A 121,720-nucleotide genomic window follows, 5' to 3' on the forward strand; every position below is an offset into this window, starting at 1 on the left:
CTTTAGTGTACTTTGTCCAACTTAGCAGGAGAAACTAGCTCAGTCCTGCTTTACTGACTAAAGCAGGACTGAGTTAGTTTCCCCTGCTAAGTTGGACACAAATTATGGCCATATTTTGTCCATCTCAACCCTTTTTGTGCAGGGAGGTCCTATGAGTGGTCCATCTTTTACTTTTGTATTTTCTTTTTATTGGATGGGCTAGACATTTTGTTCTTTTCTAAATTCGAAAGAATAGTTGTTCTAGGTCGCTGGCATGCTTTATCATTAACGGGTGCTAGTGTTCGGTTTTTCAAGTGCTTCAACTATGCACTGCACCAGCTTCAGCTGAACGTCTCGAAACCTGTATTGCAAGGCCCAAAAACGTGGAACTGCTGTGTAAGAAATGTTTTTGTTTGTCTCACTGTACATGGCTGCATGTTTCAAAACTCTCAACCACTGTTCAACTGTGCTCAACCACCTGAGCTTTCAACTGTGCTAACATAGCATTACTTAAACATTCCGTCTACACGCAGAGAAACGTAATTTCACCGCTACACAGGTGAAAGTTGATGAAGCTGATACAATTCTATAGATAGCAAGCAACATTTTAGGCACGGCGCCCTGCAGACAGTGTGAGCAGTCGTGCAAAATATCGAAGCAAAAACCGAAATGCAGCGAGGAATTACATAAATATGGTTCACACTCAGTTTTCTTGTGTTACGATGCTGCAAGAGGTTGTACGCGACTAAGCTAGGATACGGAATGATATCTGAAGAACTTTCATACTTTTGCAGTGATGCGCGCGTCCAAGTTTGACTCTCAACCGCTTTTTCAGCAGACGACAGCACGTAGTTTCTCATTGGTTGATTTGAACCAGAAATCAAACAGTTGAAACGAATGCTGTTTCGAGGCATACTTACAATGTAATTGTTTATGTAACCAAAATTATGTGTTCCGTTTACACATTATTTCAGCTTCATTTCTGGTACTAAGTGCGTTCGTAGCGGGCCTGTAGCCGAGAGTGCCGTCACCTCGTGGCGGATCGCGCAACGATAGCGCAACGGTAGTATTCCCGCACTTTCGTTGTCCTCCTGCGTAGTGGCAACGATGGGCGTGGTCAGCGCGAAGTCGCCAGCTCGCGCAGTGTCCGGGAACGCGCCCCAGACACACGGCAGGAGCGAACTTCTTTCGGTGTTTCATTTCAAAAATATACCGAAAGATGTCGCTCTAGATATTACCATTAGAACCAGCCTTCACGTTCGACATAGTAGCAGTAAACATAACAATACGACCCATGAATTCGAAACAAGTACTGCAACTGCAATAACAACAACAACTTTATTAGGAGATGATGAATGAAGAGTTACATTGCCAGGGGCGATAAATGCAATATCTGCACGCAGACTTCGAGTATTTGAGAAATGAAAACACGGTCTAGCCTTCGTTCGAGAGTATTGTCGTCGTATCGCCCTTCGTTCGGAGCTACGCCATACGCCTGTAGCAGCAGCGTCATAATCATCACCAGCACCGCCATCGGTTACGCGCAGCACTGCGCGTGGCCCGAGCTTTCGTTTTCGGTTCATCGCCATTAACCGTCATTAAACCCATCAACCTCAGTAGAGCCTGGTCGCCTCATTTCTCGCTCTACAACTGGTGACCCGAACGTGATGTCTTAGCGTTCCACCATCGTGAACGGTGACCAGCACTCCACCAGCTCTTCGCCTCCCAGCCGGCCACCGCCACTTCCACCGCTCGAGGCTTCTGTGGCACCGCTCCGCCTGCCGCCTTTCTCCATCTCCGATCCTCAGCTGTGGTTCGCGCAGGCGGAGGTTCTCTTCGACGGACGCCGCGTCACTTCTCAAGCCTCAAGGTTTGGCCACGCCATCGCAAACCTTCCTCCCGAAGCTGCGGCGGAAGTCCGCGACCTAATCATCCACCCTCACCCCGAATTACCCTACGACACCTTAAGGGGCGAGTTAATCCGCCGCACGTCTGCTTCGGAGGAGCGGCGATTGCAGCAGCTTCTGAACAGGGAAGAGCTCGGCGATCGACGGCCCACACAGCTACTACGCCGCATGCGCGACCTCGCGGGCAACCCTACCACGGACGACTCACTACTACGCGAGCTCTTCCTACAACGTTTGCCCCACAACGTACGCATGATCCTGGCCGCCGGCGAAAATTCCCGCCTGGATGACTTGGCGAAGATGGCGGACCGTATTCTGGATTTTGCTGGCCTTCCATCACCAGAAGCCGTTGCCGCCCTGGCCCCCCGCACCTCCCCTCCACCGGTGGACGTTGCAATCAATGCCATCAGCACGTCGCTCCAGCAACTCCAGACTACGGTGGCGGCCCTGGTGAACCGGGTGGACGCCATTCCCCCGCAGCGACCACGTTCCCCTCGGCGCCCGTTTTGCCGTCGCTGCTCGCCATCCCGTCAACGGTCTCCTTCGCCCTCTCAGCACCACTTCTGCTGGTATCATCGAAAATTCGGCGATGCCGCAAGGAACTGCCAGGCCCCTTGCTCGTGGCCGGGAAACGCTCCCCCCAACCATTAACGGCTGGCGTGGCTGGGGGCGACAACAGCCGGCTCTTCCGGATCACGGACCGCGTGTCCGGCTGTCGCTTCCTGGTGGACACCGGGGCTGACGTGAGCGTCGTTCCACCAACCCCCGCAGAAAAACGACACCGACAACCAGACTTGGCTTTGCAGGCCGTCAACAAGTCCACCATCTCAACTTACGGGCAACGCTCCGTCACCCTCGACCTCGGCCTGCGCAGAGTATTTCGTTGGGTTTTTACCATCGCCGACCTCCCCTTCGCAATCCTTGGCGCCGACTTCCTCCACCATTTCGACCTTCTTGTGGATATTAGACGCCAGCGCCTCGTCGACAACACTACTTCTTTGCACGTTTATGGAGCTCCAGCGCATATAGCCGCCATTAGTCCCACCATACGGCTACCGTTGCCCACTGCTTTCGCCGACATTGTCACGGAGTTCCCCGCTGTCCTGCGCCAATCGCACGCCTCTTGCCCACCTCGCCACAGCGTCACTCACCACATCGTGACACGGGGCCCCCCTGTCTTCGCTCGCCCCAGACGGCTGGCTCCGGAGCGCCTCGTCATTGCCAAGAGGGAATTTGAGCACATGCTCGAACTGGGAATCATTCGGCCTTCCTCCAGCCCGTGGTCTTCCGCTCTCCACATGGTGCCCAAAGCAACACCTGGTGACTGGCGCCCATGTGGGGACTACCGTGCACTCAACATCGTCACGGTACCGGACAGATACCCGCTTCCCCATATTCAGGACTTCACCGCGAATCTTGACGGAGCGACCATCTTCTCCAAGATAGACCTCATCAAAGCCTATCACCAAATTCCCGTCCATCCCCCTGACATCCCGAAGACTGCTATAACCACCCCTTTTGGCCTCTATGAATACGTGCGGATGCCCTTTGGCCTGCGTAATGCTGCGCAGACATTCCAACGATTCATCAACGAAGTGCTCCGCGGCCTGGACTTCGCATTCGCATACATGGATGACATCCTCGTCGCAAGTCCATCTCCGGAGGCTCATCGCGCCCACCTGCGCGCCCTGTTCTCGCGCCTGGAGGACTACGGAGTCTCCATCAATGCCGCGAAGTGCGAGTTTGGCGTTACCACCCTTACCTTCCTGGGACACACCATCACCCCGCAAGGCATCCGGCCACTCGCATCCAAGGTCCAGGCCATCCGAGACTTTCCTGCCCCCACTTCTCGCAAAGGACTTCGTTCATTCCTCGGCCTCGTGACTTTCTACCGACGTTTTGTGCCTCGCTGTGCTGCCTTGCTCCAGCCTCTCTACGCAGCTCTCGGCGCTGACCATCCGAAAGAGGCCCGTGCTGCCACTCTGGAGTGGACACCGGCAGCAGAACGCGCGTTCGAAGAGGTCAAGCAGGCCCTGGCAGATGCTGTGCTGCTCCACCATCCTCGTCCTGACGCCGAGACAGCGTTGTTCGTCGACGCCTCCACTGCTGCTGTCGGCGCAGTCTTGCAGCAGCGTCAGGATGGCCACTGGAAACCTCTCGGTTTCTTTTCCCAACGCCTCTCGCCAGCCGAAACACGCTACAGCACCTTCGGGCGTGAGCTCCTCGCCGCATACCTGGCATGCAGACACTACCGCCATTTTCTCGAGGGTCGCCCGTTTGTGCTGTACACCGACCACAAGCCTCTCATGTTCGCCCTGCGATCGGCCTCCCTCAACCACTCGCCTCGTGAAACCCGCCACATGTGCTACCTCTTGGAGTTCACGACCGATGTGCGACACGTCGCAGGCGACGACAATGCCGCTGCCGACGCACTCTCGCGGCCGGACGTCAATGCTCTCCATCCGCCCCCCGCGGTCGATTTGAACGGCATCGCCCAGGCGCAACAGGCTGATCAAGAGCTCGCCGCCCTTCGTTCCTCCCCCGCCTCATCCACCACTTTTCGGGAGATCTCGCTCCCCGGTTCGACGGCAAGTCTATGGTGCGACACCTCTACTGGTACCCCGCGCCCTTTCGTTCCCCTGGCCTTCCGCCGGCATGTTTTCAACGCCCTCCACTCGCTGTCCCACCCTGGCGTGCGCGGCACGCAAAAGATCGTCGCAGAGCGCTACATATGGCCTCGCATGAATGCCGACGTCCGTGACTGGGCGCGGGCCTGCCTTGCCTGCCAGCGGTCCAAAATCTACCGCCACACCATCTCGCCTCCATCGCGGTTCCTTCCGCCAGATGCACGTTTCGACCAGGTCCACATCGACTTGGTCGGCCCGCTTCCTCCGGCCAAAGGCTACCGCTACCTGCTCTCGTGCATCGACCGCTTTACCCGCTGGCCGGAGGTAACGCCGATCCCTGACATCACGGCAGAGACGGTGGCCCACGCATTCCTCTTCTCCTGGGTTTCCCGATTCGGCGTCCCGTCCACTGTAACCACGGACAGAGGACGCCAGTTTGAATCGTCCCTCTTCCGTCACCTGTGCAGCGCCCTCGGAACCCATCACATCCGAACCACGGCCTACCATCCGGCTGCCAACGGCCTGGTCGAGCGCCTTCATCGGCAGCTCAAGGCGTCCCTCCGCGCCACTGACCACGGCGACACAACCTGGCCCGAGCGTCTACCCTTCGTCCTGCTTGGCCTTCGCGCCGCGATCCGCCAGGATGACTGCAGCGCGGCCCACATGGTCTACGGCTGCCCGCTCCGCCTTCCCGGAGCATTCTTCAGCCCATCGGCCCCGCTCGTGCACGACCCTTCCTCCTACATCGACCGTCTCCGCCAGCTCTTCCGGGACCTCAAGCCCACGCCTACCCGCTCCGCTCCCGCAACACGCGTGTTCGTGAGCCCCGACCTTAATCAAGCCACCCACGTCTTCGTCCGCCGGGACTCTGTGCGCTCCAGCTTGCAGCCTCCCTATGACGGCCCCTACAGGGTCATCTCGCGAGCCGCGAAGTTTTTCCGCCTCGATCTTCCACGGGGACCTGACACTGTGGCCATCGACAGGCTTAAGCCCGCATTCCTGGAGTCTGCACCTCTGGTATCGCCCGACCCGCCCTCCCTACGTCCGTCCTCACCTCCTGTCTCCAGCATTCCTCCCCCTCCCCGTCGAGTGCATTGGGCGCCGCAGCTCACACACTACGAGCCGCCCGCCGCCTCGGGTCCGGCTCCTGCACTCCTTCGCCTCGGCGCCCGACCTTTCCGCCAACCTCGGCCCTCCTCGCCAGGTCATCCGCCACGGGGGGGAGCCCTGTAGCAGCAGCGTCATAATCATCACCAGCACCGCCATCGGTTACGCGCAGCACTGCGCGTGGCCCGAGCTTTCGTTTTCGGTTCATCGCCATTAACCGTCATTAAACCCATCAACCTCAGTAGAGCCTGGTCGCCTCATTTCTCGCTCTACACGCCTTTGTAGATGAAAAGGAGATCGCCGATCTCAGCCTCAGTCTTCGTCAGCTTCTCATTTGCCGTGTTTCACGTCACGCAACGCCTTTCCGTTAGGTTTGGCTTTGTGTAAAGGAGTTCAAACGTGTCCGTGTGTCAGGGGTATGAGTGCCCATGAGCCCTTGCGTGCCACAGGCGGCGCTTGCTTTTGTAAAGTGAGGTTCCGAAAATGCGCTAAATTTTACAAATGAAGCCCATTGGCGATATTTTAATTGGACAAGGGCAGTCGTTAGAATCTTCAGAACCGAGGATGCAATGCAACACATTACTGGAAGTACGTGAAGAAAAAAAATTCATTTGAATATGTTCAATGGTTATAAAGGTATGTGACGTCAAATTTCACAGGAAGCGCTGTGGTCGAAGCTACCGCATATGAACGATAATTAATTAAAAAATGACTACCAACTGTTTTCAACTAGTTTCACTGTCAATATGCTTCCTAGTGATTAGGCTTCGACATATGTTTGAAAGCAAAAAATCGGAGAGGTCGACCGGACTACCCCGCCTGATTCTGCATGAAATCACCCTGTTTGGTTTACCATGTAAGTGATTTTTTCATGCTAGTAGGGTTCACTGCGTTGTATTTCACGGTATAAATTTTTACATAAGGTGAAGTCGACAGCCCTCAACGTCAGCGGATGGATTTTGATCGCTGTGATTTTCCATTTCGAAATTTTTGAATTTACTATGGGACGAGCTGCGTAAATTTCCTTCGTTTACGTTGGGCTATCACGGGTTTGAATGAATCACGCGGGTGAATGACCGCATGCGGTGTCCCAGTAGGGTGCGATCCTCGCTCGCAAGATATATTTTGCGTGCAACGTGATGCGGTGTGAATGTTTTGAATTCCGTGGATGCAATGATTTTTCGCGATAGCAGGGTTCACTGCAATGGATATCACCGCAGAACATGGAAGGTCGACGACCTGCGAACGTGCAGGTGAGTTTCATACAACAGGTAAAACAGATGGTTCGCCACGCGCCTGGGTTCATAAGAGCGTACGTGGTATGTGATGTTGCTGCTTAGGCGCGTGTTGTCGTGTTGTCACCAAGGTAAAGTACTCGTTAGGCTATCATTTGTTGACACGGACGTAGATTTGTAAACCTGGAAGGTAGGTGTTGTTCTCCGCATATGGCGCGCGTGGTGTTTTGGTGCGCGACATTTTGATCGGTCTATATCGCTGCACATTGAGTCCGTGCGACGCGATCACCCGCAGATTATACACTCGAAATTATATTGTGCGTCCAAGTATGTGATAGCGACGTGTGGATTAACGTCTCAAAATGCGTGAACACTGACAGTACGCGGAGGCTAAAATCGCGTGAGCACGTAGAGTTGTCCACGCCCCCAAGAACACTCGCTATCCTCAGGACGTGCTCAAAGTGTTATCGCGTCCTCGTCCATATTGGGATGTCGGGAGGAGATGTAGAAAGTGTCATCATGAGATGTTCCAGTGATGGTCATTTGCGTACGTCCCGCGGTCGTCAATCGGAGGACATATATAAAGAGAACAAAATTTCTTTAATACTGCGTTGTGGATTTTGATGCCCGTACCCATTAATTAATGTTCCGGTTTGTTTGTCATAACAAAGTTCAACCGAACCAGCAGTGATTATGTACAAATTACAAAAATACTACAAAAAAAAGCGAACAAATACAAGGGTAGAAATACAGAATGAATGATTTCAAAGGATACTCCATGCACTGGGCTCAATATGCGATGAGATATAGCTTGCTCAATCTTTCATTGGGATCTTGTTGCCATAAGCATTCAAGGAAGGTCCCTGACGGGATGCTACGCGGAGCATTTCCGTCGAAGATACAGAAAATAAGTGATGGTATAGTACAGCGCGTGCTTGACTTTCGATGGATGTCTTAAACCAACTCAGTGAGAAACACGGAAGTTGCCTTGGTTGTAAGTTAATACTGGAAACAATTCGTAACTTCAGTGTTGCTTATATATGAAATCGAATGAAACTTAGGCACATCACCCTTCGTTTAACTCAGATGCTAGGAGGTCTCTCGCACATGCTGGAGTTCTCAAGACAAGCAATATATAGTGTATGTTTTGTCTCCGAAAGGAAATGCACCGCCGCATATGTGGGCAAGCTTACGCTTGTCGCATCCTACAGTTGGCAATACCATATTGATTTCAGAGTGGGCTCGCTTAGCATGTCATATGTCATATATAAACATGCCATATTTGTAATTGTGATTCTCTTAAGGTGAACACATTTTTTCCGAGGTAAACTTGCTAATAATGTGACAAGCTTTTTGGTAATTTTGAATCTGCGTGGTGTGATCACTGTAAATCTACCATTCATATTTCTAATGGCGCTTCAAGCTGGTGCTGAAGGTGCTGAAGCAAGGGAGCAACTGCCCCCCTTGCTCCAGCCAGTGACGGCCCCCCTGCTCACATAGCCAGCATAAAGGATATCACTACTTATACAGCCAATGTATATTATCTCACATTGAATCTAGATAGCGCATATGTGCATTCAAAAATTTTCCCGTCAGAACGTTTCGAACGTGTCAAGACTGTCTTTCTGCAATAATCGTATTTTGTTCGAGATATCCGCGAGTCCCAACCTCAACTTTTACCATCTCCTTATCAGTTTTCCCTGTGGTCAACTGGCGCAACTGCCATCATAAGCGACCGCTCATCGAGTAATCAATAGGTCTACCAAGGTAGCTACCAAGTGGTGAAAAGACCAAACGAATGGCATAATGTTTGCTTATGCTTTCGCCAGTTCCAACGCCTCCGAGAGGAATAGATAGCCTTGTGAGTGTGGTTGGCATACTGCACCAAAGCTTACTAGATCTCTTGGGAATTATGAGTTACTGTTGTTGCCTACCCCCTGCTTCCGTTCTTCCGGCAACACGAAGGCTTCTCTCACAGAGCGTTTGACCAAACAAAATAGTACATCTAATACGCTTTTGTCGGGAACATAAGTTCCTCAGGAGAAGTCTACCCGTGTGGGATTGCTTCCTCGGAAATGAAGCACTAACAGAAAAAGATGTAACTTTTCCCTTAGCATATGCCAAATGCTGTAAATTATTGCTTTTAAGTTAATCGCCTGTGTACCGCAACCAAGCCAGTGTGCGAAGAGCACTAATAAGCATTTGGCATACACTGACTCGCGAATAATATTATTATTTCTACATTTTGTGTGGCTCGCATACCTAGAATGGGACGAATTTAATGTCCGAAAATGGCGAGATCGCTTTCGGCAACCTGTGTAATGCTTCGCTTGCGGAACAAACACCTAAGCTGAATCAGCGGTACGTTTGGAGTGCAATGAATATGGCGATATCTCGTTTCGTTTCTGATATATTTTCGTACTCTTGTTTCAAAAGACAGGACGCTTTGTTTACCTGCTCCGAACGATAAAGTTGCATAACACAGTTGTGCAATCAACATATGTACATATACATGTGCTATCAATACGCTCATACTATAGTTTGCCAACTGATTGCATTATGGAAACTAGCTACGTATAGCCATATTATGCAGTAAGTTATACGTAACTGTTTGTGTTTCGCAAATGTGAGCTAAAAGTACACAGAATATCGCAAATTAAATGTTGATATATTCCAATGTGCTTAGCTTATGAGAGTTGGTGAAATTGAGGAAGATCTTCACATCAATCTGCCTGATTAACAAGTAACTAAAATGAATAACAAGAATAAAATTCAACTTTGCTGATATCTATTGCTTTATTTCTCTGTGTTCCACGTCTTCCACTTTATCAAAAGTAGCGGCAGCGGTGACGGAGAAAAGTCCGCCGCTACCCATTTTTGCAGCGGAAATACTTTTTCCGTTACCAACTTAAAATGTAGCGGGATCGCTACTCCGCTACCAAGAAAGGTAGCGAATACTGTAGAGGCGCTACTAGTAGCGCCGCTATGTACAACACTGTTAAAAACTACCTGGGAATGATGCAAGCTGCACGGAAGAGGGATCTTTCCATGGAGATAAGATCTTCCCTCCTAAGGACCCCCATCCCTTCTCTCCGACGATATTCCACATCCGAGGAGGAAAGCGCGATGGTGTGTTTTCGTGCCTGCTTGATATATTTTCAGATCAGTTTTCTCAGAGCCGTTTATAGGGAGAGTTTGGCCATTAGGAGGAGCCTAACTTGAAGCGCGTCAGGCGACGCCACGGCTGAACGACCTCCCTCGCCGTGCTCTATTGTTGTCCCGTCGTCAGTCGGTCGCCGACACCACATTGATGCTGATCGTTGTTTGCGATCATGGAGAAAAGAAATTAAGGAGAGAGAGTTACGTCATTCCACACGACTCCGGAAGTTTGGTTGAGGAGAATCAACTGGGAAAAACCATTCTCTCAGTTCGCCGCAACAAGGTTCAACTAACGCGCGTCAACTTCGAATCGAGGGTTGTTATAACTTGAAGTTAACACTCAATTCTTTTTCACAAAGGTAAGTTGGTGACATAATGAATGTTTCGGTGACAACAACTCCCTTCAGTGAAGCAGAGTTAAGCATTAAATTCAAGTAAAAGGACAGTTGATTTCGATTCAAATGTTAAACCGGGCCGATCGTGTATATCTTAATCGTAGCTTAATTGAACCGTAATTGTTTCTCTTTTAAGTTCACAGCGTGCAGCGACACTGCTACGAAATTCATCGCATCACTTGCCTGTCGCTAGTATCTCGTATATATGCCGATCTACCAACACGGTCTACGCGATCTACGCTTGTGGCAGCTGAACAGCTGCATTGTTTGTCCCAGTTGTGGCGACGTCTCACCGCATATTGGTCGGCTCCGGTCACCTGATCTATATGACGTGCACTATATATCGTCACTTCCACTACACTTTCGTGACTCGGAAACAAACGGCCGCGCTCCCTTCTTAGTTTTCCTTCCTCCTTGCAAAAGCGCAATAAGTGATGCAAACGTCGATGGGGATGTCTTGCGTCGTTCCTTGCTCATTGTTTACGATGCAAGGAGGGAAGACAGTGCGTACATCGTTATTCGAAAGCACTTCGTCCTTGAACTCTTTCAGTTTGGCAACAAAGCCCCCCTGATCACAGGTGGCTGTGGGTCATAAGTCGGTTATTCCTGTAGATTACATTCAGTGCGACCACAAAGCAGTCGACCAGCTGGCTGACAGCATCAAAATGGCGCGCACCACATGGCTGATAAGCGGATTCCGCTTGGATTCAAGGTTTTTCGGGCGGTGCAACGACGACTCTGACGTCAAAACAGGCTCCACCCATGAGGCTGCTATAGATTTGAAGTGTCCATCACCCTTTGCAGAACTCACAACGTTTTGCACAAAGTGCACAACTTGATCCACCTGGCAGGTGATGCCCGTGAGCATGGACCTTTGGACACATGGAGTGCTTTACCTTTTGAAAATTACATGCACAGAGTCTAAAAAGGGGACTCTGCTCATCATGCAGAGTCTCTGAGAAAGCGAGAACGACCATTAGAGCAACTGCATAACCGCATAATGAAAAAATGAAAAATCCCACGGAAGCACGAGTGCTTTCCCGAGTTCTCAAGTGCACAATGGGCCATCATTCAGAACCGCTGCCAGTAGGCTCCACAGGGCCGGAATACAAAAGAGTGACTATTCCTTGGAAATTTACCTTGTGAACAACAAAGCCAGACAACACGTGCATTCTCACTGACGGATCTATCGTGCGTGTGGAAAACATAGCATGCAGCTCCGCTACCAAGGATGGTGGTGATCGGCTTGAAATTTTTGGGAGCTGCTGACCTGTACAATCATCCTTATAAATCTTCCATGCTTGGTATTAGATTGGTGTGCAACCTTTCTGCTCTGAATGCCTGGCCGCTGACACATATAAGTCTGAAATGCTTGCAGCTGCAGTTTCAAAACAAATTTGCTGTTTTCCCGCTACTGCATTCAAAGCCCTAACTCGTATTACCGGCCATGGCGGACATTGCTTTTTGTTGTGATACTGCTTGTTCATCATAGTGTTGCCTATTAGGAACAACCAAGCACATCATCACCAAATTCCCGGACGAGCAAGACAGCATCGCTATGGGCCTGTTTCACGACGTTTGGGGGCACTCCGAACCGTATTCTGCAGCGCCATTTGTGGTCGTGTAGCCGCAGGTTTTTCCGTACACAGGCATGTATCACCTACACTGCGGCTATGAAAAATCGTGGCGCAAGGATTTCCACAAAAGAGATTATGTTCGCGGTACAGTGGTAAGGCAGGGAACACGCCGGACACGGCCGTCTAGTAACGGCGCTCTATACACTATAGAGGAAGACAGTTGGCGCTGCGGTCGCCGGACGAAACTTTAGTGCGACAGGCCCATTGTGCATGCCACTTGGATGACTGGGGCTCAGACATCTCTCTAGCCGAACGAAAAGGATCCAAACAATCTGCGACTCATGCTTCAAGAGATCACTAAACCTCAGCAAGATTGGACAACACACAGTTGCATTGCACTTTCTTCATTTGATATGTTTTGGTTTGGCTGCAATATGGTTCCCAAAGTGTTACCTTCTTGTGTGTGCGCGAGTTCTAAAGTTGGGCCTGCTGGTATTACATTGCAATAAAAGTGTGCAAAAAAAAAAAAAAAAAAAAACAACGAAAACCGGAGCGACACAGACAGCACAATGTCAACGCGAAAGTTATTGACAAAACGACATCATTGCCTTGAAACTTATCAATTATTTACTTTGCTTGCTTCATCGACCCTTGGAAGCCATGTTCACACACTTGAGCCGCAATGCTGTCATAAGGGTCCCTGATGCGTGAAGTTTACTTGTTCTATGTTGTTCTGTACCCAATAACAAGGATTCTAACTCTTCGAATACGCATTACCCGTGTGTTCGATCAAAGGATGTTAACCAGGGAGGCTAAGTTCATTCGAAGTAGAGATAACTTCATGTTTCGAGAAAAATAATCGGAACATGTGTATTGTACAGCGGAGAGCACTGTGTTCCGATCGCTTATCTCGATGCATCAAGTTATCTCTACACGGATCGAACTTATCATCCTAGGATAGAGCGTGCCAGATTGAAGTACCCGTCTGCACTCCTTTCTGCTCCAAATTACCTGTTCAGGCTTGTTGAAGCTGTCCAGAAAAGAGGTGGGTCATTCCAGAGGTGGGATCCAGCGATGCTGCTCGTCCTCCGTCGATTTTCACGAAAAAATCAGAGTTCGTTGTGATGATAGACGTATCCCAAATCCAAAATATTAAGCCTCAAATAGCGACGCGTTCCCTCGCTAGGGGGCTCTGAAGTTCGCGCCTCGAGCAAAAACCATCGCCCCTCTGGAAGCGTGTTGTGAGCGTTCTACGGCACCGAAGAAGCCCAAAATTTAAACGTGTTTTCTAGAAGGACAATATCACCAACTGACCGAATTTGAATAGTTTTCCGCAAAATTTGGGATTTGGGAGATTCTGGGAAACACTTCAAAATTTGCCCAACTTTGACATTTTTTTATAAAAATAGCAACAACATCTACTAAAGCGAAATTTTGCAGGTGTGAACCCCCTCGGGAGTTGTCTATAATAAAAAAAATATTAACCCTTTTCTTAACGATCTAGGTGTTGTAAAAAATTCGTAAATTCGCGGAAATCCTTAAAAAGTCCACATTTCAGGGTTAAAATTTTCAATGGCGATAACAAGCTAGAAATATGCGCTTCACATAGAACTGTAGAAGAACTCCTCATTTATGCATGGAGAAAAAAAAATCAGGAAGGTTCTTTTTTTTGATAATCTGAAGAAATAATTTCTTTTTGGGCGCTATACTTGCGACGTAGGCTTTGCAGCGCGGTCACCGAGTATAAGCGCACGCCTCAAAAACCTTGAGGTGAAACTCACATTTTAGCAGAAGGACTGCCGGAAGCTTTTCTGAAAGTGAATTAAATCAACATTTTGTATATATAAGAGCTCTTTCGACCAGCCCCAAAGGACAGTTCAAGTTCGCTTGACTACTGATTTCCCTTTTCCTCTTTCGGCGCTTGCCGCCATGCTGCTTAGAGTATGTATAAATTTCGACCTTGCACACCTTCTGTTCCTTCTTGCGCCTCTCCTTCCTTCATTTCAGAAATTAGTACCTCTGTTGGGATATCACCCGCCCCATAGTTAAAGCGCGGTTTCATGAGCAAAGTCAAAGCTTCCGTTTCAATTTCGTTTATGGTCACCCAGATCATGCGGCGTCAAAATTTGGTTTTTGAATGGTTTTTGAATATTTTGCTGCGAAGCTCTTCAACGTTCCCCCGACACCGTCACAGGGACCCTTTCCATGTGATGTCGCACAAAAAATGCAAAGAAGCTCATACTAAAGTTATATACATGGTGACAGAGATTGACGAATTTTTTTGTTTTGTTTTTATACTATGAAGCAGCACCATCTGTAAAATACTCAATGTGAAACTTTCTCAATGTCAGGTATGTCCGCGGTGAAGCGTTGTAGGATTTGGCCTTGAAAAACGTGCACTGCTGAGTTATCATGCGTTAGTAAGTCTGATACCATTTATAAGTCTCGTGCTGTGGGTCTTTGTCCTGTCTGTCGACATCACGGAAATAAACAATGATAGGATGAACAGTAGCCTGGCTATCGTGCCAGTACGCATTTTCTGTCGCGCATGGACCGAAGGCATGCGTTGTGCCGAGCGGCAATGCTGAAATCTCAGAACCCGCAGTAGTCCAGCGGATTTCACCATGTGCGCATATTACAGTGCAGTGGCCCAAAGCTACACGGCGGAGGATCATTAGCGTCATGCCTGAAAACATAGAGAAGAAAAAAGGTTTTACAGAAATGGCAGGCATGATTTAAAAAAAAAATAAACACGTCATGGAAGAAAATGGGGTCACTGTGACACAAGGAAGGAGTAAAATCAAATTATATATGAAGAGTGAGTTGTGATACACTACAGGTTAATTTTAGGGGCAAAATTATATATCACCATATGTCCTATAGCTGAAAAATTATATAAATAAAAATTTTAAATTAAATAAGTTAAAAATATACTAGACGCTATAATCCCATAGAGGAACTTTCATATAGAATACCAGTCGCGAGCAAATGGGGCGAAGGAGAGAAAAGCCAGAGAATGGAATATTTTGCTCTAATTGGTTGTTTCCCGCGAAACAACAAGCAGTAAAACAAGCTACGGTAAAAGAAGGAGAGCAATTCAACACTCAGCGCTGTGGAGGTCCTTTGCTGCTGCCAGCAGTCGCCGAAGATTCATCGGAATCTATAGGTTCAAGATATCCGATAGTGCAACGACGACGACCACCAAAAGAAGTGGTTTAACAAACGAGCAACGCAAATTGCACGTGTGCAAGTCTGTCGAAATTGAACTGTCTCTTAAAGCTGCTGCTACTATAGGATACTCCTGTGCAGAATGTGTTGTACGTTTGAGTTTCAAAAAGGAACTAAACAGGAACAAAGACCGAGTCGAACTGCTGCTATAAGAGATTGTATGTGTACCAAGTGCGGACTGCCCTCCGACCAAGCCCGCCAAGAAAGATAAACAAGGCAGTGAACATGAAAAGCGAAGGGAGAGCCTTGAACCGGCTGTGCGGAAGCGTGTGAAGATGAGTCACCCGGCTTGGGTCGAATATTAAATACTCCACACCGAGTCTACTTCTAGAATGCCTGTGAGACATATCCTCAGAAGCGCTGATTCTTTCGTGCATTTGAGCGTATGGGTGGTCGGTAGTTTCAGTGAACTGTGTACAGCCGCGACCTTGAGATTGACGAAAGAGCTCTACCGAAACAGGGAAATTACCATTTCAATGTTGACTCACTCCTCTTGTAGAAGAGCTTCCAGCATTCCTTTTGCTAAAATTTTAGTTTTACCTCAAGGTTTTCTGAAGCCAGCAGGATCAGCATGCGCTTATGACCGCGCTGCAAAGCGTACTTCGCGAGTATAGCGCCGAAAAAAAAAAAATATTTCTTCAGTTTATCAAAAAAAGAAAAACCTTCCTGGTTTTTCTCTCCACGCATAAATGAGAAGTTCTTCTACAGTTCTATGTAAAGCGCACATTTCTAGCTTGTTATCGCCATTGAAAGTTTTAACCATGAAATGTGGATTGAAAGTTTTAACCCTGAAAATTTCCGCGAATTTACGAATTATTTACAACACCTAGATCGTTAAAAAAAGGGTTAATACTTTTTTATTATAGACTACTTCCGAGGGGCTTCACGCGTCCAAAATTTCATTTTGGTAGATGTTGTAGCTATTTTTATAAAAAATGTCAAAGTTGGGCAAATTTTGAAGTATTTCTCAGAATTTCGCAAGTCCCAAATTTTGTGGTGAGCTATTCAAATTCGGTCAGTTGGTGATATTGTCCTTCTAGAAAACACGTTTAAATTTTCGTCTTCTTCGGTGCCGTAGAACGCACACAACGCGCTTCCAGAGGGGCCACGGTTTCTGCTCGAACCGCGAACTTCGGAGCCCCCTAGCGCCGGAACGCGTCGCTATTTGAGGCTAATATTTTGGATTTGGGATATGTCTACTACCACAATGAACTCTGATCTTTTTCGTAAAAATCGGCGGGGGTCGAGCAGCATCGCTGGATCACTTGGCGTGGAATGACCCAGCTGCTAGATTTATCTTTTATTGCGTCTTGTATGTGTGTTGTTGTGAGAATGGACTACGTCAGGAGTGCTTCCACATGTCTGTCATGGAAGAAAATAGATTTAGTGAAATATATTAAGGAAGTAATGATGTCTTTTTGCTTAACTTTGTGATAGTGCACTGTGTGTGTCCTCTCATTTGCTTCTGTTGTTGTAAGTTTTTCATATTTGTTTTGATTCATTTCCTCTTACGCTTAGATACGTATGAAGATTCACACAGAAAACTCAAAGAAGCTGAAGAGACATCAGATATGTCCAGCGATGCAGAACTGGGTAGACGAAGGCGGAAAAAACAACGAATCACAAGAGACAGTACAAGCATCTACAGCCAGGCAGGTTCTTAAGAAGGGTGGACAACGGATTCCGAGGAGTATATCTACATACCCCTGAGGCCACGTACTCCCAAGAAGGACGTGAGTCTAGGATGCGCACTACGGCGCATGTATATTGATAACCTCACCACAATATTCTGTTCCTGTAGGACAGCAGCCAACTGCAGCGCGAGCAGTGTCGCTTTCTATGCCGGGGGCGAATGTGAACATCGTAAAAGTTGGGCTAAATCTCCATGTTACATGCTTACCGTGTCTGCCTTCGATATGCAGTACTCTAACACTGGTTTTACAAGACATGATTTTCAGTTACTCATTGCTGATCCACCTATGGTCCCATTATTAAATATTATAACAAGAAATGTCATTTCTCTTAATCAGTCTCCAGTATAAAATACAATTTGAATGATGTCTTTGTACACAAATTCGTCTGCAATACACAAGCCAGGATGACTCATGTCTATACTACTGACTACAAGGTTGTGTAGCTTTAGCCAAAAATCTGCACTACGCGCGAGTGGTGCACTTTTCCCCCAAAGCGACACCCTACGAGCAGGTGGAAGTCGGCTAGGTCCCTTGTTCTGAGGAATGGAGGAATTCGTGTTATTCAGATTATGGTGATTTAAGTTCAGCCTCTCATGCGGAACTCATCTCTGTTTCGAAAGACACTCCACGCAGAGTAAGAAGAGCCATTCCTGTGCAACCTATGGCGAGCAAATCATGTATGTGCAGTGTTTCTTGTAATACGTGGCAGGTAGTAATATGTGTCCGGAACGTCAGCTGCTGCTGCTTAGCGCAGCGCATGTTTCAAGAGGAACGAGACAGACTCATGATGCGCTACAGATAATATGCTCAGACAAAAAGCATATCAAGTAGATTACGAAGTGTTGCAAGCTAATGCTAGACTTTTAACACTATGTTTCCGGGGACCAGCCAGCGCAGTACGTGCCACAATATCTGACAAACGAAAATGTAGCATTTGGCAATGACTTCATACAAGCTCCTCTTGATGAACAAAACCATGGCGAGCTTCTCCTGTATTGCCTTCGTTCAGTGGCAGGAAGGAAAAGCTGTAGGGGCATTCACTACGATTGATACCAGATTGGTCGCGTTAAGCCGGGCTGGCCGTTAAGCTGGGCACACTGGGCTAGAGCGGCAGCGCTGCCGAGCATCTAATCTAATGATCTAAAGATGGAATGACGACCTTCAACAATCTCCTTCTTGCTACAAATGATTTTTGGAAATCACCTTCGTAGAAAATTTTACACAACTGATTTTGACCAAATAAAATTGCATGCTAAGTGGGCTATACGTGGAAAAACAGCAGTGAGCAACTTCCTGATGCAACCCTTGAAAGCGCTGTACTTGCCTACAGCGTGTTGTGGATGTTTTATATTTCCCAAATTTATGTACTGAAAGGGTTCCCCCAGAGCAGACTATGGGTGGCGAACATAGGCCACTGGAACCTCTTCGTTTCTCTGCAGTGTCCCAGCAGATACAAGATATTAATATTTCTTCCTTGTTTTGTGGACTTAGCTTAACTTCTAATGGTGGGGATTAACCATGGAGGGTACCATATTTTTTTCTTTATTACGGGTAGACCGGTTTCAGGCCGCTTGACGACGTCGCAGGCACCTAGATTCCCCAACCGAGAGAACGCCTAATGCACTCCATCTCAGCAGCACCAAAGTATGTAATAAATATTTCGTATTAAAACGGGAATATAAATTCTGGCACTAACTCAAAGATCGAACGGTTCGCGTATATGGCATTGTTTTTCTACTGGATATCTTTCTCAGACTCAAAACATGTACCCCCAAGTGATGCCCCCAGAGTACTCGGAGTACCCCCCCAGCTCCACATATAGACTGTAACGTACGGCTGTCGAACATCTAGTGCGTGAACGATCAGAACAGCAGAATGGAACACAACGCAATTGTAACAGTGGTGAGTATATCAACTTGTCAGTTTCGTGATTTGTGTTGAACCTGCCTCTCATGTCTTCATTTTTAAGTGAAAGTATTACATAATGCTCATAGGGAACAACAAAGGGCGGCCCTCCCTCTAGGTTTGCTACAGGGCCCCCATTTCTAGCATCTTTATCATGCTTTCTGCTAATAAATAATTTATATTATGAATTATGAAAGAGCAAACGATTGTATTATGAGGGGTGTCGGCAATTACCCATGTATCGCTTGATACAAAATCATTTCTCTTTCATTGTATCTTATTTTTTAGCATCCGAGAATGAAGTCCTCCGAATTCTGCACATTCTCAAAGTCACCCAACAGTCCCAGGGCGAGCAGCTTTCCACTATCGTGGAACGTTTCGAGTCCACGACAGTAACTATACAGGATCGACTGCTGTGATTGATGGGCCCTTCAAAACGCTTGAAGATTTCTTGGCATTTGAAGATGACCTCGAAGGCAGTCCTTCAAAACCAAATGAACTGGTAGGCATAACCTTAATAAGAATTGCAATACCTTTACTCAGTGTTTTCACTATCAGCTCTAAAAAACATAATATAAGTGCCTCTAGGGAACAACTGCTTTTTGAACATAACCAGTTAGAACCCATGTGTTAAAGAAGCACTGACGTGACCCTCCTTTTTTTGCAGCGGTGTGTTTTGCAATGAATATAATGGGGGTTCTGGGAAAAAAAAAGTACAGGTGACCTACAGAGCGCGCGAGAGGCCTCTGTTCTGCACATCTTGAAAAATCCTCCACTTGTGACAAGAGCGCATCGCAGAACGGGGAAACATCGTGACGTAACATTGTCCCAAGGCACGTGACTCTGGACGTACATCGGCATGCACATCTCCAGCACGTGTAAGCGGCGCATAAGATGAGAAGAAAGAAGCAAAAAAAGCATGGGAATTTCCCTACATCACGTGAGGATTGTGTCGGCCACCCGCGGCTGCTTTCTGAGACTGTTTCTTTTCTTCTTTTTTGCGTGTAAATTTGATAGTGCAACTATAATACACCACAGGGCGAAAATATTTTGCATGTTGGCTCCTGATGTACAGCTTGACAGATGAGGCAGGACTTCGAGCCATGTTAAATGTCACCTCATTGCTCCTTTAAGCATTGCATGCACTTAGCTTTGATGCTTTTGCTCATTGGTGACCTCTGCTTTGCAGTTACTCACTAACATATAGTTACCAAATCTTACTGATGCAAAATTTGAAGTGAAAGAAATCAAATGTTGTCTGTACGCTTCCGTGCTTACGTATACCCTTTTTTCGCCAACTCAGAGAAAGTACTGAAAGTAAATCTGTTGGAGGTGCCAGTGTTAAGGAACACACTTTTTGTGCTCTCTTTCACCTTCTTCACCACAATGCTGCACGACAATACAGCTTGTACGGAGCAAATGCAAAAGGAAGTTCTGCGATCTCACAGCATGGATACTGCAGAGTAAGTGAGTAATGTTTATTCATGTGCAGTAATTTATTATTGCTTGTGTGCCATTTTGCAATCTCTTTGATGTTTTGTGAGGAATTTGACTTTCCCTGACCCTAACTAGTAGGCTGGCATGGCTACATCATTGCCGTTTATGCCAGCTTAAAGGGACGGTTGCAACCAGAAACCAAGTCGCGCCCTCATTGGTTGTTAGGAGGTGATGTTTCCAGAGAGAGAATTCAGGAATACTCTCAACATCCGGCGTCTGCTCTTTTCATGTGTTCTGTAGAATAGTAGTTCAAGTACAACCACTTTTGAGTGGGATCTCCGATATCGTGGTCAGAGGTTCAGGAGGGATAAAATTGATAGTATATTTCCAAATTGACTGGAATGGAAGCGACTGTCCTTTAAAGGGAGACTTCGCAAGGATTCGAAAAAAAGAAATACGCGAGCATCACACCAAACACGAACCACACCCTCGACATTGCAAACATCATTCGCACGAGTAATTAATTCGCAAATGCTGACAACACCAAACCAAAACCGAAATGCGAAGAGCAGAAATCAGAGCTCCATACTACGGCGGTTAGTGCGGAGGAGGATACCGTGACGTCACCCAGCGCTGTCGTCTGCTTCGAAACCTGCATTCTTCCTTGCCGTATGATGTCAGAGCCCTCTTTCAGTGGATTGCTTTCAGTGCCCTCTCGCTTCACAGAGGCGAAGCACCCACTTCGCAATAAATTCGTCTGAATAAAATCTGTGCAGTTTTGGAACGAAATATTTCGAACACATGTTCCTGAAATCCCAAAGTTTACGGATATGCCTTTGTGGTAATTTTACTTCGGAGTCCCACTTCAAGGGAGCTGTAGCTATGTTTGTGAAATGTGCATTTGAGTAAACATGCACAGTTAGCCTCACCCAAGAACACACACGGTCCTCAGGATGTCCACACAGTGTCATCGTGTCCTCGTCCTTCGAGGTGTATCCCCAGAACGTCCTGAGGACAACATTCGCGGACTGTCCGTAAAGAGTCATTCAGGCACGTCCTGTGCCCGTCCCCGTGGGCAGCTAGCGGGAGAAGAATTATTATTTTGTTTAGTTTACCTGCTCAGATTTACCAGATACCAGTTTACCTGCTCAGATACCACCCTAAACGCATTTGATTTGTTTTTTGTGCCGATCCTGGGACCTGCTTGTCATTTTTCTGAAATAAAGGGTGGCCCAGCTTAAAATTATCTGCCTCCAAAAAGGATGACTGTCTGTGATACATGGAGCATTTCTCGTGGAAAGGATAAAAACGCGCGATTCTGTCGCACTACTTTTGGCTTTCAAGCGTCCTACCTGAACGTCTCAAACCAAAAGGAGTAAGAAACGTAGGGTTTGTATTAATGCAGAGCTAATAATTAAATAAATTCCTCCTGTCACAGGCGAGCAGGACTCTCGAATTTACGGAGCGTCGCGTTATAACTGATAAGTAGGCTTTCGACTTTTCCGATTTATCCGACAAGCTCTGGTAAGCTTCCTCCAATATTTTTTGCAAAAAAAAATCTGAGTTATGCGATAAACTCCGATTTTTCCAAGGCCTACGTGGCGGCCTTATGGTTTTTCCCGTGTCCTTCTTCCTTTGTCCCCCTTCTTCCACACGTACTTTTCGACTTCAAACTGATCCCCAACCAAAAAGAAGAAAAAAAAAAGGTCAGAAGTGGGAGCCTCCTTCAGCGTTGCTGGACGCATGAATTTCCCAAAGGGAGTACAGTACACACACTTGTCCCATCTGTTCTATGCATCCTCGACCCTCGTGACTCTACTTCACCCCGGGCACTGTGGTAGCTTGCCGTAGAACAATTATGTGTTCTTCACAGCTGCTACTCATTTCTGGGCACCATTCACCAGGCATCTGGGCACCAGCTCTGGGTAGTAAAACGTCCGTGAGCTATATCGTGTGGTCTCAGTCACTCTTGCATTTCTCTCCTTGCATTGTCTCTGCCATGACTACTCCGAAATACTCCGAAACCGGCGCCTTTCGTTTTTCAGACTTTTTATTTCTCCGAATTAGGAAATGTTGAAAACTCCGATAAACAGCCTCCGAATTTTCTAAAATGAAAACTCCGAAAACTCGAAACCCTACTTATAAGCAATAAATAGTATCTGTTTTAGCTTCAGAAGAGAATGCTAGTACCTTTCGGAGTGGGTTTCTCGGACTCTGTGCCCCTGACAAGATTTTTTCGGCGTCTTTTATATCTCTCTCTGCTTTCTTTTGAAACCGCTGCACTAATTGTCCGTTATGAATTGTACTAGAAACAAACAGCCGTACTTTATTGCGGAAGTTAACCAAGGAAAAACAGAAGTTATCAGGACTGCGTGTGGTTTCGTGTCGTTTATCCTGTCTGAGCACAGGGAAGAAAAAATAAGGTGCAATAAAGTGAAACTAGGTTTCGTGTCCTGATGTGTCATCACTCTGTCCTGAAATTGTCCTAAAGGAAGGTGTGAGGACATTCTGAGTATGCCATATACAGGGTGTTTGCTCTAACGTTTCCTGAAATTATATTTAAAGCCAGTGATAAAAGAAAAGTAAGTGGTACTTTTCTGCTACTTGAGTAAGAAACAGGCACTGCTTCACTAGTAGCACCTGTTTCTTAGTCAAGTAGCTGAAAAGTAGCGCTCGTTTCCCTTTTATCGCTCGCTTTAAATAAAATTGCTGGACACGTTAGAGCAAACACCCTGTATATTGACACGATTGACACAGGACATTGACACGATGAGGATGATTTGAGGATCAGACTTGGGGGTGTCATCCCTGTCCATGCATGATGCTCTTAGGATATCCCTGGGATGACTGTGTGTTCTTGGGATCTGCTATATATTTTCAGGTTATTTGTCAGAAGCAGTGATGGGCAGTACTTGAAGTACCGAGTACTCAAGTAGTACTTTAAGTGCATTTCTGCTTTCTGTGTAGTTGTACTTTACTTTAAGTATATTTTAAATCGTGTACTTTTTTGCGAGTACTTTCCCATCAAGTACTCAAGTACCCAAACTTGGACTCGTGACAAAAGATCACAAAAGAGTATTAAAAATGCACCCTACTAAAAGCGCTAAAATGACAACAAGAAAACGAAAACACACTGTGTGTTTTCGTCTTCTTGCCGCCATTTTAGCGCTTTTAGTGGGATGCAGTCCCAGTCTGACATTTTATCAAAAAGGATTTTTGTGCTGTTAAAGAGCATATTTGTTGAAGCAAATCTATTGTTGAGAGGCTTGAAATGTTGAAAAAGTATCAACGCTTCTATGATTATGTAAAACGAATGGAATGCAAACACACGAACACATCATGACAGTGCAACCGGCAGCACAATGGCTTGGTCAATTGTCATTTCAGTTCTTGAGTTTGAGTTTGATTATAGAAAAAAAACCCGAAGATATTAAATTCGTCACCTGACGAATTCTGCTACTCCCACAAAGGAAATGAAATGAATGAAGGAAGAAAGGAGAAACTGACATTTCAGTTCTCCCAATGCGGGGTTCTATGCTTTTTTTATATTATTTCCTTCATTAGCAATTAATAATAATTTTATATCACAATGTGTGATCTCACACTCTGAAAGACACACATGCTTTCATTTTTACATTTTACGTTTTCTTAATTGGTCACATGGATTACATTGCTGCAGATCACAGTCGTATAAAAATGGTGGCTTACATTGTGCCTCATCCTTTTTTACTTTCTTCATCTTCTTTTTTTAAACATGTTGTATTTCAAAAAGCAGCATGGAATACCCAGAAATATATAATCTCCGTTGGCCTGTAATTTTTTTCCCTTGAAATTTCCTAGCCTGTTATAGCAGAAGATAGAAGACACCACAATAGGCGGGTGATCTTGGATCAGTCAGGGTATAATACATAATCACAGCACAGCTGACTGATTACCTCTCTACATGTAACTGCAACTTATGTCATCTGATTAAGTTCATATTCACGAGTTAGCACTTAACATAGAACTTTATGGCTTTAGAGCATTTGTCAAGAATGCTCGCTAAAGTTTTGCCAAAAAAGCAAGACACAGATAGTAGACAGTTAAATTCTGTACTTGATGAATACTTGAAGTACTTTGCCTAGTACTTTGTACTTTACTTGAAGTACATTTGGACTTAGGCACTTTGTACTGTACTTGAAGTACTAATGACGCCAGGTACTTGGTACTTTACTTTAAGTATAATTTTGAGGTATTTGCCCATCACTGGTCAGAAGGACACTGTGCGAAAAATGGTACCCTCAAAGAAGCTGAGCAAGCTGTGATGTCGTGGCTACGGCACGCACCGCAAGCTGATGGCCGTCATCAGAGGAGGTTGACTGGTGTGGGAGATACCACAGAAGAAATGCAAAACAGAACTCTGAACTCTGCAAACAGAGCTGGCCATTTATTTTGTGGTAATTTATTTTGGCCATTTATTTCGTAGTTTGTATTGTGCAGTCAAGTCGCAACAAATAGAGTGGTACTGGACTGCCTCAATGTGCATTTTTTTTCCTTTGATCCACTTGGTAGTGTTTGAAATATTCCGTAGTACCTTTATTTCAATACTTTTGTCTGTGGAGTACCTGTGCTTTACAATGCCCATTGTAAACTTATTTGTGGAAAATGTCCGCTTCGTAACAGCATATTTTATGTAAGGATCCAAGTCCCATGTCGTGTGTATGCTTCTTGTTGTGAGCTGTTGTCACCGAACCTCAGGGGTGCAAGCAATGCATTTTTTTTGTGATACCAATTTTTTACATTCACACGTGTGTTCTGTACTTCAAGTGGGTGACCGAACAACAGAAGTGTACAAAGTTCCATTCGTGCATCTTGTGTTCAGTTAATGTGCTGCTGTGATACCATTTAATATGTGTACTGAATTGTTTCGCCCTTTGCTAATACAAGCTGATCACAGCGGTCTGTGGAAGCTTGGGGTGTAACGAAAGTTCAGTTTCCTTACTAACTAGTCTTAACGTTAACTTCTAGTAGCTGTTCGTTTGTTTTTAGTTTTTCTGAATATTCTGTAGTGTCATTGGAAGCGGGTACTGTATAGTGTAACCAGGAGTGCATTTTGCATAATAGCTAGATTCCTGTCAAGAGAAACGTATGTTCTGTGATATTAGACACAGTATTGTAGCTTATTCTTGTGTTCATTTTTCCTGTGATGTGATGATGTTTACATTCATTATTTCCTATTGTCTTGTGATTCAAAATAATCACTAAAAGCCCCAAACATATAGGGAGCACGGGCAAATCTCAGGCTGGTACTCTTCAGCTTATTTTTCACATTTTATAAATAATTTTACGTACATTATTTCATACGCACCTGCAAGGAGGCATCAGGAGCGCATTTACATTGTACCCTATTTCTATTTATTTCTATTTCTATTCTTATGCAATTTATGGTGATTACTATGAGCAGTGCAATTACGGTGGTGGCAGTCCTGTATTTTGCATACTAAACTTCATCTAGTGAAACCACAGCTCATAGTCAAAACATTTTTTAGCGGTATGCGGGACGTCAGATCGCTGTCATTAGCACAAGTTAGTATTTACACACAAGCAGCACAAGTTAGCATGTTCTCAAAAAAGTGGTTCACTGACAAATATTTGATGTGCTGTATATTCCCTGCCTGCAACATATGCCTTCGTTGGGTGCGAGATGATTTGCGGACACATTTCAAAACGTTATAATTGTACGCAACAATAACAATGCAAGTTGGCACATTGCCGTAGATCTCATAAGTTTTATTTGAGCTTATTCTCGATGTTCTACCGTCAATATGACAGAAGTTCCAACATCCAAAACCACGCGCCTACATTGTCGTCGTTAGGCTTAGTCATCCCAGCGCTCCGTTTCATGCTAAATGCGTGTTGAAGCGTCACGTCCAAAGCCAACGGTTTTGGTATGTTCATTGTGTTTGTTTTGGACGCCGAACTCCAACAACCGATGCAGCATGAAGTGGAGGGGGCCATAACGACGGGGATGTAGACCATTGAAAATGCATGGACTCTGATTTTCTATAGCTTGTAACTCCTATCACCGTGACGGTAGAGCATTGATGTTCAGCTCAAATAAAACTTCCGGCAGAACTACAGCACTGTGCCAATTTGCATTATGAATGTTATTATGTTCTATTTTTAATTTTAATCAATTTTTTTTTGCAATGGGTCTGGAAATCTTCTCACACCCTATACTCTTGCTACGTTGTTCTGACCATGGAAAGCAGCTGTGTGTCATCTTCACAATATTAATCACCAATTTCAAAGCAAAATCAAGTGGTTTTGTAACATATAGAAGTTAATTTTTAGATTTATTAAAGCATATTTTGCATTTTATGAAGTATGCCTGCTGTATGCTTTTAGAATGCTAACGCATGAAAATAGTATTCCTGGAGAGATCATAGGCTCTCCAGGAAGGAAGGGAATCCATAGGAAGCCATCCTCCAGTAGGCTAGATATCTGAAATGATCCCCCACACGTTAGTAGTAGTGGATAAACCAGCTCCCGTGGCGTAGTGGTTAGGATGATCGCTTTCCACGCCGAGACTGAGAGGTGAGACGGGTTCGAATCCTGTCACCGGCTGTGCTGTCTGAGGTTTTCCCCTGGTTTTCAGAAGACTTTCGAGACGAATGTCGGTACAGTTCCCCTGAAGTCTGGCCAGGACGCGTACTAACCTCCCTGTCCCCCACTCCTTCCTGCTGTCCTCTCTTCATCTGTCCACATCTGTACGTCGCTCATAGCCACAGTTGGTTCGCGGCGCTAACATGTAATAAAAAAAGCAGTGGATAATCCCAACTTTTGCACGGGGAAATAACCACATCTTCAATACAGTTACTTTTAAATTACATAATTTAAAGTAGTGCACCATCTGGGGCAAATTTAAATTGAAGCAGTGCATTATCCCCAAGAAGTAACACTCGCGATCCCCAGGACGTCCTCAAAGTGTCATCGCGTCCTCGTCGATGATGGAATGTCCGGAGGAGATCCAGAGAGTGTCATCATGGGATATTCCAGTGACAGTCATTGGCGTACGTTCTGCGGCCTGCACGCATTAATTAGTGTTCCAGTTTGTTTGTCATAACTTCAACCGAACCAGCAGTGATCACGTATAAACTACAGAAATACTACAAAGAGCAAATACAAAAATACAGGGGTACAAATACAAATTGGATGATATCAATGGACACTCCATGCACTGGGTTCAATGTGCGAGAAAATATAGCTTGCTAGATCTTTCATTGTGATCTTGTTGCCATGGACATCCGACCAAGGTCCATGACAGGATGCTACATGGAGCATTCCCGTGGAAGATACAGAAAACTGATGGCATATTACGGCACGTGCCTGACTTTCAATGGCTGTTTTAAATCAACTAAGTAGGAAACATGGACGTTACCTTGGATTAAACTCCAGGGAATTTGTTACTGCAGTATTACTTATACATGAAATTGAATTAAACTTAGGTACCTCTACGGTGCCTAGGTACCGTTTTGACTGAGATGCTAGGAGGACTCTCGCACATGCGGGACTTCACAAGACAAGCAATATATGGTATATGTTTTTTCTGCGAAAGGAAATGCCACTGCTTCATTCGTTTTTATGCCGCGGCACCCATTCCTCGTCATTGAAAACAATCGGAGAGGAGAAACGGAAAATGACAAGCTGGTGGCCAAGGTTGAAAAACTGCAAAATAGAGAGTTTGTTTCTACTGGAAACGGCTGCTCACTTCTAAAAGAGAGAAATGAAAGAAGATTCACTATAGTACATGCAGAAGAACATGACCCAGACAGAACACTGTGTCCCATGATATTCGCAAGTCGATCATCCATGTCCGCATCCTGGGCAGATGTCCTAGGGAAGTCCCATACGGATGTGAATACGGTACGTTGTGCTCAAGCTGTCCGGCGATGATCCGTCCAGGACTGGAAACGGATGCACCTGCGCTGTGTCGCCGGGTCGCAACTGTCCTTGCACGTTGCACTGTGAAGTGCAATCATTGCGCAATCGAAACGATGCCGCAGGGTGCAATCTGTGTGTAGTTTCGGAATCGAAATTTCGGTATCGAAATCGAAATATTGGAATTGAAATCGGTTTCGGATTCAAAATTCTGGTGGTAGATGGTTAGATTCAGTTTTTTGGCATTTCATAATTTATTTTGCAAAACGCTATGCTGGAATACGAATAGATATTATTACTCTGTGTCCGTGCACAAGTTTCGCATTTGCAAATTTCGCGAGTACGAAACTTGTGCTTGCTATGTTTCGCTAAACCCGGACTAACCGCCCGTGCGGTTTGAATGGGTTTGAGCTGCGATGATGCAGCAGTCTCTGCGTCTGCCGTGGAGACGTGGATCGGACGACCTGATTTTGAAACGATGTATTCCGGAATCCGCTTTTCAGTCTTATAATTCAGGTGAGTTGTTTCCGCTCGCACACATGTGCCGTTTGACTGATTTCATGCCAGTCAAGCGACCCTCCCTTGTCAGATTATCTGTCTGTATAGTGCGAAGCGTCAACGACAAAGAAAAGGGCATGGTAAAATCAGGTTGGTGAAATGCTTTGTGGTGGTCAAGTTTATTCTTAAGAGGCCATACCAGTCGGGGTGCAACTCCGATTCACGATTTTCCCGATTCTAGATGGCGCCACGCTCGCCGTCCTTATCACGCCGTTCGCCTCCGACTCACGAAATAATCCACATTGTGCATGGTTCACCTCGCGAGTTTAAGGCGGCCCGCGCCCTCTGCGCTGTTTGTCGAGTGGTAAAGTGTCGGACTTTGCCACGAAAGGTCCGCAGTTCGATTCGAGACATTCACGTCTTTTTGCTTGTCTCCTATTGCTACATGAGTACTTTATTTTTATGTTTTTGTTCTTATATATTCATGCTACAATTATTGTTTTCACAAGTCACTACCGCCTGTACTGACTGATTATGGAATTTTTAGTTGCTCTTCGTATTGTTTTACTAGTGCATACTTACTGTATGCCGACGTACAAGTGTGATCGGATAGTACGGATGCCGGTATCTCGGAGGCTCTCAATTGGATCTACCAGCGGCTGTAAATTAGGCTATAAACATTGCCTACACACAGCGCTTACAAGTCTGGAAAATCTGCTCGAAACGATATTCCTTTTTTTTCCCGTTTTCCTTTATTCCTTTTTCTTTTATTTTAGTTATTTTTTTCCTATTCAAAGAAGTACTCGTGAGGTACCGCGTTAGCATCGTAACAGCTCGTTGTGTATGGTTTTCTGCTGGATGTAACGGCTCGTTGTGTGTACTGACTTATGGATGTATCTGCCAGAAATGGACGTAAAGTCTCATTGGATGTAACGGTCGTTTGTGTGTATGAGCAGGGTGGATGTAACGACTCGTTTTCGGATGTAAGAGCATGATGGACGTAACGGCGCGTTGGATGTAGTGGCACGGAATCGCTCTAACCTAGGTTCCCACCGGGGACGATTTTTCCGTATCCCGGAAATTACAGGAGCGCCGTTGTGAACAGCTGAGGAAACGAATCATAGCCGATCAAGTGCTATCACATTATTTGTTTCAATTGGGAGACGGGATTTTTTTAAAATTAACATGCATGCTAATGCACAGTAAAACCACTGAACAAGGAACATAAATGCGGTTACACCCACTGCGCCGCTTGCGTTGTGCCGATTACATCTGTTCTGTTCTTTCTGTTCCTCTCTCGCAAAGTTTGCTGAGTGCAGACAATGCGGTCAGATTAGGAAGGGATTCTCCAACAACAAATAAATATTGACTATGACACAAGGTGATTCATCACTGGTGATTTTCCAAGGTCCTGCTACCTTCTACTTATTTCTGGCAGATATGTTAGCCGCGTTCTTTTATAAAGGGGAGTACTACAGAATACTGAGCGCAATGACACATTACCTTCTGTATTCGTATCAATGAAATGAAACGCAAATGCCCACTATCCTGAGGCTCTGACTTCACGCTCGTTGAACGTGGATATCGTCGGACGTAGTTCCCAACTCAACCGGAATACTGGTATTTTCATATATAGTTCTGTTTTGTTGTTGGTGGCGGTCAGACAATGATGTTGTAGTTGTTGTCTCATACTTTCTATGTTGATGAACCGGATTTTCAATGCGTTCAAACCGCAATGAAACACCTGAATAAGTGGGTAGTCTATTTGCGAGCACCAAATGCTATGCATTCCAGTTATTTGATTTCTAATACAATAGCCACAAAACTTTTTCATAATCTATACCATCCCATTCAGTGGTCATTCACTGGAGTGCTCACCCGGTGTCTGTTTGGCCTTTCCATTTTCAGCCTTCTGACAGTTCGGCGTCATGATTTTCGGCCTTTTGATAGGCTCAATCAGCCTAAATAAATGCATTGCATTTAGCAACAGCTATTCAAAAAAATGAAAACAAAAGGAGAAGGAGGAAGCTCCTAAAACCCCTTGAACTCCATCTTTATGTATAAATGAACAAGATAAAATCAAAGGAACTTGACGCGCGACGAGGTCTCGGAGCACGATTTCCGTCTCATAATTGCCCTGATTATTACACGGAAACTTCAGTACTATATTTTAGACACTCCTTGGTTTTCACAGGGTACTTCACATTACATTTACACCAGACCTTTCGTTCAGCGTAGACACTAGTTCAGCGGAGAATCCCCAGTGACCCGGAGCTTTTCCTTATCTTCCTCAGAAGGCCTCCCTTTGTGCGCCGTGCAAAGACAGACAGGTACAGGTTTTGGGTCATCCAACGTGCAACTAGCAAGGATTGTCGAAAGATGGAAAATCCAGGGAACCGGTCTCGAAAAATTGGCCGTATCTCAAAATAACGTGATCGAAGTCCCTGTTGCAAAATATACTACTGTAAATAAATGTTATCTGGCTGTTTCTGCGCGGAAACTGCCAAAGCCCACTTAGACTAACCTGAACATGAAAATGCAAACACCGAACTTTTACTAACCTAATAATCAACTAACTAACGTGCTGTTCCGTCGCGTCCGTTTCATTTATCTCCTATTTCTTAATTTTATTTATTTATTTATTTATTTATGTATTTTTGGAATAGCAAGTCCCGTTTGGCTGACCTTTAGCCCGTTTTTTTTTTCCTTTTCGTCTAATAAACATATGCCCCTCCCCCGTCGCTGTCGTTGGTTGTCGTTGGTTTTCCTTGCTACGCGAACGTGAATTTGGGTTCCGGAAAAGACTGTTGCTCATTGCGTGGGCGGAAATAATTGTGCAGCGGCCGCTTGATCGATTTTTCTTATTGGTTCACGTGGAGCGTTCATGAAAAAAAGGAAAAAAAAGAGAAAATAATAAAGATAAGAATAAAAATAAATCGATCAATAAAAGAAAGAAAGAGAAACAACGGCCTTCCACTAACCGTAAATACGAGAGATTCTCGTTAGCTTTATGAGACAGTTGACTGAGTAAGCACAAACCGGAAACGGCAAAATCGAGCAAATTGACATTGAAATGAGTTTATTAGCTTGACATGAAACATGTCAAGCTAATAAACTCATCTCACTTCTCTATAAGCGCACCGAAAAGAGAAGAGGTTTATTGGTCTCGGTGGTCTCTTACAGGGGCAGCGACAACGCTGGCTCGTCTACCCAACGTTCCCCCCCCCCCCCCGACAATGCTGGCTGACGATAATCCCTTTACGAGCAGCTAAGTAAGCTTTTATTCTGGTCTCCAAGGCTATGCTCTAAGTCCGCTGTCCATGAAAGTAAAGAGGAGAGGGAGCACTACAGTGCGCGTGCGCGCCGCATGGTCGGCGGATGGATACCGTCAAAATGTTCCGCGCGGTTTTTCCTGTGCTACGGCTAGAGGGCGACACAGAATGACGCGGTTTACGGGGCTTTGAGACGGTATTTATCCGTACTCACTTTTCATGCCTTTTTATAAAAACGGAAAGTGGTAGACATATAAATTTGATGTCTATCAATTACTGAAATAATTCCAGAGAAAGTAAATGGAAAGTTTTTTTCGAAATGGCTATAGAAGTTTCATAAAACCTGTTCAAAGAGGGAGGAGAAAAATTGTGTATTTTTTTCGCATTCGTGACGTCGCCGTAAAATACATACGACATATATGAGAAATCCTGTAGCGTAAATAATTTCATCTCGTCTTCCTCTTTATGATGAAAGCACCCGCGTCAAAATCTGTGCGGCGGTTACCGAGAGAAAGCATAAAACTGTTCCATAGGAAATACATTGGGACGGAGATCTAGTATGCCCTCTTAACGCCTGCCTAAGTGACCTGCCTTACACCATCAGTTGGTGTTTTTAATGTCAGTTATGCTGAACTTCGTGCTGGTGCACAACTTTACTTGTTTCGACTTTCCTTGAATTTATTCTATAGGAGGATCATACTGCACGGCTCTTGAGGCGCATGATTGAAGGGTACTGCAGAATTATTTTAGTGCCCATGGCAAACAGCGTCTCTTCACTCTTCACATTAACAGGCACAAATGAAAACATGATACCGTGGCATTATTTGAGTGACGCTGTGTAACTATATGCTAACATCCCACCTTGGAGGAATATTAGTACGTTTTAGGTTTCTTAATGTGATTTGTGTGTATCTTCTTTCAAGGATGTATCTTAGGTCTCGTCTGATCCTGCGTACAGTTGTGACGCCGCCGGTTGTCACTGCCACAGTTGTGACGCCGGACGTAACTTTTAAACAATTATTCGCCTGTATATTGCAGCACATCTTCTGATGGATGGTACTGCTGCGGGGTGTAAGCGCCTTTGCAACACAAGTGCCTTGTATATGTATCATGCATCAAAATATATCACTTCTGTCCTTTATGGTGATTTCTATATTTTAATTAATGTAATTATATTAATGATTAAAATAAACAAATCATTTAAATTTCAACATGAAAGAGTCCTTCCGTCAGTCGTCCCTCACGCATCCCGCATTCGCAAACGGGACCGCCGTGGGAAGTCACTTGGATGTTCGAGGAGCTGACAAAACGGTGTCCGTGGGACGTCTTTTGTTCCGCTAGACCCGTTCCGCAGGATGTCGTGAGACCCCATTTAAGAGATCCTTGGGACCTCCGTGTGCTCGATTTGTTCTGTCTGGGGATCGATTAGTGCTCCTGACACTATCCCATTTTTGTCCCCAGATGTTGTCCCTAGGATCATTTCTAGAGTCTCATTCCCAGACAGAACAAGTCTATCCCGTGGGTGCGGGTGTCTATACAGGGTGTTTGCTCTAACGTGTCCAGAAATGATATTTAAAGCGAGCGATAAAAGAAAAGCTAATGGTACTTTTCTACTAGTTGAGTAAGAAACAGGCACTGCTTCACTAGTAGCACCTGTTGCTTAGTCAAGTAGCTGGAAAGTTTCGCTCGTTTCTCTTTTATCGCTTGCTTTAAATAAAATTTCTGGACACGTTAGAGGAAACACCCTGTATAGTGATACATATATTGATTGTATATAGATTACATATTGATTCACACTGAGGACGCGAAGTATTCACGAGCACCGTCCATATAGTTTATATAACTTTCCAACGCACACACTTTCTGCAATATGGAAACACGTCCACGAATTCCCAGCCGTTACGCATGCTGCGCGTGGACAACTCCACGTGCTCACTCGATTTTAGCCTCCGCGTACTGGCCATGTGCACGCATATTGGGCTTTTTCATCTCAGAGACGTTAATGCACATGTCATTATCACATACATACACGCACAATATAATTTTGAGTGCATAATCTGCGGGTGATCGCGTCGCACGGACTCAACGTGCAGCAATATAGAAACATCCAAATGAAAATATTTTGTGCACAAAACACCACCCGCGCTATATGCAGAAAACAACACCTACCTTCGAGGTTTACAAATCTTCATCGCACCCCGTGTCAACAAATGATAGCCTAACGAGTAACTTACCGTGGTGAGTGTATGATAATCATAAATAAAGTAGAAAAATGCAGTCGGAACACACGCGCGTAAACAGCAGGTGGTGGTGGTGCGGTGCGGTGGTGGTGAAAGGGTTCGCCGTTGTCGGCCTCACAGGGGTGGACAACGTCACGATTGATGCCCTGGAAAATGTACGTCCTGGGCCGACTTTTAAGAGAACTGTGCTGACATACGTCTGAAAGCCCCTCCCAGGTCTCAGGAAAACAAAGGACAGCACAACCGGCATCACGTATCACGCACGCTCTTATTAACCCAGGCACGTAGCGAACAGTCTCTTTTAGATGCTATACCCCAGCAAACCACCAATGTCCCACAAATGTCCAGCAGATATATTGCTATGGATATTTGGATATCCACTGGAGTTTACATCCACAAGTTACATCCAGTGCATATCCACAGGAGTAGCTCTTTTACACATTTGTTTGGTCTCGTGGTCTATTCAATGAATTTGACGAATATCTGGATTATGTGGTGGATACGTTTAGCACCCTAGCATTTTAGTGTATATTCACTTATTATGAGATATATCAAGATGCAGTATTTGTCACTCTATATTATTGCTAGGTTTGCGGCAGGACAAGATTCATTGCAAAATCTATTACAGTGCAGCAACACTGTGTAACCGGCATACAGGGTGTCCCAGAAAACATGTCATTGAATTATAATAAAAAAACTACGCCACCTAGAATCATGCGGTCAACGGCATTTGTTCTTATTAGATTTTTGCCACCTTGTAAAGTTAATGTCATGTACCCCAAGCTTAATTGTGCAAATATTTGCGGACTGAACTAAGAAATTTGCCAAGGGAATGTCACTTTTTTACCCCACCAATATGAAGAGCGTGCCGAATTCACTCAAATTCATGATAATTGGCAGTGATATTCACGAGCTATCCCATCGGAAAAAATAGCCGAATATCATGCTTTTCGGAGCACCGGACCATAACGCGCGATGTCTTTCTGAGCGCAATCGCTCGCAGTCCGACGAAAGGAGGTTCCGAAGCCAGCCCACAGAGTGATAGTAGAAAAAGTAACAGTTCCTAAAATTGGGAGAGGGAAAGCATTACCCCAGCGAAAGTCGGACGTGATAAGCCATGCCTGTGTTATCTCTTTCTGCGATGCCGGGGTGGGCTGGGTTTCCAACCTCCTTTCGTCGCACTGACACAGATTGCGCTGAAAAATTCATCGTGCGCTATTCTGTGCGACCTCCGTAGAGCATGATGTTCGGCTATTTTTTCCGATGGGATAGCTTCTGAATATCCCTGTCAATTGTCATTAATTTGAGTAAATTAGAAACGCTCTTCACATTCGTAGGGTAAAAAAGTGACCTTTACTAGGCAAATTTCCGACTTAAGCTCGCAAAAATTTACATAATTAAACTTACGTCACACGACATTCACATGAGGAGGTGGCAAAAAACCAGTAAGAACAAATACCGTTGACCGCATGACTCTAGGTGGTGTAGTTTTTTTAATTATAATTCAATGACACGTTTTCTGGGACACCCTGTATAAATGGCATACCTCGCCTGGTCGCCTCAGTTGGGCACTGGGGAGGAGGAGAACCCTTGGAATCCCACAGCAGCCCCTATTAGGGAACTGTGTGGAGCATATACCGAAACACAAATCTTTGGGGGCACGTTCAGTAAGTATAGTGAGGTGTAAAACGGTGACGAAAGGTGATGCGTTTTTGCAATTCCTGTGCACCTGCATCGAGTCAAAGTGTACCGAACAACATTCCTGAGATCCTTGGATGTCAAATATTTGTTTTAATTCAAGTTATCGTCCCGAATGTGATTGCCTGCTCAGTACAGTTGTAAAACAAATACGTTTACTCTGTTGCTTGAAGAATGCTACGTAAATACCTTGCACAGACAGCAGCACGTGGAGGTTCTTATTTGTTCACCCTATATCTTACGCTAACACTTTGCTTGCTCCCAGTACTATCGAAACATTACTACTAAATTGACAGAACAAGATTTCAGTGAGTGCTCAGATGCTGGTCTCTTGGATATTCCACAAACGACCCCGGGTTCTGCAAACTGCTTTATACATGGGAATCCAAATATCCAGAGTGTGATATTCTGTAGACGTACCTGAAGTGTACTGTTTAGTGGCTAAAATCAGAACGCAAATGTCGCTCTGGGATATCATATGCATTATGAACGTCCGGATATTCAGGACGTTCGCGACCATACAGGGATGTCCCTGGGATATTAATGGTTTGCTGGAACATACCTCCTGTGCACGTTCGCTGGTCGTCGACCTTTCATGTCCTGCGGTGAAGTCAACCGCAGTCAGCCCCTCTATAGCAAAAAAAGCATTGTATCTACGGGAGTCACAATAACCACATCGCATCACCTTGCCGGTAAAATACATGTTGTGAGCAAGAACTGCGCCCTGCTCGGACCCTGCATCCGGTCATTCACCACAGCGTTCTCGCATCGCCTCCCTGTGACCGCAGAGTGCATATCAACGCGTGATAGCTCGATGTAAACGAGGGAAGTGTATGGAATTCTTCCCACAGAAAAATTTAGAAATGGAAAATTCCAGCCAACAAAATCCATATGTTGAATTTGAAGGTTCTCGCCCGCACCTTACGTAAAACGTCATACGGTGAAATCCAACTCAATGAACCCCGCGATCGTGACAAAATCACTCATATGTTAATCCAAAGCAGGGTGGTTTCACGTAGAATCAGGCGCGGTGTTTTGGTCGACCTCTGCGATTATTTCTTTCAAACTTATGTTGAAGCTTAGTCCCTAGAAAGTATATCAACACTGAAAGTAGTTGAAAATAATTGGTAGTTATGTTTTAATTATTTATCGTGCATATGCGAACGTTTCGGCGACTTCGCTTTCTTTGAGGCTTGACATCACGTATCCTCATAACCATTCAACATATTGAATTGAATTTCTTTTTCAGGTACTCTCAGTGTGGGTCGCATTGCATCCTAGGTTCTGGAGTTTCTGAGGTCTGCTTATCGCAAATTGGCCTTGTAAAATTGTAAAATATGGCACTTTTTTTGCACCTCACCGATATTCTTTCAAGTGTAATACCTAAAAGAAATTTACATAATTGTGTTCGCCTCGGAATGACCCTTCTTCTCGTAGAAAACACGTCGTTTTGTGATTAGTAGCAACGATCATTTTGTGAGGGGTGATCTACGGAAAATGGGTAAATTCAAGGTCGCGCTTCCCATATATTCCCATTTGTAACGTCGTTCATATTTCTTTGAAAATAGCGCTAAAAAAGTTGCTTCAGAGATGGGCCAGGTTACGTTTTAGAGGTGCAAAGTACTCGGAAGCACGATGTTTGATGATGTACCCGTTTTCGGTAGATCGCCCCCCACAAAACGATCGTTGGCGCGTCCCTCCGAATCGCAAAATGACGTGCTTGCTACGAGAAGGGGCACTCCGTGCCCAACAGAATGATGTAAATTTCTTTTGTATTGTTGACTGACTAGATGAGTCACAGAATTAGTGAGCCCATCTTCCTATCGTTTTAGCTTACCATTCCCTATATCCTTTATTTACTGATTCGCTTTATTTCCCTAACCTCTCTCTTTGCAGTCTCTTGGAGCGAAGTAGAGTGTGGTCTCTAATGGTGTATCATTTTGTATAGATTCTTCAACTGCTGCTGTTCCCGTCAATCTGGATCGCTTATCTACCGAGAACTTGGCCTACGCAAAACCGCCCCAGTAAAGGTCGAAATTATTTTCCCTAACCTCTCTCTTGGCAGTCTCTTGGAGCGAAGTAGAGTGTGGTCTCTAATGGTGTATCATTTTGTATAGATTCTTCAGCTGCTGCTGTTCCCGTCAATTTGGATCGCTTATCTACCGAGAACTTGGCCTACGCAAAACCGCCCCAGTCAAGGTCGAAAAAACAATGATGTGCCAACGCCGCCTTACGGAAGACCTGTCCTTATAAGCAGCATGCAAGGCGCCCTGACTCTGCAGTCTCTTGGAGCGAAGTAGAGTGTGGTCTCTAATGGTGTATCATTTTGTATAGGTGAGCTAAAGATCCATACTTCCTTTTTTGTACACTGTACATAAGGTAGTGCGCTCCTCGAGACTGCAATGAGTGCTGCGGACGAAGAAATGTGTTTTGTCTGTATGACTACTGTAGCTGAGAATGAGCTACGAGTGTATTGTTCCGAGTGCAAATGCGCATATCACGTTGGCACCTGTAGCTCTTTGACAAAGTCTGCATTTAAGGCCTTCTCGACCAAGCAGAAACAAGGATGGATATGTACTACGTGCACCGTCAGTAATCGTAGGTCTGCTCAGTCAAAACCAGATATTACGCTTCGGGAAGTCCTGGATGCAATTCAGCAGAACGGAGTTAAAGTAGACGCCGTCTTGCAGAGGGTTACTAGTATTGAAGCTAGGCTAGATCAGATGGAGGAGAAATGTAACACAATCGTGAGCCGTACGGACATCTTGGAAAGAAGAATAGTAGACTTGGAAAAGTCAGTGAATAACAACGAGCAATAAAACCGTCGCTACAACTTGGATATCCATGGTGTTCTTTTCAATAAAGAATAAGATTTGCTCAAAATAATCAACGGCATTGCGAGTGCTATTGAGATCCCAATTGCTGATGGCAGGAACCTTGAAGCCTGGCACAGATTGCCTGTTAAAGACGCAAGCAAGATTCCTGCGATACTGGTAAAGTTCAAGAAAAAAGATCTCGTACAGGCTTGGCTACAATCAAAGGATAAGATTAAGAAACTCCGCCCAAATCCTAGCTATCGGGACCTGTTCGTGTGCGACAACTTTACACGTGCAAATAAAAATCTACTGCGGCAGGTTAGATCCCGAGCGAAGGAAAGGGGTTATATCTTTGTATGGGTACGCAACGGCCGTATTTACGCTAGAAAAGACACCATGGCTAAAAAAGTGTGCATTGAACATGAAAGCGGACTGGGAGTACTGTAGAGCATTATGGCGACCTTTTGCTTGCAGTAAACCGCACCTTACTTCTTTTCTTCTATTTTTTCTTATTTTCTTTTTGGGACTAATATGTCAATACTATCGTTGTGTCAATATCAAGAACTTGCGTAGAGTTCTAAGTTCAGTTTAGTACACGTGAATGCGCAGAGTCTAAATAAAAACTTTGACTTACGGAATACAAATGTACTTTCATTTTGCTCATCACCTAGTGTGATAGCATGCTCTGAGACTTGGCTTACATCGGAACGAGAGCCTTTTTTTGAGATTAATGGATACCACAATCTATATGCAAACCGTGATCCTGCAGTCATAAAGGTGTTGCCTTATATTCAGGAGTGTCTACCGTATAAGGTGTGTGAGTCCTTATCATTAGATGTTCCCATGTGTGAGAGCCTGTTTGTTGAGCTACCTGTCACAAACGGCATATCGTCCTTACCCTTTAAAGACGCCACGTTGATTATTGGGGTGATTTATAAATCACCAGCTGCGAACAACACCTTATTCTTGGATGCTTAGCATACTGTCCTGCACGTATTGTCCTCGCGAAAAGTGAACGTGATCTTAGTTGACGACATAAATATCGATGTATTACGGAACAACGTTACCGCAAACCTCTATTTGGAATGCATTTCATGTTATGGCTTTGAACAATTGATTAAAATACCCACGAGGTATAATGAGCGCGGAACAGCAACGTTGCTGGATCACATTGTAACCAACATTGTAGCTGACAATGTACTTTCGGGTGTTGTCGCGGCCAACATTGCAGATGACGAGATGGTTTTCATGTGTACTAAGGCAAACCCAGTAGTACTTCCGAATTCTACGTCGAAGCAAGTGACCGATTACTTAGTTCTGGAGCAATCTCTACATAATCTAAAGTGGGACTTCATATATCAAAACGAGAATGTAAATGGGAAGTTTGAACAATTTATCAACATAATTAACAACGAAATTACGTGTGCCACTACTTCACACGCGGTAAGTAGAAGAGGCCAAATAAGAAAGCCCTGGGTTACCAAAGCACTTCTACGGAGTATCAAACGTAAGAACAATCTTTACAAAAAAGTGCGCATGAATCCACATAATTCTTTATTACGGGAACGATTTGCAGGGTACAGCAATATACTACGATCGTTATTACGTGCAGCGAAAATCTCCGATTATCACGATCGCATATACAAGGCACGGCAAATTAAGACCTAACCTTGATAAGTCCTGCTACATTATTTTCCACCCTAAACAAAGAGTGCTAGACACAAGTAACTTAGAATTACGTTTCAGGGATATCGAACTTAAAAATACTGAAAATATAAAGTTTCTCGGGCTACACATCGATTCTCACTTGTCATGGCGATTTCATATTGAGCATGTCAGAAAGAAAGTCACGAGTGGATTATATGCGTTATCACGGCTAAAATTTATCCTGCCGATACAATGATTTATTATCCCTTATTTCATAGCCACATCTCGTATGCATTAGAAGTTTACGGGTTGACATATGAATCCCGACTCCGTGATCTGGACGTTCTGCAGAAAAAAGCGCTACGTATACAAATACCACTTCATGACACTGTTACATTTGCATTTTCCTTGTTGCACATTTGGCCGTTTTTTGTGCTTATCAAGTATAAGTGCTTGATACTCTTGTATAAAATAATCAATAATCTTGTGAATTCCTGTTTAACAACTCGTCATTTTAGCACAAGTGTTTACGACCGTCGAGCTGATGATTTTATGTTGAGTTTGCCATATCCTCCTACTGACTTTGTGATGTTTTGGTTTTGCTATTTTCCGGTAAGAACTGGAATAGTCTTCCTATTGTTATCCGCAATTCTCCCTCGCTTTATGCCTTTAAAAAGAGGCTCTCGTCTTTTTTTCAGTGATCACTGTGCCTGAGCTCAAGTATCTTGTCGTTACGATACTGTCCCCCTACTTACCTTGTTTTTTATATATACATTGACTGCATGTATATGACATTGCACATTCTTTTTCTGTAGTATTCATGTATACAGAACCACATCACAGGCTTGCCTAGTGGTACTGTTAATTACATAGTTTTTGTATAAATGATGACAGAAAGAAAAAATAAAAAAGTCTGAAGTCTGAAAGTCTGAAGTCAACAAAGTAAACAACTGAGGCCAGTTCTAAAACTCTGCACCATTGCTTGTGCACTTGAGTGTGCTCTACAATTAGCTCACCCAAAATTTCCGACAGATACCCTTCCTGTGTTGCGGCATTAACATATTCTAAATTCGTTTAACTAATCTGGTAATTTAAATTCAGCAATGCCCTACACCCTTTACTTTACCCAAACCCTTTACTGTGCCACTGTTTTGTGAAGTTTTTGCTCCAAACCGTAGCCGCTTCTTCCCAAGCCAAGTTCGTACAGCTCCCGTCAACCTTAATAACACTGAAAAAAAAAAAAGGGGGGGGGGTCTCGTTTCCGAGCGCGATAACAGACACCCTGGGGGCACTGGGGGAATGTTAAACGAACAAAATCCTTGCGTTAAACTAACAGAATAATTTTGTCCAACTTAAGATTTCCTCATGACCCCAAGGGTTGCTGTAATCGCGCTCGGGAAAGAGACCATATTTTTTGCGGTGTGATTATTAAGGTTGACGGGAGCTGTATGTATTAGCTGATTTTATTTCTCATTCGTTCTTTGCCCCACCAGTCACCACCATGAACCACCCTACACCTGTTTACCCAAACCTGATATGCGATTTCGACTGCTACTAACATGTAAAATCTCTGTTGACTTTTTATTAATTCCCCAAATGTATTCCCAAACATATGCTCCTTCAAACATCAAGTTACTTAATCCAAAATATTTCTTAGCACAGGACCACAGGTACGCCGGTACGTTTCACACGAAGACGGTGTGCATCGCCGTTTCTATCTGACCGCAAATCTCACAGTTTCTGCTCTTTTTCCCCCACAGATAAAATATGGTAATAAAATTTGTCCCTCACTGGTATCACCTCATGCACCATTTTCCATAAAAATGATTTTCTTTTGCCTTCTAACTTTGAGGGCGACTGTGCCTTACAGCCTTCCTATTCTGTACAGGATATCAACCACTTCATTAAATACACTTCGGTCCATGTTTGCTCGAAGCCTTCGTCGATGCCTCGGAGTTCCAAGAATGGCTGAAACACGGCAAGTACTGGCTGAAGCTGGTGAGCTCCCGATTGAGGTTCTCCGTCAACGTGAAACGGCTCGGCACTTCCTCCGTTTGCGTGCTCACATTCCCCGCCACCCGCTCCTCAGGAAAATTCGATATCGCCCTGAAAGCGACTTCTATCGAGTAGCGCAGAGGACACGCCAGACTCTCACTGGCTTCACAACTAAGGACACTATACCGCCGGAAGCCCCCCGGTCTCTACCGGTACCGCCCGCTTTTGCACGCCTTCCAAACCTTCTGGAAAGAAGAGATCAGGTCCCCCCTCAAGTCCTCCGAGCCAGTTTTCATGCTATGGTAGACGAGAAGTTTTCTACGTTTACGGCAGCATATACCGATGGCGCATCCCGAAACAAGAAGTCCACCTCAGCATTCGTATTACCATCCGAAGGCGTAGTGCACGGAAGACGCCTTTCATATCCAACCTGCCATTCTTTTCTTTCTACAACACATCGCTGATTTTACACCGCGGGAATGGGCAGTCTTCACAGACTCTAAATCTGCACTTCAAGCAATTGAAAATTCCGGCATACGAGGCCCATCCGCACCCCTAGTCACAGATATGTTAATGGCTTACCATACTATCTACGCAGCAGGCCACAGGCTAGTTCTCCAGTGGGTGGGCTCATTGTGGTGTCGTGGGGAACGAGCAGGCCGACAGCGCCGCAGAAGCAGCACTCTCGTATCGGAAACTGACCAGCATTGTTCTGCTGAGAGGAGACCGCCGTTCAATTCTCCGACGCCTAGTGACACCCCTGGCTTCCCGCCAATGGACAACCGACATTCTTCCCCCTCTATGTTGAGCAGAGTTGATCCAACGCTCGCTTTCCACATGCCACGAAACTCTTCTCGTCAAGATGCTGCATTAATCCACCGAATGCGCCTCGATGTGGCCTGTACAGCTCAGTGGCGTTACCGCTTGAGACAACTTGACTCTCCCACCTGCTGCCACTGTGGTGTTCTTGAGGATCTGGAGCATATTCTTCTTCATTGCTCCCACTACCAACCTTCCCGAACCACACTCTCCGAGCCTCTTCGTCAGCTGGACTCTCGCCCCTTCTCCCTATCGAAATTGCTTGGTCCCTGGCCTAATCTAGTCCGGCAACGCTCTGCGCTCAAAGCTCTTCTGACATTTCTGGACACCATCGTACTTCGATCGTTATTGTGAAGGGGCTCGTTATTTTATTCCCCACTTTCCAACCAGCAATGGGGTAGAGTATCGCCTGTGGCGATGAAGCTCCCCACTCTCCAAAGCCAAAATAAAGTTGTTGTTGCCTTCTAACCAGAAACTATGTATTCTTTTTCCACCTTCCGCTTTTATCTTAGATGGATATTTTTCTATTGACACAGACGGGGCACTGACAGACAATTTCTATATTTCCGTTGCCCCTAGTGGCGGAATGTCGAACGTCGTATGCTTCCCCCCAGTAAACATGGGGACGGTTTTCGGATAGGCATTTCGTGTGTGAAGTAGAAACAGAAGATTGCAAAAAGCGCATTGCAGTGCTTATGGGTACAAAGCGTCGTCAACTGTTGGCCTCAAGCGTTCTCGTAACCTCGAAGCCGATTATCTCCCCCCAATGAACAAGGCGGTCGCCTGCAGGTGGGTGCGCATGCGAATTTCAAGGGCCTCCCTAAGAAGTCTCTTATGCACGTCACGTTCATGAGCTACTACTGTGGTTTGATCCCGAAGCGGTTCACAATTGTTACACAATTTAAGTTCTGCAGACAAATTCGAATCACGTATTGGGTATGCAGGGTTCTCCCGATGCTGTACAGCAGCGTAGACGCCCAGCTACAGACTGCAGTCTGCAGACTCTCAACTAGTTGAGAGTCTGCAGGTGGTTTGTCTCTTCTATGTTCTAACACTTTGTCCGCGTCTATTGCTGCAGTAAGCCGATATGAACTTGTACCAACTACCCCGCTTTATCCCTCTTGTCCTTTCTCGTAGTTTGACATATTTCTTTGTCCACCAAGGCTTTGGCCGCTTGGGGAGGCGACCAGAAGTTTGTGGGATAGACTCGGTGGCAGAGCTAATTATGGTGTTTGTGACAAGGGTAATTGCTTCGTTAACTCCCAGTTCATGAAAGCTGGAAGTGAAGAGACGTGTGTTGAAGATCCGAACCGGGAGAGACAAACTCCAGACACACAGGGCAGTGGTTCCGCCAGCAGAGGTCACTTCTTCCCCCCAACACCGTTACTGCGCGGGGTGTTTATGGGCCACGTCTCCGTGTGCGCGCATCTGTGTTGGAGAATGGTCCGGATCGGGTTCTTTCGGGGAATGTGGTGTTCTGTGTGTGACTGGCGATAGAGACAGAGACGATTCTACCTCTCTACCGAGCAGACGCTCGAATTATAGTTCTTTCGTTTTTTCCCATGCACTTATGTATCTGAGTCTACATGGTAGTATTAAATGTTGAGTGTTAGACAGAGTACTGTTTTATTAAGCAGCTACAACAGCATTCAGCATTCCTTCACATTCCTCTACAAAAACGTGCTTTCTCTTAAAAGAGGTTCCAGCTTGCCTCTGACGATTTCCACTTGGGTGGACGTGTGTTTAAGTTAGTGGTTGGTTGGTTGGTTGAACGTTATGACTACAGGGAAGTGATCGCTGCCATGAGGGCTGCTCTCAACTGCCCAGCTGACACTTTGGAACAAGGATGGGCAACAAAACGAAAGATCAATTGCTGAGAAGGACGGCAAGGCACTATTGATGTAAGCCGCAGCTCCTGTATTAAGAAGGCACATTTGTCTTGAAAGTAGTACCCTTTCTATTATTTTGCCACGCCCATCAGTTTTCTGCTGCCCCACAGGAAGTTATGTTCACTGAAATCTCCCAGCAAAACAAAAAGGTGGCGGGAGTTCATCTATTAAACCTTCTAGCATATTTTGATTTACCACAGCCGACAGTGGGAGGTATAAGGAACAAACAGTTGGGACCCTATGAAGACATGTTTGAACAGCAACTGCCTCCAGTGTTGTTTTCAGTGGGAAGTACTTTGCAGGGAGGGTTTTCGATGTAAGAATAGCAACACCTCCAGATGAACGTGTTGCATTAAACCGATCCTTTCGGAACAGGTTCCATCGCCGGAATGTGTGTGTGTCTGTTGTGGATTCAAGCAAGTTTCGTGTAATGATATACAGAATGCATCATATCTGTCTGAAAGATCGTTGATGTCATCGAGATTTGTGAAAAGCCCTCGACAATTCCACTGCAAGGTAGCCATAATGGAGGAAATAAGAGAGATGTGTATGAGACATGCCTGCATTATGGAGAAGAGTGTACTGCTCAAGGAACGTTTCATTATTTTTTCTTTGGGGTCATTATTGGCTGTCTCGGAGTTTTCTTCCGAGCAGCCGCTAGTTCCTTGGGCGATATATCAGGGAGTGAGCCACTCCCCGAAATATTGCTCTTAGGCTTCCTTTGCGGTTGTGAGCTCACGCTCGTGAACGAGCCTTGTGAGCTCGCGTCATCATCGCATTTCATGAAGCTTGCCTCCACGGGTTGCGATGACGACGGTGGCGTCTGTGAAAATGACGCCACAGAAGAGGATTGCGAAACTGTGGTTAGCGTTACAGGAGGTAGTGTTTGAGAAAGAGGTGTACATGTTTCTTCACTTTGTGTTGTCTCCTCTGTCTGTGTTGCACATGCTATCATCCTTAGTTTCTCTTTAACGACAGATGAAAAGGACTTCTGCAACAGAAAGAGAGATGCCTTCTTCCTGGCTTCTGGATAACTTAGTTTCTGTGTTACTTTGATGTGCATAACCTCTTTCTCAAACTTTCACTTTGGGCAAGACTTAGAGTACAAAGGGTGGTCACCTGCGCAGTTAACGCAGTGGTCAGAACCTCTGCACTCTTTGGAGTTATGGTCCTGCTTGCTGCAGCGAGCACAGCATGCAGCCCCTCTACAAGGTTCAGAAGGATGGCCAAAGCGGTTGCACTTGAAGCATCTGAACGGGTTAGGGATATATGGCCGCACCTCTGCGGTCAGATACCCTACCTTCATCCTTTCTGGTAGAGTCGGGCAGTCAAATGTGAGGACTGTGTTGCGTGTCGTTATATACTCATTGTTTTTCCTGATTTTTATTTTCTTTACATCAAACACCTTTTGGCTTTTTAGATTTTCAAGAATCTCTTCCGAAGGAACATCGATAAGTTCCGCTAACGACACGACGCCGCGGTAGGTATTAAGAGTCCTGTGCAAGGTTGACGATATCTTAATTCCAAGCATCTGGTGTGCGTTTAGTACGGGCTCACAGTCAGATTCAGAAGTGCATTTCAGGAGTAAGTCACCTGATCTAAGGCGCTTAATTTCGGACACGTTATTTGACAGAGACGCCACCGCCTTCTCAATGAAGAACGGTGACATTTTTCCCAGTGGAGTGCTCTTTTCATTCTCAGTGCTTCCATTGCTAACGACAATGTATTTAGCTTGAAACACCTGTTTGAAAACTTCGGTCCGTGGGCGCTTTCCGCCCGCGATCAAGAAAGGAATAGAATTCTATACCAGAAGAGGTTTAGGGGAATGAATGTTCCTACTCGTCGCCCACACTTCACATTCATACGGTCCCGGAGTTTTAAGGAAAACCCATCGGCCGGGGTTTGACCAAGACCCCTTGGGACTGGGGGCCTAGGGCCGTGGTGGCGCCACTCACCAAACACCGGCCTAAGGCAGTGCCCCCTGCGGGGCGAGGGGAGACCAGGTCAAGAAGCTTCTTGTGCATAATCTTGCGTTGGTAGCCTGCTCTAAGGGGTCTGGTTAGCGCTAATTCAAGGCGTCAAAAAAAAAAAAAAAAGAGAGAAGAAAAGATGAGAGCAGGACTAGAGTGTTTTTGATCAGAGAATTAACTAACCCATTTTGAGACTCTCGCGCGTCCTCTGCGCTACTCTCCATACGGAATTGACGCAGCCAGCAGAATTATTTGGTACTTATTTTCTGTATAGCGTTACGTTTTTGGTAACGATAGCGCTAGCCCGTTATATTTAAAAGAAAGTGTAGATATCGCTACTTTTCACTCAAGTAACGACTATCGGGAAATGCGATACCATATTTCCGTAACGGGTACAACACTGGTTCACACCCATCCGTTCATGGCACGATCGACGCTTGCGTTCGAATAATCAGCGCTCGCTGTCCTTGGTCAAAAACAACACTCCATTCTCAGAGACAAACATGGCATCGGTTAACAGGCAACGTGATATTACAAAAACTAACGTACAGCTAGACGGCTTAATGTCTCACAGCTTTGAATCAAACACGAAATGCAGTACACAGGACATATATTTCGTCATATAACTCTAATAAAAAATGGCGATAGTGCACCCCAGTCAACCCCCGCGCACGTAAAGTATTTTTTCTTTTAAATTTTTTACTATTAAGTAGTGGAATGTCTTCTCTATCCAAAGGCACCTTGTAGTTGTGTGGACATGGACCGCCACATCCCCAAAACGGCAGCCGAAAATTGGGAAAATTGCAAATATTACATTTTCGAGCTCCGCTAACGAACGATGTACTATGCACACGCACACGAAACTTTTCGAGGACACACCTGGAACCCCACTCAATAACGAGCAGTGAAGACATCGCTCCTGAGTTGTCACCGGAAGCAGTTAAAAACTCACAAACACAAGGAAAATGCCGCCGTTTAGCCGCGCGATTAGAGGGCGAGGAAGAAACTCGCTTTGCATAACGTATACACACTGTGTGATAGTACACATTTCCATCACATGCGGTATCTTGCCACATCACGCGCGGGTGAATAAATGTGCAAAAGGTAAGTTATACTCTTCTGACTTTACTATACTTACTTAGGCCTCTATAAAATTAAAGGGAATGTATTTCGAGCTGCGTCCTCCAGAGCTACTGTTCCAAGTGTAGACGGGCAGAAATCCAGCGAACCGCTAGAGAAGTACGAAGGGAGTTGCCTCAGGACAGGTGCCGCCGATATCTCGAACAGAGACTGCCCAAAGACTGTTCCACGTGGGTCTTCTAGCTGCACCATTTTTTTTTTAAATATCGGTGATGGACGAGCGTGAACATGAAGAAATACAGATACGCACTCTTTCACACGGACTCAAACTAAGTAATGCAAATTTTTACATGTAATGCGCTGTAAAATATTGACCATAATTAATGACCTACAGTCTTAAGAATTAACTTCACCACACAGCACGCTCCTAGCCGACCATCATCTCGAATCATATCGTTATCTGCCCTGATTTGTTGAAAACGGGAGGCGTACGCCTTTTTTGTGTTCATAACTGTCACAAGAAAGGCGTACGCCTCCCGTTTTTAACAAATCTGGGCATATAACGATAGAGGACGAGGTCGAAGACCGGAAGTGGCCGCTCGACGGCAGCAATTAGGACCGCTTCACGCGCTATCGTTCCAAGAGCCGACGTGGCCGGCATGTGGATGTCCGTATGAGCAACCTGAGAACTGGGAAGTAGAGTACGTTGAAGACCGAGTAGGGCGAACGGCCGGCGTTTCCAATCATGGAGGAAGGAAACACAAGGAGCGGCTGTTCCATCGAGACCATCGTAGCCACCCTCTAGCGTTCCCACGAGTCAAAATCGCCATTGCGGCCTGTCCAACACATGATCAGCTCTAAGCTTTCGGTGTGGCAAGGCGTTGTTTCTCACTCTCCTTTCCGTGTGATTTTGCTTTTCGAGAGTAATTTATTGTTCATTGTTGTACACATGTGATTAATGATATGTTCCGAGAACGGCATTCTTCACCACTTAACCAATAAACGTGCATACGTTGGAAGTCACGGTTGCCACACGTGATGTTTCCGGCCCCGCGTATTCCTTTTAAGTTCTGCGCACTGTGCCTCGTCTTTTAATAGAAGAGTATAAATATCCGATCATACAGAAATTATAGTGCTAGCACGCGGTCAACGTGATACTGTCATCTGAACTGTGACCCAACCGACACAACTAGAGCTCGCGTCGTCTGCTTTGGTGGCGCCGTGCTGTCTGGAGGGTCACATGAGCAGTCACGTGGTAGACAGGAGCATCCCAGAATGAAGTGCGGAACCGGCTACGCTCGTTGCGATTGAAAACTGTCGGAGGAGCAGCTCCTTGTGGTTCCTTCCTCCATGTTTCCAATCATGGAGGAAGGAAACACAGGAGCGGCCCTTCCAAGTTTTTGGTCGTGCCATGCTCGCATTGCATTCTGGAATGCTCCTGTCTACCATGTGACCGCTCACCTGACCCCAAGAGCATGCGCAGGCCAGCTGCCTAAGCAGACGACTGGTGGAGTGATTGCAGCTCAGACACTCAGGTATCTGCCTTGTGATGAGTGCTGCGCCTCCAGTTTTATTTGTGTGTGTTCGGAGGTTTACTCTTGGTTTAACTTTCTATTACAAGACCGGTCACGGTCTGCAGGACAAGCATGCAGGACTAGAAACATCATTCGTGGCAGCGACGTGTATGTGACGACGTGGTCACGTTTTGTGTTTCTTCCTGAAGTGGTAATGTATTCTAGTAATCAAACTTGTACAACAGTGAAGGAAATCAGGTGAATCTGCAGCCGTGGCACAGCGCCAGCTTGGAAACGAACGATTTTAGATGACTCTCTCACAAACAGGGATACGAAACAACCGATCAAGTACGTACTTCCGAATGAAACGTTATTCCCGTGACAGAGCTGCTTTCTGTTGAACGACAGCCGCAACCGCGGTTAGAATATGTTAACAAAATATTGTTTCCGCAATGGTGCTCACATTTTAAGAGTAAATGACTTTGGAAAAGCATAGAAAGCAGCGGGAGCAACAAAGCGTTGCTAAACCGTCTACTTTGGATCATCTGGCGTGGAATGACCCTGCTATGAATGCGCATTGTTTCGTTACCACGAATGATGTTCACGATTTTTTAAATTTGGCGTATGCTACACTGTTGGCAGTATACGCGTTACCGCTTACTTAAATTTGAACTGTACAGGTACGGAACAAGATTGACGCCTGTATCTTGCGTAACATTCTTCGTGTGAGCAACGGAGGATGATCTCGTTCTCCGAGAAGTCCGGTCCTCTTCTGAAGCACTCCGATGAAATCGGAAAGAGAAGTGGGCTTCTGTGCGTGTTTCTTTCTGTTTTCGTTAATAAAATTTGACAGCTCGACTTGTTGCCTGTCGTGCACAGGATTGAAAATTGAGCTGTGCAGTGCCTCCGTATGCAGACGTGCAGAGGCACTGCAGCAGAGCGAGAACAGATTATGCAGTACGAAGACTTCGTGACTAAGAAAAGAGGGAAAATATGGCGGTGGTCCTTACGATTCTTACAATATCTGCTCTTGCATAATACATATATTTGGATATCTGTTCCTGTACTGCCGGGCCGGTTGAACCCTTTTCATGACAGCCAGGGGTCGCGTGTGTCTAACAACTTGGTTGTGTGGGAGTTGAAACGGACACTCACAAGACTCCGTGAGTCTCCGTGTCAACCCGGTGTCGGCTGTCCCTCGTCTTGTCCTCAGACTCAAGGAAATGTTCGCTTATTCATTCCTTACGAGGCTTGGGGAGACCCGGCTGCAGTGTAGGAAACTTTTTGTGGGATATCTCAGTCGAATTGTCTGATCTAAGGAATAATTTCGCAGTATTCCTCACAAAACCTTACAGAACCATTTGTATTCGTTAGAACTGTAGCAATTCACGCTTTACAGACTCATGCTTCAGACTCAGCTTCTTTGAAGAGATTCGTTTCTGTTAACATTGGGTGAAACACGCACTTGTGGTACGCTCTTGAACGATGGAAAGTGTCCCGTAAAGTTTGTTCCTTGGAGACCACCAACAGAGTAGCCGTCCCAAAATTTCTTATATCGTGCTTCCTTAACGACTGACATATCACCCACTCGTTGGACGAAGTCGCCTTCTCGGAGTCGCAATTCCTCGGACGCGATCTGTCGGTGTGGGTAGATGATACGCCTGGGCGGGAATCGAACGTATGCATAGAAGTAGTCAACGTCTAATGATACTATGTGAGATGTGGCGTCGGTACGTCGTTCGTGCATGAGTTCGTAGACGACACGACACAATCCAGATGAAAAAGTACATACGACCAAGTCACACTGGGAAAGAAGGAAAATGTCTTTCACGACAGCCTGGAGGGCAGACGGTGAATAACGTCTTCCCCAATTGCCGGCATCTTTGGCCACCTTCTCGTCGCCCAGAAAGAGGTATCTTGGGAATCTGTTGAAAATGTTTAGCGATTATATTAAACTTGAGCAATATGACATGAGCGATTAATTTCTAGGCTTAGCTAATGCACACTTTTAAGATATATATATCGTTTCAACGAAGCCACCGTACGATGGGTCATTTTTTAGGGGTTTGGCAAACAACTACGTCACAAAGACCAGGGGTGGGCAGTAATAGTGATGTCAAGTATTATAATCACGGTGTCGAACCGAACACGAACCGAAATTTTCATGACACTGTTGAACCCGAACCGGAGCGGAACCGGAAAAATAATAGCGGTAACCATTTCGCAAAGAAACGGTTCGGACATAAAATAAGTCAGTATAAGACCGGAAGTGCCTCTCAATCTCCGAAGGACACACTGGTCTCCATATCATGGATTTCGCAAATTTTCCCCCAGCAGTCAAACAAGGACGTAGGTATGCTTTCAGAGTCTTTTTTAACACGTTGAAGCGCAGTTGTCCTCGTGAGCGCCGCAGCTAGCGGCCCGTGCACGCTCTGGGCAGGGCTACACACGGCTCTGGCGCTGCCGTGTCTGCTCTTCAGAGAGGAGGTGCCACGCGGGCGCTTATCAAACGCTGGGTTTCCGAGCAAACGACGTGGCAGTCCTCTGCTAGCAACTGCTGCATTTTCTGAAAGGTGAGTGGCCTGCCATCGTCCACCGAATGAAGCAGGAATGGCGTGGGCCAGTTGTGTAGCTCTGTATAGAACAAATATGTGATCAAGCAAGCGCACAATATTTCCCTTCACGTGTGAGCATTAAAAACTAAACAAGTCAGGAACATGAGAAGTGGAGGAGGAGCATAGGCAGAACGGTGCCTGTATGATTGGTGGTGGTTTGAAAAATAAATGTAGTCGTGCTTACTGGTATTGCAATTGTGTTTTGACACATTGCCTTTGTGTTGTGGTTGAACTCGTACACTGATGTGACCTCGGACAGAGCAAGGGTGGCAGACTCATTTTCGACATGCTTCAGAGGTTTCACATCGATTCACACTGCGAATGCAATGTGCCCGATCAGTACCGTCGTCTATGTAAAATGCTGTCTATCTCATTTGGATTCCTTTAAGTGTATCTTGCTGGCACTGCGCATGCGAAAAAAAAGAAAAGAAAAGCGATTTCGGGAACAGACAGCAGCAGGACTACACCACTTCATATTAGCGTGGATGCTATTTCCAAGTGTTCATCCAGTTCTCCTTTCTCTCGCTGAAGGGAATACCTGGCAACTAAAAACGTCAATGCAGACAACAGCAGTAGGCTATTGGCCACGGATTTCCTGATCAAACCAGTTGTATGGGAGATATAAAACGGAAGTGTTGAACCTGTTCACGAACCGGTTCGATTTTTTGCGCGGCCGAGCCCGAACTGAGCCCGAACGAAATTCAAGCACCGCGAATGCGAATCGAACCCGTATTTTTGCGGATCGACACCCTGACTATAATACTATTCCTGTAATACTTTGAGTATTTGTATTATGCATTATAACACTCATTCTCCAAAAGTATTTGTATCTGTATTATAATACGCAGAATTACATTTACATTTATATATTACATTACATTTATTACATCTATTATAATACTCTAGAAGGTATAATTCTTTTTGAGAGGTCGTAAATCCGACTTGTGAAGGTCTCACCAGTGCACTGTTTGAAGAATTTTCCTGTGTCCGACATATTTTTTTGGGAGACAAATATTATTCCTATATTCCTATTATTCCTTTACCGCCATATCTCCAAAAGAGAGTGACCTCAGGACCAGAGCTTACTGGACTCTCTCCCGCATTCCTTCTAGTTCGTCCGTAAGAATGAGTAATCACATTTACAAGGCCTTTGTCATCTGAAACAGAACGTTCGGTATAGTCTCTCTTGTAGGCAGTTGCACCACCGACGGTAAACAAGTTTGAATGACACAACGAAATCGAGACTGACACAGTGAGTGTAGGAAATCAACTGTGCTCGAAATTGGTCAGCACTATGTCATCAGATCAGAGAGGTACTTTCATATGCCTGCCTTCTACTAAGACTGAATATTCGTGCAGTACAAGACTGTCACTTTTGACAACATGTTAAACTGTAACTCCCTAAAATAAAATGTGAGTGGGGTATGACTTGTATAGCTGTCCAACACTGCATAAATTCTGTATATTTCTGCATTTTTTCTTCTTGAGAATCCCCCTCGTGTAATGCACATAAGCATCTGATAATATCCCAAAACCAAAGTATTATGTATTAGTGTTATAATACTGATTTCTGGGAGGTATTTGTATTAGAAGACAAAATATGTGTATTACTGTCCACCCCTGACAGAGACAACGTAACTTTTTATGAAAGAATGCCATTTTGCAACAAGATTGCTAGTCCATCATATGAAGCCCAGCGTTGAAGGGAGTCAGACTAACTTTCCTCACAACCTAACAGATGGAACATATGCTTCGTAGCACTACAACTGACGTCGTCTTGACCATGGAGCCCGTACCTTTAGCATTACAACTTTTCACGACGACACTCAAGTGCTTTTAAATGTACCGATTGAATTTTCTGTAGCGGTTTATGCCCGTGGACAACACAACGCTCCATTTCTATTGAGTAACTGCTGAGAGTGGCAATGCCGGTACGGGTAAAGCCTTAAGGCGGTAGCATTATTGCCCTAGCTCCTTAGAAATTCCTGTGGTCTGCACCGAAGACTCAGCTCTTACTTTCTTTATTTTTTGTTTATTTCCGAAAGTACATTTACAGAAGGGACACAGATCTGTAACAGGACTGTGAGGGCAAAGCTTTGTGGTACAGTCCAAAACGAACAATCAGTTAAGTAGAGCAGTTACAACAAGAGTAAATAGAGTGAAACCAGAACACTGAACCAATAAAAGGGACGCTCCAAGCTCGGGCGATAGATGGCGGCATGGGAATAGTGGGCGCATAAATGTTACGGCCGCTATAAGGAAAACAAACAAAAACTGCATTAGTGGCATGACATCCACGGATCCCGCGCAGGAAGCTCGTTTACGGCCCCATAAACGATATGCAGGCTCAGGGTGTTGCCGTGTTGTGCGACCTTCAAACTCATTTATTTATTTATTTAGCATAAGAGTCGTGAATCGTACAGAGGGGGAGTGGTTAGGATTTAATAAATTGCACAAATATAAACAAATAAAAAAAAGAATTTTTGGTTCGATTAGAGCAAACAATGACATCGCAAGTGTACAACATGAAGATTGAAAAATGAAAGGGAATGGTCACATAAACATTTCTTAAATTGCTTGGCATCAGTATCGGGTGTAATGTCACCGGGAATGTGCCATTCTAGCGGTTTACGGGGCAGAAAGAAATTGTGAAATGACCGTGTTGAGCATGAGGGAATGCTCACTTCCTGCAGGTGATCGGTACGAGCTGAGGGATATGTAGGTTGTTGTATTATCGATTCTCTAAGGTAATTATTACAATAATCAATTTTGCGAAACAAACACAGACGAGTTATTATCCGACGAGTGGGGAGCTGTGGCACTGACGGGGCGGTTGTATTACGTTTTGTGGTGCCCTATTTAGTTCGAGATTGTGCCGTGATCAGTACCCCACAGTATCCCACACGGACGCTGTATATTCCAACTTTGGAAGGACTTGTGATTTGAGGGACCAACTGCGAGATCGCGGTTGCGATATGACTATATGTGTGCTACTTAGGTCACTCGTGGAAGTGCGACCAAGGAAGTTTTTCTTCACGCTAAACTCCATTGCGCGTTATCACCTGTTGTATTGCTTGATAACCCATTGCAGTTCTTCTCCAACATTTGACCCATATCTGCAAACCATTACGTGCAGTTTAAAATTGTTTCCGCATTTTCTTAGAAGATCAATGATTGCTATCGCATTACTGCTTGTTACGTGAGAAGGGAGACCGCTAATTTTACAGGTCGCTACCTTGTGCATCGAATTAGTGGCTTATGAACAAGGTGGCACATCCTATCAATCAAATCGTACTGGAACACTCCCAGTTACGTGATTTTTTTGTTTCGGACTCTGTCCGGGTAATGTTTAGGAGAAGCCTTCTTCTATACTCTAGGCGGCAATTGTCGAGATTGTTCACCCCACACTCTATGGGGAAAAAGCAATTCTAGTCCTTCTGGGGACTATGTTCATGGGCATACACTAAAAGAAAAAAAAGTGTTTTCTGGGTGTAAAGGCACCACTTACACCCCGCGCTTGCTCTGTACTCCAGGTGGTGTCACAGAACACAGCTCTAGAACCTATTTATTTTCTTTCGATGGGTTTGGGGTGCTGCCAACTACACTCTCAGAAAAAGGGAGTATCGGAAACTCCCTTGGGAGTGTTCGCGCTCATCACCCATATGACCCCCTTTGGAGTGTTCAGGTTACTCCCCTAAGGCTTAGGGCGTTCTCCTGACTCGCTTGCTAAGAGTGTTTCCTCGACTCCCCTTCCTTAGGGAGTCCCCTCGACTTCCCTCCCTAAGGGTGTTCCCCCTGACACTCTTCCTGCAGGTGTTCCATTGACTGCCAAGTACGCAAGCACATTGCAGAGAACACTAAGCAGTCTGTTTTGCACTCTGTCATTAAGTGATGTGACTTCATTGGTATTTTATGTTTTGTTTTTGTGCAGATATTGATCTCTGTTGCACCACGTCACAAAAACAGTATTGTGCTTGCCCCAAAACACGAACAGCTCCCACAGAAGTGCCCAAGCGGAACGTATTTTTAGTAAAAAATCCTCACGGGAACATCCCCCCAAAGTGCCCCGACGGCTGCGCAATCAAAGACACGATCTACCCGGGGTGGGGACCGCGTTATCAAGGGGCCCTTCTCCTCTTTACCTCCCTCCATCGCGTACGCGGATTTGAAGGGAGGCCAGAGCATATGCCTCAGAACATCCGTCAGGTGCCGTCATTGGGATTGCAGTACTATACGACCCAAAATTTTATAACCCGCTCCTATAGAGTACAAAGGAGCAAAACACTTTCGTAACGGTGACAGACATACGCCTCATCAACGTGCAGTGCATCTGCAGTAACTTGGAGGCACTTAGGGTCACAGAACAGATACCCCTTTGCATCAGACATTGCGTTTCTTACTTGACCCGCCGCTTTCCATGTCATTAGAGAGTATTTCCACGGACATTTTCCTTCAAATGGAACGACCGACACGGCTGTTAATTACGATTATAACAAGAAAGACTGCATTGTAGAGGCGGCATCTTTATGAGCACGAGAAAATAAAATGTAGCCACCACCATCATGCTTGGAAAGTTGCAGTATCTTTTTCTCACTACGCAATGTTGGCCACTTTCCAAATATACAGGGTGTATCACTTAAGAGCGACCCTAATTATTAAAAAAAAATTACTTGAGATAAAAATTAGAAACCTTCTGCGTCATACTTGTGAATGTTTTTGCCGCCCAAACAGGTGGTTTCCATGAGTGCACCTCATTAATTTGTCTAATTAGCTTAATTGAACTAAAAAAATTCCCAACGAAAGGTAACTTTTTTTTTTTGGCTAATTAGAAAGCTCATGGCCACAACACCCCATTTCAGTCACGATTACAGGATCTTCCACGATCTTTCCACAAAACTTGCCATCTATGCAAGCGCGTTTTCGGATTTCACCAGTGGCGGCGCTATCGGCAAGGCACCAGGACACTCCCACTGCGCATGAATACAAAAAAAAAAAAAAAGGTAGGGCGGGGAACGGCCCGGTCACGCAATTCGCCTTCGCAAGCTTATCTGTTCGCAGCCATCAGTTACCGATAATCACAGACATCAGATGTTCTGTGCTGTTTCCTGTGTTGTCCTTTCCTCCTCCCCATACTTTAGGCGGGGCAACTTGAACGAGCGCGCCTTGATGAGCGACGGTGTTTCGGGCAGTTTTTACGTGTTTTCGTGTGTAAAATTTTTATGAAAAGTTCGTGAAAGATGCTGTAATTGTGACTGAAATTGGGTGTTGCGGCCATGGGATTAGCGCAAAAAAAAAGTTACCTTTCCTTGGGAATTTTTTTAGTTCAATTAAGCTAATTATACTAATTAATGAGGTACACTGATGGAAACCACCTGTTTGGGCGGCAAAAGCTTCACAAGTATGACGCAGAAGGTTTCTAATTTTTATTTCAAGTACTTTTTTTTTAATAATTAGGGGTCACTCTTAGGTGAAACACAGTGTATATGCCACCAACGCTTTTTTTGTACAGCCAGCACTTGCGAAAAGTAAATGTCCTCTGCAAGGATACAACTACTCTGGCCATCTCAGACAGAGCCTAGTTGATCTGTTTCTCTCCCTCTTTTGTGTATTTGTAAAGCATGTCTCGATAATCTTAACAAATGTACAAAAGTACGAGGCTGCACTGTTGCATAGTCTGGAAGAACCTCATTATAAACATTGGGGCGTGAGGCTAACACCCCTCCATGAAGGGAGTGCACGCAACACCCCGCATTGTGGAAGGGTGTCGCTGCAACACCTTCTCTGTTCGCGAGGGTGTCCGAGCATCATTTCATTCCTTTTTAGCTCCCTTCTTTCTAAGAGTGTACACCCGTGAGCACAGTACGTGGACACGCGCAGGACAAGCGGAGTACGTGGGCATACGCAGAAGAGAATCATCCAGTTTGGGACGAGCTTGACATTTGAGTGCGAATGGCTGACGGCTTCAGATTGTCTAGCATTGAATATTCACTATCCTTGTGAACGCTCAGGTAAGTCATTCCTTCCAAATTCCTTCCTTCCACCAAATCTACAAATATGCGCAATAAACAGTTTGCAATGAGCATTGCATTTGTTGTGGCTTCTTGTGTGGTTTGCATGTATCAGAAAACACTCACTTGCATGAAGTACTGTTTCATTTACACAGTGTAGCTTAAATTCTGATGTGTGTAATGAACCACCGTTTCCTGTGGAGGGTTGGGGTGTCTACTAACACCTTTCAGTAAAAGCGGTGCACTAGTACTTCTTCGGGGATGGTGTACAAGAACACCTTTCAGTACGACGGGGTGTACTACAACTCTCAAGGAGGGTGTACAATAACATCCTCCGGTAAACAGGGGTGTACTAGCATTTCCTCAGAGAGGTTGTACAAGAACACCTTCCGGTAAACAAGGGGGTATACTATAGCAATCCCTCAGGGAGGGTGTACAAATACACCCTTCATTCTGGGGTGTTCTGTGACGCTTATGGGGTGCCACGTACGGGACAATCGACTGCACCCCAAAAGGGTGTCGTGGCGCGTGCCGTTTTTCTTAGAGTGTATCCAAACGCGCAAGCATGTGCAAAGAGCTTAGGGAGTATTTGCGTTAGTGGGGAGTGAATTCCAGGGCGAAGGAACTAAAATGTGGAACGTAACTCCAGTCTAGGGGAGTATAATCTGTAATTATTCCCCAAATTACTGCGGTTTTTGAATGTAGAGTTCTTTAATACGATACAAAATCGCAGCACCAGGCCAAAAATCGCTGCCGTACCCTTGATGCAAGTGTACTGGCACGCTCTCCACAGAGTTATCGGTGGTAATTGGTAATGATATAGTTAAGCGTTCGGGTAATAGTGAGATCTGTGGTGCCTTGTAAATGCAAATTACATTTCCTCGCGAACTGTACCGCAAATGAGTTTCGACATCATTTGGATCGAAAGCCTTGCAGTCTCCCGAATGGTTGATCGTGGCCGCATAGATCCTGATCTACCACAGATAAGAAACAAGTCAGTTGATATCGATGGAGAACACTTCCGGAGGGGGTTCGCTACCTTTCCACACCTGCGCGTCTGATGCAGATACAGTGCTGGACAAAAGTTTACGGAACACGCTCCGGCGCATTCCTTCCTCAGAGTGACACGTTAGCAGCGAATGGTACCGTACGAACTACAAACGGGTGACTGGGTTACCTAGGCACATGTCTGCAAGCTCCTACGGTCCCATTCGCTGTTAGCCTGTCATTCTGAGGAACGAACGCGCCGGAGCGTGTTCCCTAAACTTTTGTCCAGTACTGTACGTCCGGAAACTGAAGAATCAGCAGTACTCTCACAAATGACACAAGGAAAGGATTCGGAGTAAGCACACCTACGTTGATATCTCTTACTCCTACTTACGACCCGCTCACATCGTAAAGTAAATGAGCGAAAGTGTACTTTTTCCGTAGTTCCTGGAAGACCGAAGGATCTTCGGTTGCCACATAAATGCGCCTTGGTACAGGCCCCGCGATATTGTCGAAATACTCCTCGGCGTGTTCCATGTATTCTTCTACTTCGTGGCGGGCCGCCTCGACGCATTTGTCAGTGCGTCGAATGTGTAAGCTAAAATGAGATTAAACAATTGTTGCAATATTATCCGCTTTCCAACATAGTTGGCAATGGACTTGACTCAACGTGAGCCTACGGATTATTTACAAGGCTTATCTAACTTGAACGGTGGACTACTTCCGTTACTATTTGCTAACTAGACTGTTAAACTGAAAAGTATGGCTTGGTGAAACATCGTGTGCTGCAGCGTAGAATGACAAATGCATAAGTGCAAGTAACCCCAAAACAATGTGGTTCACCGTCAGAGATAAACAGAGAAAACAGGGCACAGTGCGTGTTCACTACGAATCCTAAATTATAAACACAATTATATAAGGCATTTAACTATTCTACAGTGTCACAGCGATTAGAATAATGTGTAACCTTGCGAGGAAACATCATCTGGAATGTCGACCACTCACCCCACAATAGGAGACCTGAAGGTGATGTTTCTCTTCGTTTCGCTTAGGTTATCAAATAGGGACAACGAAGGCCTCATGATGTATGCCATGAACTGCCCAAACCACCAAGCGTAAGGGTCAGTATGAACCCCGACTAATTCTGTCGCTATATCGTCAGGAATATCCAGAATTGATCCGCGAGCCTTTGTGTCTGAAAAAAAAAAAAGAATAAATAAATGTTTAACAGCTTCCACATGTGGTAATTACGTTCACAGATTGAAATGTTTTGCTATGGACGCTGGTAACATGCGGAGTAGTTGGTGAACATCCATCACCGTCGCGAGGCACCAGGAAACACGGAGACAAGGATTACGGAACACAATATGGAGAAATAATCCTCTATTTCTGATAGCGGTATTTTCCCTTTCGAAGGTACATGCTCCTCGTTCGGTGGTTAAAAAGCAACGTGTACCCAGGAGACCCTCATCAAGCGCATAGTGCTTTTAATGCTTGGGATTAAGGAAACATGTACCCAGGGCCGTTCGCATGACGCGCTGTGAGGAAACTCGCGGTGGAGATTTTCCTCACGCGTCCCACGCATAGGTCGGCATTTTGCTAAGAATTCATTCAACATCACATCATGGTCAGTTTTCCGCAAAGCCCATCACATCACATCACCGTCATAAACCATCACATCACGAGCCCGTAACTCAACTTCAACCTCAGAATTCATCACTTCATAACGCATCATTCAACTTCAACTTCAGAATTCATCACATCATAACCCATCATTCAACTTCAACTTCAGAACCCATCACATCACATCACATTATTCAACTTCAACTTCAGAATCCATCACATCATAACCCATCATTCAACTTCAGAACCCATCATCAGAATTCAACTTCAAATCCCATCGCGGTTTTGAAGTTGAATTCCTATGATGGGTTCTGAAGTCGGTGATGGATTTTGAAGTTGAAGTTTGTGATGGGGCTTTGAAGTTGAATTCCTATGATGGGTTCTGAAGTCTGTGATGGGGTTTTGAAGTTGAATTCCTATGATGGGTTCTGAAGTCGGTGATGGATTTTGAAGTTGAAGTTTGTGATGGGGTTTTGAAGTTGAATTCCTATGATGGGTGCTGAAGTCGGTGATGGGGTTTTTGGAGTTGAACTCCAAGAAAGGCCTACGTGGGTTGTGCCCGGCTGCAGGATTACGACGCTAGCGTCCTGCTCGCCTGTGTTTGCGTGGGTTTCCTGGTAGTGGCAGCAAAAACGTAAGCGAAGGAGGGGTATGCTGCTTGGAGGGTGCGGTCAGCCTGCACTCGGTTGGACTTGGAAGCAGGGTTTACCAATGAAGGAGGAAAGGGAAGGATGCCACGTTCGACCTCCGCTGTCGCATGTGAACTGCGGAAGGTGTATTGCTTGCGCGGTAGGGTTGTTGCACAATATTGCGCCCGTTGTTGACAGATAAGTGAGCGCATAGCACATTGCGCGTTTATGTGGCTTCGGGTGACCGCTGATGGGGTTTTGAAGTTGAATACCAACGAAGGTCTACGTTGGTGTGCCCAGCTGCTCGCTGCTGGAGGATTACGACGTTGGCGTCTCTTCCTCGCCCCTGTTAGCGTGGATTTCCTGGTAGTGGCGGCGAAAGCGTAAGCGGAGGAGGGGTATGCTGTTTGGAGGGTGCGGTCGCCTTGTTCTGGGTTGGGCTTGGAAGCAGGGTGCACCAAGAAAGGAGGAAAGGGAGGGATGCAACGTTTGACCTCCGCTGTCGCATGTGAACGGCGGCGGGAGGTATGTTGCTTACGCGGTAGGGTTGTTGCACAATGTTGCGCCCGTTGTTGACAGCTAAGTGAGCGCATAGCACATTGCAGGTTCATGTGGCTTCGTACGATACCCTTGCCTGCCGGCACATTGAACATTCATATGACTTCGTACGATCGCCGTGTCTGCCGGTACATTGCACGATCATGTGGCTTCGTACGTCTGGCTTTTCCGCCGTGTCATTTTTCACTCGTGACGCGGGGGTATTAGCTTCGGCATCGGAATACATCGTGGCCAGCCACTCAGTATTACATGAGTTCTTGTGACATGATGCTTACTGACACTGGAAATAGCCGTCATGAACTAATTCAGCGACCTGTAATCACCTTCGCTGGACATATGTTTTTACTCTAATTCTTTCATGCAATACACCACTGCAGTGGTTCATCCGGAATCCCAAGCAGGGGGCGTGGTCATTATTACCGCTACTTGATAACAGCTTTACACGTATACTTACCGACATGTCATTACAGCTGAAACGGCAAGCCCCCTTTTTTGCAGGGGGTGTCGACAAACTTTTTTCTTTGGGGTGGGGGGTGTCACAGGGATGTATCATGGTCTGGAGAAATCACTGAGACCAAAAACTGAGAATCTGTCCTCGGAAAAGTGTAACCCATTGTATTCTTTTTCCTCCGAGGAGGGTATATACGGACGAACACTAAGTGAATTCTTAACGACCGAGGCGTTTGGACACATGTAATACATACAGAATGTGAGGCGCAAATTGAAGTGAAGACTGCAAGGAGCCTGGAAGACCACCAACTTACAGTCCGTGAAACAGTTTCTTTTCGTCTCTCACAACCTCTAAATAAATATGTGTCGACACAGTTTATAACAATTCCCACTCTTACCTGTTTTTATTTGATGTTTGAAACAACCTCTCATCATAATCACTTGACTGTATAGTGTTAGTCACTTTTGAGGTAACTTCGCAAAAGTATCATGAGCAAAGTTAGATATTTCTATTTCGCTTCACGTCCAAGCAGGCAGAAAGCACAACGCGGGCTCCTTTCTTTTTATTTTGCTGCTGAAAAATCCGACGACAGTGACCCCGCCTCTTGCACGTGCGCGGCGCCAGCAGCCCGTCTGCTCCGCCTTGTTGCAGCGCGATGTACTGGATGTACGCAAACGCAATTCCGACGTGCTTCTGAGTTAGGTCGCAGTAGAGCGTTCGTTTGGAGTGCGTGGAGTGCATTTTTTACGGGGAAGGTGATAAGGCCACTGGCAAGGTTCTATGAAATGTGCGCGGAAAATGGGAACTCGCAGAACTTCTCCAGGAATTCCAATTCTCACTTTGTGCCCAATTGACAAGGTATATTCGGAACTCCGCTCCCAACTTAATTTCGGCATGGTAGCAAGAACTTTCATTTCTCACTTAATTTCATTTTGATAACTTGAAGGTTGTAACTTCATTAAATATTTAGCTTAGTGACGTAACTCGTAACTAGCAACTTTTGGGTGGTAATGAACTTCCCCGCCTCTGCTGAAATGTACGTTATTGGCGATGAATATCTAAGAAATAGCAGCTGCGTGCTCTGATGGAACACTTGTGTCCGATGGATGCTACATGCATGCCGAACACATAATTTCCCAAAACATGACCTATGCACCTCAGATAAATAAGAGACCTATAGTGACCTCTGTGTATTACATTTAAAATAAAAGACGTCCACAAAAACAATGCCAGTCCGATCTTGTCCTATTTGGATCCCAATCACACAAAAGAAAAATAAGCAATCTAAGAAGACACAAAATAAGCCTAATAAAGCACACTTCGTCGGCACGACAGCAATCTACTGTCGTCTAGTAAAACGCGCGTACGCGACCGAAGGTTGAGGCTCAAATCCAAACCCATCCAATATACATATATACGCACATTATAGCTGTAGGCGAGCAAATGAGTCAAACTGAACAACCGCAACAGGCAGACTGCGCGACCGCAGAACGCCAAATCGCATCTTGATCTAATCTACCGCTCACATTCGCAACATACAGTTGCCTCCGCCTACATGACATTGCCCTCCGCGCCCCACTACGTCAGAGAGTAACGCGTTCCAAACACTTTCCCTCCCTGCAACCGCCGATACACAACAAGGGGGAGGGGAGGAAGTCCGCTGGGCATCTGCAGTGTTAGGCCCATACGCCCACACCAGACACGAAACGCGAAGCGTTTATGTTCGCTCGGTGCACTCCAATACACATTTGCCATTCACTCCGCACGTGTTCGCACAAGTAACAGTCACGACACGTGAACGTCATACATCGACTAAACATTGTCGGCTTCAAAACCTATTATGAAGACTTCGAAACCTATCCGTCATCTTCAAAATTCATCGCGCAGACTTCAGCTTCAAAACACATCCCGCTGACTTCCCCTTAAAAACCATCGCGCTGACTTCAAAACCCAACACACGGACTTCGACTTCCAAACCCACACGCGCTGACTTCAACTTCAAAACCAATCACGCTGACTTCAACTTCAAATCCCACCACACTGACATCAACTTCAAAACACATCACGCGGACTTCAACTTCAAAACCCATCACGCAGACTTCAACTTCAAAACCCATCACGCGGACTTCAACTTCAAATCCCCATCATAGCCCTTCATTCAACTTCAACATCAACTTCACTTCACATCATGCCGTTCATTCAACTTCAACCTCACATCACACCATGCCCTTCATTCAACATCACATCATTCTCTATGAGGTGATGGTGAATGAAGTCGGTGAAGGCCATCATGAATGAATTCGCCGACCTATGGGACTCCCACGTGACCACTCCGTGGGCTGCACAAAGCGCGCCGGAGGAGAAATCGATGAGGGACCACGCAGAGTAAACTCCGAATGCTTGAGGGATCCACCGAGCTCCCTCCAGCCCTGTGAGCAGCCTTTCCCTTTCACTGAATCTAGACGCGGTTAGGACGAGACACAAGGGAGAGACGACTAACCGCGTCTTATCCTTACCGCGCTTAAATTCAGTGAAGTCATGTAGTACCAACTAGCCCAGGAATCAACGCTTTTAAGCTTCACCTTTCCCCTTTGTTCTTGCGCCACGGATAGATGGAGGTCGTTCTAATGCGCCGACTGCGCTCTGCTATGCAACGATCTCTTGGAAGACAGATTCTTTTGTGATCGCCGGAACGTTTTCGATATGTACGACGATGATGAGATGTTCGAATGGCTCTGGTTCCGGAATGGAGTGTTGTTCATTGTGAACTTGGTGCGCGACGACGTGATCAGAAAGACGAAGTGTAGCTGTTCCGTGCCTATATCTACAAGCGCTCGTGGCCCTTCACTTGGTCGCAAGCGACAGCTTTCTCGTCACTTGCGGGGACATCATTCACGTACACCTCTCAACAGCAAGCCGTACTATACGTGCGTTTGTTCTGGCGCTGCTCAGGCAGCGCCATAAATACATCAGGCAGGTAAACTTCTGGTGTAATGAGCTAAGTTTTCGCAAGACAAATGGAGACAGTTTAAGCCTGTAAACACGTAGGAACTTACGTGCAAAGTGTAAAATTATGTGCACAGGGCGACGTGAACCGTGAACCCATGAAACGACAAATGTTCATCGAAAGAAAAAAGAAAGAAATTGCACATAGACGCGTACTTTAGCAGCGTATCATCAGTTGCATATTTTCAATAACCTCTGTAGTCCAAACCTTGTCAAAGCTTATGAAATGTAAGTTTGAACCTGTAGAGCTTACCTAGATTATTTGGACTGGAATAATTGAGACAAACAACCGTGTTCCAGGTTCCCCCACAGGGGTGGCATCCAGTGTATTGTACTGCTTCATAGACGAAACACGAAAGCATGCTGGGCGAACGCAATGCATACTGGACAGGTCATGGTGACACGTCGTAGCAAATGGCACCGCACACTAGAGCCCTCCACGGGCTCGGGCCCCCGACACGGACCGCAGGCCGGGCCGCGCTGGGCTGACAAAAGACGCTAGCACGGCGGGCCGGGTCGACAAACATGTTTCCGAGATGGAAATTGATGTTCCGAGGCTGGAACACTACACAGCTACCCACAGCTGGCTAACCTTTTCAGTGACCTTCCTTCTTCATTCATGTTTCCGAGAGTCAGGCTCGACCGGGTCACGCAGCTAAGGTAAGGATTGGGAGGGGTTTGTCGACAGCATCCTCTACGTCTACGAAAACTTGGTAGTGTATCGATAACGCGCTTGCCCGCGTGCGTTCTGGATTTAATTTGGTCCCGTGCTGTTGTGTTGTTAAACCGAGAGTTCTTGTGTTTGTGGCCGTGTCTTCTTTTCTTATCAGTTTATTTATAAATTCAGCGTTTGATAAGCGCTAGAGACGCGTACGTCATCGCCCGCGTCATTGCACGCGTACGAGCCGCGCCCGTGGTCGGCAGCCAAACAGTTTGTAAACAACGCGTTTGCTATTTCTGTGCGCCATTTTGGACGTTTTTCCATCCCGGTAATTATTTTTATCCGATAATCTCGCAGTAAAACACGCACTTTTGTACATGAGGGCTGGCACTGTTGACCACTTCCAAAGATGCGATCAGGCCCCCGCGTTAAGACACACTGAGTCGGTGTGATGTGTGATGTACAACTAAGGAGAGGTGGTGTACCATGGTCGCGGAAGAAGCACATATAGTTTACGCTTGCCGAATACGTCCGTCTCTTGACTTTATGCCAACGGGAATATGTCTGCAAGCGATAAAACGACATGTAAACAAAGTCACATGACCTCAAAATGATGTTGCGTATGACGTGCGACTACGACAAGATAGCGGTTAGTTACAGGAAGGTAGTTACAACGATGGCGGGATTGTGTAACTCCTGTGGGGTGTCCACTGGTCATGCAGCCGTACGTGCAAAGAGAAAAGGTGGTTTGCCTGGTATCTGCCGATGACACCCATAAACAACGAGAACTGGCAGAGGCTAACCATAATTAGGGATGACACAGACACATAAGCCTCAAATGCCCAGAAATTTAACGAATTCAAGTAACTCACGAAAAAAGAGCCACTGACACCAGGAATCGAACCTGAGTCTCCTGATTTCCGGCCAATAACAACTTCATTTTTAAGATGATGAATGGGGAGTTTCACCTCCAGGGGAGATACACTACCCCATTCCTGGTGGTGAAGGGGGGAATGAAATAATGAGCCCCTTCCCAATAAAGATCGAAGTGCTGGTGTTGGTGTCGAAAAATGTCAAAAGAGCTTTGAGGGCGACCTCCGGTCAAATATACTAACCCGGTACAATTCCTTGTGTCAACACCTCTTTTCCCTGAGTTATATGAATTGGATACCACCCGTGTTCGTATCCAAGCCCCTATACAGCGTGACGAAAACTATATCAACTTCCGAAAATACTTCCACTCCCCGAATGTTCAGGTGATAGTGGATGCCAATTCGTACATTACCAATGTTGTTGCTCAGTGGCCTGGTAATGTCCACGACTCCAGGATGCTTCGCTCAAGCCATATTGGGGAAAGGCTGGGGAATGGCACCATAAGAGGGATGGTACTCGGTGACAGGGGATATGGTTGCAGGCCATGCTGATGACGGTGTTTCGAAACCCAAACAGTGTTCCACAAGTCCAACGCAGCCCACACAAGTTCGCGGTATGTCATGAAGCGGTAGGCATAATTGGTTACGATGTTGCTGTACAGATGAGTATGATAACTGAACACTAGTATCAAAGGCGATCCACAGGTACCGTGAGACCCACAAGGAGTTGAGGCAGATACTCCACGAGGGCGGCAAGATGGTGTGTACGTTTGCGACATGATTGTGAGGTAGCGTTTCACCTTAAGCAAATCCGCAAACCAAACCAATAGACGCATGGTTCGGACAGCAAAAAGCTTTTGCTAGTATATGTAGTCACACCTAACGTGTCACTAATTTATTTACAAAATTTACATGTCAAAAGTTGATGGGATCTACTGTATTCGTCTGCGTACAACTTCTCCCATCATTTAGAAGCACTTCGATCGAATTCTGATAAATAAAAGTTTCTGCCTCAAAGTTGAAGATTTGACAAATTAATGCGATGTCTTCATGCCACAAACACGAAGCATGCACCGGATTTAGCCTACTGCATCACATAATAGATCCCCAACTAGAACTGTATTACAAAAATTAAAAAAAATAATAATAAATAACATGTGCGTTTAATGTCACATGCAGTCACGTCCCACATGTTATTCGTCACTTGCCAAATATGGCAAATTTAATGCAAGTTAAATGTAGGATAGGGCACAAGACACCGGCCTATACAGGCGTACACAGAACACAATTCACAGGCAGTGGGGGAGTGACGAAGTTTTGAAATGTCGTATAGCTCAACTATGTAGCTTTCGAGGAACACAATGTATTTACCACATTGAAATTGTGCAAACGTACCTGAAAATGACACACACGTCAAATTTTACAATGAAAAGCAGCATTGGGTGATTTCACGCCGAATCAGGCAGGGTGGTCCGGTCGACCTCTCCAATTTTTTTCTTTCAAACATATATTAAAGCCTTGTCCCTAGGAGGCATATTGGCGCTTAAAGTAGCTGAAAATAAATGGTGGTTATTTGTTGATGAAGTATCATTCAGATGTGGGCATTTCGACCATTGCGCTTCCTACGAAGTTTGACGCCACGTATCTTCATAACTATTCAACATATTCAGGTGATTTTTTTTTTCACATATTTGTCAGGGGTGGATAGCATTGCATCCTAAGTTCTGAAGATTCTAGGGTTTGCCTTTGAGGAGATAAAAAATCGAAAAGTTGCCTCATTTGTAAAATATGGTACGTTTTGGGAACCTCACTAGTCGTCTCCCAATCGTGATACCCGAAAGTGATCTACATCATTGTGTTTGTCTGGAAATACCCTTTCTTCTCGTAGCGAGTACATCATATTGTGATTTGGGGCAACGCGCCCTTTTTGTGAGAGGTGTCTACCGAAAATGCGTAAATTCGACAGCGCGCATCCCATATATTCCCACTCGTGACATCGTTAATATCACTCACAAACGTTCTTCATGACGACCCAAAGCGAAACAAAAAAAAATGCCTCAGAGATGGGCGAAGTTACATTCGTAACGTAACGTCATTCGCAACGTAACTTCGACCATCTCTGAAGCATTTTTTTATGTGCTGTTTTGGGTCGTCATGAAGAACGTTTGTGTGTAAAGTGAACGATGTCACGAGTGGGAATATATGGGATGTGCGCAGTCGAATTTACGCGTTTTCGGTAGACACCCCTCACAGAAAGACTGTTGGGTGCCTTGCCCCAAATAACAATACGATGTTCTTGCTGCGAGAAGAAAGGGTATTTCGAGACGAACACAATGATGTAGATTACTTTCGGGTATCACAATTGGGAGACGACTAGTGAGGTTCCCAAAACGTACCATACTTTACAAATGAGTCAACTTTGCGATTTTTTATCTCCACAAAGGCAAACCTTAGAATGCTAACCAGCCCTGACAATGTGAACAAAAAATTCAGCAGGATATGTTAAATAGTTATGAAGATACATGGCGTCAAACTTCGCAGGAAGCGCAGTGGTCAAAATGTCCACATCTTAATGATAATTCGTTAAAAAATAACCACCAATTATTTTCACCTACTTTCAGCGCTAATATGCCTCCTAGGGACAAGGCTTTAATATATGTTTGAAAGAAAAAAATGGAGAGGTCGACCCTGCCTGATTCGGCGTGAATCACCCAGTTACACAAACCAGTACAAAAATCAAGGAACCGTAACCGTGCTGATTTAAATGAATTAGGATTGACTTCCGCTTGCTTATGAGGTCTTTAAGAAATTGATTCAGTGAATGTAACGTGTTCTGGGCTTGAAGCATGATTACGGTCCCTTGTTCATAAAACATCTTGCTTTCGGAGAGGCCGTCCAACTGAGGTTTTCTCTTTCTCCACTTTAAGGACATCCTCATGCAGATCGGACGTCATATCCTTCAGCTTCATGTTGGACCTCGGGTTTGCAGAGTCATCGAGCTGTTGCGCAGGTGGCAGTGTCTGTAGCGGTGTTTCATAACGGGGGCATGGGGCTCTGCCCAAGTGTATACAGGCTCTGGCGGAGGAAGACAAGGAGCCTCTTTTTCTCGACTGCCATAGACTTCGGTGGACTGCGTTGTCATCATGTTGGAAAAGCAAGCCTCAGAGTGCTGCATATAACACTGTAGACTGCGTATAATGCTGTGTTTAAAGATGCCGCTCGTTCTGTTCACGAAAATCAATATTCTGCTATTTCTACCAATGTGATAATCATGTATTTGACACTGATGTAGTCGCAGTAGCTGTCCTTAGTACATAAATATAAGAGTTGTCAACTGAGTAGTCATGTAACTTACAGCAGCTCCTCGGGCGTCTCACCAGAGTCGATGCCTCAAACAATGTCAATTACGCTTGCCGACTCGGCCCCTATCACATTCAAGACTGCCGACATAATGGGTGGTATCCCCACCGCTTAGCCTTTCTCGCCTGAAAAATAAGTCAATGCAGTGAGAGCTGCAATTGCAGCAGTGTCGGTTTCATGAATTTAAAATCGCTAAAGCCAGACAAAGAGACGAAGATAGACACAAATAGCGCACTAACAACAACTTTTATTATTCACACGGGACACGCTTGAAAGCGTTGAGTAATTCCCTCTCCTTGTCTGACAGGCCAATAGATGCATTATTGCTTACATATTTGTCGTTTACGCATCTGGGAAGCATTTTTGATTGCAAAAAGAGGGAAAGGGGGGGTGAGCAATGCATCTATTGGGCTGTCAGACAAAGAGAGGGAATTCCTCGGAGCTTTTAAACGTGTCCCCTGTGAGTAATAAAGTTATTGTTACTGTTAGTGTCTAGAGTTACTGGTTAGTGCCCTATTTCTGCGTGTATTAGTCTCTTCGTACGGTTTTGGCCCGTTTAATTTCTAGGTGTCGGACCAACAGGCCCAATTCTACGTTCTACTGGAGGTTAGAGTTAACACTTGTAGCTATGGTATAGAATATGCTTAAAGTCAGTGAAGGAAAACTGACATCCTGTGTTCACCCTTGGTAAGTATCGTCTACCAATAGCTAATCAAGCAGGGTACCTGCCAGAATAATAAAGATTACTGCCACTGGAACTGGGAAGGGAATGCATCCCGCATTGCTCTTTGTGTACTTACCGTTCTTCCTCATATTTTGGTGAATGTCTGAGTACTGCCTCCGCATTCTCGTGCACAGTCCCACCGCTTCCGCTTCTTGACTTCTTGGTCTGACCGGTGGTGACACGGAGTCCGCCAGTTAAACTATCACTATCCGGGACGTCTTCCTCATTCCTTTCTTTTCGTCTTCACATCCTTGCTAAATGTCTCGTTGGTAATATCCTTGCGCACATCTACCTCGTGTATCAGTTGTAAGGTTTCCTCCTCAGTCCAGTTTCGCCTCTTCACTTTTGCTACGTTTGTATCGATGCGGCCGGCCGGGGAGGGAAAGCGGCGATCAGCTGTCGGACACCACGTGGAAAAGTATTCCTGTCTCGCTTCGTACCACCCCGTTATCATTCACGCCTGCTCCAACTGGACGTAATCTCATGGTCCAGAGGTGCAGCCTGTAACGTCATGTCCGATGACGTCATGGCAACTGAGAAAATGGGGTCATAGGGGAGCTTTCCCTTCCAGCTAATTCTCACATAGGAACCTCCTCCCTGGCTATCGTGTAAACCATTTTGAGAGAATTGTCTCGTGAGCTAAATTCGGCGTGTGAGTGTTTTCAGCCTGAGGGTACTGTAGATCCCCCTTAATTTTCGGGAAATTTGCGAATTAGCATTTTCGCGAATTCAAGGGGCACGCGAAATTTTGGGCAAGAAATAGACACAATATCCCTATCTAAAAAAACTATAAGTAATTCATATAGGTCATGTATAAAATTATATAGGATGATGCAGGATCCTATAAGATCCTTATAGGTTATGCCGAAACGTATATAACTTCCGTTTAGGCCTTTCTAGGATCCTATACGAGCTAAATATAAATTTTTTACTGCTGTTGCTTGCATTTCTGGATAATGCATTCCATTGGTTCATTATTGGTCCACCAAACATCAAACACGCAATGATGCGTGCATTCCTCGACATGCACACATTTACCATAATACAGTACTTGCATACCATTTACATCACATATGCATAGAGATTTCAACTGAGCTGTGTACATGTCACTTGAGGTGGCGGTTGATACCGGCATTTTTTACCGTCCAGTGGTGATTGAACCCCACGGAGCGACATCGCGGTGTTGCTTGATGGGTTTTCGGGTCTAATATGTCGGCCTGAAGCGGTCATATCGGGAGGCAGTTTGTTGTGACGAATTTCCCTCCCCTCCCGCTTCGCCTGCACACTTGCGGCTTGTGAGAAATCGAGACGGTTGCCGAGATATTTGGAAATTCTAGGCCTCCGTAAGTACTCTCGACACCTTAAAAGTCCCACGCTGGTCTCGTAAACCCCACTCCATTTGTGGGATAGAGACCAAAATTTAGTTCGAACTGGTCTGGGATAGCTCTACGATCGGTCAAATCACACCAGGAGCTGATCTTGAGTAGTTTGGAAGTTGTAGGCGTAGACGCGTTAGTAACGCAGTTTTTTTTTTTTTTTAACTTCGGGGCCCTTTTTCTGAAAAAAGCTCACGTCGGACGCAGTTCATCCTTGGAGAGTATACTGTTCTCGACACGGCGCACGCGGCCAAATTTATCACATCTCTCCAACTTTAGCGGTTATCGAGTTACAGGTTTCCGCGTTTACAGTCCTCCCAATACATGGGACTGGCGGCTTCCCCCCCCCCCCCCCCCAAACGTTCTCGTTGCTGCTTGCTTCCTCCATGGCTGGCACCATGGAGGAAGGAAACACAGGAGCGGCCGTTTCGAACAGATTTCCGTGGGACCCCTCTGGCGGTCACTCGTGTCAAAAGCCGCCATTACTTCCTGTCCACCACCTGATCCTGCCTAGAGTTTCAGTTTAGTGAACCTTTGTTGCTCGTGCTGCTTCCCGTGCTTTTACGCCTTTCCAAAGTCATTTACTTTTAAAATGTGAGCACCATTGCTGAAACAACGTTGTGTTAACGTATTCTTACCACTGCTGCGGCTGCGGCCGTTCAACGGAAAGCAGCTCTGTCACGGGAATAACGTTTAATTCGTAAGTACGTACTTAATCGGTTGTTTTGTGCCCGTGTGTGTGAGAGAGTCATCTTGAATCCTTCGTTTGCTAGCTGTGCTACAGCTGCAGGTCCATTTGATTTCCTCTATTGTTGTACAAGTTTGATTAATGGCATTCTTAATGTCATTAATGGCATACAACCGATCAAGTACGTATACTTACGAATGAAAAGTTATTCTAGTGACAGAGCTGCTTTCCGTTGAACGGCAGCCGCAGCCATGGTAAGAATACATTAACATAACGTTGTTTCCGGAATGGTGCTCTCATTTTAAAGGTAAATGACTTTGGAAAGGCATAAAAGCACGGAAAGCAGCGCCAGCAACAAAGCGTTGCTAAACCGAAGCTTTAGAGAGAATCACGTGGTGGACAGGAAGTAATGGCGGTTTTGATACGAGCGACCGCCAGAGGGGTCCCAGGGAAATCTGGTCGAATCGGCCGCTCCTGTGTTACCTTCCTCCATGTTCTAGACCACACGCCAACTTCTTTCCCGTGGTCGCTAGAGGTCTACGTTGTTTGTGGATGTCACTGTGAACTATTAAAATTTACAGCGCCTTCACATTGCGACGCTGAATGAAAGGAAGCAGCTCAGGCAACACTGCAAAGTCCAGCTGTCGTGCAGCACATCTTTTCTTTTCTTTTTCACCTCGAGTCGCAAAAATGTACCAGGATGCCGTGAACCTTTTGGAGGTGAGGCTGTAGGAGGTGCATGGACTCACCACTTCTTGGTTTATGAATTTGTCAGCTCTATGAATTGGGCAAGATTCCGAGCGATGCAAGGAGCTGGTGCGCGGCAGCCGAGCGAGAAGGTGTAGGCGTTTTTACCGTCTGGCGAACCGGTTACGGCAACATATTTTTTCACTTCAGTTCCGGTTCGTTCAAGGGGAGAGAAAAATGTTTACGGTTCGGTTCGCGTTCGGTTCGGCAAAAAATAACGTTTTTTTTTTGCGATTTTCGGTTACGGTTCAGTTCCGGTTTCGAACCCTGGTTTGGAGTGTATTCTGCTTACCGTGTCTGTATCCCGGCCAAATTGACGAACGGTCAGGCGTCTCAGGACACTTGTAGGTCAGTGGAAGAAAAATTCGACTCCAACCATACGGGTCATACCTCCACGGCTGAGAGTCTACAACCACTGGACGCTTGAGGAAAACACCTCTGACAAGACACCAGAGCACATCGTGCATTACTGAAGAGAACCCACTTATGTTGACCAGGCGGCACGATAAGACACTGGAACAGTTTTCCTGTTGCTGGTTCACTTCGATAAGCTTGCGGACCTTGTTCTTCAGCTCCAACAGTGCTCCACGTTTCTTCTTGAGAATGCCTGCCTGGTTCGCTAAGGACTTCACCTCTTCAAGAAGAAAGCGAACCCGTTCTCGTGTCGTCACGGAAAAGGTCCTAAGGCGGCGCGCAAGAGGTTTAGGGGCTCTACTTAGTGTCCCTCTTATCTGAAAAGCCAGGAAGCGGTTGAGTTCCAAGAGGCTTTTCTCGACGTGTCCATACGTTGCGACGGCATCTCGAAATTCCATGAAACTCCCAGATGGCGTGACTTTCACAGGAGATAGTAAGTTGTCCTTGTCGGCCTTGCTGGCTCTCTGGCGTAATGCTGTCCTGCAGAAAAGACGCGAATTAGCTAATTGTATTACTAATTGCAGAGTTCCACAAATTTCTTAATTATATCGAAACTACTACAGCACAATCCACTGCCTGACTGTCGGTGCTGGACCGGAATACAGGGGACATTGTTTATTTTGTGCACCGATGGACCGTGTCTCTTTTCTATTCCAGCTTTGCACCTTGATACTTGACGTATAAGCGGTATAGGACAGTGAAGACAGTGCCATGCTCACCAATTCGACGGTTCGGTTGGGAAGGGATTTATATACGTTAAATCTTCTTGATGACGACGAAGCCGCCATCGTCTCGTGGATCCTTTCTTCTCTGATTCAGCCATTAAACATAGTCACGCCTACCCGCTGTCCCGTTTTTCACAAAATGGTGCCGTGACCAGGGCTGAGCAAACGACGAACGTGATCGCCTTACGAACCTGACCAAACCGAACGACTTAACCGACAGGAAAGACAGCAGTGGTAACGACAGGGCTCTATCTTGGCAGATTGGAACGACCTGACCTCATCCACAAGTGACAGGAGCTGCGAACGCAGGTGAGAATCTTCATGATCGACCTCGAACGACAATGATCCACTCAAGAACTGCAAGGCAAAATCGTATTTCAAGTAAGGATGGAGCAACTACGCAGATTAAACGTCCATCTCCAACAAATCGACAGCGAGATAGGGACGAATTTGAAGAAGAGTATACGAAGTAAAATGTTCTCCAAGACGAGATAGAAACTGCACTTTTCAGAGCTAAATGATACCAAGCGGCAAGAACAAATGATGTCTCAGTTTCAGAGTCAGCCTCAAAATCGAGCGACCGCGCGCCGCCAGGGACAGCATGAACGACCGCACAAGTGCCATCAACGCTTACTAAATTGCCTGCAGCGCACGATATAATCCAGCCTATGGACCTCACCTTTGTCAACTTGGACGGCGAGATGCCGGGCCAACAGCAGCATCTCAACACCGATATAGTGATACAAGACTGTACTCACACACGCACGGCTTTGGTACTATGAGCTACATAAGTCGCGTACTGTGATCTAAAACCTGGAACCATAACGCAGCCAGAGGCTGAGAGGCCTACGGACAGACTTGGTGAAGAACCTAAAGCGATCAAGTGAATCGGTGAAGCATTGAGAGTCAACATACTCGAAACGCCTCAGACTACAAAAGGACAGCCTTAAGAACAGAAGGCTTCACAAAGGCGTCAGACGTTTGCGTAGCTAGAAGTTCAAGATACGGTACGTGGAAAGACAGCTGAACCAAACGGAGGGAGTCAAGACGTATAGGGGTTCGGACATACGACCCGAAGCAAACGATGGAGGATGGGGTGCGGAAATGCCGGCCAGCATGTTGCTCTCAACGGCAGACATAGCTGTGAAAGCAGATTACAACGAGCAAGAAAGGACCAATGTACCTGACGGCAAGCTCCCACCCAGAAGAGAGAAAGTGACAGAATACGAATTTTCGACGTCAGAATGTTATTTGAGCTCAGTACGGGATGATCAGTAATAGGAGCACTATCAAAGGTACCACGAATGCAAGACGAAGTGTGCGATCAGTAATCACCACCTACATAAACAATTGTACAAGAGCATGATGATCAGATTTCTTCCCGATACTGCTGGAAATGTTGTCTGAAGGCTCCTAGGCAGAGCGACAGCGACATCAGTGAAGTGCGACAGTGGAAGCCAGCGGAATCCCAACTAATGCTAAAAGCTCCGCCATGGCTGCAAGATGCACCGCTGCACGGCGTTATTCTTTCTCATATCACCCGCCACACCAGCAATAGTCGACGACCCGCATGTTAAATCTTCGTGATGACGACGAAGCCGCCATCATCTCGTGGAACCTTTCTTCTGTTATTCAGCCATTAAACAGTGACTCCTACCCCGTGTCCTGTTTTCCACAAAAATATACATTTGGTCTATGCACAAATGATTCATACACATCTGGTCTACATACGTTTCCTGGCGCGGCGGGTCCGTAGGAGTGAGTCCTGCAACATCCTTCGGTCGACTTTTCCACTGTCGCGTTGCAATAACCGCCGAAATGAGCAGGAGAGGAGGCCATAGGCACCTACACATATATGCCGGATTTGCCTGCAGGTTGCTTCCAGTCAATCTTAAATATTCAACTAGGAAGTCAATTGTGCGATGGCGGTGTGCAAAGTATTCATGTCACGAATGGCCGCGACAGCTTACAAATACATTCGCCCATGTGTAGGAATAATAGCATCGTTATGCAGCTTACGCATATAAAAACTGTCTGAAAAGGCGTCAGTTCTACCGCTTATTTATGTATGTGGTTACCCCTATTCTGTAACGTTAGGTGTTGATCATAACGTGAGAAACGTGCGAGAAAGGGCAAGTAATGTAGTGTAATTACCAATGCTTAATCTTGTAGTTTTTTTTACCCTCCTATGATAACCTAGCACACGGTAGGGCACGGAGTATAACGGTAGGGCCATCGTTGAAAGATTACAGTCACCGGACCGACATCGAAGAAAAAAAAAGTGCTGTCACTGCAAGTTATTACGTCATGATTTTGCAAATGTTTTTTTTGCCATAAAAGCTCGAGCCGAAGATATCAGAAATCGCTGATGTTTTGGGTAGTGTACGGACCATTATAATTGACGAGCTTTTTTATCTCGCACTCTTGCACCTGCACAAGCAGAACAAACTCAATAAATCGATAACTTCACGGGGAAAACCGGTTTCTAAAGCGTGCTCGAGCGCATCAGCAGCCTCTTGCTGAGTGCGTTTTCTTAATCTGGGCCGGGGCCGTGACTCGGACCACTTGGGAGTATCCCTCGGTTGTCTGGGTTAGCGGAAATGTCGTCATAACCCGGCTACACTACTCGCGTTTTTCGCGAAATCGTCGCCGCGCAGCGGTGAAACTCGGGACTGGCCGATCCATGTGTACACGGCCGAACCCGCGTTCACTTGCGGAGAGACAGGCGACTTTACACATGGAATACCCGTGACCTACTACTATACTAGAGACCTGGACGTCCGCAATGCTCCCAGCACCGGGGTAGTAGTTCTGGCAATCGCCGCTTGGCTATGGGATTTGGCGCTAGCTCGCACTATTCGTTACCACGTGACTTGTCGAAACCGCGGCGATGTATGGTAGGCTGTGTTGACAACGGCGAAGCAGTATAAGAGAGATAATAGCGCGTGCTTAGCAACAGCCTGTGTATCCCTTCGTAGCAGACTAAAGGCGGTGGCAAGGGTGATTCCCTCTCCCCGACAATGCTATGTGGCGCTCGCAGCGGTCACTAACGTAACTAACCCGTGACCCGTCTCTCCCATAGGGGATCGCCAGCTGTCCAGGTCTCTAGTATAGAGTAGGTCGTGGGAATACCGCCTACTTTGACGCATCCTCAGAAGAGACGGCGGATTGAGAGACAAAATCAGCAAACCAGTTCCATCAACAATGTGTGTGTGTGTGTGTGTGTGTGTGTGTGTGTGTGTGTGTGTGTGTGTGTGTGTGTGTGTGTGTGCGTGCGTGCGTGCGTGCGTGCGTGCGTGCGTGCGTGCGTGCGTGCGTGCGTGCGTGCGTGCGTGCGTGCGTGCGTGCGTGCGTGCGTGCGTGCGTGCGTGTGCGTGTGCGTGTGTGTGTGTGTGTGTGGCAGAGCTCTTAGAGCGCTTCTGCCAACATACCTGATGAACGTTCTTTCTTTTTTTTCTTTTTTTGTGAAGCACAGTTCTGTGCAGCTCACGTCAGGAAGCGAAGCAAAACCTTCTCTAGGTAAAACAGAACAAGTTTGTCTCCAAATTGAGCAGCCATTATGTGTAAGAAAGCGCAAGGGATTGCGCGAAAACGTATACCGAGGGCCCTATTCTCGTCAAAACTAATCGACCTCGATTACTTTACATCACAAGGTGTAGGGCGGGGCTGCCACGAAATACTCCGCTCTTAAGTCCGACCCGTTTCAATTGAAATTTATACCTAGTTTTCCTTCGCAGCCTCTCGACCCTAATCTCGGACCGTGAGCCTTCGTCATTTTGACGTAACAATGACGTAAAAGATTAGTTTCAAAGCTGAAAAGTAATGTAACGAAAGAGGGTCTATTACTTTGAGCGGCGACAGGTTTCGTGATGAGTTCGCATGTGCATTCCCGTTTATTGTGTTGTATAAAGTCTGTAAGTGCTCGTTACAACAAAAGGTCATATCTTTCTTCGTTTTTGTTTAATAATGACAGAGAAGCACCACTGCACAACGCGCTTCACCGCGTAACACCGTTTCTCTGCGCCGATCGTGGCCTCGTATCCGTGAAAGTGGCGCGCTCGTCAGAGCCGTCGTACAATCAATGTTATGGCAACATAGCGGTGTGCACACAAAAAACTCATTCATCAAAGTTGACTGTTAGTTGAGTAAAACTATCAACGCTCATTTGCGGTACCGGCCATTACCTCCCCCACAGCTCACGAGCAAAAGAAGCACATTGAAATGCGACTTACCATTTCGCATATCGAGCACATAGAAAAATATAAGGAAATGCTCATAAATAAAGCTCAAGATTTAAAGCACGAACCAATTTCTCATAAACGCGTTTACGGCTCGCACCACACTGTCCGTTCGACCCTTTGCATGGTCCTTTGCGGTTTTATCGTTTTGGTGCCTGCCATCAGCGCCATCTCACGGGCACATACCGCATTATAAATGCAAGGTACAATCACGGTGTCACGCAAACACTGCCGGCTTGCATCTGTAGGTCATGAAAAATGACAAACAGCAAAAAAAAAAAAAAAAAAAAAAAAGGAAATTACGAGCGTGCTTTTCCGCGCATTTTCCACGAAATTCAGTTTTACGCCGGTAGAGTTTTCCGTTTTCGACACCAAAGAACCGAAGCAACAAGGCAGGGCGGGCAGATCACAGGTGTGGCCTTCGGGTTCTCAGGAGGAAACACCGATAAGGCCTTTCGCTTTCCAAGATAACACGTTGGGCCATTGGTTGATAAAAGGTGTCAACCACTTTTAATATTCACGCCTTTTTCGATTGTGAACCAATGGCAGAAGAGATTTGAAGTAATCGAGTCGATCACTTTGACCAGGATAGGGCCCCAAGTCACTTTTGTAGATATGCATTTGAATCAGCGCGTCAAGTCACTTGGGAAAGAACGTAGAAAAAATGCGACGTTTGGTTTCCCAAAAACATGGGCGCCAGTGACACACGGGAGTCGCAACATTACCCTGCACATTATAAGCCATATTCGTACACGCGCTGCACACTTAGATCTTACCTGTAAGAGGGCACAGCACAGCTGTCGTGTGTTTGCATTCTCTGATATTCCTGCAGCGCAGGACACTCGCTTCTTGCTATTTCGGCCCCGCAACCGGTAAACGTAAAATTCACCTTCACGAAGTGTGGCTGATCAAACACGCCGGAACTTCAAAAATAATACGATATATAGCCTTCTCTTTGGAGAACTCGGTTACGCCTGCCAGAAGTATATGAGCGTTTAATACTCGTTCGCCTTCAACGCATCGAGGAACAACATTGCAGTTCAGAAATCTCAAAATCGAGACTAAGCGACAACCTGGATGTGTCCGCCATGTTGGAGTTTAGACGCGTACTTACTTGAGTAGAGTACCATGGCGCTAAAACATGCGGGCTATAGCAATGATGACTGCGCGCGAAGTAGTCTCAGAGAGCGCTGTTACTTCTGGGTAGTTGGAGTACGCATCACACGAGACAATGTATGCTTTAGGGCTGTATAGACACACAAGTCTGCTCCTACACTTGCCCATGGGTGTGATGGTGCAGGTCGAACTAGAAGTGACTCCTCGTGCTGCTTATATGCGAAGTGCTTGAAAGTAGGACATCTGATGACCATATCTGGAATGTCCGCATTTAGTCTGGGCCAAAATATGAGCTGTCTTGCTCGAGCTTTCGATTTGTTCAGTCCTACACTCTTAAAAATGAACTTCACCGCACAGCACGCTCCTAGCCAAACAACATCTCGATACATCTCAACAAAATGATATCGTTATCTGCCCTGATTTGTTGAAAACGGGAGGCGTACGCCTTTTCTGTGACAAATATGAACAGCATAAGTGTCACAAAAAAGGCCTACGCCTCCCGTTTTCAACAAATCAGGGCAGATAACGATATCATTCGAGATTACGGTTGCGTGCGCTAGGAGCGTGCTATGCGGTGAAGTTCATTTTTAAGAGTGTAGATGACCGCTGTGCACGCGTTTCGACATTTCCATCCTTAGAGACTGTGGGGTAACCACTTTGGTGCATTTCAGAACCAGACCTTTCAGACACGAAGGTTCTGACTAGAAAGGCGCTTGAAGTCGCCCTGTATTCGCTGCACATTGTAAAGTATGCATCATCACTCCCCTCAGGACAGGGTCACTGACTGTAGCCTCCTCAAGTCTTAGCTTTGTCTTGTCGGTATACGCGGCACGGATATGAATGTCAGCGAAAATTTCACCAGTTACGACTCCCTTGGTCTGAGTAATTCCTGACGTGCATCAGCACGCACTAGATTTTTCCCTGGTACAGATTTGTTCTGGCCAGGTCTGATCAGGTGCCGCTCTAGAATGCTTATTCATAGAAATGGTCATACGACCGTCACCATCACTCTCCAGTGACGACACCACAAAACTAAAGTATGTAGCTATACAGCAGTATCGTTAGAAACAATCTTAGCAGACGAGAAGGAACCCCTGTTATTGTCTTCTTTGAAATGTCAATCAAGAGGGTGACAATCCGTTTTGATTGTCACTGAATGTACATATAGATAAAATCATGAAACTTGTCCATCAAATACCATTCACAAAGTCTCTTTCTCAATTTACGAGTATCTTGTCTTACTTCCTGTTAGTACTCTAGAAGGATACATCACGGGACGCCAGAGTGAGCCATACTGCTGAAGCAATGCCGCTCCCAGTGCATACTGTGAGGCATCTGTAGACGGTTTGGTAGCTCGTTTTGGGTTGTACACTGCCAGTAAAGGATGTCTCGTGACCATGGCTTGGAGTTGCTCCCATTCTTATTTGTGAATCCATTCACCATTCAACACCATTCAAACCACCAACCACCATTCAAATATGGTGTGTTCTTTAATGAGCACCCTGAGATTTCTTGTTCTTTTTGACAACCCAGGCAATAACTTTCCGAAGTAGTTTACTGCGCCCAGAAATCGCTGAACATCTGTCTTGCTCTTGGGTGCTGGGAGGTTTACGATGCATGCTATGAGTAACACATCAGGTTCAGTTCCTTGGCTGCTGATCATATCTCCCAAACCCTGATCTCCTTGAGTCGGAACTTGCACTTCTTGGCGTCGAGGTTAATTCCGTCTCTCACAGCTGCATTCGCTAGTGCCTCTTCGAGCTCTTCCTCCGTGGAAGCTGAAAATGTGCACGCTTGATGCACATGCTGCTCAGCCTTGGATCCATGTAAACACTAAGGCTACTATTGTTCTTGGTGAAGTCACCCAATCTGTCGGCTCTGTCACTGGGGCAATTATGCTTCAGGGGCCCTTGAGGTGCGTGAGGAACACGCCGGTCTCATTAAACCACAGTGTGGGAATCTTCCTTAAGCACCATGTGATAATGTCTCTTCGTCGTTCTCAGCCTTATAAAAAGTTTCGTCCATTCCGACAAAATCTTTTTCCGCAAGCCAACCATTTCTGTAACCTCGGCTACTCGCTTCAACAGGCCAAACAGTTCGCTCACTTGCATTCCCAAGAGTGCGTGCATTCTCCTTCCTCTCTTCATCAAGAAAAAGTCAGCATACTCCGTTTGGTCCCTCACAGTTAGTGGTATGCGCACCCTTCGAACGTGCCGTACGACGTCTCCACTGTAGATGCACGGCGTTGAAGATTAAGAAACTTCTTAAGCAGGATCTTCAGAATATCAGGATCTTCTGCTTAAACGGAGATTTTTGTACATAGACAGGGGCATCAGATTAGCTTGAGCACCTGGATCAGCTTTCAGTGGAAGCTTTTGTCCTTCAGTGTGGGCAGTCACAACCCATTCAGTATCACTGAACTTGATCCCCTGTACATGTAGAATACTAAAATCATCGTCTCAAATCGCACTCTGCTCGTCAACTTCATGCACATTCTTCTTCTGTGCTTTACAGACCACAGCAAAATGCTTTTTGCGGCCGCATTTGCTGCAGACTTTCCAATAAGCAGGACATCTTTGCGGCCGATGCATCCTTGCGCAATAGCGACAAACTTTCTTCTGTAGTTGCAGCTTATATCTCCTCATTGCCGGTTCCACCCTTTGCTATGCTGTTCCGCTAGCTCAGCTGACTTGCACCAGTCAACTGCGTTTTCAAGTGTAAAGTCGTTTTCCCGAAGGAGCCGTACTCTTAATTTATGATTACTCGTTGCGTAGACAATCTGATCTCTCAGGAGCGAGCTATCCAATTCTCTGAAGTTGTATGTCCTTGACTTCAACCGTAGGCCTCTCATGAACTGGTCGATGCTCTCTCCTTCTAATTGCTGATGCGTACGAAACACGTGTCGTTCTTAAGTCTCGCTGCACCTTCGACAGCGCGTAATCTTCGAACTTCGAGACTATTGTGTCGTGATATTTTTCTCCTCATCCGTGAGTTTGAATGTGTTGAAGACATACATCGCTTCTTTACCGGCTACTTGAAGGAATATTGCTGCCTTCTGTTCTTTGAACTTGCCATGCTTAGTCTCAGTTGCTGTGAAGTACAGCTCAGTGTGTTGTCTGAAACGCTTCCAGTTTTAGGCGGACTCCAGACTTAGACAGGCCAAAACCTTCTGGCGGCGGAAGCTCAGTGGTGGTACGCAAGGGGTCGTCGTTGATGACTGCTAACACGTTGTACGGTTACAATGTTCCAAGGCTAACCCTAACCGTCAGAACTCAGCAGGAATACGCCCGCAGGGTCACGAGCAAGCCAGTAACTTCGTCTTTATTTTCACGCCAACACTCTGATACAGAGATGAACGTATTTTGCCAACGTAAACTATACAGTGCTTCTTCCGCAACATGGTAGTCCATTTCTCCTTAGATGAAGTACATCGCATCGGCTCAGTGCGTCTTAAAGCGGGGTCGTCATCAGATATTGGGAAGTGGTCAACATGATGAGGCCTCATGTAGAAATCTGCGCGTTGTACTACCAGATTATAGGGGAAAAAAATGGTGGCAATTTAGCGGTAAATGCGAGAGAAATGAGCCAGCATTACGCGCCTTTTCCAATCTGTACTTGACTTCCGGTACCCACTTCTGGTCCAACTCGACTTCCGGTTCTCCACTTGTGGTCTAACCTGACTTCCGGTTCGGCACTTTCAATTTCTATGTGCAAGTTCATTTAATTAGCCTTTATAGTAGTCTCAATTCCTCTCAATAACCGTTTAATTACCGAAGGTAGCTGCAGGGTACCTGAGGTAATCTTGAATTTAACTTAATATCCTTTAATTACGTTTACTTGCTTTAATTGCCCTCAATTTTCCTTTAATTGACGTTAATTACCTTTAATTACCTGCGGTTACCTTCGGTAATATTTAATTGAATTTAGCCATTCTCTTAATTGCACATACCTTACATTACCTTTAAACTCGACTTTGTTGCTTTAAATACCTTTAATTACCATTACCTCTTACTCGTCATTACCTTCAACTACACCAATTACACGTCATTTACCTTCATTTCCATTTACCCTCTTATATGCCCTTTACATCTCGATTTATACCTCTGCCTCGGTGAGGCTTCAGAATCTCACACACATACGTGCAGACTTTTCGATTTTTGACACAGCTAATGCGAATGCATTAATAATTACCGGAGTGGAAAGGCGTCCAAAACGGCGCACACAAACTGCAAATGCGTTGAAACGGTTTGGCAGCCGATCAGGGGCACGGCCATGTTTAAAGTGCCACTCGGAAAACGGCGTTAATTTTATTTAGACCACGAGAAGAAGGTACCTCAAGGATCCTATACGCGAATTCTCAATTGCGCGTTGTGCATTTCTATCAATTTTTGAAGATCTAGTTTCCACGGGTTTCGATGATGCGAGGAGCAGGTGACGTCATGGCTTGCCCACATATTGCAGTGATGCCATGTTTTGGAGAGAGCTCTCGTCTCCTTGGAACGACGCCGACGTCCGGGGAGGGTCACGTGGTGGAGAAGTCATGTGACGCTGATCAAAAGAGGGGTAAAATGGGAGAGATGTGTTCTCCCTCCTTGCGTTTTCTCGAAGGTAGGAGCGGTCGGAGGATATGTCACGTGGGGCTTCGCTAGCGGAGTGCAAAAAGTGAGCCCTCCCCCCCCCCTCCGAAGACGTGAAGGGCGACAATGTGAGAGAGCCAGATGAGTTGGAGCCTAACATCACGTCCCAGTTCTCAAAAATAGAAATTAATTTTCTCAAACTTTTTGCGGCACGTAGAGTCAAAATATTTTGCAGGAATCTAAAGTAAGCCAAGAAGATTTCAGTAGCATAACTTTGGTAGGGTTCTGAACACACAAGGTTCACTCAGTATAAAACTGTCACGTAAAAAAGGTCACGTGTGCATTGAGGTTTGCGGTAATGCGTGATCGGGACCTGTCCAGAATGTATTGAGAAATCTATTTTGCGAAAGCAACTGATCATATTTCCTACTTACCTCCTGATAATGAAGCGCCTTCTTTGCCTCTCTTTCACATTGTCTCGTTTTTCTTTACTCCTACAGATAGTGATGAATATTGAGAACGGATAAATACGCACTAACAATCTTCTAAATATGTAGTCACAATCTGATTATATGCAATGTTTTCCTTTGTCCTTATAGTATGAAAGCAATACGCCCAATGCATATTAGCAAAATTTAAGCATTTATTAGGGACTCAGAGGTAAAATAAAGAACCACTAGTTAAAGGAACAACAAGGTAACATTTAACATGACTCGAAGCACAGTCCTCATTCGTCCATTGCCAAAACGCAAAATATTTTCGCTCTGCAGCGTATTATGACTGCGCAATCAAACAAAAAAAGAAAGAAAATGTTGTGGAAGCAAGTACGATCCTCGCGTGACGTCGAAAGCTCTGGTGAGCTCACGCGCCGCTTACACTAGCTTGATCTGTGTCGCTCTACGTCACGAGTCACGTCAGATTACGTCACGACATCACCTCGCTCTCTGCTACGCTCTTTTCATGAGCGAAACAGAGCATTACTTGCGCCGTCCACTGTGGTGCTCTTGAGAATCTGGAGCATATTCCTCTTCATTGCCCCCACTACCAACATTCCCGAACCGCACTCTCCGGGTCTCTTCGACAGCTGGACTCTCGCCCCTTCTCCCATTAGAAATTGCTTGGTACCTGGACCAATCCAGCCCAGCAACGCTCTGCACTCAAAGATCTTTTGACATTTCTGGACACCATCGGACTTCGAGCTTTATTGTGAAGGGGCTCGTTATTTTATTCCCCACATCCCCACCAGCAATGGGGTAGAGTATCGCCTCTGGCGATGAACCTCCCCACTTTCCAAAGTCAAAATAATGTTGTTGTTGTTGCTTGCGCCCTTTAGGCAGGCTTGTACGTATTTGGAGTATTGTATTTAAAATACTGTATTTTAAATGCAATCTGCGGTATGTTGGTACTCTACTCAATACTTTTTGTTTTGTGTATTTGCACTCTATTTAAAATACATTTTATGGTATTTGATACTCAATACTCTAATTGCATATTTTGGATCTCCCTTTCAAACTTTCTGTTTCTCGCCTTTCTATTATCTTACTTATTCAGTGGAAATTTCCTGAGTCCCTCGGACCTGACCCGGACATTGGACCTTCTTGGAAGTCTCCATTTAGAGATATTGCCCCGTGCGTACTAATCCTTGGCGAGTGAGGGTTCTATTATGTGTGCCCTGACGCGGTAACGCCGAATTCTGACCTCGCCGAGCACGGACCTGCTAGAAGTTTGCTTTGTTCTGGGTCGCATATACTTAGTACGTATATACTTAGTATGTATGTGGTATCTCTTTGTCATCTTTTTGGGACTTGTGTTTAGATGACTCCTATCACACAGGGACGGCTTGCATAGTACGCGGGGTTTAGGTGATTCATGTCATATAGCGGCGACTTGCCGCATTGACCAGTGACTGGTGACTTTTTGCGTTCAAGGATAAATAGTATCTTAACGGACCTTTTCCATATTCGCGTCGCCCCTGGCGGCGGAATATCGAACGTCGTGTCTTTCCCCACAATAATGGTGACGCTTTACGAACTGGCACGTACGTTGCGTGGGAAAGTAGCAAGAGAAGATTAAAAGAAGAATGCGGAAAGAGTGAAAGCGCATTGTACTCATTACCAAACCTCAAACATCCGCGTAACCTTGAAACCGATTACCTCCCCACAATGAACATGACAGTCGCCCGCAGGTGGGTTCATGGTGATGTTTTCCGCTCAAAAATGGCGGACTCAAGGGCTGGGCATGCGCATACGCGTTGTCGGAAATGGTATATTGTATTTCAAATACTTTTTGAAGTATTTCGTACTCTATCTTAATCACTTTAACTTTCATGTATTTATACTCTATCTTAATTACCTTCTAACGTCAGTATTTATTATCTTATCTTAGATACATTTTTGAGTATCTTGCACATGTCTGCCTTTAGGTCACCTGCAGTCATCGTTCTTTTCCAGGAGTTCCTTTGATTAATTGCCGAACACGCTGCAGAGAAAAACAAACAAGGGCGCTACGCACACGCACACACACAAGCAAGAGATAACATTCCAACTCTCTTACTGAAGCATATGGCACCATACGTATCGAGCACACTGGCGGATACAGTTAATGAAATGTTCGTTGAAGGTATCTTTCAATGGCCCTGGTTACAATAGTAAAGAAAATCAAGCATATCGTTCATTCTAAGCTTTTTTACCATGGGAATTCTTTTAGATCTTACCATCTTCTGCTCATGAAAGCGATTAAGTGATAGAACGTAATACGTAGTCATAGGTAAAAGGAGCTCTACTTGTTTACTCTACTTATCTTGTACACCTCACGGATTCATTTTAGGGTCATTTTTATGTTCCATATATATTAGTGATTTTCCTGGATACACTAATCCTAGAGCAATGTCAGTTCATATGCAGACGCAAGTAGAGGCATACAATAAACACAAACTGAAAGAGGGCATGCTTTCTAGCCGCTGATCATCAACTTCCCCCACTCATATTAATACAGGGGAAGGACGCCCGCAGGGTGTTAGCGACACTCAGAATCATTGAAAGCACGCATTTCTTCAAACACATCATATTATTTGTGAACCATTTGACATGATTCTCAATCTATTACGACTACGGGATCTTACAAGGACTACATGAGCGGGATTTTAATTAATTTAAGTCTGCTAGCACATGGAAGAAGAGGTGAATGTCAGTTTGAATTGTTCAGGAATCAAAGCACCAATAACAACACAAAATTTTAACCAATAAAATGAGCACAGGTAGGCCTCAACTAGATGTAGAAGTACACTAGAAAACAGAACAAACAATTACTGTACAAAGAAAACATCGAAGAGATGGACGGATTTTGCATATGATACGATAAGTTGTGGGAAGATGTGATAAAAAAAATTTCTTTGAAAAAGAAGAGCCTCAAAACGATTCCATTATCGCTGCATTCCCTGTATCTCATAGACATAATCGTGTTCGGAGATATGGGAGAGATCACACAGTTGGACGTAGAAGAAATTGACAGAACTGAATTGAAGAAGCGATATCTACAGTCATTACAAAAATATATGCACAACACAATTCGAAGGACCACAGAGGTTGATGGTGTAGTTCTTGAGCTGAGCTGACGAAAAATTGAAGTACCCGACGCCAGACGTAATAGGAATCATTGCAAACGGCGTTGCATTCATCAAGGAAGCAGTTAGATCAAATTACTATATACAAGCGGTGAATCTAGCAAGATTCATTATGGAATTTTTAGAGTTACATCTCTCTATTGACATGGAAAGTACTAAAAAGTAAAAAATCTTATCATGTGATGTATTCCACTATCACGGCTATGCAATTATTTTCTTCTGCCAGTTGGCGCAATCACTTCGATCAATGATGTTGAATGAGCAGAAGGTTAGCATTGTTGTACAATATCTAATGTATCATCACTTATTCAAACTCAAACCATATCAACTATGGTGGGTCACTGGTCGATTTCCACCTCTCTTCTACGCCCTTCAAAAATGTCGGTACAAAAAAATGAAACGTCAATATGAGACTGCGCAAGTTCGTCGCAACTAAATGTAAGTTACTAAACCGCTACAAATATGGCAAACTCATATCACCTGTATTAATAAACACAACTTTATTAGGCGATGATGAATGGGGTGTTTCATCGCCAGGGCCGATACTCTACCCAATTGCTAGTGGTGATGTGGGGAATGAAATAATGAGCCCCTTCCCAGTAAGGACCGAAGTCCTATGGTATCCAGAAAGGTGAAGAAAGCTTTGAGGGCAGAGCGTTGGTGGGCTAGATGTGGCCAAGGACCAAGCAATTTTGTGAGAGAGAGGGGGGGCGAGAGGGAGCAACTCAGATTCGACAGTAGATAGCGCCACGCTCGCCGGCCTTATCACGCCATTCGCTTCCGACTCCGAAATAAACCCATTGTGCACGATGGAGGTAGCGAGTTCAAGGCAGCACAGCTCCCAGCGCTAGAAGGGAGTTGCCTCAGGACAGAAGCCGCCGATATTTCGAACAGAGACTGTTCTTCTTCTGGGCACCGTCCTCATCATTGGCATGGTAGTTAAAGGGTTAGGTGAGTAGTAATGACTGGACTCTCATAGTGCACAACGCTCAACTGCCCTGAATACGATTTAATTAGCAATTAGAGTTAATTGGGACCCCCCACATTAATCAGCCCCCTCCAGGGAGTCACCACACTAATTGGGGAGTGTCTAACTCGTGTTCAGATCAGCTGAGCGTTGTGCACTACGAGAGCCCATAAAAAAGAAAAAAAACAGATAGAGAGAGTGGAGAGAAGGAGTTTAGTTGAAGATCAACGACGCCATCTTGAAGAAAGCGGTCCCGAACGGCCGCTGACCATCGCCGGGCGACAGAGCACAGAGGCAGGTTGCAAAGCATCGCAGCTGTGACCACAAGTTCCGGACATCCTGTGACGTCAGCTGTGACGTCATCATGACATGTCTGGGCAGGTTAGGACAGCTCTGGACATGCGAAGAGAAAAACACTCGTAATACAGAGGCTGGAAAGCAAGAGTAAATATGCTAACCATCAATAGCTAAGAACAAAGAAAATTAGTTACACAACAAATCATCCCACCACAACAGGCGCGCAGAACGAATAGACTGCTCCATCCGACAGTCAGGCATGGAACTGACTCGTAATGGTTTTTTCCTGTATAAACTCCCGCAGCTGCACCCCCTAGCGGTTACTTTCTCCACTAATCTCATGACAAAATTATTAAGAATCATGCCTGCGCTACTCTCATTTCCAAGGCAGAAGAAGATAGAAAATGGCGGGGATGCCCGGACAACAGCAACCAGCGCCCGACGTGCACGGGCATAAAAATCGCAAACAAAGCGGGGACAAAGTTGGCAAAAGCATTAGTTACACAACAAATCAGCTCACCACAACAGGAGCGCAAACTGATGTGACTGCTCAATCCGACAGCCTGACACAAACTGAGCCGCGCGGGGACTGCGGAGCGACCGAGGACACGTCTGCACTCCGCGAGATCCAGCGGGGAAGTGACTGGGGCGCCGCGCTACGGCTGCTATGCATGCGTATGCTCTCAGCGCCCTCTGCGGCGACCACCTGCGAGAGGCTAAGAGAGAAGAGCATTCCTGCGCCCTCCTCTTGCGTTGCTCATTGGTCGTGACGTCATCACATTGTCCCAAGACTACACAGATTTTTTTTTTCACAGGGTCGGTCGACACAACTGGACAAGGTCAATCTGTAATGAAGCCATGTCATGAAGTCATCATGCACCTGCGTTGCTCAAGGACGCGTAGGCTCTAGACAGGGGACCTATTATTTAGTGAATCACTATCAAGATTATTTCCTTTATTCTTCTATAACGATTGCATAGGAAACTATTGCAGCTGCAGGAGTTTATACAGGAAAAAACCATTACGAGTCAGTCCCATGCCTGACTGTCGGATGGAGCAGTCGCATCGTTCTGCACTCCTGTTGTGGTGGGATGATTTGTTGTGTGACTAATTTTCTTTGTTCTTAGCTATTGATGGTTAGCATATTTACTCTTGCTTTCCAGCCTCTGTATTACGAGTGTTTTTCTCTTCGCATGTCCAGAGCTGTCCTAACCTGCCCAGACATGTCATGATGACGTCACAGCTGACGTCACAGGATGTCCGGAACTTGTGGTCACAGCTGCGATGCTTTGCAACCTGCTTCTGTGCTCTGTCGCCCGGCGATGGTCAGCGGCCGTTCGGGACCGCTTTCTGCAAGATGGCGTCGTTGATCTTCAACTAAACTCCTCCTCTCCACTCTATCTCTATTTTTTTCTTTTTTATGGACTCTCGTAGTGCACAACGCTCAGCTGATCTGAACACGAGCTAGACGCTCCCCAATTAGTGTGGTGACTCCCTGGAGGGGGCTGATTAATGTGGGGGGTCCCAATTAGCTTTAATTGCTAATTAAATCGTGTTGAGGACAGTTGAGCGTTGTGCACTATGAGAGTCCAGTCATTACTACTTAGGTGTGACGTGTTTAAAGGTTCATGCGAATTGTGGGACAACAACACCTTTAAACACGTCACACCTAACCCTTTAAATACCATACCAATGATGAGGATGGTGTCCACAAGAAGAACAGTCTCTGTTCGAAATATCGGCGGCTTCCGTCCTGAGGCAACTCCCTTCCTACATCTCTACCGGTTCGCTTACACGCAATTTACCTTGATAATACCTGTATTATTCATGCGAAAATAACATTTCGGTATGTATTTTCTGGTAAGTAAGTATTATCAGTATCAGTATATAAGTATGTCTGAATTCATTTTCAAGGCGTTGGTGCAAGATACTTTAAATTTCTGTCGCAAAATAGACTGCTTATTATTACCCGGACACTCCAGTAATATATTTTGAGGACTCATTTCCCACATGTTCCCCCTTTTTCTTTCACATTATACAAGCCCAGAAAAATAATGTGAGTGGACAATCCCCAGTGACAGGGAATTTCCATTTGTCTCGGCTTGGCGTCTTGGTTTACCAAACCGTACAAAGTAGGTGAAGGGGGATAAAGGCTTCGGGTCGACGCACAGGAAAGCACCCAAGGAAGATACGGAAAGGTCGAGCGGCGAGGCGTCGCAGCGGGAGTCGCGATATTTCCAACTGAGACTGTTCTTTTTTTTTTCCTGGACGCCACGAAGAACGAAAAAAATAAAAAGACAGAGTAAAAAAAAAATAATAATGGTCACTTAACAACATAAGTGGTTCTTGTTTCAGTGTAGGAAACAGTGCAGTTCCGACCTCCTCATATTTCACATGAGACAAGAAAGTATATGCTTTTTTTTTGTAAAAACTTCGGAACCGTAATTTTTTTCCTCCAGAGTTCGTTGTGTTGGATGCTGATGTGCCAGCTAATTCAATCCAAACTTGAAACCGTGAAATTCGGTCGTGGAAAAAGCTGAAGAACTGGACACTGAGCCAAATTTATGCATATTTTAGGTAAATCATTATTCTTGTAGGGCAACACAGACACAGATGGAATTACAAAATAGGGGTTTCCAGAGATGAATCTGAGCGCTAGTCAATTGACAACTGAAGGAATGATCACAGAGAAGTCATTTCATATAATCAAAGATCGCCCGAGAGGCCGGATTTTCGGAGGCCGTCACCTCGCTGGGTTCCCGAAAAAATGGTCCCTGGTTGCGTGCGCGGAAAAATTAGCCCCGCGGGGTCCTGTGCGCCGAAAATTACAGGAGTGCTGTTTTGAACAGATGAGGAAACCGATCATAGCCGATCAAGTGATGTCATTCGCCCACATTATTTGTTTAAATGGGTTTCGTTTCGTTTAAATTAATTTAAACGGGACTTTTTAAATTAACATTCATCTTAATGAATAGTAAAACCATAGAGCGAGGAACATAAATGCGGTTACACCCGCTGCACCGCTTGCATTGTGAGCAATACATCTGTTCTTTCTATTCCTCTCTCTCTATTTTAGTTTGCTGAGTACAGACAACGCGGAAAGATTAGAAAGCTATTCTCCAACAACAAAGAAATCTTGACTATGACACGAGGTGATTCATCACTGGTGGTTTTCCAAGGTCCTGATACCTTCTACGTATTTCTGGCATATATGTTAGAAAAATGGTAGCCGCGTACTACAGAATACTACAGAATACTGTACTACAGAATACTGAGCACCAATGACACATTACCTTCTGTATTCATACCAATGAAATGAAGCGCATATGTAAACTATCCTGATGCTCTGACTTCACGCTCGCTAAACGTGGATGTCGTCGGACGCACTTCCCCACTCAACGGCATACTAGTATTTTCATATATAGTTTTTTTTTTTTTGCTCTTGTTGGTCAGACAATGATGTTGCAGTTGTTCCGTAATGCTTTCTGATGAACCGTATTTTCAGCAGAAGCAGAGACGGAGTTGCAAGGGCAACGAAACAACTGAATAAGTGGATGTAGAGCTTCTATAACCCATAAACATCGACACAGAAAAGATGCAGGGGGGGGGGGTAGTTGCATTTTAAATCGAACAACGTGTGAAAGTCGTATTTTTTATTTCGCAGAGAAAAAATATATGTTAGATGACAGCTCAAACGACGCAAATCGCGCCACGTGCGACGCTCGTGCGTGGAGTAGTTTCCGCATGGGAGAGGAGGATAGTCTGAGGCTGCTTGAGCGCGCTTTCTTCTGGACCGACTTTGACGGGATCTAGCACGGCTGATTTTATGCCTAGAAACTGGAAGTTTTTTGTGATTATAGGCTCCACCATAGACACTGTCGACAGCCACCCACAGAACTCTGAGGGCCACAGATTTTCTGTTAAAAAATGCCAAACTTGGCGTAAACGTTCAAAAAGGCCAAACTTTGTTAACAATTTGCTTCATGACAGAACGTCTGAAGACATCGAGTTTAGTGCCATTCGATAGGACGTTGAAAGAGCTTTCATGCTGTATAAAGTTCATTTTTCTCAGTCCAGTGCTTTCCGTGTTATTAGCTTGAGAATCGCACATGGTAGGCGAAAATTACCAATGTTGCATCTCAATTTTCTCAAAAATGCCATCTTCGATTTCCTTGATTATTTTTGAAAAGGTGGCGTCATGTCTCTACTTTAGACCCCAAGTGATACAATCTTTTGTTTTTACTTGAGAGACGCGCAGCGATTTTTTTGGTCAGACATGGTCCGCGAGACTGCAGCCTAGCGCGCCCCATCCACGAGGACGCGACGTTCAACCTCTTCTTTGCTACAGGTCTCCCGCTGATGGACTAATGAATGACCACTCTGCGTGAGCTTGTTGTAGTATCCCCAGAGCATTACTTTACGTTTACCCAATGGTCTCCCAGTTCCGTCAGGCTCATTCAAACCGTGGGAGAGTACATGAGTTGCCTGTGCGCCCTTGACGAGAATCCCCAGTCCGCGAACATATACCGACAAAGTAGTGAGAAGAAACGAAGCGCTTCGTAAAGATCGGTAGTGGTAACATCGTAGCTTTTGTTTCAGGTTGCTGCCAGTCCCCCAGGCAGTGTGAAAGTCACATCCTTTTCATTGGTAAAAGAACGTTGTGGAAGTTTCGAAAAACGTAAAATGTGCCAATTGCGAGACCCCTGCAGATCATGGCTGCCACCATTGGATTAGTATCATCTGAAAGCTTTACAGGACCATTCACATGATAAAAAGTGACTGGGTTCAAGCGCATCTTTCGTCCGCCTGGTATCGCAAAACCACGAGTGGTACGCGAAAATTTTGCATGTTCGATCTTAATTATTTCTAAAACCCCAGAATATTTTTCACGATTTATTCCACAGGGGCAGAATTATGCCTGTACTTTGCCCTGCTGGTAAGGTAGGTACCTTTTCTCTTTTTGATTGAGACTCTGTGCTACCTTTCCGTGGAGCGGTTTTTCCACACAAAGGCACTCCTTTTATGTCTACGAGCGCGCTTTGCTTCTTAGCCTTTGCTTTGTAATTTCTTGCCCAGATGTTGCATTCTGTACTTATTTTGCACTTATGGTACGTATGTTTATTTTGTCCTTTGGAGACGCAGGGCATTACTTTCGTGGGCAATAATTTCGTCTTGCTATTACGCACTTTCATGGGAGTCGCACGCACGACGTGTACGTATGCACGTGCGCATATTCACTATTCTCCCGCACATGTGCTTGAGGCAGTGCACATACGCACGCTATGAGGCTGTCGTGCGAGTTAATAGTAGGAAGGCAGAACTACGGCCACAGGGGACAGAAAGTTACAACACGTGAGAATACAAATTTGTGGCCGCCTGGTTGCAGCCGTCTCTTAGCTTGGGCGCAATAAGTGATACTTCCGAAGCTGTGCATCCTACCTTTAATTAGTTTTATGCCCCGTAGCGTTATTTCGGAACCACGACGAGTACTATATACAAAGCCCGTAAGACCGCTGTGATGAGAGTATGTTGCTGCTCTCAAGTATAGCACGTTCGCCCTCTACGAGCTGTGTCAGTGCCACCTTGGGAATCAAAATTTCCGACAGAACAACGCACAACTAAACTCCCTCGCTTCCGGTAGCCGTAGGTACCTTAAAGGTACTGTAAAGCAGCACCGATCAAATGTCATTTAGTGTGGCTATTCGATAGTCCAAGACACCAGGACAAAAACTGTGCAAGTTTCATTCCAATCGACGGTGCAGTTAATTAGAAAATTACAATTAAAGATTACGGGCAACACTGTACTAGGTATTCGGAATGAATCCGTACTTGTGACACACATGGCATGCAACCACATTGCATGCGTATAACACTGGGCCCGACATAACAATCCACCACAATCCACCATAAAATTCGCCCCTGCAATCCACACAACGATCCACATCTGATGATAAACGGATAAGCGAACTGAAATGAAATGCTGAGCCGTTGAAAAAAATGTGTCAGACGTTCAAGAAGCCAGACAGCGTCGGGACTTGTTTGTTCACAGAGGTTCACAGAGAGAGTTTGTTCGTTCGAAAGAGGCCGCGAACAAAAGGAGCGCGCAGGCGCAGCAGAGAAGTAGGGAGAGCCCCCATCGAACAGCGGCCAGCACTGGGTTACTTAGCAAAAACAGGGGTTAACAGGTTAAACTGTTAACAGGGGTTTCAGAATGCGTAGGTAAACAGGAAAACTAATAATATGGTTACTAAAATAACGAAGTTCCGATGTCATAGTGTGTAATACCAATTTTCAGTGTTGTCCGCTCTACAAGGGGTTGTTTGACACCAGGCGTCGCACCGCTCCACTACGCCGCATCTTTCATGGCAAATTAAAAATATTTATAGCGCGTTGTCGGTCGTATGGTTCCGCATATGGTATTTAGAAGCAACAAAGTCTCTAGTCACATCGCCGGCATACCATGCTTGTCTACTGCTTTACAGTACCTTTAAACCCTCGGTGTGGTCTTCAGTAATCCGTTTGGTATCCATGCGCTTGAACCCAGTCACTTTATATCATGTGAAAGGTCATATCTAAACCTATCGGGTGATGCTAATCCAATGGTTGCATCCATCACCTGCAGGGGTCTCGCAATGGGCACATTTTACGTTTTGCGAAAATTCCACAACGTTCTTTTACCAATCAAAAGGATGTGACTTTCACACTGCCCGGGGGACTGGTGGCAACCTGAAACAAAAGCTACGATGTTACCACTGTATAAAGATCTTTACGAAGCGCTTCGTTTCTTCTCACTACTTTGTCGGTATGTTCGAGGACTGGGGCTTCTCGTCAAGGGCGCACAGGCAACTCATGTACTTTCTCGCGGTTTGAATGAGCCTGACGGAACTGGGAGACCATTGGGTAAACGCAAAGTGATGCTCTGGGGACACTCCAACAAGCTCACGCAGTGTGGTCATTCATTTCCCCGTTAGCGGGAGACCTGTAGCAAAGAGGAGGTTGAAGGTCACGTGCTCGTAGATGGGCCCTGCCTCGTGGACCCTGCCTGACAAAAAAAATCGCTGCGCGTCTCTCGGGTAAAAATAAAAGATTGTCTCACTTGGCGTCTAAAGTAGAGACATGACGCCACCTTTTCAAAAATAATCAAGGAAATCGAAGATGGCATTTTTGAGAAAATTGAGATGCAACATTGTCAATTTTCGCCTACCATGTGCGATTCTCAAGCTAATAACACAGAAAGCATTAGACTGACAAAATGAACTTTATACAGCAGGAAAGGTCTTTCAACGTCCTATCGAATGACGCTAAACTCGATGTCCTCAGACGTTCCGTCATGAAGCAAATTGGTAACAAAATTTAGCCTTTTTGAACGTTTACGCCAAGTTTGGCATTTTTTAACAGAAAATGTGTGTCCCTCAGAGTTCTGTGGGTGGCTGTCGACAGTGCCTATGATGCAGCCTATAATCACAAAAAACCTTCAGTTCCTAGGCATAAAATCAGCGGTGCTAGATCCCGTCAAAGTCGGTCCAGAAGAAAGCGCGCTCAAGCAGCCTCAGACTTTCCTCCTCTTCCTCGCGGAAACTACCCCACGCACGAGCGTCGCACGTGGTGCGATTTGCTTCGTTTGAGCTGTCCTCTAACATATTTTTTCTGGGCGAATTAAAAAATACGACTTTCATCCGTTGTTCGATTTAAAATGAAACTACCCAGGGGACAACTGTAAAACCTGTGATTGACCAACAGTAGAGAAATACTAGCATCCAGCGAACGATATCGCTAGCGAACCAATGCAGCGAATTATATCGATTTTATGTTGCTCATTGAATGGAATGTAGATTTAATTTTTCATTAACATATGAAAAAAAAAAAAAGAAAAACCCTAGGTCTCCCAATTACAACAAATCCGCATAGCGAATGATAACACTCGGTCGGCTATGATGTGCTTCATCAGCTATCTAGATTTCAGTTCATAGTTGCAACTATATTTCAGGGGCTTTTAGTGCAAAATTATCCGCACTTTAGTGAATGCATTGTGTACACGGTATTAAAAACTGTGTTGCGAGCAAGCGCAAACCAATAAAAGAGCAGCCACAAAGCAATCTTTGTGAGATGCATTTTTGAGGGGACCTGTTTTCCGGGTTCCTTCCCCGTCTTACACTGGGTTCCGGAAAAACTGGTAAAAAGTATTTTTTCCTGCATCCGCTTGCACCCCAAACCCTAGAATACAGCTATAATTAGGCACAATTTACCTACATATTATGTCTTTTATTCATACCAAAATAACGTTTTAGGATACGTAGGGTGGCGTTCATAAGGCCGACAGTCATAAGGCAGAATTATCAGAAGGCCGAAACTCAAAAGGCTGAAAAATAAAAACGCCGAACAGTCATACGGCCGAAAATTCAGAAAACCGAGCTATCGGAAGGCCGAAAAGTCAGAAAACCGAATTATCGAAAGGCCGAAAAATAAGGGACCCAAGATACGAAAACTGTTATTCCAAGTGCGATTAAAAATTAGGTATACAAATTAAGTAGGATAAACTTCTCGAGAATTAATACAGCAAATAAATTATTTCGTCGAACTTCGCGTTAATAAGTGCTTTCGATCACTTGGGGGGGGGGGAGGAAACGTACGAACCACTGTGTTATTGTATGTGTTTATTGTACACAATGGCAATACGCTAACACGAAAACTTATGAGCTCTTCGATGACATTTCCCATTCTCATCCCATTTTCAACAGCAGCTTCAACCTAGGACATTCCTAGAACTAGTTCCCTATCATCAACTCTGACTCAAAACCGCACCTAATTGATCCGCCTTTCGATAGGGTGAGCAACTGAGTGAATGACCTGGGAGAAGCGAATTTCTATTCTGGAAGAAATCAAATATGTGTTCCCCGCGTCAGGGGACCAGCATGGTCATTACACAGTTCTTCAAACAGAACGGTACAGAAAGTTGCAGGCGAACTAAAAAAAAAAGAAAACCAGCAAAAAGACCTGCAGATCTTGCATAGGATCTCTATAACAAGTTGATTTTGTAGAGCAAGCGATTCAGACGGTTACCTGTTCAAATCACGTTCGGGAACTCACAAATGCAGAGAAACACCATCTCCCCTACAGTTCATTCAGTGGCATGCCATTCACCCACCAGACACCTTCTTTTCGTGGTAAACATGTTGCAGATTATTGTTTTTTTTTTTATCTTCCCTGGCTAGTCTATTTACGAGCACCAAATGCTATGCATTCCAGTTATTTGATTTCTAATACAAGAGCCACAAAACTTTTTCATAATTTACACCATCCCATTCAGTGGTCATTCACTGGGGTGTTCACCCTGTGTCTCTTTGGCCTTTCCATTTTCGGTCTTTTGGCATTCGGCCTTCTGATAGTTCGGCGCTATGATTTTCGGCCTTTTGATAGACTTAATAATTACACTCAATCAGCCTAAATAGATGCACTGCAGTTAGCAACAGCTATTCAAAAAAAAAAAAAAAAAAGAGAGAGAAGGAGGAAGCTCCTAAACCCCCTTGAACTCCGTCTTTTTGTATAAATGAACATAATAAAATGAAAGAAACTTGACGCGCGAGAAGGTCTCGGAGCACAAATTCCGTCTCATAACGCGCTGATTATTACCCGGAAGCTTCAGTACTATATTTTTAGACGCTCCTTGGTTTTCACAGGGTACTTCGCATTACACTAGACCTTTCGTTCAGCGTAGAGTCACTAGTTCAGCGGAGAGTCCCCGGTGACCCCAAGCTTTTCCTTTTCTTCGTCAGTAGGCCTCCCGTTGTCCGCGGTGCAAAGCCAGACGGGTAAAGGTTTTGGGTCATCCCACGCGCAACCAGCAAGCAGTGTCGAAAGTTGGAAAATCCCGGGAACCGATATCGACAAATTGGGTGTACCTCAAAATAAAGTGATCGAAATCCCCTTTGAAAAATAAACTCCTGTCTAAATGTTATCTGGCTATAAAATGTACAGTTGCTGCTATAAAATGCAAAACTGCCAAAGCGCACTTAGACTAACCTGAAGATGAAAATGCAAACACCGAACTTGTACTAACCTGATAATAAACTATCCAACGTGCTGTTCCGTCGCGTCCGCTATGCTAAGCCTAAGCCGCTAAAATGTGGCTTTCGTTCGCTAAAATGACTTGGACAGACATCGAAATTTCGTGAGTTTTTGTGGTAAATAGTGATGTCGGACTTTTAACCACGGCATATCATAGTACGAAGCAATCGAGCATTGTCGTTGGTTTTCCTTGCTTCGCGAGCATGAATTTGGGTTCCGAAAAAGACAGTTCCTCATTGCGTGGGTGGAAATAATAGTCCCTCGGGTTTCGTGCGCCGAAAAATACAGGAGCATCATTGTGAACAACTGATGAAACGGACCACGATCAAGTGCTATGATTCGCCTTCATTATTTGTTGAATTCCTAAGGAACATTTATCTCTGTGTAATCCGCTTGCTCGTAAACACATTCCTTATGCTAACCCACTTTTTCGCATCCAGAAAGCGGTCCAAGGGCCGCGTTGTTCACCCTAGCCCGTTCGACAACTTGATAGGTTTACCGGCTCCGACACATGCCTTACGTACACACATAACACACATTCTGACACATAAGCATGCCATACATGTCATTCATCCCTAGTCCCCAACCTGTTTTCAAGTAATAATTGATGTCAAATAATAAACATTTTGACAAATAAATCAGTCAAACAAATAAATGACATCTTTGGACGATGCTCACTGGGTGGTGCTCCTATATCGCACATCGTACCTCCTGTATCGTATTTTCCTATTGTTGGTCAGACACAGACTTTGCAGTTGTTCTCTCATACTTTCGACGTCGATGAACCGTATCTTCAGCAGAAGTGGAGTTGTACGGGCCATGAAACAATGAATAATTGGGTGTACGGCTTTCATTGTACATAAACATCGACACAGAAAAGATTCAGGGGACAACTGTAAAACCCTTGTCTGGCCAACTGTAGAGAAATACTAGCATCGAGAGGACGATATCACTAGCGAACTAGTGCAGTGAATTATATCGATTTTATGTTGCCAATTGAATGGAATTTCAAGTCAGGACAGCGAATGAGAACACTTGGTCGGCTGTGATGTGCTTCATCGGCTATCTTCAACTGCGCCCATGTATTTTAGGCAGCGCAGGTGCTTGCGGGACCACTTTTTCCGTCCACACAACCAGGGACCATTTCTTCCACGACGATTTTGTTTTTCTTATACCCCGCGAATTTCGAGATCGTGGATTTCACAACTGGGAATATCGAGGCCCTCCCGAAAACTTCAGAAGTTCGGAACTAACTGAGGTGTGCACTCTTAGCGAAAAGAAAGGGCCACGACTATGCAGGCTCAGAGGATAATCCCTTTACCAGCAGCTAAGCAACCTTTTGTACTGGTCTCCAAGGTCATGCCCTAAGACAGTGGGCCATGAAAGTAATGAGAGAGAGAAAGAGGATGCAGGAACCAGCATGATGTCATCCACCACCCATACTAGCCAGCACTATGCTGCGCATGCGCACCGGTTGTTCTGCGGATGGATACGGTCCGCGCGGTTTTTCTTGTGCGCCTGCAGATGGCGACACAGAGTGACATGGTTCACTCGGCTTTCAGTCGGTGTGTATGTGTACTCATATTTCATGCTTTATTATAAAAACGAAAAATGATAGACATATAAATTTGGCGTCTATCGACTCCTGAAATATTTCGAGAGAAATTAAATGAGAAGCTTTCCAAAATGGCTATAGAGGTTTAATAAAAACCTGTTCAAAGAGGGACGAGAAAAAATGTGTATTTTTTTCAAAATCCATACGACATGTATCAGAATTCTGTCCCGTTATTTAATTCATCTCGTCTTCCTGTTTATAGTGAAACCATCCGCGTTAAAATCTGTGCGGTGGTTACGGAGAAAAGGCGTAAAACCTGTTCCATAGGAAATACATTAGGACGGAGAGCTGGTATGCCCTATTAAGGGATTCGGAGAGTACGGTTCGGGAAGGTTGGTAGTGTAGGCAATGGAGAAGAATATGTCCGAAACAAGCAACACGCTCGCATAGGCTTCGGGTTATCACGTGAACGCTCGGTCGCGGAATCGCGTTGGGTTTCAGGAGCGTCGTTAATTAGCGCCGGGAAACGTCCTGGCGTGTTCCCAAAACGTTTTCGACGTCGGGTGCCTTCACGTACGCGCGTCACGCATATTATCCTTTCTTCAACTCGAATAACTGGTGAAGTAAATTTCTGCAGAAAAATATTCGTAATTAACAATCTCCATGGCGTGGAGAATCCACGTTGTGTTGTAGTGTATATAGAAAATATCAAACTCTTGATCCCTATCATAAGCTATCAATTAAGTTCTATGTCATGGCGAAATACTTCTCGAAACCTTCGTTTGTCGTCAAGTATCGTTCAGCTAGCTAAAGCCTTGCGTATTCTGAAAAAAAAAAAAAAAAAACACTCTCTACAACTAAGCTACAACTAAGTCACGAGGATAGTATGATTACAATTGTAGACTGCGCCCGCACATCGTGCTTGTGAAATCAGTGTTCGCTAGCTGTACTTGGTGTCATTTGCATCGCGCGATTCGGCAGTGGGCTCCTTTCAACATATGTTGACAAAGAGGTTATAGACATTCTTCCAATTATGGATTTGTCATTGCCCAAGAAGAAAAGAGCAAGAGATTTCTGTGGAACATTCTGCCAGAGCGAAGTGGTTTTTTGAGCTAGTTCAGCGGGCTGAGAAATATGCTAATGAATTAAATCACAAAATGTGAAAAGTTTCTGCAAAAGATAAGTGATACTTTATGCGTAAACAAATAAATCAATGTACCATGCCTCCGAATTTCAATGACATATCTACAGTTTCTGTACCGATTCTTCCCCGTCAATTCTATCCTTTCGGGCATTGAAGTTGTAAAGACAATGCTTCTGTGCTCTGTTGGTGACAGGAGAGGGAGTTTATGGACGGTTGCGGAGGTAGCTGGCTAAAAAACTGACTCTCTGACTCGACCATTACATTTCGAGACGATGTAGAGAGAATTCTTGCACTTAGTGCGGAATATTCGACGTTTCCAGTCAGCAATTGGACATAATCATTGTTCTCACTCTACCCGTACCATGCTGAACACATTTGAAATCCATCTTTGCCGTCTGTTTTCGATACGATGCGCACAATGTGGTATAGTGACTATATGATGACAAAAGAATCTACGCTTATTCTATCAATTATACACTTGTTTATTTTGATAAAGTACAATTGTCCTATTTCAAACTCCGAAGTTGTCGTTTGCTGTCTTTGTCTCGTGTGATGAATTGAGAATGCATCATATAGTAGTTTCTTATGATGCGTCGCTTGACTCCGGCGTTGATTACCACAGGTGGTGTGACTTTGCCGTATTTTTAGCACTTTACCAACTAGCATTTAGTTGCCAAAGCTTGCACAGTCCCTTACTGATGTTTCCTTTTTTTTTGTATATACATTCTTGAAGGGCGTACAAGAAAGGTGAAAATCGTCCGGTGGTCCACCACGGTTGATATGGTCATTGAGTTTCAATAAGTGACGATATATCAGATGTTGTACAACAATATTAAACTTCTGCTCATTTGACATCATTGATCCAAGTGACTGCACTAAGTGGTAGGCGGAAATAATTGCACAGCCGTAATAGTGGAATACATCACGTAATAAGATTTTTTTTTTTACTTTTTAGTACTTTCCGTGTCAATAGAAAGGTGTTATTTCAACAAATCCATAATGAATCGTGCGATATACACTGCTTGTATATGGTGATTTGATCTGACTGCTTTCTTGATAAATGGAACGCCGTTTACAATGATTCCGATTACGTCTGGCGTCGACTACTTCAATTCCTCGTTAGCTGATCTAAAAAATTCCACCATCAATCCCAGTGGTCCTTTCAATCTTCTTGTGCAGATATTTTGGTAACGAATGTAGATATGGCGTACATTTCTTGTACGTCCAACTGTGATTTATCCTATATATCCCAATAGGGCCATGCCTATGACATATCGAAATGCAGCGATACTGGAATCGTTTCGAAGCTCTTCTTTTTCACATCCACATTTTTTTATCACGTCCTCCCACCCCACGCAGCACAATGTACTGAAAGTCGAGTGAAATGGGGGTGGTCGGTATGTGTCTTATCAATGTTGTTTAGTTTCACGAGTCTATTCAAGGCGTTCCACATATCCGTCCACCCCTGTTGCACTTGACTTTCAGTACACTGTGCTGCTTGGGACTACTTATGGTATCGTGTGCAAAATCCGTCCATCTCTTCGATGGTGTTTCGTAGACTAATTTGTTGAGTTGAGTAGTTTTGTAATGATTATTTGTAGAGTAATTGTTTGTTCTGTTCCAGTGTGCTTTTGCACTTAACACCTGTGCTCATTTTAATGAATAAAATTTTTTGTAATTAATTACTGATGCTTCGGTTCCTGAATCGTTGAAATTGACGATCACCTCTTCCGTGTGTGTTAAAATCCCGTTCATGTCATGCTTGGCTTGTAAGTTGAGCTAGTCTCGATGGATTGAAAATTACACAAATAATTTACAAATAATGTGATCCATTTGAAAAAATGCAATTGCATTTGTCCAATATCCAATATCCAATATCTTCTATACGGGAATAAATGGTGTCAACCGCCCTGTTCCTAAACACTTGAACAAATACAATCAAACTTCTTGGAAGAAATGAACCGGTGATAACCTTAGCTGTCAACGTCTCGCGAATATGTTGCGCAATGACATTTATGTCAGTGATTACTGCTTCACTTAATTCTTTGGGCATATACTTAGCAAAAATGCACAAACCGAAAAACGTTCCTGCCAGTGAAAGACCCCTCGCGGGAGTCTCTTCAAGCGTTTCATAGATGCTGCCATAACAAAGAACAGCAAGATCTTTGCTCATGAACTGAGCTAGGTGCTGAATGACTACCCAACTGATATACAGGCGTCGCCACGCTTAACCGTAGCGCTGGAGCGCGTGGCCTGCTTGGATGCTAGCGCCGCCTTGCGTCGATGCGGGGGCGAGCTGGAGTGGAGACTCTGGGGCCCAGGTACACGAGTGCCCCCTCTCGACGGGGACTCGGCAAGCACGCCCACGAATCGCCTACTCAGTTACCTACTCTGCGGGCGCAACTCTCTCCCACAAGGCGCGCTCCGGCAATGAAGTGAAGCTTGATCGTGCGACACTGAGATAACATGCCACTGCAAAGCATGAAGCATGACACATAATAAATAATTGTGATAGCGCATATCATAGTGAACAGAACGCTCAGAGCAAACATGGGTGAGCCTACAGTGTGTGCATAAGCCTATTATTGATTATTGTTTCATAATATTGTTTGGAGTTTGGAGTCTTCTGGCGCAAGGATATCGAAGATTAAGCTTCATAATATTCTCCCCCTGAAGACTTTCCGCAAACCAGCATTTACATAAACATTGGTAGATAACGCACACGCGCTGTTGGTGTGCCTGTTGGGCGACAGCGTTAGGTGACGCTGTACAGCAGGTGATCCATCCTGTTGCACCGACAGATGGGTCAAATTCGCCATCTTGCCATGTATTTCGGCCCATTCCCAGCGTAAAACAACGGGAATCGCCATCTTGTGGGACGGTCGTTGCCAACATCGCAAAATCTGCCGCCTAGATTTGTACCGAAGTAGACATTATCTGCAAACAATGTGCACCGAGCATGCTATTTCTCAAAATAGCCACTTGAATTCGTATCCAATCCAGTGTGAGTTATGGCTGCCGTCGCTCCTGAATGGATGTGTGCGTGGATGTGTTCACGGTATTTCCAATCACTGCGGACATACGACCCTGTGCGTTCTGTCCAGTTGTGTCTGTGGACTCTGATATTCGTTAAATATTTTGATGCTCGCCAGCAGGATGAGGCTGCTTTGATGATGTAGAAGAAGGTGCCTAGCGTAATTCTACGACGACATTGTGCGAAGAAGTGACTAAATTTGTACATTTATACACGTCGTCCTGCGCATGTTGGCTGAAACACTTCTTCGTTAGTGCGCAGATTATGTTTTGTGGTTGCCAATGACCGACAGTGCTTGAAGTAGGCAGCTTCGTTTTCGCAAGTGAAGAATGTTTTCTATCACAAGTGCTTCATGAAACAATTTTCTCTTGCAATGACCTTCAAAACTATGTTGCGAAGGTCTGCCGGTGGAAATTGTTTCAACCGCTATTCGTAACTGCAAATATTTTTGCGACTGAGTTGTGGAATAATAACACACAGTGTATGATAGTGGTAGGCTGGACGCTGTGTGTTCAGTTCTATCATAAAATACCTTTTCCACCGTCCAGTCTGCTGACATTCGTATTCACACGTAGCATATACCTTTCAGTTCTCCACATATGAAAGCATATTGACGTAACATGAAAATGGATTGGTTGGTGACTCATATGAATTAACAGAAAGCCTGATTGACTAGATCTAACATGAAAAACGGTTAAAACTTGGCCTGGTTGGTGACGACGGGAAGATATTTGCAGAATGCCATATTCGTATAGTTTACTCTATACCACTAAAGGTTGATAAGGTATATATCGGGCAATCATCAAGGTGCATAAATATTCGTTTAAAAGCACGTTCAATTAATACCTCTAATAGAGCTAGTGCGTTGGGCGACCACTTATTGACATGTGTGGGATGTCAGGCAGAATTTAAAAAAAAATGTTGTCCAGGTGTAAAAACCAAGGTAGTCTTCTCTTTCTAGAGGTGCATGAGATCAAAAAAGCAGGTAGTAACTGTGTCAGTAACACCTGTGTTTATCTTTCCCAAAACGTATCAGCATTCATGTTGGCCACTTAATGATAACTGTTGTGTGTCCGAGAGATGGTGGTGTAAACAGGACGTCCAACACGAAAGGGAATAAAGGTGAGAGGAGGGTTCTTATGTATTTAAGACCTCGTTTCACAAAATAAAAATGTTTTGGTTGGCAGTTCAGTGTGGTGTCCTCGTCTTTTTTGTGTTCCGTTCTCGTCTTTTCCTGCGCTGAGGGTTTTATTGTTTTTAACTATATTAGATGTAAGATGTGAAACAGTGATTACGTTCACAAAGCATGTTCACAAAGCATATGCACAAATGAAGTTTGCTTTGCTGTAGATCACTGATAACAGATTTCTTAACAAAATTTGTTTGCTTCACTTTCACATGAGTCGAGGCTTGCATGCAATTAAGAAATCTGTGCAGCAGTAAAAGATGAGTAAATGGTTTGTGCTACACATTACTAATATCTGCAAAATTCATATTCACCCACCAATATGCTTGTTTCGTTTTCCACACAAACGCTTCATGCTTGATAGAAGTGAAATGTGGAACACCGTCATTGCATACACAAAATCTGTGCACACGTAGCCCCATTACTTTGCTGGACTTATTGCTTTGAAGTAAAATTTATTTATATATGGGCGTGTACAACATATCTGGCCTGAGCTCTGTCATGTACCATGACCGTTACCTATATGTCTGAATGGCACGTCGTTCCAAGGAACTTTGAAATGACGTGCACTGTGCCTTCAGTAAAATATCGTCACTTGTGCACTGCCAAAGCGTTGTCTCTATGCGAAGATCTAAAATGCGCAGGTGACAGATGGTTGCAAAGCAACGTATGCGCTTTATCTATATATATATATATGCTCATCACAGTGAACATTTTCTCCAATAAGGAGGGATAAGCTATATTGAGACTGCTTTCCATACGCAGAAGTATGCTGTTCCCACTGTGGTCAACCATCATACCAATATACGCTTAGTGTAGGCTACTCGTTTTGGTGCAGGAAAGGGCAGGCTACTCACCAGTGTGCTGTGAGAGTTCGTCACTGCTGTACCTTGGAAATGAGTTGCTTAAATAATCATGATAGAGGAAAAGAGGAAGCATCAAGTCATTGATCTGTAACATTTTGGTAGAAGCCTTCTGTTTCGTTTTTTGCTATGCCTTCCCCTCTGGTCCATGGAGGCTTTACATCAGGATTATGCCATTGAGGTGTGGTCCACATTTCGTGATCTTTGGACGTCTGCCTTTATCAATTAGGTTTTACCCTTAGCAGTATTGTAATGCGGAGTGTTTAACGTTCGATCCTCCCCCTCTTTTGCAAATATATCAAAAACATTTCAGGAAGATTTTGACTCAACATGTAGTTCCAGATGTGCCTGCATATGACATATGTTTCACGCCAAAATTCACAACTAGGAAACCGAAACTGTCAGTCTAGCTTGTGCAAGCATTAAATGCGAGCATTACAACAATCGCTAAGAATGTGAAAGACAACAATTATTACTAATTTTTACCTGTTTACTGCATCATTTTTCAATAGATTCGTTTGTTTAAGCAAATATGACAAAAAAACAACAACGTTTTGTGCCGCCGTAACGGGCGAACTTCGGGTTTCCGGGTCTGGCAACCGCGTTCCACAAGATGGCAGCCTCCGCTGTTTGACGCTGATTTAACAGCAGCTTGACCCACCTGTGCACCGATTCCCCCGAGCACATCGCGTCGAGAGGTGGTGCTCGTGTACCATGGCCCTAGAGTCTGCACTCCAAGCATCGACGCAAGGCGGCGCTGGCATGCAAGCAGGCCACGCACTCCCGTACTACGGTTAAGCGTGGCGACGCCAGTACATGTACATGTTACTTTCGCCTATGGACGCATAAAGTTGTTCTAACTCGTCAAGGTATTTGGGGTTGCCATAACTAAGTATGGTGTAGTCTTTGTAATATTCAAACCTTCATTAATTGCTGAGAATATTCGTTCTGGTTTGATATTGGGAGTAAGACGCATTATGTCCGCTACGGTATGCAAGGATAAAGTGGTAATAAGTGCATGCTTAAGCATATGCCGGAATGCTGTGTCCTAGCCTCCTATACTCTTCAATGCCTGCCCAGTCGAAGGGGAACCCATGCGAACCCACCGTCCACTGTAGTGGCGCCTCATACAACGGAGTATGATGATCATATCGCTCCGTTATCTGGCGCGTGATGTTTCGGTTTCTCGTGTGACTGCAGCGTCGTCTGCCTGCCAATGTCTGTCCAGTGTCAACCTATGCCCTCATCTGCTTGCAAGCCTGTCACTATAGATTGGGAACTTTGTATGCTCTTCCTTTATTTTGAGGTATCAAGTGCACCTCTGTTGGCGACAAATAATAGGTTTTCCATAATGTTTGCATGCGTATTCGTGTTCGCCTCTGCCAAAGTGGAGAAGCCAGAAAGGCACAAGGTACAAGAGTATGCACTTGTAACCTTTCGGATAAGGCTTGGTGTGTTCTTTGTACCCTGAAAGCACATCCACTGCCTGCATGTTTCACATCAACAAATGCTTCCATGACACAGCGCGAAGCAACTGAGCTGATATGCCTCTCAGCTTCATGAGATTATTCTCCAAGTTTTACAAGAGGTGGAAAAGGTCGGGTTCGACGTTGTTCGCATCGCAACGGACAACCACAAGGTCAATGTCATTGCTATGCGCTTACTGTGCGGCGGGAATTTGTCGCACATCATCAATCATCCAAATGACCCGGCAAGAAAATTCTTCCTAGCATTCGACCAGTGCCACCTCTTGAAGAACGTCCGGTCACAGTTCTTAGCACGTGATCTTGGAAAGGACGGGCAGATCTCCTCAGGAGTAGAGATGCAAAATTTCCGAAAATTTTGAATCGCTCGCGTTTTCCGAAAAATTGCAAGGAATTGAAACAAACGCGGTTACTGCTGAGTCGAAACACTGCCGGCCAAGCCACAGCATACAATGAGCTAGAAACTTTAGTAGTGTTCACCCTTTAGGCATAAATGCAGAGTAGAACATCCCATGAGACTGCTGTCTACTCAGCGATAGGTAATTGGAACAACCCGTCCACTACGACCGGAACTCCGACATTATGTGAACGCGACGGCGATCGCTTGGAGCAGCCAGACGGAGCTCTAAGTTGGTGGTTGTTGACGGATTAGAGGCTCCCAATGCACTGTTGGCGGGTTGGAACGCATTGAAGGCACGATAATTTATATTTTTGAATTTTGTCCCCTGGAAATTTTGGGCAATTTTTCCGGAGATGAGGAAGAAATCCGAAAATAACTTTTTTTCCCGAAATTTCCGGGTTTTTTCTGGGGCTTCGCATCTCTACTCAGTACACGGGAAGAACCTGTACAAAATGCAACAGAACAGTACGGTCAAGCCTGTTCGATTCTTGACACAGAAACAAGTTTGTCCAACAAATTTGGAAAAAATGAACGTGAAACGCGCTGTCCAGCTTCTGTCCACACCGGTGTCAGCAGCCCTAAAATGTCTTTGAGAACATGCTGGCCATGCCTGTGACCTCAGCTTTGCGAATGTTGCTTCCACCATAAAATTCATTGAAATCATTCACCGCTGGTTCCTGCTCATGGACGTGAGCAACTGTACACAACATATCTACCAGAATCAGCCTGAGCGCAAAGAGTTATCGGTGATGAGCGCCTTGGCTGGCTAGAAGAGGATTTCCTCAGCTACCTGAACATCATGAAGAAAGAAAGCACAAAAAAGCAATTCCTAAGCCAAGAGACTTATGAAGGCCTCGTATTGACCACGCTGTCGAACGTCAACTGTGTACGGTGCCTTCTGGAGGAATGTTCGTTTAAGTTTGTCCTCACACGAAAAATGTCGTCCAACTCAATCGAGTGTTTCTTTGGGTGGCTCAGGAAATCTTCTGGAAGCAATGACCAGACCGACGCCAGAACTGTTGTCTAAGGATAGAAAAGGCTCTCGTGACAGGAATAATTTCAGTGTTTGCGAACAGTAACGTCCTGCACGACGACAGCATCATCTCGGATGTTACGCTCCATCATGGAGCACTCCAAGAAATCGTATCAAGTCGTTTCCCACAGCAGGCCTGTCAAGCACTCGAACGAAGTCTGTCGAACCCTCAACGACGTCTTCCTACTCCCGACAACGCAGCCTTGTCAATGGTTGGAGGGTACCTTGCGCGCCGCGTAAAGGAAACCTCGACTGCGACCTGCGCTTTGCTATGTTTGTGAAACCACAGTCTTGTGTTCCAACTGACAGACTAATTCACCACCAAGACCGGGGCGGCCTCCTGTACCCGTCCCATAGCTTAATGCTTGTCCTCTTCGGTCTGAAAGACTTCATATAGACATTCCTCAACTGTAGGTGTAGGACGTTAAAATCACCACTTCAGCAAACTGTTAACACGGTGGATGTCCTCGCAGGACGCGACGAACTTAAGTGCCCTGCTTCCGAGCATCACAGGCTTTTACTAAGCATGCTGTGCACGAAGTTCTTCAGGCCAGTCCTAACAAATTATGCTATGACTGTCACGGACAAATGCGATCTCGCAAAGATCTTCTTTGCAAAGCAGATTTCGAGGGAGGCACTCAAGCTCTGACTACAGTAAGTTCCGATTTTATTCCATTTATGACATGAGATGATTCAGGTCAGCACCGCCGTACAAAAAAAAAAGAAAAAGAAAAACAAACCAAAAAGGCATCTGTGCGAACCATGGTGTGAACATTGCACTAAAGGTGCCACAGAAATTGATGCTGTATTATATCTTCCGACACACACAGTGTACCTCACAAATCACAAGTTACAGCGAAAAAGTGCAATTCTTCCACCCCTGAAAAGCATTTAAACGATGCAGCTCTGCTAACTGAAAAATGAGACTCCAGGTACAGGCAACGAGAATCTTTCCACGCGGTTTTAGTGACGTGGGGCGCGTCGAGATATCTCGGCGTATGCGCGGTGGCAGACGACGCTTGACACAAACATCACGCGCCAGCGAGCGCAGCGATATGATCATCACAACCCTGGGTATGTGGCGCCACTGCCGCATAGTGCGCTGAACGGCCGTTCCGCCTCAACTGCGCAGGCATTAAAGTATATATGTGTCCTCAACACAAAGGAAATTGATGTAGCTCAGGGCCACTGACGAATCCGAATTAATGCTCCCAAATATATTGACGAAAGAAACTACTCGCGATACTTTCCGTAACCTTCCAGCTCGTTTCTTCTCTTTAATATTTGCCCTACTTGGTGAGGTGACGCGATGGGTATTTCTGCGGTGACGTTTCCAGTGTCGAAGTTTTTCCTCATTGTAAACAACGAACTGATCTGCAGTGTTTTGTATGTCTGAATCATGATCACGCATTTTCTGGATTCCGTGGCCAATATATGCCGCAGAGTGTAAGATGGCGGGGAACTCATCCAGCTCCCCTTTTCCTTCTGTTACAATGGCTGCACACCTCTGATAGATTGCGGCTACTTTATGCAATGCCATCTGTCCATGACTTGAGATTTGCACACGAAGCAGCGTGTTTGCCACGACATTCACGAAGTACTTCATGTGTTGTTTGTACACAGACTCTACGCCTGTTTCGCATTTCATCCAGCGCAAACATATTGGTAAAAATTGTCGCAGGGGTCTTCAGACTGGTTGGCTCATTGGTGTTGACCGGTTGATCGGGAGAGGAGGCTGCTGTATATTCTGCACGATTCGGATGTACGCACAGTCAAATGAACCACGGATCTTTGTGTATATGTAATGCCACCACGGAGGCTGAGCGCAAGGATTATGAAAAGTATGATGGATGGGTGCGATGGATGGATGGAGAGGGCCTTGTACGTGTACTGCAGCTGAAAGATGGTCGAAAGATGGTCGAAAAAGGCTGTTCAGATGTTCCAAGTCAGCTTGCAGTTGGCTGCGTGGAGGAGCAGATGGTCAACCTCAGAGGACGGAGGGCTGGAGGATTCTCTGGAATAAGTACGGCCACTGCTGAAGGCAGCGTAGGTAGAAGACAGTGAAGGTCAGTAGTGTCAGTTTCCCAACGTCTTCCCGCTGCCTCTTCATTCTACTTGACATTCTCCAAAGGAATTCATGCTGATATCTGCCATTCGGTATTATTTTGGGACATCACGAGAATCATTTTGAATTTCGAGACTTTCACCAGCAGACACATGCAATTTAATGGCTCTATCTGGTGGCTATGCGTAGTTCGGACCAACCCTAACAAAACGACTTTCTACATGGTCAAATGCACCAACGTCCAGTCCTAAAAGTACTAGTAACCTTTCTGGACAATGTACGACTTCAGTTCTGGCTGTGGGGCTCAGCATTATGTTGTCACCGAACAAGCAAGATGAAGCGAGTTTATTGTGACGCGGGAGCACTCAATTTAAAATTAATAAAACAAGTTGTTTTTGTTGTATGCCACACCCGGTTAGTAACGTTCAACAGTGCTTCCTTCATTCTAAATTTCATCATTGACTCTTTAGGAGATACAACGCCGCTATGCCATTCCTGGGAGGCTTTTCCTTTAGCGCCGGCTGACCATTTCCATGTGTCCCTCCTGAGGGGAGGGGGGGGAGAGTCGTTGGGAGGAACCCGAGAGGTCTGCCTGCCTGATTAGGCGGCATGTTTCTCTCCTCCTACTACAAGCCAATAAAGCATTTCAAAGTAAAAAAAAAGTAAAAATAACAGTGTTTTAAATGTGCCTTAGATAGCTTTGGCGTACTTACTACTCTGGGGTAATTCCCTTCATTTCCTAGTACCCGATTCTCCGGCATTAGCCGGCATGCCATACTACTACAGGAAGTCCAGTGTTCAGGTTTCCAAAAAGCTGAGCTTTGTTGACATGCCGCAAAATTCGGAGATCAAGTAAAAAAGATGGGGATTGGAGATTGATGGAATGGAGATGGGTTGGTCCCATTACACATTACTCTGGACGAAGTCCACCGTAGTCTATGTGTATTACGTTCTGCATTCCCTATAGTTAGTGACGTACATTTCCTCGTACATTTTTGACGGCTACAAAGTAGGAAGTATTCGTGCATACTGCGACCGCAAGTATAAAAACAGAACCATATTGCTAGGTCGCACATCTTGCATTTAATTGTGCCCTTGTGAACTTAACATTTGTCACGTCTGACACGTACGTATTGGGTGTTTCCATTCACATACAGCTTTTAACAGTTTTACGCACACTCCTGACACAACGATACGGGAAAAGTCCAGCAGGAGAGAGGCGGCTGACTATAGTGCTGGTGTAACCACAGTGAGTCTAGTCACACCATCAGCACATGTCACACAACACAAAGCACGAAGTCAGAGTAACTATTTAATATACTATACTACTACTATTACTACTATACCACTATTTTTAACTATTTAATATACTCTCCTCGTGCTTCATCCTTGTGCTTGTTATAATTTTTCTTGACGGCATTTCAACAAGCTGGACTGTGTATTATTTACCCTCTTGATCTCACACCTCCATTCAAAGCATGCTTATTGTTTCGCTTTTGCTCGTTCTATACGGGACGGGAACTGCTTTCTTTGTACTTGCGGTCGAATTCACATCATACGGTCTTGATCCCACGACTCATTTGGCCGATGTAATAAAGAGCATAGTTTCTGCAGGAAAAGACACAGCCTGTGCTGTGACTGAGGCTTCAGTGACAGCTCTACTGTGCGGATATTACATACTAAAATGGGGAAGCTAATGTTGAAACTAAAAAAGAAAAAGAAAGAAATCGAACATGATGGCACAAAGACTGGAGTTGGAGACAGACGTACAGGTTACATCGACGTATATCAGTGTGTTCGTGCGCAAAATAAACAAACATTCCGTTTGAACCGTGAAGAAAGTTGGGCCTGTTGGTACACGAACATGATGAAAAGAGTGCTGCGAGACTAAACACAAGAAGCGTTAGATAGAGACACACAGATGCGCTAGCGTTTAGCGATAGCGCTTGGCGATAGCTTGGGGATAGCTTGCCGATAGCGCGTCGGTGTGTCTCTAGATAACGTCTCTCTTGTTTCGTCTAGTAGCGCATCTCTATATGGTGCGCTTCCGATGCTACAAAACGTTAAACACGAGTCACTTCCACGTTAGTTCCAGAAATGATTTGCGGACTTAGTGCCTTCTACTATGAACCCTAAGGGCGGCAATGATATGGGGGAAAATAAAACTCTTTTGAAAATAATTTCCTCCTACAACGCTCAAACACGAAACATCTACTTATCAGCGTGCTATATCATCCGAACCCGCCTACCGTCACCGGTAGAATACGGTACGAACCTTTCCGAAGGAAGTAGGGCGGGTCACAGTATCCTGAAAACGGTAGCATGATAGAGAAGATACTGAAACTACCTAAATAGGGATGCAAGCCGGGGTGGATACGGGTTGTTCCCAGAGAATTGTCTTAAAACTCTGTACCCATTGACACTTTCACATTTATTATTTATCGTTTCGTTTCCCTTTGCATGTGAAATCATTTGGCACAATTTGCGAGGGATTTAATACGAATTTAACACGAAAAGCAGCTACCAGTAGTGACATAGTGGAAATATTGTTTGAGGCAGCTCGAACTGGGGACACATCGCGAACAGCCTTGCATCATAAAATATGCATAGTATTTTACACTAAGAAAAAATCCCGTAATTTTACTGCACAACTGACTACTAACTCTGTTCCCGGCGTATGTGCCTAAACTTATATGCTGCACAAAAAATCCTTTTGCAATGCAGCCTGCACAGTTACGGAATGGGTTGTTGCAGTTGGATATCCCTTTAATGCAAGTGTCATTCTTTCCGCTTATGAGAGCTGTGAAGTGTGCACTCCAAACGAATCGGTTGCAATAACTAGGTTATGGCACATATTCCGGCAACAGTCACTTTTGAGCAAAATTACGTTTTCCTTTTTCTTTTTTTTTACGTTTACCTGATGAAACGCTTCAAGTGTTATTCAGTCACACGATTCGTAGGTAAATTCATAGACCAACACTTCCGATTGTGTACAGCTTTTCATCGAACACACTTATAATCATCCTGGGGGCAATGTAGGTACAATTAAAGTAACGTGTTTTGCCTTACCTCATGATTCAATAGGCAGACTTGAGCACAGCTTCTTGAGTAAATGGCCACAACGTGTGTATTATTCGAATAAACGCGGACTATTCTGCGCTAGAACTGCTTGAACTGTAAAATCCGACACTTAGAAGAACGCACCAGCATCCGTGGGTACGCTGAAAGCTGAACATAAGCTGTTAGAATCTTCCTCTTCATCCTTTTGCATAGTCAATATCCGTGCTGCGTTTTTCACAATTATCGAAAACAAGTCTTTTTTTTTCTTTAAAATTTTGTATCCGCATATTCAAGTAGGGAACCTACCTATGCATGCATACACGGACTATTCACAATGCAGGGGGACGACACGTACGCATGCACTGGGAACAGTTAAACACAGATAAAAGTTTACACTTCTCCGCAACGCCACCTATCTGTAATAGTGCAAGAATTCGAACATTCAAGAAGGAAATCCAACCCACGGGCCGTCAACAGGAAAAAGAAAACGAACGAACAGAGATACAAGCGATTAAGCGTGTTGTTAAACACGGTATGTGAAAAAAAAAAAAAAAAAAAAAAAACAACGATAATATGATGCCGTGTGTAGCCGCACGTTTTATCGCCTTCTATCTCTGTTGTTTTATCTTCTTTCTGTTGACAGCGCTTGGGTTGTATGTCATTCTTGAATGTTCGAATTCTTCAACGGGCAGCGGCTTCGTTTTACCCTCGTCTTCTCACTGCTCGTACTGCCGGCCAGAGATGGGCAGTAACTGCTTTTTGTAGTTTAACTACATCTACTAACTACCTCCTGAAAGTGTAGTGTAGCTACTCGTTAAACGACGCCATAGTACCAATAGTTGAACTACTTTGTAATTGCTTGGACGTAGTTTAACTACGTTTTATACGCGTTATTATACAGGGTGCCCAGCCCAAAGTAGACAGAAGGTTTAAACAGGACGATGCGCTCTACGTAAAACAGAACTGCTTGATAATATTGAGCGATCCCTGTGTGTTAGTCACCCGATTTTTGTTTTTGCTTAATTATTGAGGCACTTTCATTGCCTCACATAATTACATTAGAAGCTTTTTTTATATTGACTTTAAACCCGAGGAGTATATTAGGAATCTGTATAGGGTGTTTTCATATGACGTCAAACGGACGCGTTTGGCCGCCAAGGTGGTATAGTCACTTTGTCGGCGCATCTGCCGAGGTTACTATCTAGCATATGCTCGAAAACGAAGCCTTGACTGGTGTTTTGAAATCCGGTCGCGTCCGTACCCTCCTTTTATCCCGAAGATACTTCGTGATTGTCGTCATTTTCTTTTAAGAAAACTATGGTTGTCGCCTTGAAAAATAGCGCACTTTTTTGTCATCTTTCAATGCCGCTAGCACGAAAAGTGACCACCGGTGGGAGGAGCTTACGGGAATGCTACGTCACTGCCATGTAGGTGAAAACTCCCTGTATGGTGCCGAGAAACAGCAATCGCAGCGTTTTTCCAGCGACGTATTGCTCACGTGTACCTTTTCTCCGGCTAAAAAAAGGAAGCGCGTACGCCGTCAATGCGCTGAGCGTGTAAATTTTATTTCGCTCATCTCAAACAATCGCAGGGAGAGCTGTGGAGCCGATTGGAGACAGAAGCCAGAAAATGCAAAGTAGTTGTAGCGCGCAGTTACCAGAGCACAGCAACACAAACAGAAAAATGTAGTTTAACTACTAGTTATTATTGGATTCCTAGAGATAGTTTCTACGTAGTGCTTAGGTACCCATCACTGCTGCCGATTCCCGGCTCGCAAGATGACAGCCGACACCCGATTGAAAACACACACACACAAAGACTATGCTGGTGCTTCGATGTGTTCCTGGTGTTAACATTAGACGGTGCGTTTGTAATGTGCATGTAGCATCTTCGCCGCCTAAAGACGACGAGCGCCCAGCTCGCTGGAGCGAGCGACGACGAGCGCTCAGCAGACCCGAGCGCGAGCGCCTGGAATAAGTCACTTTCAGTTCTGACACAGAACTAGCTGGTTGTCGGCTCTTCCTCCCGTGGCACCTTTGCAACATTTCTGGTGACCCGCGTTTGGACCTACGCTCTTCTGAGCCATTGGATCCACCCACTGGGGCAGTCCCGTCTCCCATGACTGGCCCATCGGCTGGGTACCGTGCCTTGCGCGCAGACGATCCTGTGATCTCGACGGCTGCTACGCCCCTCCGCCTACCTCGCTTTTGGCGACAAAACCCTCGTTCCTGGTTCCGGCAAGTTGAGGCCCAATTTCATCTGCGGCACATCCAATCGCAGCAGTCAAAATATTTCCACATCCTTGCTGGCCTCCCTCCAGAAATCGCGGCGTAGTTGGATGACGTGCTCACTACAGTTCCTGTTGAACGCGCCTATGACGTTCTGAAGGCCGCCATCTTGAAGCGAATGGAGGTGTCTGAACCCTTGGAGCCGCCAACCCTTGCTGCGGCTACGACGTCCCAAGCCTCGCGATTAGATCGGCTCGAACAACGATTGGAGCAACTTACGGACGCCTTGCAGTCCCTTACTACTTCCCAGCGCCCAAGGCGTCGCCGTTCTGCTTCGAGATCCTCATCGCGCCGCACCCCTTCACCCGCTGCCCCAACACCTCCAGATGCCACCCAGACGGGGGCTCGTCTCTGCTGGTACCACCACCGCTTTCGCCATCGTGCCCAGCACTGTATCCCGCCCTGTGCGTGGCAGGAAAACCAACGGGCCGATCCCTGATGACGGCAAGTAGTCCTGGCCCTGTTTCCAGCCGTCTCTTCATCCTTCGCGATCGCATTGCGGGATACCGCCTCCTTGTCGACACTGGCGCGGAGATCAGTGTTATCCCGGCTTCTGCTGCTGACCGTCGCCGTGCTCACTCTGGCTCTAACCTCCAAGCCGCCAATGGGACCACTATCAAAACTTACGGACTACGTTCCCTCACGCTTGACCTGGGCTTCAGAAGAACATTTCGTTGGGTTTTCGTCCTCGCTGATGTTTGGCAGCCTATTCTTGGCGCGGACTTCTTGGCCTTCTTTAGTCTGTCTGTGGACGTCCGCCACCGGCCCCTTCTCGACAATACTACGTCTCTGCGGGTGAAGGGCACGTCCTCCTTCCACTCCCCGCTTGGCATCCGTGCCCTGCGACCCACTTCACCGTATGACGCCATCCTAGACGAATTTCCTGACATAACCAAGCCCTGCAACCTCAAGGCTCCCGTCAAACAGTGTCACGCATCACATCGTCACAACGGGTCCCCCGGTGTCTTCCCGTTACCGTCGGCCGCATGGCGACCGCCTCACCATTGCCAAACGGGAATTTCAGCATATGCTCGAACTTGGCATAACCGCCCGTCCTCCAGTAGCTGGGCGTCGCCGTTGCATATGGTTCTTAAGACCGACCCCGGTGACTGGAGGCCGTGCGGCGATTATCGGGCTCTTAACACCAAGACCGTTCCCGACAAGTACCCTCTGCCCCATATACATGACTTCACCGCTGACCTGGCTGGATGCACTGTTTTCACGACTCTCGATCTCGTTAAGGCATACCATCAGATACCGGTGCACCCTCCCGACATCCCGAAGACAGCTGTCATCACGCCCTTTGGGCTCTTCGAGTTCGTCAAGATGCCCTTTGGCTAACGCAACCCCGCGCAGAGCTTCCAGCGCTTTATCAACGACGTCTTGCGCGGTTTACCATCCGTTTACGCCTACTTAGACGATCTTCTCATTGCAAGCGCCTCGCAGGAAGAGCACATTGCGCACCTTCGGCAAGTTTTCACACGCCTGCAAGATCATGGCCTTGTCATAAACGTGAAGAAATGGCGCTTTGGGCAGCCGGAAGCTAAATTCCTCGGCCATCACATCGACCAACATGGTATTCGGCCTCTTGAGACCAAAGTCCAAGCTATCCGTAACTTCCCTCGGCCGCACACAACCCGTCACCTCCGACAATTTTCTTTTTGCTGAATTTTCACCGTCGGTTTATCCACAACTGCGCTCACATCATCCAGCCTCTCACCGACCTCCTTAGGGCTTGCAAGTCGGCATCGGCTCTGCTGGCGTGGTCGGAGGAAGCTGAGAGGGCCTTCTGCGCTGCTAAGGAGTCCTTGGCGAACGCCATCCTTCTTGTGCATCCCTCCCCGTCAGCACCCACTCGCTTGATGGCTGACGCCTCTACCACAGCTATTGGCGCTGTCCTACAGCAGTTGGTTGACGACAAGTGGCAACCGCTCGGATTCTTTTCCCGTCGCCTTCAACCTGCGGAAGTTCGTTACAGTACGTTTGGCCGCGAACTTCTCGCAGTGTACGCCGCAGTCAAACACTTCCACTTCTTTCTGGAAGGCCGTGAGTTCCATATTCTGACGGACCACAAGCCTTTGACATTCGCGTAAACCGCCAACCGTTCCAGCTACTTCGAACGCGAAACCCGTCAACTTGCCTTCATATCCGAATTCTGCACCGACATCCGCCACATCCCCGGAATAGAGAATTCGGCCGCCGACGCCCTTTCCCGCATCAACGCTATTCCTTTCCTACCCTCCCCGGTGAGCATTAGGGAGCTCTGCGATGCCCAAGCTCAAGCTCCTGAGCTGAACGACAACCTCTCCGGCACTTCCTCTTTGGCGGTGCGTCCCGTGACCCTCCCAGGCTTTACAAAGCCTCTCTTCTGCGACACGTCTACGCCTTGCCCCCGCCCATTCGTCCCCGAACGCTTGCGCCGCCGGATCTTTACCCAGCACCATAATCTGGCACACCCCGGCGTGCGTGCAACCCACAAGGCCATTGTATCCCGCTATGTCTGGCCTAGCATTAACATGGACGTTCGGGCCTGGACCCGGTCTTGCATGGCATGTCAGCGGAAAAGTTTATCGTCATACCCGAACACCAACTAGCGCCTTCCCCGCTCCCGAAGCTCGGTTCTAATGTGCATCTGGATTTGGTTGGGCCGCTTCCCCCATCTCGCAGGGTAACCGATATCTCTTCACCTGTGTTGATAGGTTTACCCGTTGTGCGGAAGTGCTACCGATCCCCGACGCCACGGCCGACACAGTTGGTCGTGCATTCCTCTTCGGTTGGGTCGTGCGCTTCGGTTGCCCTGGCATCGTCACCACAGATAGAGGTCGCCAATTTACCTCCCGTAGCTTCGGAGCCCTCCTCTCTGCCATCGGCGCGAAGCATTCGAAGATCACGGCCTACCACCCTTCAGCGAACGGCATGGTCAAACGTCTGCACAGGCAGCTGAAAGCCGCCATCTGCGCGAGAAGCGACTCGGCGAATTGGGTCGATCACCTGCCCTGGGTGCTCTTAGGCCTTCGCTCTTCCCTCAAGCAGGACCTCCAGTGTAGCCCCTCGGACTTGGTATTTGGTTGCCCGCTGAGGCTTCCCGGCGACTTCCTCAGCTCCCCCTCCCCCGCGCCTCCCAGTGCTCATGACTTTCACGCACAGCTTCGCGACCATTTCCGGGATCTTCAGCCCGTACCCCCACGCCAGCCCACTCATAGGAAGATCTTTGTACACCCGGACCTCAAGACCTCTTCTCACGTCTTCGTTCGCGCGGACCACGTTAAGCCGCCACTCACCCCAGCGTACACTAGTCCAAACCGCTTATTGGCGCAAGATGAGAAGACGGTGACAGTCGACATCAATGGCCGCCCGGAGGTACTCGCGAAAGACAGAGTCAAGCCCGCCTACTTCGACGCACTACTCTCTCCCGTCCATCTTCCGACGTCGCCTCCACCTTGCCCAGTTCCCCGATCACTACCCTCAAGAAAAGTCTCCTGGCATTCTCCTCTGGTTACCTACCAGTCTAGGGGGGGGGGGGGGGAGGCCTGTAGCATCTTCGCCGCCTAAAGACGGCGAGCGACGACGAGCGCTCAGCATACCCGAGCGTGAGCGCCTGGAATAAATCACTTTCAGTTCTGACACAGAACTAGCTGGTTGTCGGCTCTTTCTCCGTGGCACCTTTGCCACAT

General features: G+C 45.6%; 2 protein-coding genes across 7 annotated transcripts; one reads left to right on the forward strand and one right to left on the reverse strand.

Moving 5' to 3' along the window:
• Window positions 1-50,952: 50,952 nt before the first annotated feature.
• LOC135383858 (alpha-(1,6)-fucosyltransferase-like) lies at window positions 50,953-116,120 on the reverse strand. Of its 6 annotated transcripts, XM_064613157.1 has the most exons (8): window positions 116,065-116,120; window positions 115,768-115,926; window positions 85,418-85,477; window positions 76,784-76,897; window positions 74,206-74,807; window positions 60,224-60,413; window positions 59,652-59,816; window positions 50,953-51,533 (listed from the first exon to the last, which is right to left on the reverse strand). In XM_064613157.1, exons 2-8 carry the CDS (start codon window positions 115,770-115,772, stop codon window positions 51,023-51,025), a joined length of 1,647 nt encoding a protein of 548 aa, XP_064469227.1. In that variant the 5' UTR covers window positions 115,773-115,926; window positions 116,065-116,120; the 3' UTR covers window positions 50,953-51,022. The 6 variants fall into 6 exon arrangements, with proteins under 6 accessions (XP_064469227.1, XP_064469226.1, XP_064469229.1 ...); XM_064613156.1 differs by having other exon boundaries at window positions 115,768-116,099; XM_064613161.1 differs by lacking the exon at window positions 50,953-51,533 and adding an exon at window positions 51,809-52,242 and having other exon boundaries at window positions 115,768-116,099.
• Window positions 116,121-118,484: 2,364 nt separating this feature from the next.
• On the forward strand, window positions 118,485-119,387 carry LOC135384893 (uncharacterized). Its single transcript, XM_064614075.1, has one exon. The coding sequence runs from the start codon at window positions 118,485-118,487 to the stop codon at window positions 119,385-119,387; it is 903 nt and encodes a 300-aa protein (XP_064470145.1).
• Window positions 119,388-121,720: the final 2,333 nt, after the last annotated feature.

This window comes from Ornithodoros turicata, chromosome 2 (genome assembly GCF_037126465.1).
Source record: "Ornithodoros turicata isolate Travis chromosome 2, ASM3712646v1, whole genome shotgun sequence".
Taxonomy (NCBI): domain Eukaryota; kingdom Metazoa; phylum Arthropoda; class Arachnida; order Ixodida; family Argasidae; genus Ornithodoros; species Ornithodoros turicata.

What these genes read in the sequence shown, in the direction of transcription:
- LOC135384893 (XM_064614075.1), top strand. Translation starts at nt 118,485, where the DNA reads ATGACGGCAAGTAGTCCTGGCCCTGTTTCCAGCCGTCTCTTCATCCTT.
- LOC135383858 (XM_064613157.1), bottom strand. An exon ending in AGGCGCTTCATTATCAGGAG is followed by an intron (nt 76,898 to 85,417) that starts GTAAGTAGGAAA and finishes ATATATGTGTAG; the next exon opens with GTGCCTATGGCCTCCTCTCC. An exon ending in TTCAGGTCTCCTATTGTGGG is followed by an intron (nt 59,817 to 60,223) that starts GTGAGTGGTCGA and finishes ATCTCATTTTAG; the next exon opens with CTTACACATTCGACGCACTG.